Source organism: Gastrolobium bilobum, unplaced genomic scaffold (assembly GCF_033153095.1).
Source record: "Gastrolobium bilobum isolate Gb01-03AN ecotype WA unplaced genomic scaffold, APGP_CSIRO_Gbil_v1 utg98293, whole genome shotgun sequence".
In the NCBI taxonomy this organism is placed as follows: domain Eukaryota; kingdom Viridiplantae; phylum Streptophyta; class Magnoliopsida; order Fabales; family Fabaceae; genus Gastrolobium; species Gastrolobium bilobum.
In genome coordinates, this window is record NW_026898522.1 from 1 (window position 1) to 113,149 (window position 113,149).

Below are 113,149 nucleotides of genomic sequence, written 5' to 3' on the forward strand. Positions count from 1 at the left end.
TTTTCAACTCCTATTAACAGATAGACTAGGAGTCAAAATTAACAAAATAATCCCTACAAACAAGCTATACAGTTTCAACAACTCAAACAACTAAAGAATGATTTAAATTTTAGAATCTTCCGTTCAACACTCCCCCTCAAGTTGGTGCATGTATGTCAATCATGCCCAACTTGTTGATTGCTGCTTCGAATGCCTTCCCAGACACTGCCTTTGTCAAGACATCTGCTAACTGCTCTTCGGACTTTACATGTGGGACACAAATAATTTTTTGATCTAATTTTTCTTTAATAAAATGTCTATCCACTTCAACATGTTTGGTCCTATAATGTTGGACAGGATTATGGGCAATTTCTATGGCTGCCTTGTTGTCACAATGAAGGGTCATTGGATGCTCATGATTGATTTTCAAGTCTTCCAGCACTCTTTTAACCCATATCAATTCACATACTCCGTGTGTCATTCCTCTAAATTCTGCTTCAGCACTGGACCTTGCTACCACCTTTTGTTTCCATGCTTTTCCAAGTTACTAAATTCCCCCTACAAATGTAAAGTACCCTGAGGTAGACTGTCTACTAGATTTGTCCCCTGCCCAGTCAGAGTCTGTATACCCTTCAAAGGTGTAATTATTTCCTTTTGAGAACAGTAAGCCTTTACCTGGTGACCCTTTGAGATATCTCAAGATTCTATAAACCGCATTCATATGATCTTCACTGGGAGCATGCATGAATCTACTGACTACACTTACTGCATAAGCAATATTCGGTCTTGTATGTGACAAATAAATCAGTCTTCCCACCAATCTCTGATATTTGTTGATATCTGTTTCAATTTGATCCGGATACACTCCTAGTGTATAATTCATCTCAATTGACGTATCAACTGGTTTGCAAGTAAGCATGCCAGTTTCAGCAAGCAAATCTAAAGTGTATTTCTTTTGTGATAAGGAAATTCCTTTGTTGGATCTACCAAATTCAATTCCAAGTAAGTACTTCAGATTTCCAAGGTCTCTCATTTCAAATTCAGTCTTAAGATATTGCTCTAATAAATTCATTTCACATTCATCATCCCCTGTTAGAATCATATCATCAACATATACTATTAAAACTGTCACCTTCTTCTCTTTGTGTTTGATGAACATAGTGTGATCTGAGTTGCTTTGAGTATATCCAAACCTCCTCATTGCCATAGTGAACCTTCCAAACCATGCCCTGGGTGATTGCTTAAGGCCAAACAATGCCTTTTTTAGTTTGCAAACTTTGTTATTTTCTGGCAGATTTCCTTTAATTCCAGGTGGTATGTCCATGTAAACCTCCTCTTCTAAATCTCCATTCAAGAATGCATTCTTCACATCAAACTGTTTCAAGGGCCAATCTTTGTTGACTGCAATAGAAAGTAAGATCCGGATTGTGTTGAACTTAGCTACCGGTGCAAAAGTTTCTTGGTAGTCAATCCCATATTTTTGAGTGATCCCCTTAGCAACCAACCAAGCTTTATACTTGTCTATACTCCCATCTTCTCTTAATTTGATCGTAAACACCCATTTACATCCTATGGTTTTCTTTCCCGGTCGTAGATTCACGAGCTCCCATGTGGAATTTTTTTGTAATGCTTCCATCTCCACATTCATTGCTTCTTTCCATTTTGGGTTGTCCAAAGCCTCCTGCACACAGTTAGGAATAGGTATACTGGACAACAAATCAGTAGTCAAGGCATATGATTCGGATAATCTATGGGTAGACACATAATTATTTATGGGATATCTCACTTTAGACCTGGGGTCAGGTTCATAAAGGGTTTTTGGGATGCCTTTGGTGCATCTTTGTGATTTTCTGGGTTGAGGATTAGAAGGGGATGCAGATGCAGATATATCTGTAGGAGCAGAGTTAGGAATTACCTCTGTATGTGAGTTAATTTGTGGTTCAGAAACCTCCACTGATGAATCCTCGGTTATGGGTGTTTGTGTGGGTGATGTAACCACTTGTGATGTGTCTGATGCTGCATCATGGACAGCAGGCAGTGTAGATTCGGTTGCTTCGGTTGCTGGTTCAGTAGGGGCAGCAAGTTCAGCATGTGAGATATAGGAGAAAAACTCTTCTTCTCCATGATTATGCATATGTTTCTCCCCTTGAGAAGAAGAGGGAGACACTCCCCCTGAGTAGTAAGGGGTAGATTCCCTAAAAGAGACTTCCAAGGTGACATAAAGCTTATGGTTAACTGGATCAAAACATCTATACCCTTTTTGGGTGTCAGAATAGCCCACAAAAATACACCTTTTTGCACATGGATCCAATTTATTTCTTAAAGGCTTAGGAATATGCACATAGACACTACAACCAAACACACGGGGCTCAAGATTTGAAAGATGAGGGCTGGAAAAAAAAGATTGAAGTTTCTGGTAAGGTGTTTGGAAGTCTAAAACTCTAGAAGGAGTTCTGTTTATTAAATAAGCTACAGAAGTAACAGCCTCCCCCCAGTATGACCGAGGGACATTCATATCAAATAGAGAAGCCCTAACAACCTCCAATAAGTGTCTATTTTTCTGCTCAGCTATCCCATTTTGTTGGGGTGTGTATGGGCAGGAAGTTTGATGCCGAATCCCATTAGTTTGGAGGAAGGAAAGGAAAGGAAAGAGGAGTTCAGATATTCAGTGTCATTATCGGATTGAAGAGTTTGAATTGATGTGTGATATTGTGTGTGAACCATGTTGTAAAATTTTTGGAAGGCAGGAAATACTTCATTTTTGTGTTTTAAAAGAGCTACCCAAGTCATACGGGTACATTCGTCAATGAAAGACACATAATAAAGAGATTTAAGAGAAAGAAGGAACTTGGGCAGGGCCCCATAAATCAGAATGCACAACTTGAAAAGGAACAACACTTTTATTTATACTTGGAGAAAAAGAAATTCGGTGGCTCTTGGCCAGTTCACAGATGTTGCATTGGGACACATCTTTATTGAAAGCAGTAAACAAACTGGGAAACAACTTCCTAAGATAATTAAAAGAAAGATGACCTAGACGCCTATGCCATAGCCAGACAGAATCTTCAGCCTGCTGCGAAGTAGTTGTGGCAGAAACACATTCCAATTGTTGGCCACCTTGCGGAGTAGCTTCAAGCACATAGAGCTGACCTTGTTTAACACCATAACCAAGTATCATCTTTGTGGAGATGTCCTGAAATACACAGAAAGTTGGCCAAAAAGTGATTGTGCAATTTAAGGTAGCAGTAATTCGACTCACAGACAACAGATTAAATTCGAGGGAAGGAACAATGAGGACAGAATCAAGAGATAAAGTATTGGATAAAAAAATGGAACCTTGACCAGTGATGGGGGAGGTACCACCATTAGCCGTGGAGATCACAGATTACGAGGAGGGGCCAATATTGGTGAGCTACCTGGAATCTCGAACCATATGATCTGAGGCTCCTGTGTCTATAATCCAGTTGGATTTCCAGAAAGTGTGGAGAGGGCTTGTGGCTTACCCAAGATGCTGGCGGAAGCAACATTTGCAGTGGGAATGAGTGCATCGGATCCTCGCCCAAGTGTCTTTTTTCTGGGTCGCTTGGAGAAATCCCACCAATCGGGGTAGCCAACCAATTCATAACAGCGTTGTTGAGAGTGGCCCTTCTCACCACAATGAGAGCACACATAAGAAGGTTTCTCTGGTTTGTTGCGATGAGAAGGAGCATGAGGTCCTGGGCGAGGGGAAAGGGTGGTCAGAGCAGAACTCTCAGGGGATTTATGGTGCCCCATGGTGAGGCGTTGCTGAGCCTCTCTTCGTACGCATACGTAGGTGCCTTCAAGATCCAATTTTGGATCCTTGCGCAAAATTTCCCCTCTGACCTGATCGAATTCAGAATCTAATACACTCAAAAAAATATGGACTCGAAGGCGAGTCATTGCAGAGTGCAAATGAAGAACACCATCAACCGTGTTTGTCTGGGCATGGAGGCGGTGATCAATTTCCTGGAATATGGACAGAAGTTCATTGTAATACGTGGACAGAGGGCGACCCATTTGCTTCGTGTGAAAGGAGCGTTGGTTAAGCTCGAAGAGACATGTTTCGTCTGAATCGTCGTAGAATGTTTGCTTGGCCGCATCCCAAATATCCTTTGCAGTGTCGAGACGAAGAAAGCGTTGCATGAGAGGGGGGCTCATAGAATCAATGAGCCAAGCCTTCACCTTCTTGTTGTCAGTAACCCAAGTAGCATAGCTCGGGTCATCAGGAGGTGGTTTGGGAGTTTCACCGGTAAGGAAGCCACCCTTATTGCGAGCACCAATGCACATATCCAGCAGTTGTGACTAGAGATGGTAGTTGGTTTCATCTAGAATTATGGTGACAGGGAGGGAAGAGTTATCTTGTTGGAGAATTATATTCTGAGAAGAGAAAGGAGGTACCGGCGTGGAAGAAGAAGTAAGTGGGGTATGAGGGATTTCGTCTTCGTTTTCCATTGAGAAAGAGGGATTAGGGATTTAGGAGGATGAATTTGGGGAAAGTGAGAAGGATACAGACACGTGGATGAGAAGAAGAAATATGGGGTGTACGCGTGGAAAAAGAAAGTGACGTGATGGAGAGAAGGAGAAATAAAGAAGAAAGAAAATTGGGTGGGTGGTGGAAAAAATTGTGACCAATATGAGACACAAGGAACAGGATCAGAACACTGCTCTTGATACCATGTCAAAATAAACTAAGACTTCTAAAATGCAATTCTCGTATATTCATTTACCTCAATAGAGGAGTATATTTATACACCAGTAACCAACTACCTCCTATTTTTCAGCTCCTATTAACAGATAGACTAGGAGTCAAAATTAACAAAATAATCCCTACAAACAAGCTATACAGTTTGAACAACTCAAACAACTCAAACAACTAAAGAATGATTTAAATTTTAGAATCTTCCGTTCAACACTATGTGATTGGGGAGAGAGAAAAAAAAGTAACTTTTCAGGTTTACACAAAGTATGACCGGTTATACTTTGTATAAATCACCTAAAAGTACACAAGCTTGTGTCCTTTAAAATAATACTTTTTTTCCAAAAAAAAATGGATTAGACAAAAAAAAGAGGTCCATAATAATCAACACTTGCAAAATTTGCATTTCTCCAAGCTTGTTTTCCATATTTTTCTTAAGAGGAAAATAGTATACATTAAACATGTATTCTAATTTTATCTAATTTAAGGACCAAATGTTTTAAATTGAGGACCACATTATATAATCTAATGTACCTGTAAAATCGAAATTGTTGCAATTGTCACATCACACGTCGATTGTATTCTGAAAAAAAAAATTCGGTTTTTTTTATTTAAACGATGCAGCTAAATGTTAATTTCAACTACAGTTGGTTCTAGCTTATTCAAGAAGACTCAACGTGTAAGTCCTCACTTGTGCCTTTCATTTCTTTGATGTAGCAAGTAATGGCTTTTCCTTTTGGTTTCTAACTTTTTCTGATAAAATACCCATAATGTTCTTTTGCAGCTCTCACAATTACCACTATGAGTTTTCGGTGCCCTTCATCCCAACCTGGCTTGTGAATTAGCCTTAAGAACTATTTAGTCCGAAATTGGAATGATTCTTTTTTTTATTTTATACAATAGTGAAAATTAAATACATAATCTAATACAAATTACTCAAACTTCTCACCACTAGACCAATCAGTGGCGGAGCCATGTTGGTGCTTATAGAGATTGGCTAATTTAGTCACGTTTCAAGCGTAGTTAAATAAACGTAACGAATCATGTTTCAATTTTTTTAAAAATTAGTCATGTTTTAAACGTAAGTATCGGCTAAATTTTTTAGTATCGGTTAAAACGCCTTGCTGGCTCCGCCACTGAGACCAATGGATTTAGAATGATTCTTTTGATTTCATGCAAAATTGACTTCCACTTCATCTGGGATATATTGTGCTTTGTCATTACATGGGATTGTTGAGTGCATTTATACATCTCAATGATATTTTTACAAGAGTTAACATATTTTTATTTTTTTGTGATAATAATTTTAAATTTGATCCTTATATGAAAATATTCCTAACTCAATCTTACGCGTATAATCATTTTTAATTTACTAATTACTGTTTATAATTATTATAATACCATCAATAGCACTGTGTAATTGAGTTTTACAAAGAGCATGTGGGCAGTGCTTATGTATTAAAATCTCGCAAATCTAGCATCGTGCTTGACAAAATGAATAAAGTGTATAGAAGATGCCAGGATTTGAATAATAGTAAAAGAAACCACTTAATATATAAGGTCAATTCAAGAATATGAATGTTATGAAGTTAGGATTCATGAAAATCTTTGTCCGAAATTAAGAAAGATAAAAGAAGGGATTGATTTGAAGTTTCATAGGAATCTAATAGTTTTCAAACGACTTAACCTTTTCAATGAACTGTGATCTTTCTTTTTAAGATATGCACGTTTTGGTCTTGAAATTTTTTAACATGCTTATCTCGTGAGATATTAGAAACAATGAAGCAGCCGACATGATTATGGTATATGAATTCTCCATGGCTAACATCAAGCTTATCTATATGCTGCTTCCCATTCAGCTACATATAATTTTGTGGTGTGTTAGCTGCTGATAATATCATGAACCAAAATTAATCAACATATATACAAAAGGGATATATCACTCTGTCATGAACCGGTTTTCTTCCCATAAATGTGGGTCGAAATATCAACGTTCAAGTCTTAATCTCTTTGGTCGCTTTCAGCTTCCAATCATTCTATCTTCTTTCCTTCGTGAAATATGAAAAGAATTAATTATCAGACAAGGAGGTTTCCAGAATGTAGGTCGTGACCAAAGCATGAGCTTTTGAAAATGACTTTCACGTGTATCAATTTTTTTTGTTTGAGTGCATTAAATTTTAACTTTGGAATGAAAACAAGTTGGTTGATACAAAAATTAATTCCCTACTTTAAGAGTCGGCTCAAGTGGCAATTACGAACCCCAAATTCAATTGCTAAAAGTGCAAGAGCTCGACTCTAGGACCTTTGGGACCATAACTAAATGATTGACGTGCTCGATTCGATATTAGTTTCATTACCTGGTTTATTTACCCGGTTCGAGTTGATTAATATAATAAATAACATTCATACAAAAATAAGAGATAATTAGACTACATTCTTAGCAATAAATTTTGTGCTACTACAATACATATGTTTAAAATTAATAATGAAGTCCTTCTTCATTAAGTTTTAGGTCCTACAATAATTTTATGTAAATCTTTTTTTTAGATGCATGTCCATAAATAATTTTAATGCGCATCTACCATTTCCCTCTGTTTCTAATAGAGTAATAGCATAATTGTTGGTTTACCGTCTGGAACTCTAAAATTTTGTTTGAGGCCAAAAGTTAATATAAGAGACAAACTTTTACTCAAATCACGATTTAAAACTTTCCAAAAGAAAAACAAAACATATATGCAGTTAATGTTTGGTGAAAAAACTTTGAAATCATGTTAATGATATCATTATTCTAAAAATTTGAACTTACTAGATCTGAGTTTTATATATATATATTAAAATTATTTCTGCAACCTCTTTACGTACAACAACGACAAGTGTATGGTTATGATTTTTCACATTTATTACTTTCATCCTTTGTATGGTTATGATTCCCCGCATTTAATGCTTTTAAGCATATATATGACAAGTATTTGATCGTTACACGTATAACAACTGCAGAAATATAACGTACAGCAACGACATGTGTATGGTTATGATTTTCCACATTTATTACTTTCATCCTTTGTATGGTTATGATTCCCCGCATTTAATGCTTTTAAGCATATATATAACAAGTATTTGATCGTTACACGTATAACAGCTGCAGAAATATAAACCCCCTGTATATATATATATTTGGTACAAGAGAGTTATATTTTTATTTAACAAAGTCTGAAGAGTGATAAGAAAAAAATATTATATGGTTTTTAAGTTTCACCATGTTGTTGTATTTCATTATTCTAAAGATATTATACGCAGTTAATGTTTGGTGAAAAAAATTTGAAATCATGTCAACGATGTCATTATTCTAAAAATTTGAACTTACTAAATCTGACTTATATATACGGTAAAATTATTTTTACAACCGCTTTACATATAGTAACGACAGATGTATGGTTATAATTTTTCACATTTATTACTTTTATCCTTTGTATGATTATGATTCTTCGCATTTAATGCTTTCAAGCATACATATGACAGATATTTGATCGTTGCACGTACAGCACACAGCCGCAGAAATATAAACATATATATATGGAAAGAGTGCCTTGTGAAGAAACCAAAAAGAAACAACCAAATGCAGAGCCCCACTAGACTTGGAGGCCCTTGTATTTAGTGGTCAGAGATAAAAAAGTAAGTGTGTGTTAAAGCCACTTAGCCACTCCCAAGAGAGAAGCTTAGGTGATGGGCGTAGTGAGGAACAAATAGAATCCCCTTTCAGTGAAAGGGATTTGCATTGGTTTTGCTTATCATGCCATGGTCATGGATTTCAAGTTTTACAACTTTTGTTTACTATAGCAATGGGGGGCAGCAAATGGGTCCCACAAGTCTCCCACTTTCTGACTTTCATATACATGTGATGAAAATGGGAAATTAGATAAGTGGGCAAAGTCAGAGAATAACATATTATTACTAAGGGGAATTGTTTTATTACGTAACATAATTTTGCTGCAAGAAGAGATAAGATTCATTTATATTTTTTATCTCTCCTATATTTTATCTTCTGTTACGTTAAGAAAATAATTCCCCTATTACTAAAGGTGGAAAGAAAATAAAAGCATCATAGTGAATCTTTCACTTCAATAGCCCCACTTTCTGTTACAGTGGAATTCATATATTCTGTCAATTAAATTGCCCCTTGACTTGAAGCACTTGTTGACATAGTCAAATAAATCGGCTCCGTAGTGTCGAATATTAATTTATCCTTCCTTTTTAAAAATGATAAATTTTCTGTTTTGTGTGTTGCGTTTTTATAAACTCAAATTTTTAAAATTTAATTCTATTGAAAAGTGAATTTCTAAGTAATAATTTATGTCTAAAATTTTTATTATAAAGTGATTTTAATAAAAGTAAAATTATTTCAATTTTTCTAAAACATGCTCGTAGATGTATATTTATTAATAAGGATAAGTAAATATTGTTAAAGTAATAATATAATGTTATGTTATAATTGTGAAATTGAATTTTCTTATCACAAAAATAACAGTATTGCTTTTTAGTATTTGACATCAAAATTGGTTTTATTCCAAAATTATCAAACATATTACTATAAATTTCAAATCAGGTTTGTACGCTTAAACATTATTACCCAACTTGCAAACAAATTTTTTGTACTAGTCACCTATATAGCAAAATATATATTGAATTCATTTTTTATCTAGGCTAAGGTTAGTATTTATAGAAGGTTTATTGTATTTTTTTTTTTTTTAAGCTAACAGATTAACAATAAGAAGAAGGTGGCAATTTTGGGGACATATTGGGTAGGAAAAAGAGTCATTTTGCCCGAATAAGAAGGCTATGAAAGAGTTTGGCTCATTAGATTTATTGCAATCAACAACCTCAAAAACCTAATAGTAGTCTTATTGCTTTTATCATGAAAGTGATCTGACACACTATTAGTTGTAGTTTTATCACAACTGAAAAAAGGATAAGTCAGAATATAATTTCCTCTCTGAAACACAATTGATCATATCTCTCGAGCTGTTGGTTGAGCTTACATTGTTTATTGTACAAAATTTCACTTTTCACTCGTTCAAATAAAGCTGGATCCATCGATATTAGTTGGAACTTGTAAGAGTTAAATTTTAAGAACTACATATTCTAAAACTTAGAACTTTCAGAAGAAGACCGGGGATTCTTCTGATTTATATCTTTAGGAGGCGTTTGGTATACGGTTTTTTCTCGGATTCTTGGGAAACTGATTTTTTTTAAATTTTTAAATTTTTGAATATTATCGTAAACTGAATGTAAAAATTATATTTTTGAAAATTGAGATTCCCGGATAAATAAAAATTTATCATCTACCCAACGTCCCCTTAGTATTTAGTAATAATTTAGGATAAAGTCCTAGTTAAAAAGTGCATTAATTAACTTGAAGTATCGCTATATATTGTGATTTTGCACTAGAGCTTTTGGCAAATATTGATTCCCTTCAATTCTTTATGTCCATGGTCTTTAGACTTTAGTTTAAGATGAGAATGATTCATTGAACGAGTAAGAAGCGCTCAAGATATGTATTAAGGTAGAGGGCCAGATTTGGTTGTGCCAATTAATTAAATTAAAGGGCGCCAGCGCAGTCCTATATGAACCTTTAACCAACGCGTGGGGAGCAACTGGGACACCATGGTCCACGCATCGTAAAGTCATTAAGCTGTTATTTTCATCATAATTTATCGCCCAAATCCATCATTCCAGCAAAAACACAAAAGCTCATTAAAGATTTCTGAGCTATTTGATTGCATCCCAGCAAGCATGGGCCAATATTATGAGTAGACTAACGCTTTTCTTCATATGTTCTTGCTCATTTCTGATGTTGATATCACCCTTCGATAAAAAGGAGAAAAAACCCCAACTATTTCTGTATGAAAATTTTTCCTAATTAATTTGGCTTCTCTAGTTTAATACAGATTCATCTAATTAAGCATATGAGAGGAAGTTTCTCCTTAATTTTTGTCCTAGCTAGTGCAGTCAAAGAACTTTCTCACTTTATCGAGTGGTTACAATTATATCGTTTTTTTTTTTTGAGATATTTCAATCGGTTCATCTGCTTAGTGACTAGTCTGATTCGAGATAAGTTCTGGGATTAATACTTTAAACTCCTCTCAAAGACAGTACTAGGGATTAAGACTTTAAACTCCTCTCAAAAACAATACTAAAGATGATCGAATACATGTTTTCACCCTCACCTGCTTAATTTCCTGGCGCCCACTGACCTACCATCATTTGATTTCGTATTTGTTCCTTTAATTTGAGCTTGTTTGCTTAACTATTTTTTTTTTTTTGGTGAAGTGTTTTGTGTTGGGCTTCCTCCTTCAATGTTAAGCTCAAGCCCATTTGAGGGGTTTCCTAAAAACCCTAACCCTAATTTTCACCTCCTCTATATATACTCATTAGTTGTGGGTGGAGGCTAGGTCAGATTTGAGAGAACAAATTTGAGAGAATTATTTGATTGTTTGAGCAAGGCTTTATGCTTTGCATTTGAAAGATCTCTAGAGAGAGAGTTTGAGTGAAACATCTCTAGGGTAGTTTGAATATCACCATTGTTGGAGAGGTTGAGTTAACCACCACATTGGTGATTCTGATTATTTGTAACCATTATTTTCATAGTGGATTTTTGATCTGGACTAGGTCCCGTGGGTTTTTACTTTTTCATTGAAGAAGATTTTCCCACGTTAAATCTGGTTGTGTTCTTCTTCTCTCTCTCTCCTGTGTTTAATATTCGATTTTTCCGCTGCGCTGCCTGACCTGGTGAAGTTCAGGCTGAGGTATTGCCGAGATCCGAGATCATGATCTTGTTGATTGACTTCCGCACAAAGGCCCCTGAGCCGAGCTTGAGGGAACTGAGTTTTCCAAACAGTGGTATCAGAGCCCGGGTTCGACGGGTTCTTAGGGGGACGAGATGGAGACCAGTGGCATAACTCATGATGGAGATATGTTCAAGTTGACCGCATACAATTTCACATATTGGAGACCGATGATGGAAGATCATCTCTACTGCAAAGATTTGCACGAGCCCATTATCCTTGATGAGAGACCAGCAGGCAAGACAGATAAGGAGTGGGAGATCCTGAGTCGGAAGGCGGTAGCCACGATCAGGAAATATATTGATAAAAGCCTCTTTGAGCACGTGTCTGAATTCACGAACGCGTATGAGTTGTGAACGAAATTAGAGTCCATGATTCAGAAGAAGACTCCCAGGAACAAAGCACACCTGGTTCGCCGACTTGTTAAGCTTGAATACAAGGACGACATGAGCATGATTGAACACCTGAACACCTACAAAGGTATTGTGAATCAGCTGTCAAAGGCTGATATGAAAATTGATGAAGAATTGCAGGTATTGCTGCTGTTTAGCTCGCTGCCAGAAAGCTGGGATACTCTGGTGGTGACCCTGAATAACTCGACTCCAGATGGAAAATTGAAGATGGATGTCGTGACTAACAGCCTCCTGGGCGAGGAATCCAGGAGAAGAGAACGAGGTACTTCGAGTACGTCTGAGGCCAATGTTGCTGAGAACAAAGGGAAATTCGACTCCCGCGGTAGAAGCAAAAGCCGAGGTAGAGGTCGTGACAGACGAGACAAGTCCAGAGGTCGGTCAAAGCCGAAATATGAGTTGAAGTGCTTTTACTGTGGAAAGATAGGCCATAAGAAACCAGACTGCTGGACCCTGTAGAATGATGAGAAGAACGGCTCTGTGAAGCCGGATCAGATTATTCTCAAGAAGAGGGAAGACAAGAGCACCACTGCGGTGGCTACCAACCCTGATGCCGATATATTCCTCCTTGGTGAGGATAATTATTTGAATGTTGCATATGATGACTGCACCTGGATTGTTGACTCCGGTGCCTCCTTCCACGTTACTCCACACAAAGGTTTTTTCTCCTCTTATCGAGGTGGTGATTTTGGAGTCGTGAAGATGAGAAATCAAGTGACCAGCAATATTGTTGGTGTCGATAATGTAACTCTGACCACGGATGTCGGATGCCGACTTGTGTTGAAAGATGTGAGGCATATTCCTGACATGCGTTTGAACCTAATCTCGGTAGGCAAACTTGATGATGCCGGGTTAGTGAACTACTTCGGTAGTGTGAGATGGAAGCTGGCCAAGGGAAACTTGGTCGTGGCCCGAGGTAAGAAAGAAGGCTCCTTGTACGTGATGCAAGGAAAGATCAATAGCGGAGAAGCCAATTCTGTTCGAGATGAACCTAGCTTGGAGCTATGGCACAAGCGCCTCAACTACATGAGCGAGAAAGGGCTACAGATCCTGAACAAGAAAGGATTATTGACCGGGTTGAAAGGCCAAGCGTTGGAGAGTTGCACGCACTGCCTAGCTGGAAAGCAGCACCAGGTTTCTTTTGTGAGACCGGATCAACCAAGAAGACGAAGGAATATTCTTGACCTCGTCCATACTGATGTTTGCTCCATGTTGGAGAAATCTCTTGGAGGAGCTCAGTACTTTGTTTCATTTATTGATGACCATTCCCGCAAAGTGTGGGTATATTTGTTGAAGACTAAAGACCAGGTACTCCAATCCTTTAAAGAATTCCATGCGATGGTTGAAAGGGAGACTGGCAAGAAATTGAAGGTGGTCCGATCTGACAATGGTGGTGAGTATTGCGGCCTGTTTGATGCATACTGCAGAACGACCGGGGTCCGACTTGAGAAGACGCCCCCCAAGACTCCACAGTTGAATGGACTTGCTGAGAGGATGAACAGAACTATTGAAGAGAAGGTCCGAAGCATGTTATCCAATGCCGGATTGCCGAAATCATTCTAGGGAGAAGCCGTCAAAACTGCTGTTGATTTAATCAACCTCTCACCATCACGGCCACTTAAAGGAGAAATTCCAGAAGAAGTCTGGACAGGTCGGAAAGCGGCCTATAATCAATTGAAGGTGTTTGGTCCCGAGCTTTCGTGCATATCCCTAAAGATAAAAGGGCCAAACTTGATGCAAAGACTAAATAATGCATTTATCTTGGTTCGCCGAGATGTGAGTTCGGGTTCCGACTTTGGGATCCAATCAATAAGAAGATAGTGAGAAGCCGAGATGTGATCTTTCATGAGCATGAGAACATTCATGACATCTCGAAGCCCAAAGTCTGGGTTACTGTCAGACGTGAAGAACCCATCCCTCTTGTCCGAGCTGAAGCAGGGGGAGAAAATCAAGAAAATGAAGAAAATGATGATCAGCAACAAGCTGAAGATGACCAAGACACTGAGGTCCGAGTTGATAATGAGATCCGGGATGAGAATGATGAACCAGGTTCTCAAGCTGAAGAACAGCCGAGATATCCAACTCGAGAAAGAAGACCCTCTACGAGATACCCATGTGATGAATACACTGTTGTTGCTGAAGACGGTGAGCCTCAGAGTTATGATGAGGCTGTGACTAGCTCAGAGAAAGAAGAATGGGAAAAGGCAATGCAAGACGAGATGAAGTCTCTGCACGAGAATCAGACTTATGAGCTGACTGAATTGCCAAAAGGAAGACGAGCTTTGAAAAATAAATGGGTCTACAAGATTAAGAATGAAGAAAACGGGCAAAAGCCGAGATACAAAGCCCGGATTGTAGTGAAAGGCTGCAATCAGAAGAAATGAGTTGATTTTGAGGAGATTTTTTCTCCTGTGGTGAAAATGACCTCGGTCCGAACTGTGTTAGCCATGGCGGCTTCAATGGACCTCGAGGTAGAACAAATGGACGTGAAGACGGTATTTCTTCACGGTGACTTAGAAGAAGAAATATATATGGAGCAACCTGAAGGATTCCAAGCTCCAGACCAAGAAGACTTGGTATGTCGTTTGCAAAAAAGCCTATATGGCTTGAAGCAAGCACCTCGACAGTGGTACAAAAAGTTTGAATCATTCATGACTGATCATAAGTTTGAAAAGACAGATGCCGACCACTGCGTATTTGTGAAGAGGTATGAGGCCGAAGATTTTCTGATTTTGTTGTTATATGTTGACGACATGCTTATTGTAGGGAAAGATAAATCGAGGATAGCCGCCCTGAAGAAGGCGTTGAGCTCGTCTTTCGCAATGAAGGACCTCGGCCCTGCAAAGCAGATTCTTGGAATAAAGATTATCCGAGATAGACAGAAGAAGCTACTGTGGCTGAGTCAAGAGAAATATATTGAGAAGATTTTGAAGAGATTCAGCATGGACAAAGCCAAGACAGTGAGCACCCCCTAGCCGGACACATAAAGCTGAACCAAAAGCAATGTCCGAGATCTGATGAAGACAAGGATGAGATGATGAAGGTCCCTTACCAATCCGTTGTCGGAAGCTTGATGTATGCAATGGTTTGCACTAGACCCGACTTGGCGTATGTTGTTGGAATGGTAAGCCGGTATTTGTCAAACCCCGGCAAAGAGCACTGGGAAGCAGTGAAGTGGATCTTCAAGTACCTCCGAGGTACGACAGACTTATGTCTCCGATTTGGAGAAGGCAAAGCCGAGTTGCAAGGATACTCGGATTCTGATTTAGGGGGAGACGCCGACTCGAGGAAGTCGACTACAGGATATTTGATGAGATTTTCCGGAGGAGCTGTCTCTTGGCAATCAAGACTTCAGAAATGTGTTGCACTATTTACAACTGAGGCAAGCAAAGAGATGCTGTGGATGAAGAAATTCCTCATGGAACTTGGCCATGATCAAGACAAGTACGAGCTGGGTTGTGACAATCAAAGCGCAATCCATCTTGCGAAGAATTCGACCTATCACTCCCGCACTAAGCATATTGATGTGAGGTATCACTGGATCCGGGATGTGGTGGAAGGTGGTGAGCTCGAACTCGTCAAGGTGCACACTAACCAAAATTGGTCCGACATGATGACAAAGCCGGTTCCAGCAAGAAAATTTGAAGACTGTTGTGAAGGAGCCGGGTTGATGCTGAAGCCGACGCATTGAAGTCGAAGGGGGAGATTTGTTGGGCTTCCTCCTTCAATGCTAAGCCCAAGCCCATTTGAGGGGTTTCCTAAAAACCCTAACCCTAATTTTCACCTCCTCTATATATACTCATTAGTTGTGGGTGGAGGCCAGGTCAGATTTGAGAGAACAAATTTGAGAGAATTATTTGATTGTTTGAGCAAGGCTTTATGCTTTGCATTTGAAAGATCTCTAGAGAGAGAGTTTGAGTGAAACATCTCTAGGGTAGTTTGAATATCACCATTGTTGGAGAGGTTGAGTTAACCACCACATTGGTGATTCTGATTATTTGTAACCATTATTTTCATAGTGGATTTTTGATCTGGACTAGGTCCCGTGGGTTTTTACTTCTTCATTGAAGAAGGTTTTCCCACGTTAAATCTGGTTGTGTTCTTCTTCTCTCTCTCCTGTGTTTACGTTTTGATTTTTCCGCTGCGCTGCCTGACCTGGTGAAGTTCAGGCTGAGGTATTGCCGAGATCCGAGATCAGGATCTTGTTGATTGACTTCCGCACAAAGACTCCTGAGCCGAGCTTGAGGGAACTGAGTTTTCCCAACACTTTGTTAGAGATATATAAAAAAATCATTAATGTAGCACTTAGCCAATAGTTTAACCTTTTGGGTTAAATTGATTCTTTACATGGTATCAAAGCCTCCGTGAAATTTCTTAGTACAGATAAGTGAGCCTGTGCATTATCCACCTTTCAAGCCCAATTGGCTCTTGTATGAAGAGACGTATTAAAAATATATAAAACTATTAATAAGTCCTCACCCACTAGCTTAAGATTTTGGGTTGAATATTGATTATTTACTTTGTATTAGAAACTTAGTGTCCCAGGTTTCGATCATCGCCACCCCTCATCCAACAACTTAAACTTTTGAATTTTTATTTTAACTTGATCTTTATGTGTTTTGTAAGGTATATAACTATCTATCTTTCTTTTGGCACATGTGTATATATAACTATCCATTTACTCAAAAAATATAACTACCGTTAGCCTAAGTTTTTCTATAATTTAATGTTAAACATTATAAATCAAGAATTTAAATAAGAATATTAAGTATTCATTAATTTCACGTTGATATATTTATGTCAAGTGTAGTGACTTTTCTTTATGATGCAAACAATATTTTTGTTGATAGAATCTATAATATAAGGAGAAAATGTTTATCTTTTTAAAGGATGGTCATTTTAATTAAAACTAGAACTTTTATTTAAAATTTAAATTAAAAAAAATCACCAATTTTCTCCTTCCATAATTTCTATTGTGTATCTCTTTTTATTATTTAAAATGTATAATTATATGTCCTTTAAAAAGACAAACATCAAACTCCTAATATAATAATATAAACATTTATCAAACTCTTGACGCGTAAGAGAAGGAGTAGGCGTAACGTAATAATCCATGATGGAAGGATTATTATATAAATAAGTATATTTGTAACTAAGTCTTTGTTACTAGGGTGTTAACGGGCCGAGTCGAGTCTTAAGTCTGTGTTTAAATATGCTAGCCTGACCAAGTCTATTACCTGTTATAAATATAATTATCAGTCTGTGGCTTGACTTATTTACAAAAAATAAAAGCCTGATTTAGCCTGTTTGAAAAAACAAAAACATTATTTATGCAGTGGATAATTGAATTTGAATTTGAATTTTGGATTTGAATTTTTAACTTTGTAATGATGAGAAAACTTTTAGAAAATTTTGTGTGACAGACAACTCATTTAATGTCCCACTACTTTTCTTTTGTTGTATATTATGAGTAAAAAGACCTCTACTTTTCTTTTGGTGTATATCCCACTATTTTTTGTATGGATAATTGTTAGCCCTATTAATGTTGCATAAAAAATAAAAACATTAAAAAAAATTGTAAAATAACAAAATTATTTATATTGTAAAATAAATTCAATATTTGGAAATAAATTAAATGAAAAATTATGTAAACTTGATATGCGGGAAAAGAGTTCAGCATTTAATATTTATGCAGTGAAAAAAGATATATATAATAAATTTGAATTTAATATAAAATTATAGATTAAACAATAAAATATTTAAAATTATAAAAATACATTTATAGTCAATAAAAATTATTTCAAATTTCAAATTTAAAAGAAAAAAAATAAGAAATGGCATAATTTATAGTTTACTAAAAATAAATTAAAATTGTAACATAAAAATTTTAAATATACATGTATAACCAATTAAAATAATATACATGTATTTTTAAAAAAAAATATTTAACATAAAAATTTTAAATATACATGTATAACCAATTAAAATAATATATAAAAATCATAAATTAAAATAGAAAAAAATTGTATAAAAAATATGTATAATTAATATAAAAAGTTTTAAATTTTAAATTTAAGTAAAAAATGACGTCTGTCATTCTGTAAAAAAAATTATTAAAATTTAAGAACTATAAAAATAAAAATTTTAATTTAGTACATAAGAAAGAAATTAAACTTTCATTTTTTTATTGCAAGAGTGTAATTAACACAAATACTTGCAAAAAATAATTATTTATATAAAATGCTGACAGTTAGAGGTGAAAAACTGGGCTCGGTCTGGAGGGCCGGCCCGCAATATATTTTTATAATTCAATTGAAATTTTATTTTTCTTCTTTTATAATTAAATTACTAAATCTGATTTCAATTTTTGTAAATACAAATTTGTGAAATTCCAAAGACTAACGACACTAATCCTTGCAAAAAAAATTATTTATATAAAATGCTGACAGTTAGAGGCGAAAAACTGGGCTCGGCCCGGAGGGCCGGCCCACTAATATACTTTTATAATTCAATTGAAATTTTATCCTTCTTCTTTTATAATTAAATTACTAAATCTGATTTCAATTTTTGTAAATACAAATTTGTGAAATTTCAAAGACTAACGACACGAATCCTTGTAAAAAAATTATTTATATAAAATGCTGACAGTTAGAGGTGAAAAACTGGGCTCGGCCCGGAGGGCCGGCCCGCTAATATATTTTTATAATTCAACTAAAATTTATCTTTCTTCTTTTATAATTAAATTACTAAATCTGATTTCAATTTTTGTAAATATCAATTTGTGAAATTTTAAAGACTAACGACACAAATTCTTGTAAAAAAATAATTATTTATTATTATTTTATAAATCTGATTGTAGTAAATGAAAGTTCATCTCTGAGATAAAATATAAAAACCTAGACGCAACTATAAAAATCTTTTTTTGTGGAAATATAAAAATCTTTTACATGCTTATAGTTAGAGGTGGCAAACTGGACTCAGCCCGGAAGGCCGACCCACAAACACATTTTTATAATTAAATTAAAATTTCATCCTTCTTCTTTTATAATTAAATTCCTAAATCTGATTTTTATTTTCGTAAATACAAATTTGTAAAAGTTCAAATACTAACGACACAAATCCTTGCAAATAATAATAATTTATTATTATTTTTTAAATGTGATTACAATAAATGAAAGTCTATCTCAAAGATTAGTGTAGTTATTTTTATTTTGTTCATATGCATTTGTTGCAATGTAAGCAAAAAATATGACTTATACATGCTTATTTGATTAAGTTGCATTCATATCCCGTTCAGACAACATTTTTTTTGGTCCTTAAAAAAATTTAATCCAATCTTTTTTTTTTGCCGATACTATGACTTTTGGGTGTTAACATATTAGTGTTACTTATTTAATGATTTTTTGCCTTCTGTATCGTTGGCACAAGGAACAAAAATCACACAAGAAATGACATATTTAGTAAGTGTTGAACTCATCCTTCCAATGATTGCTAAGAAATGACATTGAATGAATATCGTTTTCATATTATAGGTAAAAGCTGATATTTTAAATCCATATTTACTTGGTGTTATTGTTACCTTGATTTTGTTGATGAATGTTATAGTTAACAATGATTGGTACGCATTTTTTTATATCCCTTTCTCATGTTAACATGGTGTATTATAACGTATTATGGTGTATTATGATGTAGTTGTATGCAAAATTAATTATCCCTCTGAATAACAGATTTTTGTTTGTGGTTGATATTTGCAAAACTCTGTGTCAATGCTGTAATTTTTTTTACCTGATATTATAACGTATTATGGTGTATTATGATGTAGTTGCATCGCACGGGTAATATACTAGTAATATAATAATATAAACATTTATCAAACTCTTACACGTAAGAGAAGAAGTAGGCATAACGTAATAATCCATAATGGAAGGATTATTATATAAATAAGTATATTTGTAACTAAGTCTTTGTCACTAGGGGTGTTAACGGGCCGAGTCGTGTCGATCTTTGGTCTTAAAAGGTTAAGTCTGTGTTTAAATATGCTAGCCTGACCAAGCCTATTACCTGTTATAAATATAATTATCGGCTTGTGGCTTGACTTATTTACAAAAAATAAAAGCCTGATTTAGCCTGTTTGAAAAAAATAAGATAACAAAATTTTATCCAAACAGAATATACAATCAACAACATTAGTAATTTCAGAAATATTCATAAATTCAATGTATATCCAAACAATATAATATAGAACAATATCATTCAAAAAGTTTGTTTAACCAATAAAGTAGGGTGAAATGGATTGAGGAGAAATAGAGCTATTACAAGTAGTATAAAAAAAATATAAAAAATATATATATATATACTAGGCCAGCCTGAGAGGCTCTAAGGCCGAGCTTTTAAATTAGAGCCCGATGCCTTTTTATTGAACGATCTTTTATACAAGTTCAAGTCTTGTGCCAACAATCAATTTTAGACATGTAAGTTCAGACCTTCACGAGCCGAGCCAAAGGCCCTTGATTCGTTTAGCACGCTTATTTGTCACTATATGAATATATATTTTTAAGGACATCCTATTAGATTTAGAGAAAAAAATTTCTGCAGTTACTGCAGATAAGTTATCTGCATTTATTTTCAAAACGACGTTGTTTTGATATTGAAAAATAAAAAATTTATAATTATAAAGACTATAATAACCCTAAAATAAATTAAAATTATAAAAATATCATGATTTTCATCCCAAAACGACGTCGTATTAAGCTTACTGTAGATAACTTATCTGCAGTAACTGCGAAAAAAACGAACTCTTAAATTTAATATAGACGTTTTAAGTTTTTGTGACAATTCTATAGAATAAAAATCATGACTTCAATAGATAATCCTAAAATTATGTTTTAATTTCATGTAGTTATTGTATGATTTTACTTACATATTATTAGTTGTCTATCACAATTGATGGGGCTTTAAAGTTCAACAAGGAAATTATGGCATTGATGAAGCAGTCCCATGTACCAAAAAGAAGGAAAGACACGTACAACTATAATGTTCGAACTACCAATAATACATTATATATATTGATAAGTGGGGGCGCAATCGACGACGATGCATTATACCAAGTCCATAATTTTAATTTAAGAGAAAATAATGACTTCAAGTCCTGGATTAATTGGTTGCGAATAAATTATTATGATAGGTGCCACTCTGTCCTTCGCCAACCTCAATTTGCACAAACAACTTGTTAGGTTTTCGATACGTATGTTGGGTCTGGACTCCGGAGAATTAGTATCCGCCTCAATTTTAGACAAAACTGGATACTTCTTGCTTTTTCAACTAACGAATTTTTTAATGATGGCTCGGCTACAACCGTTACTTTTATAATTTTTCTTCTTCTTTAAATATGCAAATACACAAGTTTAACATGAAACGCCAAAAAGTCAAAGCGTGTTTACATACAAATTTAGATAAAGAAAAAAATTTGAAAAAAAAAATAAATTATTTTCAGTGGCGCCACTATTTTGGAAGTTAATAAACATTTTGTCGTAAAATTTTTATTTATTTATCAATGTATGGGGTAAACGCATAAGGGAAGAGAGGAGGGAATGAAGCGAGGTAGACACAACACAAGAGCAAAACAGTTAACAGACAAGACATTTTAATTTATGAAATGAAATAAAAAAGGAAGATGCAATGATGAACGTTTTACTCCGTCAAAATTCAACCCCAACAACTGAACGCCGTTTTGTCCCCTAACCACACCATATAGAGTGATCTCCACCGTCGGATCTCATCTTATCATCCTTCTCTTCCCACTTTTGGATCTTCATAATTATTACGATTGGATACGATGCGATACGAGCGTGGATGAATATGCACCGCCACAGTTATTCTCTCTCTCAGTTATAATAATTCCATACTCTGCAATTTGGAACTTTGTGTCTAAAGTAATGTACTAAATGGTAAAGTGGGAGGGAACAGTGCGTAAAAGGTTGCCGGGGAATACTCAGCCACCTGTCGGTGCAATTTCTTATACTTAATGCCCCAACATATGAAAAGCATCCAACCCAATAATAATATAACCTATTTTAGTAATTTTCAATGACCAAAACATTGCTAAAAAAATAATACCTATATACACTAGTCATTGTTATCATATCTCGGATTATTATACTATATTATACGTATAAGGAAAAAAAAAATTGATGGGAAAAATAATTGGAAGAAGTGTTTCTCGTTTCAAATGATACAAGTTATGTCATTTTAAGAGAGATAAATATAAAATAATATTTTTTATTTAAAATTTAGATTAAAAAAAAATCATCCACTTTCTTTCCCATGATTTTTTTATTCCTTGTGTCTATCTCTTTCTTAAAATGACAAAATTTATGTCATTTAAAATGATAAACATCAAACCCAAAATAATTACCCTTAATTTTCTCTTTCTTTTTTTGGCAAAAGTTTGCTACAGAAAGGCCCAAGAAGGTTCTTTTCTGCATCAACAAAACCAGCTCCTGGACTAGAACATATCAATATCAAACCATAACTGCTGTTTAAGCTTTTCTTTCTGACTTCCTTTCTTGCTACTCTGTTGTTTCCAAGTTTTGTGTATTTATTATACATAATATACTTCACTTGTTTAAACTTGTGTTGCATATTTGGTAATCCTTTGATCTTGCCATTTTGATGTCTAGACCATTAGAGCATGATTACATAGGCTTGGGGCCTGAGAATCCATCAATGGACGGAAGCTCTGAAAAAATATCATCTTCTTCTTCTGCTGCTTCCACTCTCTCCTCTGAGAATGGTAAGACCTCTTCTCTCAACTTCAAGGAGACAGAGCTTAGGCTTGGCTTGCCTGGTTGTGAGTCTCCTGAGAGAAAATCAGGTTATGGGGTGTCTCTTTTTGGCAAGGATTTGCAGAACAAGCATAATGTTTGTTCTGTTGCAAGCCCTTTGAAGAACCTTGTGGCTGGGTCTAAGAGGGGCTTCTCTGATGCTATTGATGGCTCTTCTGGGAAATGGGTTTTCTCTGTGAATGATGGATCTGAGGTTGATTTGGGAAAAGGAGCTCCTTTGTTCTCTCCAAGAGGAGGGAATGTTGGGAAGCCTATTGTTGGTTTGGAGAATCAAACTAACACCCAGCAGGGTAATACCACTTCACCAACCATCAAAGAGGTTAGTGTAGTTCCCCAATCTGCCAAGCCAGGTCAGGAAAAGAATAATCAGGTTGCTCGAACAAATGAGCATGCTAGTGCTCCTGCTGCAAAGTAAGTTTGCATCCTGTTTATCTTTTTACTATTACTTTTTTTCCTGTTCTATTTACTGTCGACATCTTTTGCATACTGGTATAATCAAATGAAGAGAGGAACTGATTAGTAAACGAGTTTGAATTATATGTCATGTTTTCGTTGCCTGGACAAGGGTGAAAGATATAGTAATTCATGAAAGGAGCCTTTCATTGGCTGTTCAATGTTTTTTTTTTTTTTCCTCATAGAGGATTTGAAATTGTGAGTATCAATGGGAAATTTAAATTTTGGAGTTTGGTATTATGTCTATTGTATTTCTAATACCTTATTTTTTTTATAAAAAGAAAAAGAAAAATTCTAAACTTTGTCTCTGTCAGTTATGGTTCGTTATTTTGGTGATCAGTTCAAGATTTTGCTAAAGCTCTTGTAAACGAATGGTGTGATGAAAAAGTGAAGTTAATATTCATAACCCTGGTTTTATAGCAAGCTTGTATGATTGTTATTTTTTGCTGACTTCATTCTTTGTGGTTCTACCCTTCAAATCTTCAATATGCATAATTTTTTCTTTTTTTGGATGTTGTTTTAGATAGATGTAGTTTGTTGAGCTAAAAGTGAAATCTTCCATGGAAGTCCAAAAATAGTGGCTAATGAAAATTTTCCTTTATGGGAAAGGTTTTTATGTTCTAATAATTATTACCCTTATATATTCTTCATGGGGAGTGGGACTAATGAAATATCAAACCTTTGCTACAGGGCACAGGTTGTGGGATGGCCACCAATTCGATCTTTTCGAAAGAACACAATGGCCTTTAATATGACAAAGAACAGTGATGAAGCTGAGGGAAAACCAGGATTTGGTTGTCTCTATGTAAAGGTAAGTATGGATGGTGCCCCTTATCTCAGAAAGGTTGATCTGAAAACCTACAACAACTATGTGGAACTTTCTTCGGCTCTTGAGAAGATGTTCAGCTGCTTTACCATTGGTAGGACCTCTACCTTCTTCAATATGCTTTCATTAGCTACTTATTTTGATTTTTGACTGAAGTTGATATAATGTCCTTTGTCCATTAGTTTCGTAGTTTGGCCTCCAAATGCGTATAGTATTTTATAAAATTGAATAATGCTGTGAAACATCTTAGCTAGCTCCTTTCGAATTCTGAATAGCCACTTTGCACCATAACATTTTCCTTTTCCTAAAATTAGGGCAATGCAATTCTCCTGGACTTCCTGGGAAAGATGGACTAAGTGAGAGCTCTTTGAGGGATCTTCTCCATGGCTCTGAATATGTTCTTACATATGAAGATAAGGATGGAGATTGGATGCTTGTTGGTGATGTTCCTTGGGAGTAAGTTATTTCTCCTTTTTTTCATAAATCCTTAAAGCTCATTTTTCAATCATGACAGTTCAGTGGTTGAACTTGTTAACTCAAATCCTTTGTTGATGCAGGATGTTCACTGACTCATGTAGGAGACTAAGGATTATGAAAGGCTCTGAGGCAATTGGGCTAGGTATGTCCTATTCTTATTTTAATCATGCATTTATCAGGTTGCAGTATTGCACCCATGCTTTCCAGTTGAAAATTTTAAACTCTAGGCTCTTTTAATGAAGTTGTAAATATTATCTTTCATCATAGTCTTTTGATATGGATCACTGGTTTTATGTTGGAATGCAAAATTGCTTAAAAATATGTTCTCAATTGACTAGGTTGCAGCTCCAAGGGCCATGGAAAAATCTAGGAGCCAAAACTAGTGCAGAAAAACCCGCTGGACCAAGGTGGGATATTCAAAGAAGCATATAAAAGGTTTACAAGGGAGTTTGAGTTTATGGTTTTGTTCCAAATCAAAAGTATATGTAATTCAGTATCTCAGTTTTTTGTGCATTTATAGCCTGACAAGTTTTACATCTTAGAATTTAACTGGAGACATCCAGACCATATATCCACATATTTTGTTTGTATCTTTGGATTCTTGTTGCTGTATAAATGAATTGCTTTTAGTTGTGCTTTATCCTCTATAACTATTCTTCATTAATTTTCATTATGTATTTGTTCTTAATAATATACATACCCAATCTTTTATATTTTGATATTAAGATGTTAATAACCATACCTCTTTGGCTCATAATGTTGTTAGCCCCCAAAATAAAAAGGAAATATGCAAGAAGCTGTGCTGAAAAAGCATATCTCACTAGTTGAAAAAAGCATTTCCCCCAAAATAACCATACCACGTGATGTCTTGAATTCTGCCATTATTTTTGCATGTTTTCAAGGTCGCTCTCCAAATTCTAAAAGCTTGTTGAAAAGAACAGAACATGCTGGAATACTTAAAAGCTTAAGCCTTACGCATGATATTTTATTTGGCAACCCTAACTGAAATTCTATTCTAATGAACGGGTGGGTGGATTAGCATGTTGGCCGAAGAGATTAATTAAAAAAAAAATTCTTAGTAAAGATATAATTTGGAGTTTAACTCGAAAACACCTCTGAGTTTTGATTGGAAAGCCCACAGCTCAAATTTTAGTAGATTATGGCTCTGATTGTACTCACTTTCATTTCCTGTTCTTTCTTTCTGGTATACTAATTCTTATTCTTAATTAAAACTATTAGCCCCACAAGTATTGTATTTCCTTGAAATTACAGTAATTATTTTGACTTTTTAATTTTAAAGATAATATCCAAACACATACAGATAAGGAAAATGTTATACTTATTACCTATTTTTCTTACTACTTGTTACTACCAAATCTTAACCGTTGATTTCTGTCAATCTAACGGTTATAATTTATTACAAATTAATAATTAATTAATAAGTATGATCTCATAAATTACAACCGTTAGATTGACGGAAATAAACGGTTAAAATTTAGTAGTAACAAATAGTAAGAAAAATAGATAGTAAGTATAACCTCTCCCGAGAGATAATAGGTACTTTATTTGATTTCTTTATTAAGATGAGGGATCTTTTGACTCCCGTGTAAGTAGGGGGGCTAAATGAGCCAGGGCCTTTACAGGGGCCTTTGGCTCGGCTCGTGAAAGCCTGAAGGTTACATGTCTAAAATTGATTGTTGGAACAAGGCTTGGACTTGTATAAAAGCTCGTTTAATAAAAAGGCCTCAGGCTTCAATTCAAATGCTCGGCCTTAGAACCTCTCAGGCTGGCTTAATATAATAATTTTTATTTTTATTTTATATTTTTTATACTACTTGTATAGTCTTCTCTCTCTTCTCAATCCATTTCATCCTATTTTATTAATTAAACATATTTTTTGAATGATTTTGTTTTATATTATGCTGTTTGGATATACATTAAATTTATGAATATTTATGGAATTACTAGTGTTGTTGATTGTATATTTTTTTTGGATAAGTTTTTGTTGTCTTATTTTTTTTAAATAGGCTAACCGGCTAAACCAGAATTTTAATTTTTGTAAATAAGACAGACCACAGGCTGGAATTATATTCATAACAGGTAACAGATTTGGTCAGGCTGACACATTTAAACACAGGCTTAGCCTTTTAAGACCAAAGCTCGGCTCGGCCCGTTAACACCCTATGTGTAAGACTAAGAAGTCCTATTTCTTATCTTAACTATTGATTTACGTTAATCTAATGATTATAATTTATTGAGTTATATTAATTAGTTAATTATTAATTCTAAATAAATTACAGTCATTAGATGGGAGTAAAACTTTTTAGTCTTACAGCATAATAAAAAATCCCTCCTCTTTTATTAAATAGATGAAACCAGAGTATGTATTTAATTTGTTATATTATTCCTTATGTTCTTATAGTTTCACTAGATTTCCAAATAAATTCCTATATTTTAAAAGTTTTTAATTGAGCCTTTATACTTCTAAAATGTTTTAAATAGATCCCATAACAGCTGTTAAGATTTGCTAAATTATAATGATTTATTTGAAAACTCAAATAAATTGTTAGGACATATTTAATTGTGCTTTAAGTTTTTAAATAGATCCCTATAATTTAACAAAAGTTGATAGAGACTTAACAATTATTTAAAAGTCTATTAAAAATATAGGAAGTTAGGAACTCTATTAAAAACTCTTAAACTATAAAAGCCTACTTAAAAATTTAGTAAAACTACGAGAACCTACAGAGTAATTTAACATATTTTATTCTCTTAAATTATTTCTTTTTGAAAGTGTAAGTGCTATTTTTTTTTAATGAATTACAGTGAAAAAAAAAAAGCTTCAATACAACATGAAAGATAAAAAACGTGTTGACAATGCCACGTACACATTAGTGGATAAAATATGTCAAAATTTGAATTTCTGAGTATATAAACATTTTATTTTATTTTTAGATTTTCTTTATTTTATTTTTCTATAATGGCTTTTTTTAATACATATAATGGAATTTTTTTTTTTTGTAGAGACATATAATGGCTTTTCAACTTGACTATTTTTGTCCAACTATTTCATAATCTGAAGAACATTTTTATTTTATTTTATTTAAGACAAGTACAGAAAATTTAAAGCATTCGCAAATTATTTAACAGTTATCAATGTTGTCAAAATCGAGTTTCTACGTATAAATAGAAATCGAGTTTTTACGTATACATGGAATGAGGTGGTAGAAACGTAAATCGTAAAAATAATACGAAATATCAAGTTTTTACTACTTGAAGTCAAGATATAAAATTGGGAAATTGTTTTCTCCAAATGTAGGAGATAATTATCTCATGTCATAGAGACATAAAAAGACGTGCCTGCAATTTCTTTTTCTATTTTTATTTTTCTTTAACTTGTGGGTTCCACATTTCTTGTTAGTGTAGGAAAAAAACTTCTCATGTTAAATGAGAGAAGTATTACCATATATATATATATATATATATATATATATATATATATATATGGGTTTAGTGAGTATCAAGTGACTTGATGTAAATTAGGTCCAGTGCATTATATTCTCCCGCGAGAATATAGTGCACAAAAATTTTTGCTTATGTTCTACTGGGAGAACACCTGCAGAACACCATTGCAATATTTTTGCACTATATTCTCGCGAGAGAATATAGTCAAAATTCACTCGCTGGACAGTCCAGTGACTGAATTTTGGATTTTCCCTATATATATATATATATATATGAGGTAGGATCTTTTGACACCAGTGTCAAATTTGAATTTTGACACCTCATCTAGGAGTCATTAGATCAAAAAAGATCAATGGTGTCACATGCTTACAAATCAGAGTCGTCGATATTTTTTGATCTAATGCTTCTCAGATGAGGTGTCAAAATTCAAATTTGACACTGGTGTCAAAGGATCCTACCTATATATATATATATATATATATATATTACATTTCTGTAGCTGTTGTACGTGCAGTAATCAAATACTTGTCATATACATACTTGAAAGCATTAAATGCAAGGAATCATAACCATACAAAGGATGAAAGCATTAAATGTGAGGAATCATAACCCTACACCTGTCGTTACTGTACATAAGTCGGCTGCAGAAATTATTATATATATATATATATATATATATATATATATATATATATATATATATATATGAGTTTGGTGTTTGTCATTTTAAATGACATAAGTTATGTCATTTTAGGAGAGAGATAGACACAGAAAAACGGAAATCATGAGAGAGAGAAAGTTGGTGGTTTTTTTTAATTTAAAATTCAAATTTTCTGTGTCTGTATCTCTCTTAAAATGACATAACTTTCTGCCATTTAAAATGACAAACACTTTTCCCTATATATATATATATATATATATATATATATATATATGGGTACGCTTTTTCTGCAATTACTGCAGATAAGTTATCTGCAGTAAACCCAATACGAAGTCGTATTGGGCAGAAATTATGATATTTTTATAATTTTAATTTATTTCAGAGTTATTATAGTCTTTATAATTATTTTTTAATCTTTCAATTCCAAAACAACGTCGTTTTGGGAGTAAATGCCGATAACTTATCTGTAACTGCATATATATATATATATATATATATATATATATATATATATATGGGCAGGATATTCTTACACCGGTGCAAGAGTTAGAAGTCTTACACTCAATCTTGACCATTGATCCACTTGTATCCAATGGCTCACATTATTAAAAAATCAGAGTCCGACAAGATTAATAGTGTAACTTACACTGATATAAAATGATCCTGACCCTATATATATATATATATATATATATATATATATATATATATATATATATATATATATATACTCATAAAAGTCACTACTCAAAATTTAATGAAAAATTTCATATTTAAAAAATATAAATCATATAATTATATAAGACATAACTCTAAAAACACAAAAATAGAAAATTGAATTAAAAAAAAGAAAAATAGGGTTTATTAAAAAATAAAATAAAATAATTAAATTTAAATATAAACGCAAAAACTTACGTTTCTACCTATTATTACTTGCGTTTTAACATGACAACAATGCTTACTACTGCGGCCATCTCAAATGACTTTGAACTGCTGAAATTTTATAAGGTGCAGAAACAGGTAAATAAAGTACTTGATAATTTATTTATTTTCATATTTATATATATTGTTAAGACAGAACTTGTTAGACAATAAATTAGTAATACGAAAGATTACTGATACATAGGAACGAACACTGGCAATCAAGTTAGTCAGACATGAACAACTGTGGGTAAAGAAGAGTAGCTTGCCTGTACCAAAAAAAAAGAAAAGATGAGTAGCTTGAATTTCAAAAAGGAAAAGGGCAAGAATCATTAAAAAAACTACATCTTAAGCCAAATCAGGCTGAAGCAACAATTCATACATAATACAGGTACAAAACTTCCTTCTACTACATCATACCCGTGTCTAAGCAACTCTAAATTATTGTTCAGATATCTGTAAATAAACCATCTGAGTGTATCCATTAAATACAGAATTGTCAAATTTGGCCAAACCAAGCCTTTGGAACAAACCATAACGCCCATCTTCAACAATAGGGCTGGGTGCACGAGCAGGATCATATCTGGTTTGATGGGTGAGGGAAGGTCCAGCAACCGGAGGGAGTTCCCAGTACAAATCAAGAATAGATTCAACAAACCGGCTATTCTGGAAATGTTGTGCATAAGATATTGGCTTATTACTATGATTGAAGTTATCACGCATGTAGCCTCTAACTCCCCACCATGCTTCACCTGGCCCACAGAGTTCTTCGATATCAACTGTTTTCTCCCAGAATTTCTTCCTTCTTGATCTGATCCTAGCTTCATCACTGTCTTTAAAGCAACTGTGTCCCCCACCTTAAATCAACAAAGGAACAAAAACACAAGTTAATTTCCTTATCAGGTTTAAGTTACCACATACCTGTAATTCCTAATGCTGATAGAATAATATATTAAAAATTGAAAATAGAGAGATGTAACCACTATAAGGATTATCAACAGCTGTCCGGAACCAACCAAAGGTTTTCCAATAATTGGATGCTGGACCGTATGCCAACAACACCTATCAAAATATTAACCTCAATAATTTTGCAACCAAAACCAAATATTGAGAAAGTTTTCTGGTATTGAGTAAATCAATTTTTATGTTAAATAGTGCAGAACTCATTGATATTTTCTTCTGCTTTCCTGAATTAGGTCTATAGTTTCTAATCCCTCAATCAGTCTAACATAACACATCATTCCCTCAAGTCAAATATTTCATTAGTCTGGCCAAAGCCTATGCCCATCAAGAATCGATAATTGAAACCTATCAAGCTTTTGTAACTATGTTAAGACGAAATATAACACTGACGCATGTCTATTATAATATGAAAATTACATGCATTTCTTACTCAAACAGGTAGAAAATTCAGTAAAATACAGTAATTCAATAGAAAAGTGACAGTTTACACACCTCTTATATAAAATTGATCACATATCTGCCTCAATGAATAATGGTCACCAGTTCCAGTGTCATAGTTATCCTCAAACACAAGATGCCGAAACCCAGCTTTCAAAGCTTGTTCAATTCTGCTCATTAAGACATATAAAATAATAATAATAAGCAATAGCAATTTCATCAGAAGTACTCAACTATTGAATCATGCATCTCAAAGATCTAGTAAGTCACCTTTTGAATTCATTCTGATGGTCATCAAAAAATATAAGAACCCGACTAAGGTCTGCAATCCCATGTTTTTTCATCACTTTTGGCCAGTCAACACTTCCAAAATCCACAAAGTCCTTTCCAGCATAATAGGTACAGTTACCATCAACATAGGCAGGTCCCTTTTTCAGATACTTTTCTGGATGCCTAGGCGAAAGAGAAACAATTGGCGTGTCTGGCATAGCCTGCCGCAAAACCCAAGTTGAATGTCCCTTGAAAGCGCCACTCTCGATCATCAGATCTGGCTTCACCCACCGGGTAATAAACCAAAGCCCAAAGCTGTGGTCAAAACCCATCCCATACAAGTTGTTTTTGATTGGCCGGGTTTCATATATAGGAACAAACTCTTCTAACCCCTTAAGCAGATCTTTCGATGTCCATTCTACAGTTTTACCATGTTTCGATCTGCCTTTACCAAGGATAAGATTATAAGTATCCCACAACAATGAACTGTATGAATTAAAGATTTCAAAATTAAAAACAAAGAACTTGAAAAAACAGGAAATAAAATTGCCAATCCGGGACTTGCATTATTAACATTATATCACGCAGCATAACCGAATTTTCCTCTCCAATTCTCCACAGTCAACTAAATGCAACTTCAAACTTCACTGTTTGAAGGGAAACGAACCTCACTGAGAAATCAACATTTCACTCTCAACTCCAAAGTGTTAAAATGATAAGCTTGTGCATAAAATATTAATTTGGCCACAAAACACTTTCTTAAATTTGTGTTATGTAATAATAACAGTAATTAATAATAAATAAAGACCCAAATTGCTATCTTTGAACTGTTGGCTTGTTTAATATATACTCTTCCTACGAGTCTTCATCCGCATTCAAACGAACCCTAGAATAATGCCAAACCCTAAACAGCTGTTCACGAACAACCAATCAAGCAACAAAATGGAATTGGGTTCTATTAAGGATCAGGATCCGGAAACAATAAATTGAATTATTAAATATAATTTTTTTTTTAAAAAATATTCTTTCTTGATGATTTAACATTCAACCAAGTGGCATTTCATTTGAGAGATTCCAGAAACAAGAAACGCCCAACTCCCAAGCTAGAAACTTTTTCTCTCGATCCAAAAGAAGCCTAATAAATAACAAACCCCCAAAATGAGAATGAAGGGATCAGATCAGCGCAAAGAAACTTACACCAGGGCACGCCGAGAGCTCCGAAATCGGATTCGAGGCCGTCGAGGCCGTAGAAGCCGGCGCGTGAGACGGGATCGGAGATGCAGACGAAGCGGCGAGAAGTGAAGAGGAATAAGAATGCCAAGAATATGAACAATGCAATGGTGGCACAAGGCCAGTAGTAGGAGTAGCCACCCATTCGGGAAATGTAATTGGAAACCCTATTGGTGGCGAGAAACAATATGTTCTGCTGCTTCCTCGTCTTCGATTCATCGCCGTTGACGGCGGCGTCTTCGTCGTCGTCGCCGCCGTGAGAGTTGCCGCGGCGTAAGGAGAGTGCCCGCTCCAACATCTTGTCGACAGAGTGATGGGTATGGCGGTGTGAGGGTGACGATAACTTTGGAGATGTCATGCTTTTTTCTTTATTCTTAATTTTACTCTTTTTATTTTAACTAACTATTAGACACACTCTCATTTATGTTCTACTCTATAATTAGGGATAAATTAACGTCAATTACTAATCAATTTAATCTTGACCACAATACACAGAAATATATATAATGGGCATAATTTTTTTAAGAAAAAAAGATAGATTTTTTTTTTTTGATAACAAAAAAAAGATAGATTACAATACACAGAAATATGAAGATTTGATTTGGCTATCATTTGAAGGACGAAAAGATGGAGCCTCAGATACTTATAATATAGAGAATTATTTTATTACACTATCACCAAATCATATTTTATCATGTTATAAAATATTTAATTATCATAATACTCATTTTTGAAATTTTAAATTTTGATAATTATTATTTAGAAAATTTATAATAATATATTACAGGAAAGACACCTAGAGCCTGTTTGGATCCTCTTATTTTTAAGCTAGAAGCTACTTATAAGCTAAAGCTAAAAAAAAAAGCTTAAAAAAAGAAGCTAAAAGCTGTTTGGAAATTACATAAAAAATTTAGCTTAAAAATTACTTAAAAGCACATATTTCAAGAAAATTATCTCTCTCTCTCTATCTTTATCATTCTTCATTTAAAAAAAAAAGCACACAATTCAAGAAAAACAGATAAGGGCTAAAAAAAAGCTCCTCCTTGGAGCTTTTAATTTTCAGCCTTTTCTTCATTATAAAAAAAAGAGCTTTTCGTTATAAGAGCTTTTTCCAAAACCTGTTTGGCCTAGCTTATGCTTATAAGTAGCTTCTAGCTTAAAAATAAAAGGATCCAAACAGGCACCTAATAGATGATTCCAGATTTCCAATCAATTACGGAGTTAGAAAGGGATTAGGTGGACAATCATCACCTTAAACTTTGCCTATGGTAAATTAATTAACAAAACTATTGAGGATTTATCTTATTATGTACTTACCTCTGTCATTGTCAATTTCAATTACCTTCTTATCATTCTCGTTACTAATATTAAGAGGTGTTAAAATAGGTTAAGCTCGTGAGTTGACTGCAATGTTCTAGATTTAACCTTAATTAATTGGGATTTATAAGCTCCAAAACCATATGATTTATAGGACTAGATTAAGACTTGTTCGCAGGTCAAATTTTTTCCTTTATCAAATTTTTAAAAAAATAAAAATAAAATACATATATATTATATAAATTTAAATATATATAAATTATAAACATAATATCAATAAAATTAAAATTTTCAGTACTGTTAAATGGTAATATATTTCAATAGAGAATTTCATTTGTGTATTAATAAAAATAAAATTTTCTATTGACATGTTATATATTCAAATTTGCACTGAAACATATTATATACAATGTACTTGGTAGTTTTATGAATAATAAGTAAAGAGGTTTTTACAACGATAGTAGTTGAAGAAAATTAATGATTTAACTTTCAAATATATAGCATATTAAGAAAAATTGTTCAATACTAGTATTAAGATTTTGTTGATGATATTCTTTAACAATGAAATTTAACAAAGATAGTAAAATTTATTTTTTATTATATTATTCTTTTTTATATTTTCATTTGTGTATTTGTATATAAATATTGTTTTATTAAGAAATTTAAATTATTAAAAATTTATATTTTGTATAAAATAGTTACAAAAATGTTAATTGTTTATTTGTTAAAATAATTTTGAATGTATTGTATGTGATAAAAAATAATTTTTTTTGAAATTGTAATTTTTGTTTAGAACTCAGGGTTTACTCGAGGCATAGAGATTACCGAAGTAGCTTTCACTTTTAGTTATAAAGCTTTTTTCTTGATTACCAAAAAAAAAAACAGTTTTTTTCTTACATATAACTAGTAATCGAATTCCTATCAGTATGCTTAAGTGACTCAGATATCTCTATTAATTGTGCCAAATTTTGTTGGTGAAATTGTAATTTTAGATAGCCCACTGTTTAACCCTAACCATAAGGCTTTCAGCTCATGCGAGCTTTTATTACCGTGGATCATTTGATTCTATGAGCTTTTTACCCTAACTTGCACGGGCTAAAATATAACGGAATGAACTTACCCTTTTTTACAGCTCAAATTACTTACTATACCACTTTCCTTATATTAATTTTCAAATAAAGTAGTTCTCTTTAAATAATTTTAATATTATTTTCAATAAAGCTACGTTATATTTTGTTCCTTGCTATCTCTAGAAAAGCATAAAATAGAAAAGAACAGAGCATCTATGAATAAATGTTTAGTGGGTTACAGTTTCTAGTGGAATGCTTCTGATAGATGCCTACTTATTGAACACGTGTTATTATTATCATTATCATTATTATTATTATTATATGACTTTTATTTCATATAATAATATATTTTTCAACTTATATGTTATTTTAATAGAAAGCAACGATATGTATTAAAAGGGTAGTACTGTGAGTTATTCCTTATTTGACAAAGAAGGCACCGAAACAGTCTAAATTGAAGGCAAGAATAGACTCTTAAAAGAAACTTTTCCACAGAAAAGTTCAGAGTAATTTGCAAACACAAGGTGTTATGGTGTTACGTTAACTCTTCATCAATATAACTAGCATATCTTTCACTTCAGTTATGCTTACTCTGCCATGGTGTGTCTGGGAGCTCTGTTTGGATGCAGGCGTAATTCCAATTCCATTGTAGGCTATCTTCTATCAACTTTGGTCACCATATCAATTCTTTGCGTTTTGCGTTTGCTATGTTATGGCATTTACCGGTTACTAAAGAGAAGAAATTCTAATCATGGTGGTGGACATCCAAACGGTGGCATAGAAATGCAATCATAGAACACAAGGCATGGCCAATAGATTCTTCTACCTAGCGCTCTGCTAATCATGTAACTCATTCAACAAAGAGCTACAATACCTCTTTTCTTTTACAAAGTTTGATTGTTCATCAAGTTTTGGAGTATTGTATTATAAAATTGTAGTTTTCTCTGGCAGTTTTAATTATTTGATTGCATTTTCCAACTAGTATAAGCTCATTTTTTTTTTTTGGTAAAAAGTATAAGCTCATCATTTATCTGTAATTATATTATAAAACCTATCACATTCCCCAAATTTTCTAATCTCTGGCGCCTCTCAAATTAATTGTTTATTCTCATAATTTTTAGATAAATGGGGTGACAATGATTACTTCTTCCATTGTTTTCTATTTGTTTTTTTAAAACCCTTCATCAAAATGACTAGAATATTATTATGTTTATTAAGACAAAAAAAGAAATGATCATGGAGCAAATATTCGGTGAACCGGGTTCATGTGGGTCGGGGGTAAAGAGAAAAAAGAAGAGAGAGAGGAAAAAGAAAGAGAGAGAAAAGAATATGCAATTAATTTCCCAGGACAAGAGTAGTAATTTTATAAAAATTTAGAAGGCTAAAATTGTCAAAATTTAAAGTTAGAGAAGATTTTTGCATTTTGCTTATTGAACTACTTGGGTCAAGCGTCAAGAATACAACAAAAACTACAAACTAGTGCTCATTGAAGTCCCTTATATAGTTCAAAATACTTTACCCCAGCTTGTGATGAGCACTGATTATTCACATTCTTGGTATGAGTGACTCGCCAAACTTTCAAGACCCCATCAAGGCTACCAGTGCAAATAGTGCAACTATCTTCATTATCTTCGACCAAGCGTCCTCCTATGAAAGCAGTTACACACCTAATTGGCCCTCTATGACCAACCAAAACTGCTAGACATGTGTGTTGACCATCTTGTTCTCTACCCCAAACCCTGCATGTTGAATCAGCTGAGCCACTAACTACATATTTTCCCACACTAGCTAGGCACATTACTGCATGTGTGTGCCCTTGGATTGACCCACCATATTGCAATTGCCCTGCAAACCAACCCTTTAGCCAATAGTGTATGTAGCCATCACTGCATCCACCATACAATATCCCTCCATCCTGGGTTAGTGTCAAGGCTTTCACAGGGGAATACTTGGCGTGCAGGGTTACTGTGAGAGAATGAGGCTGGTCATGGCTACAAAAATTTCTACGCCAAACTCTGACCGTGGCATCATCAGAGGCAGTGTAGACAACTCCATCATCAGCCACAATGATGGCATTGATTGGCTCAGGGTGTGCTTTGATGGTCTCTATGCATTTCAAGTCTGAGATTCGCCACACTTTCACTGTTTTGTCAAGGGAAGCAGTGTATAGAATGTCCTCTGCTGTGTTAATTGCCATTGATGTGATTAGCCCCTTATGCTTCATCTGTTAAAGTGATATCAACAATTGCATCTAAGATCAGTGATTATGAGTCAATTAATTAACAAGTGACATAAAATTATGAATATATGGTTTGATAAGCCTTGGCTCATTGCACTGCTAAACTCCCTGAATGGTATGAACTATGAAGGGCAATAAGTATAATAGAAAAAGTAACCATAAATTATTACCTAACCAACCTAATATCTTTGTATGTGGGTAGACAACATTGAATTATTTCAGGACCTAGTGTCAACATTATCAATAAGCAATAAATGCGTGCTTACTGCTAACAATATAGAGAAGAACAAAATAATGAGAAATGAGTGTTCTTATACATTGCAGGATATACAGATAAGAATTTTAACACTCATATTTAGAAATCTAACAGATACTTACAATCTTGTCTTTGCCAGCAATGTAGCTCCTGACATAGCCAACTGTCTTTGGGATGGTAGCCAATCGAACATGCTTCAACAATTTATCCCAAGTTTTTCTCCAAACCCGAATCTTGCCATCACCATAGGCTGCAAAAACTGTGTCATGGGAAGTCTCAAGGGCCACAACCCTGCAAGCCTTGGTCCTAAGTTGTCCACATTCAGTGAAGTCAGGGAGCTTCCATACCCTTACAAGATTGGAATCAGAGCCAGTGTAGACTAAACCATTTGATGACAAAGCTATAGACAGGATCTGACCATCGTTTCTGAGGACAGAAGAGGCACAGTGGTAAGTGGTTTGAGGGTCAGAATCAGAGAGCTTGGTGGTGGGTAAGGATGAAGGATGAAGAGGAGAACTTTGGAGGCTGCGAGAAAGAGTAGGACAATAAGAAAGGCGAGGTGGGGAGTGAAGTAACTCTGAGAAAAAGGTTTCTTTTGTAGAATGGCTTCTCAAGAAGTTGTTCTGAGTTGTGGGTCTAAAAGCAAATGATGGGGTTGTATCAGGTGAGTTGGAGGAGTCCATTGATCAGGTCATTGATCTTGTTCTTCTTCACTACTAAAAAAACAAAGAAAGACCAATGGTGGTTATGACTTAACGTTGTGAATGAAGTAGTTGTGAATTAGAGTGGTGGTAGATGTTTGCTATAACTTTGTTTATTGCAATAGTTGAATAGTATATAGTAGATGCTTATGTATTAAAGATATAATGAGCATTGGTCCATTGGCTGGCAATGTTGTTAGATGCAGCATTAGTTGCAATAGCCCCTATATGGGGTTGTAAATTTGTGTGTTTTCTTTGTCAGTGTGGCAGAGTTGACATGACCTCTTTTACTTCGGGAAAAAAAAAAAAAAAAGATGATAACAAATCAATATGAAGCCCTTTGATAATGAAATGCATAAAGTGGGTTTGCTAGAGGAAAATACGAACTTCTTTGGACAGATTCATTTTCGAAAATTATATTATATTATGCGAAATTAGTCTCAACTGATTCCTGAATTACACGATGGCATTAATTACGAGCTCTCTATTAATTGGCTCACCAAATGGTCTGGAATTTGGCATCATAATTTTCGTAACTTCCATTAATTATATTCAATTAAATTATTCTTTTTATTTTATTAAAAAAAATTTATTCGATAGTTCTCTGAAAATATCAACAATAAACAATGATAAAATTAAAAAATAATATTTTAGAATGATAATAACTTGAAATGAATTAAAAAAATAAAAGAATATGAATTTGCTTAGGAAATTGGCAAGGAGGAATACATAAATAAATGTGCAGATACGTAAATAAATAGCAGTTGTTGCGGAAGCCGCCATTCCCGAAAATTCGGAAACCCTTTTATGCTTTTTCTTGTCGATTGCCTATATGCATGAAAGGTCACTCAATGCTGTCAAAAGGTTGAACCCGTTAATCCAAATTGGGTAATGATTACGAGGGACATTGACCATGTTGACACTCCTTTAATAAAAAATTATCAGATTGTTACGCCAGAATTTTTTTTGGCAAAATACCACGTCACAACTTCGCTGGTCTGACAAGCGGGAATGGTCTGGACACGTGTCAGCATCTGAATGGTCAACCATTCTCGCTGGACTGCCCAGCTAGAATGCTGACACGTGGCAAAAGTACAGACATCCAGATAATGCTTGTACTTTTGCCATGTGTCAGCATTCTGTCATTCTAGCTGGTCAGCCCAGCGAGAATGGTTGACCATTCAGACGCTGACACGTGTCCAGACCATTCCCGCTTGTCAGACCAGCGAGATTGTGACGTGGCATTTTGGCAATTTTTTTTCTTAGCGTGGCAATACAATAATTTTTTGCCTAAAAAGTGACAATATGGTCAAAGTCCCTGATTATGAAGCTGGTAATTTATTAAGAGATTCAATTATTATTTTAATATAGAAAAGAATATTATAACAATCAATTAGTGTTACACCAATGTTACTATCAATCAATTTCACCATTAGATCGATTATGTTGATCCAATGATTATATTTATTTTTATCTTTATATGGTTATGATTCTTAATATTTAATATTTTATATTTATTTTCACCTTTGTATGATTATAATTTTTCATATTTAATGCTTCACATTAAATATTTAGAATTATAACATATAAAGATGAAAATAAACATAACCTAAAATTGATTGGTAATAACACTAATTAGTTGTTATAATATCCTATCCTTTTTAATATTTAAATTCATTTTTAAATAAATAATGTATATATCCACGGGGTTGATATTTATAAACATTATTAATTAGTAATATAATTAGGGAATAACATCTGTCATTTTAAAAGATATAAGCTTATATCATTTTAGATCCTAACCATTAATTTCTATCCATCAACGGTTATAATTTATTGGATCAAAATTATTAATTAATTAATAACAAATTTGGCCCATTAAGTTTGACTCAATAAATTATTACCATTAATGGACGGAAATCAACGATTAGGATCTAAAATGATATAAATTTATATCTTTAAAAAGATAGATGTTTTTCTCATATAATTATGTAACTATTTGAGAAAAAATACCAGCAGGCGCAAATAAACCTGGCAACTGGAGCCAGCTTGCCGCACATGTTCCGCACCGACCCTGTTCCCCTTGTCTTATAAAATCAACTTCATGTTTTATTCATTTTACTTATGATTTTATACTAAATATAATTTAGAAAAAAAATTGTTTCACAGTACAAAATAGTTTATGTTAAAAGAATTAGTATTTCTCGTATTGTAGGAGATAAATTATTTCCTACATGGATGTGAAGTCTATATGGGCCTATGTGAAAAAAAATAAAAAAATATGGACCCTAAATATTTTTATATTTGTGTAGAAAATAAAATTATTTCCTATAACGTAAAAATATATTAATCCCTATGTTAAATACAAAATCGACTATAAATTTTTGTTTAAGTTATTAATTTGGATAATTATTTCATATTCCACCCATAATATTTAAACCTTTTAATTAATTTCAATTGGCTGTCCTTTAAATCTGTCGGGTCTCGATTAAGATATTAACACTAATTTTTTAAGGGTTCATTTTTTCTACTGTTAATGTAGATCATTTATCTACATTGAGCCTAAAACGACGTCGTTTTGAGACGAAAATCAAGGTATTTTTGTAATTATAATTTATTTCACGGTTATAATAGTCTTTTTCATTATAATTTTTTAACCCAAAACGATGTCGTTTTGGGAACGAATGTTTGTCTACATTCACTTTAGAAAAGTTAAAGCCATTTTTTAAGCTTTGAACTTTGATCTTGTTCAGTGAATATGCGTAATTTGCTTAGTAACGTACCTAACCATGTTCATCATTTACTATGCTTTTCAACATGAGAAGCAGAACACAGTTTTGCCCAATGAGCATACAATGCATATTGCATGCCGATTTTCGGATCAAAATTTGCAATATATATAAATGTAAATGAATGAGGAACGTATATATATACACTCAGGTTTCAAGTTCTTTACCTATTCAAGAACAAACAATCAAACCTCGTCCCAGAGCCTTTGCCACACAAAGAACAGATGACAACGGAAGATAGTCAATTGTCAAACTTAAGAAATAGGAATCATCGCATATCATTTTATATTCACTGGATTTTTGTTCCATGACAAGTAGGACGGATCCCCAAGAGGTCTGCACATAGAACATTATAGCCATGTCAGCTCGCAATTGCTAAGTAGAATAAACATAATTATTTATCAACTTTTCTCTACTATCTACCTAAGATCATAATCATGATGTGGATAAAGTGTCTAATTTAGTTTAAATATTAGTGTAAAAGAACTAATTCAATCCAAAGAATAAATTGTTAAGTGAATGATTTTTATATTTTTGTAACGCATTCTCTCACACAAAGGTGGATAATGCATTTATTAAATCGAACTCGTAACCTCATGATCAATATCATAAAAAAAATGAATTCAATTCAAAAATTTAAGATGTTAAGTGAATTTTTTTTAATGATTTTTATTGGAAAATAAATGCTAAATTTTGAGAAAGAGAAAAAAGGGTTACAAGCACCATACTTCCTTTATATTGATTGTGGAATTTTTTTTGGGACAGAGGCAATACACATCAAATAAAGTTTAAAATTCAGAATTAAGTGTGATTATAATTGAAAGAATGTATGAGCATAGTATTTAGTTATACTTTTACCTTGGCTTGATGACATAGAGAAGTATGAATCCTATAGCGCAGAACAAGGATAAGCCACCAACGAAAAGGTATGCCATCCCCAAGAAGGGATTTTTGCCACCAATCCAAGTTGTGGTTGAGAGAACCAGCCTCTTATAGCCTCCAAACTCGTATGTGTTGTAATTGTTCTCTATTACTATTTCTATCTCATCATTAACTTCAAGGTCAGCCTCAATCTTCCCATATAGTTTTCTGAAAGTTGGTAATGCTGCCGTTCGCATCCACACAATGAGATCCTCTTGTTCACTCAACTGGTGCATATATATATGCCACAACACATATATAGCTTATTTCTCAAGAAAAACAAGCAAACAAAAATGAAAAATGAAAGAAAAAAAAGAAAGAAATATTTACAGGTATACTCTCATTGAGTTTTGCACCACCAATCAAACCTCTACTCTGAAAATTTTTTGGATAAACATTAGACCCAAATTTGGACCCTTGGTCACTCCCCCATGCTATGTTCTTTTTGTTGACAGTCAAATCCTTGTTCTTCATTGAAAATCTGTATGTGTCATTGAACAGACTCCATGCAATTAGGCCACAAGGAACAATTGGTTGACTATTTTCTGTTTTGTCTTCGGGAAAACAATTCCCTGTCTCCCCCTCAGCTTCCTTACTCCACAGTTGCTTGTCGCTTCTACTCTTAACATATCTGCAACAATAAAATCCAATATCATTTTTCTATATTCATATATATGGAGTTCTGCACAACAATAAATAACAATTAACAACAGTTTATGAAAAGTAATCTTCATCAGGGGAAGGAGATAATCAAGAACAGCTTAGACAAGGAATTGCTGTGAATAACTAAAATAGAAATCCTTTAAGTATGAATATGAGTTTCTATTGTTCCAGTTAACCAATATGCAATTTAAAAAGGGTTCATCTAATCTCACGTTGTAGATATTTTATACTGGAGACACACATGTGGTGAGCCCCACTATTTACCCAAAAAAGAAAAAGAATGTCACTGTTTTTTATGGGTCTATAGGAGATAAAACTACTCTTATGTTGCATAAGAGTAGTTTTTCCCATTTAAAAAAGAACAATGCATCAAATATCAAATGCACTTAGAGCCTATTTGTTTGGGCTTATAAAAAAAGTAACTTTTATTTCTTTCTTATTTTAGAAGTATTTTTTATAAAAGTTAAACCTATTTATATTTTTATATAAATATTTAATATTTTTAAAAAAATATTTGACTTTTGACTTCTGCTTTTTTTATAAGCTAAAATTTTTAGCTTCTTAAAAAGCAGGTTTTTGACTTTTTTGTGACTTCTACTTTTTTTAAAAAATAGACATCCAAACGAACGAATTTAAAGTGAGAAGTGCTTTTTTTCCTAAAAAAAAACAAATTTTTAAGAGAAAAAAACTCATCCAAACGGAGCGCTAAGCATATGGAAAAAAGAAGATATCACTTGTAAATTGCAGATACCTGCGATGGTTCTGATAGTAATTATCAAGCTGATAATAGATATAAATAGGAGCTTGCATTTTATGCTCAACCTATAAAGTTTACAACAAATTATTTCCCATCAGTTATCAAACAAGGATATGGAACTGGAAAAGGTAAAAAAAAAAAGGGCAAAACACATTCTCTACAACATTGGAATAGAGAAGTTTATTTTAAAATGTCAGGTTAGAGAAACTCTACTAACAATCCATTTTTGGGTGCAGGTCTTGTTCGATTGAACGTTTTGAATATATGCCAATGCACTTTCAGCTTGTGAGGGAGGAAGGCATTTATCGTCATATCGGAATATAGCTTCTTCCACCTGCATCAGTATTTCTTGGTCAATATAACATTCAGTTTCAGCATCCAAATTTCATTTGACACTATGTAAGTATATATATGTATGGAAACAACTACGAGATGTTACACTCTCTGATGAAAACAATGAAGCAAGTCCAACAGGAATGAAGATGATTCCGATGGCAGTAAATGTGGCAATGACCTGGGAAAACAAAGATGAAATCACTACAACATTAACAAACCAGAATCCATGCCTGAAATTGTTGCATACGTATGAACCAGTAGTAAAACTAAAATGAGTTATGATGTACCATACCCATCCCGGTGTTAAAATTGGTTTCCATGCAGGAAGTTCTTGCTGTGAGAATTTTGAATCTACCATTAAAAAAAAAAAAAAAAACCTTGTATGAGCAATAATGCAACACAATTGGCATGTACAAACTTGGCATTGAGCAATTGACCTTATAAATATAACAATAAAAGATGTTGGATTGACATTTAGTTTTGTTTAACGAATTAGACATGGCAAGTTCAATGAAAGTAACAAATAATAATTTTCTTGGAATGAACCATTGTTTGAAGCTACCCCACGAAATTAACATACACGACGTAAACACATATAATATAGAATGGCGCATGCATGAAGAAATAGATAACGACGTACAGCATATTCATAGGAAGAAAACGAAAGAGGACATATAACAAAGTGAAGAACACACACATTTGGGTTTCTTGGAAGTGGAAGTAGATTGTCCATCTTTGCCAACCGCTATGCTTTTTTGAGGCATATCCATGATTGTTGATCTTAGGTTGATAAAAACACGAAATAAAGAACGTGATCAAAGATAACTTGTTAAATAACTGAGTCTATGCATATGGATAGATAGATAGATAGAGAATAACTGTAAGGTAGTTGTCGTTAAGGTTTGAAGAGAATGGAGGACACTGCGTCCGTAAAACAGTTATCAACATCGGGGGACCGCACAATCACATCGTTGAATTGGACCATTTCCCTACAGGAACTACCGCTAATCCCTCCTAATACGTGAAAATTAAACAGTTATCTTTACGGGCACCTTGGTCGTTACTCAATTTTAATACACAATGTTTTCAAAAATATTAATAGAAAAAGTGTTTCTCATTTTAAATGACATAAAATTATGTCATTTTAAGAGAGAGACAGACATAAAAAAAAAAATTATTTAAAATTTAAATTAAAAAAAAAATCATCTACTTTCTCTCCCATGATTTTTATTTCTTGTGTCTATCTCCCTCTTAAAATGACAAACACCAAACCCAATATTAATTAACAATCTCATAATTTGGTAAAGTAGCTGTACCGTTGGGATCTATAAGCCAATTGTGTTCCCTTCAGGGATAGAGTCACTATATGGGTAATACCTCTAGTAAAGGTAACGACCAGGCTATAAAGTATTGTTCCAAGTCTAAAGCAAGCATTTAACAATGGGGATTGGGTGTGTGTATGTGTGACTCAATGTAAATGGGCAGAATAACGATACATAAGATATCCTCCTTATGTGAGGGAGGGGCATATTTATAGGGGAAAGGAGATCCTCATCTCCCGTGGGTTGGTGAGGAGGGGGTCAACCTTCCTTGAGATCAGTCGAGGGGTGGTTGCATCACTGTTATGATAGCAGTGACACAGTCCCTGCGCCTAGCGATATGCCTGGCGATATCAGCATATGACACTAGGGCAGTTTCCACTTATGGTATTTGGGGCGATCTTTCAGGTAGTTAAAGTCCCAAAGTGAGACATTTTCGTGTCTCACCTAGGGAGTAGGGAGTGCAATTGCCTATGAGGCAGAAGAGTTGGAAGACTGGTGGGGCTGACGTGGATAAGGTGAAAAGATTTTGGGCTTAAGCCATTGAGCCATTGTGACGTTGAGCCATCCGGAACACAGTAGCCAATTAACAATTAAATTTATTTATTTTATCTATTTATATATATACATATATTGGATGACTTTTCATTAAATAATTTTCTATTTGTATGTGTTTGATTTTAATAGTTTTTAAAATTATTATTAAACAATTTATTTTCGAAAATGTAACTTGCATTTATATTCATGTACCCTACATTAAAAACTGAAAAACCTCACTAAATGTAATTTTAGCTGAACTGGTATACTTATTATTATTTTAGGCTTACAACTCCTACCACCTGTCTAGTTACTTTTGGATTGATCTGAAATCAATGGCAGTTATTATTATTATTATTTTTATTATTATTATTATTTCAAATTGATCCAACAATAACTAATTAAAAAATAATAATAAACCTAAAATGGTAGTAAATATAATCACCCTTTAACAAATAATTTGAACACACTCGAAAGTGCACCCAAGGGAAAAAATCTAAGAACGGAAATCCTTTTTCTTATGTTGGAAAACTGCAATGGCAATCCATGGATAAAATGAACCATATTGCACGGCCTGATATAGTGATATAATCAGAATATGCAAACAAAAATAAATAATACAATTGAGTCATTTTGTTAAAAAGCTGAAGACACAGCATCTACGACATCATTTGATTCGTCAACTATCATTTCATTTCTGAAAAGTAATTTTAAATATGGAAGAACCTTGGGAAGCAGGGGCAAATCTGCGATATTGATACTCATCATGTCAAATGCAACACACGTTTTATGCATGTGTTTTTCATCGAGTACAGGAATTTTTGGATATCTTTGGCTGAAATGAGTAAGTATGATTCGATATGCATTAGCAGAGTTTCCCATTTCTATAGCTTCATTTGTGGTGCTGTGATTTTTGGCTATAGCCTCCTCTACCAAAGCATCCTCAAAAGTTGCCTGCATCAATTAGCTAATGTTAAGTTAGATTGCACCAATGATGGCATTAAGCAACGAACAGTCCTCTACAGAGTTAGATTGAGTTTACATGGACTATGTTGAAGAGAAAAAAAAAACTAGCATGGACGATAATATATATTGCTGGACTTAAAGCATTGAAGGAATTAAAGCAAAAGGATTATAAATAAGATTATTATTTTATAAACAAAACAAAGAAACATGTAATTATTCAATAAAAAAAAATTATGTTCCCCAAAGGAATCATTCAAGATACAAATTCTGATGTAAGCCAGAGAAAATCCAAGTTTGAGAAACAGAGTGAGGAAAAAGAAGCTAAAGCTTTGGTTCTACAGGGCAGAAGTTAATTCATGTGGAAGCCGGTTAGTTTGACCAAAGATTTACCTCTTGGACCAAGAAATTCTGGATTTAAGGCTTGTGTATCATTGTTGGATCTGAAATATGGATAACATTACTAACATTTGAGATTGACTTCAACCAGCCCATCCCACCCCACCCTAAAAAGGGAAGACTATAATACTCAAGACTGCATACTTGTGCAATAGTAGCCTAAAAACAATACCTAATTCTCATATTGATCTCATTCCATATCCATTCAAGATATTCCCAGCAAATGTTAATGCTAATGCATTACAAGCTCAGACAACATCAATTGATTTATAGAAACACTTGCCTCATGTATAAGTACTGTTGCACCTTGAGATGCTTCTACTAGCTCTGGGCAGGGCCTTGTGTCACCAGAATATACAATCTTCCAGCCAGGTATCACTTTTCCGACGCTATTAACCCTCTCTTCTGCTTTTAGAACAACACCAAATGCCTGTGGGCAATGTATAACGGGGAAACTAATCAAGGCCTTCAGACCAGCTTCCTCGATTACCTCCTTAAATTTCTTTAGGATAGGAGAAACTGCATTTTTGTCAACAGGACTGCCTGGTCTTTTCCAATAGCTTTGCATATGTGATCCTCTAGCAAACAAAGTCGAATCAACTTTTGATGCAATTACTTCACCATTATTATTGTTCACATCCTGAGAATTAACTGGAACTCCATGGAAGCCATCCTCAAAAGCATCCAATGAAGCTTCCGTGGTGTGCTTGCAGTCAAGAAACAACATATCTAAATCTTCGAGTCTTTGGTATGCATCTAAATATCTCTTAAGCAGTCTTGGTCCTACAACAAGAACTGGTTCATGAGGCACCCCTCTCAGCAAATCACGGCGCAAAGCAAGAATCCTAGCCAAGCCAGTATGGTGATCGGCATGAATGTGTGAAATCCAAATGCACCTTAAAGCTCTCACAGCATCATCAGCACCACTTACACCATATCTGTTTACAAGGGATACACCAACCAACAGTTTATATTAAAAGAGCAAATAAGTGCAGTACTATAAACATGAATGTTAGGAATCTGGATAGACTTGCCTTCTTTTAAGTTGTCCCAAGGTTCCTTCACCACAATCCAAAAGCAAACTTCCCTTGAAAAAAAGATTTATATATATTGAGCTTACATTTCGGTACTTCGATGGTTGGGATGACCCAGTTCCAAGAAGAACTATCTCCAAGTCATCTCTCCTTATATTTTCCAAACAAGCAGGAATACCATCTGCACACAGCCATGGCTCCTCAATCATCATCTTATGATCTGCCACAGGTATTAAATCTTCCTTTGTCTGACTGGATTGTTGCCAGAGCTGACTTACATGCTGAGCTGCTTCCACAACCTCTGGAATCTCTGATAGTAACTCATCAATGATTTCGGAGGAAGCCACTGTAGTTGGAATACAAGTTCTATCCAACCCAATATGAGCATAAGGACGCAGAGTAAACTGTATTAACATGGAGCAATATATCTATCAATATATGAACTTGATAAAAGCAAGACATAAAGAACCTAGAAGTAAAATTGTAGTCCTAAGGTGACAAATGTATCCAGGAGATTGTTGGAGCAGCACCTATCAAGGAGAAGAAGTGATGGAAACTCTCCTAAGGTGATTTAGTCATGTGAGAAGAAGATCAATAGAAGCTCTAGTTGAAAAGCGGATCAAGTGGAAGACCTAAGAAAAGAATGTGCTCTAAAATATTAAAAGTTTTACAGAAATTTCGGATACTTTAAAATTTGCTTCAATGTATTTATTATATTTTTTGTCATAAGTATAACAGGTCCACTAGAAAATCATTCTCCACAGATTTGACAAGAATGCCATTCTTATATTCTCTCTCAGTGGTAGACCCAAATAATTAAAAGTTGTTCAAAGACAAAAAGTTAGAACGTCAGAAACTCATTAAGTTAAAAATCAGATGATTACTACTTAAGCTTGTGTAGCACCATTAGGTACAATCATAATGCTCTAAGTTATTAACAATAATAGTCTCTTCTTTTTCAAAAGAATTTTCATCAATAAATCTTGTTATTAGCTATAAGGAGTTCATAAAAGGCATGGAGTATCACAATTAGAAGCTATACAGACTCCAAGAAAATTATTTTGACTTCAATGAGAACAAATAAGTTAACAGCTAGTCCACGACTCCACATCAACCTTCCATACCTTGAGAAGATTTTCAGCAGAAATGGCTTCAGAAAGTTCTGAACAAGAACCCTGCAAAAGAATCAAATCAAACACTTTAATAGACTCATATGAGTCTTAACAATCATTGTCCAGGAAAACAAATTTCCTCCTCTAGCACACTCTGACAAACCTCACTTGAAGCAAGAGAGCCCGATTTTGAGCAATTATGATTTGAAAGAGACCAAAATCCTGGAGCTGGAAAGAGTTGAGGACACAAGTAATTAAGTCGTGTTGCAATTCTTGCACTAGATTTCAAAATGGGAATCTCTACATTCTTCCTGCAAACAGCATGAGCAACCAGGAGTAATTCTAATAAAGCAGGTATGAGAACCAGAAAAAGGACTAGAAAGAAAATTAACACCTTACTTTTCATGTCCAGCCATGATATGCTGTGCAGAACCAAATTTCTTCATCCATTTTTGGTAATTTGAACAACTTACAACAGATGCAGGAGTTAAGTGAATTACACACGTCTCACTCTTACTAGCCTCTGGCAGGTTGCTCACTTGATCACCATAACTAGCAAGTGGTTGTACAGACATTAATGCTTCCAAATGAGATTCTGTTGGGCAATCGACAAGGAGTACAATGGGACCAGGAACAGAAGGACCCAAGACATCACTTGGATGAACCTATTGTGGCAGACAACAGTTACTTAAGATGTATTGAAGCCCGTCAAATTAAAGTAAACTAAACCATGTGAAATTGTAATTGAAATCTATCTGTCTCAAATTCCAATTCTTTTTCTAAATTTCCTTCTACCCTGGTTTGGGTAAATAATGTATTACAGTTTTGAGACTCACCATGATATTCTGGCGATCAGATTTCACTGAATTTCCAAGTTGCAGTTCACGATACTTTGGCCCAGGTTTGAGACCAAGGGCCTTAGCTTTCTCTGGATCAAATTTTCCCTTGATCTCAGGCAGTTCACAAAAATATACTACAGACATATCACCAGGCTTTGAGGCAGGCTGCTTTTTTCCATTGGAGGAGTCAAGGGTCTCTGGACTATGATCCATCCTCTTTTGTGAAGGACTCTCAGAAGGTGTCAGGAATTGACCTTCAGAGAGGTTTGGTTGTAGGATAATGGCCGATATTTTGACCACCTCATCATCAACAAGAACAATGGGATCCAAAAGCTTACTTTGACACAGCACAGTGGACTCATCAGTGCTGAAGATGGGCCCAAAGCTCCTTGTGTGAACCATGGCAGCATTGGGAATAAAAGATCTCATGGCATCTACTAAATACTTAAAATCTGAAGGGCCCCATACATTGATCTGCAAATTAAAAGAAACTATCATTTATAACAAATATATGTGATAGAGATGGAGGATTATATGAAGTTAATCTGCTACTTACAGACATCCCCTCTTCTCCTATGCCAGCCAAAGTAAGCAGTAAACCTGTGAGTTAAAGACCAATTATGAGTATTTCAAAGGCTCTTCTCGTTGGATCGCTAGTTTAAATATCAAATTTCAGTAGTTCAGTAAAGCATAATTACAATTTAAATATCAAACTTTAGTATCTTAGTTAGGAAAATATGCTATCTTCTGCCTTATATTATATGGAAAATGACTAAAACCACAAGATTATTAATAATCCTAGACACAGACCTGGAAGCCCACCCGCAGTCTCAGAACAGACTCGAGAAAGAAATATGTGATCAATCTGAAGAAAGATGAACAACAGTAAGAATACGAAATGCAAAATTGTAACAAAATATCTTTTCATGAGTTCATAATAAGTAATGCTTAAGATATAAAATCACATTAGAAGAAAAAAGTTGTTCAAGTTCAAGATATATAACACCTTTGATAACTTTATCTTATGCTCCGTGCAAAACCGTTGTAGTCCCTGAATGAAATACAACATAAATTCATTTCAATAAATCTTTAGAAGGCATTCATTAAACATTCAATGATAAAATATAAAAAAAAGAGTTAGACAATAAACTTAAAGACAGACAGAGATAAGAAAACAGATAATAATATCATAGAATATTCTAATGCAACTCTCAGACAAGACTTACCTCCCCTGCATTGAATATAAATCTTTGTTTATCAAAGAAAAGCAGTACTGCAGGTGAAGTATCTTGAGTATCCATTCCAGTTCCCAATATCTATGGTTCACACCAGAAGTAAACAAATTTGTAAATAGAAATCTTCTGCTTACCATAACAAGTTAAAATACAAAAGACATCAAATTACTATGAACAATCAAATTAGCAGAAAGAGATTTAGTTAGTAACCTGCACATATGATATGGTATTGATGGGATTTAACTTGCGAGATTTCAATTGCAAGTGCTTCTTGGGGAAATCATTCTTGTCTCTGCCTTCAGCTCTTTTCTTGTTGAAACCAACACCAACGGAGGTGGTTTCTTCCACTTCCATTGGCTTCGTGGTTTCTCTGGTGATGTTTCTGCGACCAAGATAGAGAGCGGGAACTTTACGGTGTCGTCTTGAGGAAGAAGAGGCGAGAACAGTGAAGAGAGATTGGGATTGGAAACGGAAATGGAATGTGGGTTTGGAGAGAGAAAGAGAAGGAAGGAAAAGATGACGAAAGTTTGAAACTTGGGCCATTGCGTTTAATTGGTCTTTACCGGTTAAGGGTTTTAGCCATGGGGACGATTAACCCCCCTCCTCATTGTTTTTGGTTTGGTTTTCTAATTTCACCATCTTGATTGGGTTCCATTTATTGGGTTCAATCAACGATTATATTTATTTTTATCTTTATATGTTTATAATTTTTTATATTTAATGTAAAAATATTAAATATAAAAGTAAAAATAAATATAAAATATTAAATATGAGAAATCATAATTAAACAGGTTGACAGGGGTTCGATCTCTGGCCGTGCGTATGAAAAAGACTTTGTTAGGAGAGGTTTATCCACTTAATGTGATCTCCCGCCTCGAAAGGATTAGTCTTCGGCTGTCGGCTGGAGGATACCTTGGAAAACCAATATATATATACATATATATATATATAACTGTTGGATCAACATAATTAATCTAACCATGAAATTGATTAAAAGTAACATTTGTAATAACTCTAATTGGTTATTACAATATCCTTCTCTGTTTTTCTTTGCCGTTTTTTATTTTTATTTTTTCTCCTAAGATTAGGGGTTTTTTTTTTTCAAATATAAAGTAAAGGACGATTATATTTATTACATGATTGATTACCATTAAATTATTTTGAAATCAACAATTAAAAATTGAAAAAAATAACTGTCATTTATTTTAGATTGATCCAATTGTAACTAATTAAGTAGTAAAAATAATAAAACTAAAATGGTGATAAGTATAATCATTTTCTATAAATTAATATAATTAGGTTTTCTTTACGAGAGAGATTATATTTATATCTTTTTACTTACAATCTCTTATAATCAAATCTACTGTTAAATTAGCAAAAATGAATGGTTATAAGAAATTGTAACTAAAAAAATGGTAAATATAACCTTCCTCTTTCTTTATCATTATCGTTGATAAAGTTTGACCTTCTCATTTCTTAAAGGAAAAAATGTTTTTGCAGTTACTGCAAATAAGTTATCTGTATTTAAGCATACAAAAAAAAAAGTTATCTGTATTTATTCCCAAAACGACATCATTTTGGTATTAAAATCTTAAAAAATTATAAACATAAAGACTATTATAACTCTTAAATAAATTAAAATTACAAAAACACTATAATTTTCATCCTAAAACGACGACGTATTAAGCTTACTGCAGATAACTTAAGAGAAATTGGCTTTGAAACGATAAGCCTACGACCCAGTCATTTAATTTCCCTTTTTGGATACTCTTCTTCTAGTAATCATCATAGACTATTTGTATATGAAATTCACGTTAAGATATTGATAATACAATTGAATCACAAGGTCTTCTGTTTTTGCTTCTTAATTATCGGATGCTCGGACTTTTGTGGCTAGCTCTGCAGTAATTGCAGAAAAAATGAACCCTCTCTTAAAAACCTTATCACTTTTGAATATGTCGCATTTCTTTAACTTACTTGACTTTTGATTAATTTATACATTGAAAAGGGACAAAGTCCATTCACATTCGTGTGTGTAGCAAACTTCCATTTGGAATAAATTACCACAAACTCTCCACATCTTCGGTTACAAAAGTCTAACTTGAATTATAAGGCATGGCCATTGGCCACCAAATCAACTAATAAGATTGTTCCCCCTTAATTAGTGGTTTCCAATTTGAATTTCTAGAAGCACAATTGTGTTAAAATTTTGAAAGAAAAGCTTTGCCGTTGATATGGTCATATTTCACTTGAATAGAATTATATGAGTATGGGATGAACCGGTCAATACTATTCAAACAAAAATTATAAGGCATGAAAAGTTACTACCAACCTACTACAGTATATTAATAGTATTAACACAATCCTACCTATTATTGATATTTTTATGCATACTATTAATTCATAGTATATATGATTAATATATTCACAAGTAGAAATCAATCTATAAAATAAAAAATTATCGATTAAGTAATAAGAATTTTATTCATTTTAATCAAATGATTTAAATTTGGGATTTGAAAATATATATATATATATATATATATATATATATATATATATATATATATAGTTTTAAAAGAGTCACCCTATATATAAATTTGATAGTACTCAAACTGACTAATTGAGTTTTTATTAAAATGGTTGAAAAACCAAAACCAACATATATAAAAAAGGTTTGCACGTAATTTTGAATTCAATTTCGAAGGGAAATGGATCCTCTAATATGAAAAAAAACATGACATGATCATGTGAGAAGATCACAACCATACAAAAATAAATCAACGGTTATGATTTTATAACTACCTATTTTAATATATTTTCTCTCTCCTCCTTTATTACTATTGATCTACTTTTGTATGGTTATGATTTCCCCCATGACATGGTCATGTGATTTTTCAGATTAGAGGATCCAAATCCATTTCGAAGTTGTTTGAAATAATTGATCTAGCACTCTTACAGGGAGATGTGTTGATGATATCTACTTCAATGTTATCTCAATAAATTTATGATTTGTCCCATGTGTTTGTAATTTTTATTCATGAATTTTTATTTTTTTAATTAATTTTATAATTTCTGTCTAAAGATTTATAAAGTCATGAAGAAAAATTACTAACTTATGGATAAATGATACACCTCATAATTCATAAATAAAAGCTACAAAGTTTTGACATAATATGGTTAGTACTCTCTTTTGTGGAGGGAGTACCAAAGTGAATATCTATTACATTTTAATATTTTGTGAGTACTTGCAACATTCTTATATTATTGTCCTAATACCACCATACTCAAATATACTTGGATTTTATTCATATTTATTTTAGCGATAATGTGTGTCATTTTAAATGATATAAAGTTATGTTATTTCAAGTGAAATAAATAAATAAATAATGAGAGAGAATGGACAAAAAAAATATGACTATGAGTTTCACCTCTTTATGAGACTGAAATAACATAATTTATATCATTTAAAAAGACAAATCTTTTTTCCTTTATTTTATTGGGATTATGTTAGGAAACCTATTTTCTAAATTATAAAAAGTAAAAAACTGCATGCACAGCTGGAGTAGCTCAGTTGGTTAGAGCGTGTGGCTGTTAACCACAAGGTCGAAGGTTCAACCCCTTCCTCTAGCGCCGCCATTTGTACTTTTTCTTGTAGAAAAAAAACTTCACGGGCCTGTCCTTTATCTTTTAGCCCAACGAACTTCGTTGCTCAATATAGCCCACAGAGCTACTTGCCCAACTTCGTTTATTAATTTATTTCTTTTCCATCTTAACATAAATATATATACAAATATAATAATCTATTGTCCTAGTAGGTGTTGTTCCTATTCAAACCAATTCAGATAAGATCATCACAAGAACAACCACAAATGACAGAACCATTCTACTAAGCTCAAATTCAATGCAAAACAACACTACATACACTCAACATCAACAACAACCTTTTCTATCTTCTTAACAATCACAAATGTCGCTCCTACAATTCCAAATGACCTCTAAAGCATTGTTCTCTCTTTCTCCATCCTCCCATAACTTCAGACCCAAAACCCTCCATCAATCTAAGCGTCTCAACTTTGGTACAACCAAAGTTAGAGCCATTGGCACAGTCCCTGAGAGGGACTCAGGGACCACTGAACCTGAAGAGCCACCCTCTGTTGGGTTCGCATTTTTCAGTGTAAGTTGAAGAACAATGTTGTTACATGTATGTATATATTGGTTTTATGTACATTTTTAATCTTAAAATTAATCTCTAATGTTTTTCGGTGTCTCTTCTGTGTTGAGTTAGTCTGTGTTGCTACCAGATGGAACACCAGATGTGCACTACCGTTCTGCTTGTGGTGGGCAGAAGCTTAGGGACATAATGATAGATTCTAATATTGAACTCTATGGACCCTATGTAAGCTTCACGAACACAAACAATTTTTTTTAAAGAATAGTTGCATGTTGTTCTGTGACAACTATTTTATTGTATAATTGAGTTCATATACTTATGTTAATTTGCTCTTTTTCCAGGCTAGAGCTTTGTTAAATTGTGGAGGATATGGAACTTGTGCGACATGTATGGTGGAGGTGAGCTATAATAACCTTTATTGAATTACTATAGCAAGAAAAAAACCACCCTTTATTGGGTAATTCAGAGTAAAGAATAATGGATATATATATTTATTTATTTTTGCTTCATATTAAGACACTACATTTGTATAGTATATAGTAACTTTATTGTAAACTACTAATTGTATTTTGCAATTGCTTTTAGGTTCTTGAAGGAAAGGAGCTTCTAAGCCCTCGCACTGAGAAAGAGAATGAAAAACTGAAGAGGGTAAATGACAGAATGTTAACTTGATAGTCAGATTGAAAATTTTAGTCTAGCATAATAGTCTATGAACTCTGCTTGTGGCTGGGAAATTAAGAGTTTTGCTATGTGGGTTTTTCCTTTTTTTCCAGAAACCAAAGAATTGGAGATTAGCATGTCAAACAACTGTTGGTAAACCAGATTCCACAGGGGTGGTTCGTGATTCGTTACTCTTGAGCTTTAGTACTCCTGGTCTTTGAGTTATTATATTAGAAAATAAATGATTTTATGTTTTTTTGTTAAATAAACTATTTATATTGTGAGTGTGTTCAACTATGTATTGGTTTTTCATTCAATTTGATGCAGGTTGTGATCCAACAACTACCAGAGTGGAAAGGGCATGAATGGAAATATGAAAAACCTGGAAAATCAGAGTCTTCGTGAAGCATTTTTGTTTTTGCTTTATTGCAAATCGTGAAGAAAATCTTCGAAACCTGTAATTAGGAGTTATATTATGTCGTTTAGAGTCACTTCAACGAAACAAAAAAAAATATTATGACTAATATAGTAAAGCTTGTTGCATTTTAACGTTTTTCCTTCTTTTTTAAGCGGGGTCCACTTAATTGTTTAGTAGATAAGTTAACGTTATATTTGAATAAGAGGTAGGAAGGAGAAGAGACGAGAAGGATGAATAATCATACTGCATAATCATTCATGCTATTAGATTAAATTTGAAAATTAAATCTCAATTATTTAAAGTATTATTCTCAAAAAATTTAAAAGTAATTTTTTTTCTCTTGAATTGACAATGGAAAAGACTTTATTTCATATTAAATAATAAAAAATGACTATCCCCTTTCGTTAGTTAGGCTTTGTTTAGAAGTTTAGAGGGGAAGGTAAGAAAGAGGATCTAAGGGAGAGGGAGAAAAAATTTCTAACAAAATTATTTATGTAATTTTCACAATTGAAGAGTATACTCTTCTCTCTTGTTTGAAAGTTAAAAAAATAGTAAGGAAAAAAATGGAGGGTTAATGAGATATTTTTATTATTTTACCTTTTTTAAAATTAATATAACTACTATATTTTACAAATTAAATTAAATTTAAAATTTCTAACAAAATTATTTATGTAATTTTCACAAGGGAGGGGTTATATTTACAACCCAAATAGTTTACACACTCTTACAACCATATTTAACCGTTGATTTCGGCAATCAACGGTTGTCATTTATTATGAATTAATAATTAATTAATAAATTTGATTTGCGAAAACCTTAACCATTGATTGACGGAAATCAACGGTTAAGTATGATTGTAAGAAGTTATAAACGAAAATAAGTTATAAATATAACATTTCCCTTTTTACAATACTATAAAAGATCATTTTTTCGATAAAATTTCTACGTTGCAAACGACGAAAATTTCATCACAAAACTATTTTTTCGTCGAAATACTTTTCGTCAAAAAGCGACGGAATTTTTTCTCCGATGAAATATTTTACAAAAATAAATTTGCAATCGAAATTTTCAAAAAAAATTAGTTTCCATCAAAAGTTTTGATGAAAATGATTTCCTCCATAAAATGTTTTAAACGAAAAAAGAATTCCATCAAAAGTTTTGACAGAATGTTTTCTGTTCAAAATTTTGATGGAAATGTATTGATGAAAATTTCGAAGGAAATTGTTTGTCAAAAAATTTAAGGGAAATTTTTCAATCAAAACTTTCGACGAAATTTAGATTTTATAAAGAATTTTGACAGAATATTTTTTCCGTCAACATTTTTTATCGAAATATTTTCCGTCAAAAATTTTGAGAAAATATTTTCTATAAAACATTTTTGACAAAAATAAATTCCGTTGAAAATTTTGATGGAAATATGTTTTTATCAAAAATCTTGATGGAAATATTTTTTTTATCAAAAATCATGACGAAAATATTTTTTTATCAAAAATCTTGACAGAAATATTTTTTGATTGAAATGTGTTTTGTAAAAAAAAAAATTTGTCAAAAAGTTTACAAAAGAGGTTTATGTGAAAACTTTCGGCGAAATTTGAATTTTGTAAAAAAATTTGATGAAATTTTTTGAGTCAAAATTTTTTGATGGAAATGTGTTTCGTTGAAAATTTTGATGAAAATATTTTTCGTCTAAAATTTCGATGAATTCTTTTGTGTGAAATATGTTGAGGGAAATATTTTGACGAAATTTAGATTTCTTAAAAAAATTTGACAAAATAAAAATTTCGTCAAAATTTTTTACAAAAATGTTTTTAGTCACAATTTTTTATTGAAATGTTTTCCGTAAAAAAATTTGACGTAATTGTTTTACGTCAAAACTTTTGGATAGAAATGCGTAACGTCAAAATTTAAGAGGAAAATATTTTCGTTAAAAGTTTCGACGAAATTTAGATTCTATAAAAAAATTTGACTGAATTTTTTTTCCGTAAAATGTTTATGTTAGTGATTATGGCAAAATTTGGTTTCGTCTTTAGTTTTGATGCAATTTTTTTGACGTATATGATTTTCATCAAAAAATTCTTCACTATTTTTGACGAAATATTTGTCGTCGATAAATTATGTCGATATTTGAGACTTTTTTAATAATATCTCATTTAAAAATGATTCACATTTATGTAGTTTTCACATTTTAATGCTAAGGGTAGATAAATAATTTTTAATATTTCCCCCTTAAATCCTCTAAATTGGAGAAACTTTAATTTTAAGAAAAACAAGGGTTTTGGAGAGTTTAGTAAAAATCTCCAATTTCTTCCCTTCATTTTTTTAAACTCACAAACAAGGGAAGAGCTTACTAAAACTCTCCCTTTCCTTTCTCTCCTAAAACCAACATCCAATCAAAGTCTTAGCATTAAAATGTGAAAACTACATAAATGTAAATCATTTTTAAATGTGACATTATTAGAAAAGTCTCAAATATCGACAAAATTTATCGACAAAAATAATTTCGTCAAAAATAGTGAGGAAATTTTTTATGAAAATCGTCAACGAAATTAGAGACAGAACCAGATTTTGTCATTATCACTGACATAAATTTTTTACGGAAAAAAAATCGAGTCAAAATTATTGATAGAATCTAAATTTCGTCAAAACTTTCAACGAAAATATTTTCGTCCAAAATTTTGACGAAACACATTTCCATTGAAAAGTTTGGACGTAAAAAAATTACATCAAAATTTCTTACGAAAAATATTTCCTTCAAAATTTTTCGCAAAAAATTTCGATGAAAAATATTGCTATCAAAATTTGAAACTAAAAATGTTTCTGTAAAAAAATTTGACGTAATTTTTTTTTTTATCAAAATTATTTACGGAATGTAAATTTCGTCAAAACATTGTAGATACAAGGTATGTTTTGGTGATAACAAAATGGGAAAAAAAGAAGAAGAGAAGAGCATTGATAAAGAGCAAAAAGTATCTAGCATATATGGATATTGAAGATGTATGATGTAGCCACACAAGAAGAGTAATGCCATATCAAAGTGGCAAGATCATTAGATCAAAAGCAACAAGGAATAAATAGAAGAGCAACACTAAGATCAAAGACAACAAACCATGTACAACATCTAAGAGATGCTCAATATCATAACCATGATGAAAAATGATCAAAACCAACAAAGTGTCAAGTATTTTCATATCCAACAAGTCAAAACATCAAGCTCAAGTAAAAATTCAAGACACAAGACATGAAGCTAAGTCTAAAATTATATTTAGAATATATCTTTAAGACTTAGAATGTATGTGAGGGTATATGGTAGATTACATTGCATGAGCTCAAAGTAAACGTGTTTTTCGAATTGCATAATCAAAACTTTATATACATGAAAGAAATTTGAAAAATCCAAGAAAAGATCCTTGACATATTTTATAACTTCAAAACATATTTATCAAGTTAAGATCTTTCATAAAAAGTGGTTGGAAGTAAGTTAGAACACATTTGAACTTAGAATTTGCTGAATAATTTTGTTGCTGCCTTCAATACAATTTTTTGTATCCAATATAATGGATTTAGATCTTGTGTTCTTCATAAAAGTTGTAGATCTTTCTTTTATATTTCCAAAGAGACCAAGATCATATCAATTCGACAAGAATAGCTCAAGTTATGTGCAAAATACAAAACAATGTTATTGCTGTCGTATTTCCAACCTTTCCAACAGGTTGGGAATCGATTCCTTGTGATCAGGAATCGATTCCCACTCTCTGAATCGATTTCCACTGGGACAGAAAGCCTATAACGACTAGTTTTGCTAAAAATCACTATAAATACATTCCTTATGATCCTAAAACGAAAAGATCATTATTCCTACACATCTTAAGGATGATTTGAGAGCTTCTACACTATCATTTGCGTACTCTTTCATATCTTCAAAGATCAAACATATTTGAGCTCATATCTTGAAAATCCATATACCCATAGTGCTTCAAGTTGTATATCCACACTTTGAGAGTGTATATTCATTTCTAAATATTTTTCTCCTTGTATTCTTGAGTTGAAAGGGTTGTGAGACCCATTGTTTTAGAGGTAGCCAAACACCTAAGTAAATTTGGAGTGAATTGTAAGGTTGTGAAGTACCCGTAAACTTGGAGATTGTAAGGTATCCAAGAACCCAAAGTCTTAGTAGATTGTAAAGGTTTGTCAAGCACCCATGAAGCTTGACCATTAGTGAAAGAGTTGATCGAGCGACTTCAGTCTGGACGGTCTAACCTTTCGCTCCCCTACTGAAAAGGGGCACAAAGCCGCTTTGCACCACTGATAGACTACTTAAGATTCAATTCAAAAGGCCCTACTTAGTTTCGCAAGCCTTTGTCATTGTCAGTCAACTAAGTAGGGCCTGAGGCCCCCTGCGAATCCGTAAATCTGAGGAGCATGCCGCAACACAACAAAAGGATGGTCCCCTATGCATTTCATTCTTTCCGGAAGGGAAAAAAAAACAAGGTCACAAGTGGTGGTGACCGAACCAGGATATATTGTGTTTGCAATTCTCTAAACTCTAAACTCTTTATTTCTAGCACTTTAATTTCTTCTTTGATATCTTGAATGTGCTAGAATAAGTTCTATAATTGTGATATATTATATATTATGGATTGTTTGAAAGTATTGATTAGCTTTTCACATATCAAAGTTTGCTTGAAATGATTGTTTTGAAACTAGAAGAGGACTTTTGCGAAAATTTTATAATACTCAATCCACCCCCTCTTGAGTATGGAAGCCACATTCCTAACAAACATTTCCTTCAAAATATTTCACAAAAAAATATATTCATCAAAAATTTTAACGAAAAATATTTCCATCAAAATTTTCAACGAAACACATTTCCATTGAAATTTTTGATGGAAAAAAATTTCATCAAAATTATTTACATAATTTAAATTCCATTGAAATTTTTAACAAAACACATTTGCATAGAAAATTTTCAACAAAAAATATTTTCGTCAAGTTTTTTGATGAAAAATATTTTCATCAAAATTTTCAACGGAACACATTTTTGTCAAAGAATTTCGACAGAAAATATTTCCCTTAAACATTTTTGACGAATAAAATATTCTGTCAAAATTCTTTATAGAATCTAAATTTCATCGAAAGTTTCGAATGAAAAATTTCCCTCAAATTTTTTGACAAAACAATTTTCTTCGAAATTTTTGTCAGAACACATTTCCATCAAAATTTTGAATGAAAAATATTATGTCAAAATTTTTTATGGATTTCTTTTTTCATTTAAAATATTTGATGGAGGAAATCATTTTCGTCAAAACTTTTGACGAAAACAAAATTTCAATAGAAAATTTATTTTTTAAAAAATTTTCATCGGAGAAAAAATTTCGTCGCATTTCGACGAAAAGTATTCCAAAGAAAAAATAAATTTGTGATGAGATTTTCATTGTTTGCAACATAAAACTTTCGTCGAAAAGATGATCTTTTTTAGTATTGTGAAAAGTACATAAGTAATTTTTTAAAAAATTTTAAATTTAATTTAATTTATAAAATATATTAATTTTTAAAATGGGATAAAATTGGTAAAAATATCTAATTAACCCTATATTTTTTTCCTTACTATTTTTTTAACTCCCAAACAAGAAAAGAGAATATCCTTTAATTTTTTTCCCTTCCTTCCCTTACTATTTTTTTAACCGCCAAAAAAGTCAATAGTATTGATATGGTGATTATAAGTTTCGGTAATTTATGTTAGATTATGTGTTTAATTTTCATCATTGTAAGAAAAAAAAAAACCCGCCAAAACAAAATTTTAACAAATTTTAGTTTTATACAATGGTGACACGAAAATTATCAAACCCCTCTTGGATTATATGATGGGAAAAATGTGTGATATAAAATTGTGTCATTTTAAGTTAGAGAAAGAGATATATTATATAGAAGAGAGAGTGAAAAAAAATAAAGGTATACGTCTCACATCTTTATAAGAAGTAAAATGATAGAAGTTGTATCATTGAAAATCACAAAACATTTTTCCTTATATGATTCTTCAATGGAACAGTGATCAATGTATCACACATTGGTCACTTTTTTACTAGTATGCCACTCAAACAGTAATATTTGTCAAAATGCCACGTGTTCGAGTTTGCTACAGTAGGCAGAGAACTCAATTTGCTGATGTGACGTGTTTTTGGTGGCTTCGCTACTAAGTGTAGCGAACTAGGTGATAATTAATACCCTTCTGCTCTGACAAAAATAGAACACGTGACAGTATTATAGAAGTTCGCTAGGAATAATAGCGAACTAAGTAAAAATAGCTATTAAAACATGTGTCTGACACACACAAATTCACTATACTAAATAGCGAACTATGTGCCTATAAAAATATTTGCTTTAACTTATAAAGGACCTATAAAGTTCAAACAGTCAAATAGCGCTGGAGAGAGAAAAGTTAGGTGTGTGTGTCAGACTATTATTAGGAGGCAGAGTGCTAAGAGCACATAGTTCGCACTTAGTGTAGCGAATTTATGTGTGTCACATTATTTTTACTTAGTTCACTATCATTTTTAGCTAACTTCTATCACACTGTCACGCATTTTGCTTTTGTTAGAGTAGAGAGGTATTAATTATTATCTAATTTGCTACACCCTGTAGTAAATTAGATGGTCACCAGAAACACACCACATCAGCAAATCAAATTTGTTGGGCACTGAGGTGAACTTACCCGCATGATATATTGAAAAATAACATTATTTACGTGACATTTGAATAAAAAAATTAGTGAACAGTGATATTTTGATCACTGTTCCATTCTTCAATCCTAATAGATAAACTTCGCAACTTCTTGTGTCCTTTCAGCTAGAAATTCTTGTACAGCATGAGGACTTTGGACACCCACCGGCTACTGCAGATTTTAACGAGGGGAAGGAATCTTTAAGTCACCCAACTTTTTGCAATCTATCTTCAAATCTGGCAAAGGGGTCCCCGGGTACGCATAACGCATGTCTCCTCTCTACCTAAAATGTTTTCACTGGATGTGACCGTATATTTGTTTTTCTTGGCTTGTATTGTTTTGCCTGGACTCGTACCATTCTAACTTTTTAAGGTTAATAATTCTCACTTGCTGGCCCGCACTAACATATCTGATAAAACGTGAAGGTATTTCATTGCATGTCCATCCATAGCACTTTGTAATTATAAACAAATACATATTCACTAAACATATCAATTAAGTTTCTAGTTTTTTCGTTTCTCCACACTCTATCTACGTAGTCATGTTCCAACTTAATTATTTCCGTTTCTAAATCTTTTCTGTTGTATTATCCAGCTATTTTTTTTTTGCATTTTCCCTACTATTATTACCCTACATGGTAAAAGTCTAAGAGAATATTTAGTAGAAGAGAAACTTATTTATGTTTGAGAATTATGATTTCCATAAATATGTTGGAAAAATAAATTTCTCGAAAATATTAATAAAAAATTGTTTAGTGGGGCAAAATATTACCAGAAATATTATAAAAAAGCTATGAAATTTTCTCATGTGATATTTTTGGATAACATTTTGACTCAAAAAGCTTCAATTTTTTTTTTCATGAAATCTGATTTTTTTTTTTCCGAATTTTTTTTTAACAATTCTTATATCAAATATAAGTAAATAGAATTGTGAATATCAGTTTTCCAAAAAAATTACTTATACCAAACGCTCAACAAATTTCTAGTGATCCTGATTCACCGAACAATTATGCCTATTGATAATTCCAATAGAATCAAATGTTTTATGGTTTTTTTTGTGTGCATGCTTTACGCTTGCCCACTTTAATTTTCCTAATTTAACGCAGCAATTTTCTCTAAGTGTTCTAAGGATGTCAACTTCTGCTCAATTGATAGATGTCAATGGCACACTAATCCTCCTAGCTAGTATCCAAATTAAAACGTAAGCCAGAAAAAAAAAACTTAAAAAGACAATTTTTTTAAAAAAAGAAAAAAAACCACTACTGCTGCATTGCACTGCACATCACCAACCTCTTGAATTCTTACAGGACAACAATGACTCCCCAACGCTTTACATCTAAAGCAAGACAAAAAAAGATAAATGGGAGAAGAAAAGAAAGAAAAGCAAGAGTTGCTTTTCCTCCTTTATTACAGAGAAACAATAACTGGTACATATAGGCAATAATATCAATAAAATCAATAATCACTAGGCAAAGGTGCATGCTGAGAGGGCATGAAGACATAGCCATAGATAAGACCAGCCAAACCACCACCGATAAGAGGTCCAACCCAGTAGATCCAGTTGTCATGGAAGTCACCACTAACAACTGCAGGGCCAAAGGAGCGTGCAGGGTTCATTGATCCACCAGAGAATGGTCCTGCAGCTAAGATGTTTGCACCAACAATGAAACCAATGGCAATTGGTGCTATTGTTCCCAATGATCCTTTCTTGGGGTCAGCTGCTGTGGCATACACAGTGTACACCAACCCAAATGTGATTATAATTTCAGTAACAACACCTTGACCAACTCCAACTCCAGCAGCAACACCATGGATAGGAATTGTCTGAAAACAAATAACAACCACTCATTTAAAAATAAAGATAAGAGTCAAGACTTTTCTTTTATTCTTAGAATTTGGAATACAAAATAAAGGGTAGTTCTTTTTTATTTATGGGATAGCCATTAGCCAAGTTGTAATTATCAACTTTTTTCTATTTTTTGTCTTATATAGTTGATCTGGAAAACTCTTTAGATTTTAGCTAATAAATAATTCAGTCAATGCTGTTCAGGTAGGTAGGTAGAAGATTTGATCTATGTACTTAACTTATAAACCAGTTGAAAAACTTGGAAAGGTTCATAAATCAGGAAACTGTATTGAAACAGAATAATACCCAATGTACCCTCAATTATTATGATGAATAGAAAAAAAAGGCAGATATGACTCGGTTTATGCATGAAGGCTTCTGGTGCAAGAATGACAATTTTGCCATGCATGTCCCAGAAAATGATTGAATCATATGGAGGGGGTTCAGTTTGAACTTACCAAAGCTCCTGTGACAAACTTGAGGAGCAAGCATGCCACTATGGAGCCAAGAAGCTGTGCAATCCAGTAGAAGATACCAGTGAGGATAGTGATCTGGCCCCCAATAGCCAACCCGAAGGTCACAGCTGGGTTAACATGGCCACCAGAAATGTTGGCACCAACAGAAACTGCAACAAAGAGAGCAAATCCATGGCAAACAGCAACTGCTACCAAACCAGCAGGATCAAGAGCTGCATCTGATGTCAACTTAGCTGCAAACGAAGAAGAAAAGAAGTCAGAGTCATGTTGAAACTAAAAAAGCACAAAGTTTTTATGTGTTTGGTTTAAATACAAACTTCTGCATGTCCATAATTCAGAAAAACTTTGTTATAAGAACAAAAAATATTATATTACTTGAGTGTCACACTAGTGATAAAGAAGGGGCAAGGTAAAGATAGAAGTCTTAGGTTTAATTCTAGTAAAAAGCATAATAAACCAACCATAGGCTATGGCTGAACCAACACCAGCAAAAACAAAGATCAATGTTGAGATGAACTCAGCAATATAGGCCTTGATGGAGCCCAAACTGAAAGAATCATCAAAGCGTCCGAATGCTATGCCAGCCATCTTCAGAAGTTTCTAGGAGAGCCTCAAAGATGGAAGAGAGGATAAGATAAGGAAATGTTTAGAATTAGAAAGATAGCACAAAAGGCTTCTGAGGTGAGCTATATATATATTAGTAGAAATTGTCAAGTACAGTGTTAAGTCTTATTAAATAAGTTCACGAACTTGATAGTTAGTTTTGCAGTTGTGTTATTATTATTATAATTTTAATGTTTCTCATGTTATGACTATATATATATATATATATATATATATATATATATGAGGTAGGATCATTTGATACCAGTGTCAAATTTGAAGTTTGACACCTCATGTGAGAGCCATTAGATCTAAAAAGATCAACGACTCTGATCCTGCCTATATATATATATATATATAAAAGTATATAAAGTCTATATTAGGAGAAAAGAAATAAAAAGAAAATATACTCCACACTTATATGTGTATAAGAGATAAATTTATTTTTTATAATACGAGAAACATACAATAAATTCTATTATTATTAATGAAAAAAGCTCCTTCAAATTAAGCAAATAGTGATATATTTATTTTTAATAAGTCACGATTTACTTTGAATAAGGTCCGATAACTATATAGTGTATGTTTCGTTTGAAAGATAAAAAGGAATATGGTTATATATATGCTACGTATCAATGCATATCCAATCAGGTCCTTTTATTGCAATCTTAGCTGTCATTGGCGTTATTTATTAGAAATGTCTGGAAGCTAATGAATGATTCCTCCATGTGAGTAGTAGAGAGAGAGGGACAGAGGTGGTGTTTGGTGGGGTAGAATGTCAAGGAAACAATCATAAAATAAAGTGAAGAGTGAGGAGTGGAGGACATGAATACCTTTGGGCCACAAATAGCACCGGCCATTCTCTGAAAAACATTAGTGATCGTGAAATTTTAAATTGAGTTAAACATAAAATTCGCGGATGTTTATATTTTTAAGGAATTTATGTCACATATAGGTTAATTCGGGCTATATCATAGAAAAGATGTCAGCAAATTAAAGCCTTCTAGAGGAAAATCTTGACTTTTTGACTCCTCTGTCTTGTTAAATGCAGAAAACTTTCCACACAAAAAAAGGTTTGGTTAATTATGATTATGTCTTTATAAATTTGTATACACCAACAAACCCATTACTAATTATTTTGGAAAAAAAACTCTTTTAATGAGCTAAAATTATAACATCTTCAAATTAAATTAAAGACAATACGCTCTTATTTGTATATTTATGTACAACCTTAATTTATATTATCAATAAAAGGAGTGCTCCACGTGATTCTTTTGTCCTCTTTTGGTATGGGCCACAAGTTGAATAAAAAAGAAGTGGCTAGTTATCTTTAGGAGCTCGGTTACTATTTTGAACAGAGCTAAAAATTGCCACTTTCAAAGCAGCACAAACTGCACAAACACTGTTGAATTATCGAAAAAGTTACGTTCAGATCAGACACGCTAGCTAATCAAAGAAGTTTTGTAGAAGATGTACTTTTTTGAGTGAAGGTGAGATTTTACCTAAGACTGCCATTTCAGCAGCACATGTTTTGTCTCAATTGATGGTCATAAGCTAATAACTAATACTAATAGGAAACCTTATCAGCCAACTGTTGTTTAATAAAATAGGGCCATTAAGCTACAAAATAAGCTAACATGTTAGCATCGAGCAATTGTTTAATTTCTAATTTCCTTACCTCTACATGCATCATGACTCAGTTTACAAAAATCATTATCTTCATTAGTTTGGATACCCTTCCAAATTGCATAACCCCAGCTCAATTAAAAACTTAAAACTGAACCAAACATAATAACAAACTTGGGTATATCATTATTTTCTGTTTAGTAAACTCTTCCAATCCGAGTTTAAAATAAAGTTTCTTTAGTATGGTTTTGGACCCAAAAGTGGAGGTCAAAACCAAAATAATTTCAGTTTCAAGGTGACTAATTTAAATGTTCCATGGGTTATAAAAACATGACATCGAAAGTCATGCTATTTGATCTGGAAAATACCGGGAAGAGTGGCGTATCCTTAGGTACCTTGTTTTTCCATATATAGAATTCAACTTGTGAGATCTGCAAACGATAGTTCTGTTAATTCCAATTAGTAACTAAGCTAGGACTAGGTTTAGTTGCCAAGAATTATTCCACTAGATGCTCGATGTTCAGAAATTAAGATCAATTTGTGATGCACCCGGTGTGCTTATGTTGCTAAAATAACTTCTTTGGCACCGTGTGTTAGCAAAGAAAATTTTAATTATTTTCTATTAGAATTTGTACTTTTTATGTCGGATGGAATTCAAATATCTAAAAGTTAAAACAAAAACAACTTAAACATGTTCTCTAAATTTAATTTTAAAAAAAAATAGTTATAATTTTTAATTTTTTTCACAAATCAAACATTGTCAAACGAATTTTTTATTATTTTGAAGATTAAAAAACTGTTTTTAAAAATAATATTCAAACAGTGCCTAAAACTCAAATATTATTTTAATCACAAGTCTAATTTCAAAGTTGATTTCTGCATTGAGGTATGCAAACTCTTATATCACACGGCAAATTACGTCAGTTAATAATGTTTTTTTTTGTAAATTGTGATGCACTGACACATTAAAAAATTTGACGTGTCATGTTCGATACTTCTCGACACTCTAACACACGTTTCAAAGACTCAAAAAAGAATTTAAAAGTTGCATTGTGTTGCATTTTTAATTTTAATTATTATATTTGTTGGATTACGATTATCCTTTTATTGAGTTTAATATAAATATTTATGATATTTTATATTTCTTTGTAAAATTAATAGATATTATAATTTGGCTTCATTTTTTTAAAATTATAAAAATTAAATATATTATACACTATATAAATTAAAAATATTATTTAATATCAAAATATGTTCTAACGTGTCAAAATTTAATATTTTTTATAATTAACGTATCATAATATTATATCATATTCCGTGTTAATGTGAATAAACCATAGCCTGTAACCATATATCATATTCCCTGTTACCCTTTTTCGGGGTGCAGATGTTTTTTTTTTAATCCTTGTTATCCACAATAGTGTGTCCAAGGCATAACCGCATCCCTCTATATTGCGGATCTTTTTATTCTACCCTTATCTTTATATTTTGGCTCTGAATTTATGTGCTAAAAACTGTTTTAAAACTCGAATCGTTCATCGAACCGGTCAAGGTATTGAGTCACTGGTTCAATCAGGTTGAACCGGATTTACTGTTCACATATTAAAAATATATAAATATTACTTATATTAATAAAAATTCACATAAAAAAATTATCAATGAGCTTCAAAAAATAAAGTAATTTTCAATGATAGTAAATATTATATACTTCTAAGCTTCTAGTTCTAGACCATATCCTAATATTGGATTAAAATTGCAATATAAGTTAAATGCACCTTTTGTGCTTGACATGATACGGATAAATTAAATCACGATAACAAATAGTATGCATGAAATATACACTAAGAAAAAAGTGTCACCATTATCATAATAACAAATAGTATGCATAAAATATACACTAAAAAAAAAATGTCCACTGTTGAGATAAGATCATAAGACCATCAGTGTTTATCACCACTTAACTTCATGAGATCATTATAAGATGCAACTAAATTATATAAACGAACTGCACTAATCTAAAATATCTTATTATTTTCACCTTACTTTTAATCATATTCATCATAAAATATGAATATGATTTAATTCAAAAGTTCTTATCAATAACAAAAAAATTTACCAAAAAAAAAAAAGAATAACCGGTCTAACCTGGGTCAACCGGATCACCGGGTTTCGGCAGGGTCAACCGGTCCAATCCGAGTTGACTGCAGAAGTTAGACCGGGGAACCCACCGGGTCACCGAGTCTCGGGTCGACCCGACCAGTCCAAGCCGAGTTTTAAAACACTGGCTAAAAATACTCCGTCACTTAAAATGCTTTACTTACTACCACCAACTACAAATGTGATGTTTTTCATTCAGTTAAACTCTTGGGAATGAGTTTCTTTTCATGTAAACGAAGGTTCACATATAACCTATGAAGCATGGTTGATTGATATCCAAGTAATAAGTCTACGGAAGACTATCTTTCGCATGCCAAACAATGTATCAGGACAATATCTTTTTCCTTTTTTTTCCCCTTTGGCTATACAGTCAATGCCTTAGCATTGAGCTTGATATCAAGCTATTCCTCTGCTTCAATCTAGCTTGTCTGCAAGATATAATCATGGAGTATTTCTATTTCACACTTCAAAGTTCAAAGGGTGCATATTTCTGTGCTTGACCAAGTGGGTCTAAAGATGCGACTAGTACATATGTGGAGAGAAGACTTGCACAATTTTTTAATGATCAAAGGGCATCATGCCCTTCTAAATATAATCGTGGAGAATTTCACACTTCAGAGACCGCATCATTTTGCTGTTCTGTGCTTTGTAGCTATAGACGACTAAGTCGTTCCAACGATGCAACCAGCACATGAGAAGATGTTGATCATATTGACAGCGTAGATCATAATTTGAAATGGCAAAATATTTTGTATAGAATCAGTGTATACATTTATTTGGTGAGCTCAATGGCCCGAATAATCATAACCACTAACACTCACTCTACCTGCATATTTTCAGGAATGGTATGGCAGCATAACAATGTTATTACCTTCTTTTTTAGTTCAAAGGAGGTCTAAGAACGTAGAAACTGAAGTGGTGGTGAAGTGGATTCACTGGGTTTCAATCCAGCAATCAATCAGTCCCTAAACAGACTTAATGCCACCTACCCTAGGCTCTTCAATAAAAAATATGAGACAAATTAGGTTCACCGATAAGATTACTACCCCAAGCCCTCTGATCTATACTGCTTTTAACTTGCCACAAGTGTCAAAATAATCAACCTTTTCATTCTGAACATTAGCAGCTCATATCAGCTATTAAAGAAAATCTAGAGATGTTCCAAAAGGAAGAAGAAGCGCATTTTTTTTTTTTTGGGTGGGGGAGGCTGGTGTTAAAGGAGAATAAAAAAAAATTACTCAAAAAGGAGAAGAAAATGGTAGCAGCACCTTGTCCTATGCCTTGAATTCATCACAGCTGCACGCAATTGCAATTCAAGATGAGAAAAATCTTGGATAACTACTGAAAACAAACCAAGAAGATAAAAACACTCCCTTCCTTTCATCAAGTGCCATCAGACATGGAGTTAGATGTCCATAGATTATGTAATGTTTTCTTTCCGGATCTAGTGGCGCACAACCATTTCCTTGGGATCTCATGATCATCACTAGTTACACTTGGCACATGCCAACTACCGTTTTCTGATTCCTGCAATTATATTACCCAACAGCTTATTTATCTTCCATGGAAATATTTAGCGTGCAAGCGGAAGTAGACAACCCCCATACCCCTCAGAATGGGACAAAAATTTGAGCCCAATCCATTGAGTACGCAGGTGTGACTTCTATTTCAAAGCTAAACTAAAAGAATTGGGTTATCGACATATCATTTGCTTGGTGGAAACATGCTATTTTATATTCAATTGAACAAGAAAAGCAGTTGGGTTATCATCTCACCTGAATAACTATTGAATAACGGGGAGGCAAAATTAGGGAAGCTCCACGAGCTGAGGCTGATACTCGAACCTGCAAACCCCAAAAGGCATCATCAATCCTTTCACTATTGGCATCAAAACCCCAAATACCAAAGTCATTAGTAAACGACAAATGGCACATTAGTAATTCAGCAGCAGGGAGGCTAAAGTTCTTGACAACTGCAATGGCCTGTGATTCTAACATGAAGACATAACAAACTTTGGCGAACTTAGTGTCAGTAGAATTTATGGTTAGGAAAATGAGTCAGAAGCATGATAATATGTATTATCTATACAAGATTTTTGTGAGGATCTTAATAGTAGGATTCATAAGCTTATTCTAGATCAAGCCTCCTAATTCTTCCATATTAGATTACCCAGGATTATGGTTACGAATACATGGTTGCATAAGACTTTTGATAATTAAGTTGGGCACAACATGCAACGGTCCATTTGTAATAAAAAAAAAAATCCTCTATGATGTGGTTTTTGAGATCTCGCTGTGGCCTTGGGTAGCCAATATTCATGGATATAGAAGACTAGCAGTATTCAGAATAGCCTTATAACTAAGGCATCTTGATAGGGGGTTATACTGTATAGTGTATGGGAACTTCACTGATAGCTTAGAATACCTGGTGCTTTTCTTTCCATCTCGGAAAAAATCCAGAACCTAGTAATTGGAACAAATGGTCCCTCATCTCGTCATTTGTCAACAGTAAGCATTTACAACTAACAGCAGCATATAACCAGTACCTGTGATAAACAAAACAACATTTTAGTACAACTGAGTTGTTGGATAGATACAGATACAGATATATTGAAGAATATATATTCCTATCAACGATTGAAAAGTTGGAGTCGGCAACATGGATCAATCAACACCATTAGGCTCATTGGAAATACATAATAAGAAAAAAATTGAAATTAGGAAACTCAATCTAACATAAACATTATGGAAGTACTTCATTACCAGTCATCATTTGAACCTTGAGGTGTTGCATAAAGAGCGCCATTATTTTTCCAATTTTCTATAAGTCTCCTGTTATTTGGATTCTGAGCAGGACCACCAGTTACCCGACTTACATGCAAAATTATAAGTGGCAATCTATTCGAAGGGCTCATTTGACGTAATTGTTGAACAACAGAATTAAGCTACAACCAAAGGCAAAGAACCGTTAAGCAGTTGCTTTTGCAATATTCTAATAAATTTAACAATTTCACACTCACATGCGGAAAGCTAAAATTATGCACGTTGGCAAGGCCGACGTTGGCACCATCTACAACAGCGTCAAACGGGCCATGCTGTTCAAGCCACTTCTGCAAAGTTAAATTTCTATATCAGACTATCAGTCACTATCCCGTTACCAATCCATTTATATATAACCAAATTGAAGACAGAGACAAGAAAGTGTAGGTACTATAATATACAACCCCTGTCATAGGTAACATAAATTTATAATTGATAAGTTCTAAACAAAGCAGTGAAGACTGTTCTACCTGAAAATGATTAAAGTTTGCCTTAACTTCTCTTTGGCAAGCCAATTTAGATAATGAGGCAGCAAAGTTTTCGGTCTCTTTTGTATCAATATCAATGCTCACAAGCTTCTCACCACATGAGAGGCAAAGGCCATCCTCGTTCACATGAGTCTTCACCACCTTCCATTGTCCACTTCCAAGCCACCCTTGGCCATGCCATCCTCCACCTCCCCGCACAATCCCTTCTCTTACCTTGTTAACATCCCAGTTCTCCTTCCCAATTTTAGTTGCATTTTCAGAGTTAAACCAATCCTCTATCATTTTTAAAGTAGATTCAGACACCTGTCTCACCACAGCTCGCAAACGATGCAACATCTCATAGACCTTGTCTTCATTCCTTGCATTGACACTGACTTCCAAAATAGCAGCAAGCTCAGGCTCTTCAGCCGTAACGCCAGATTCAATCATGTCTGTATCGACTTCATAAGCCTTCTCAGCATCCCCCATCTTGCAAAATCCATACAAAGCAGGTCCATATGATCTCAGCTTGGGTGCAATGCCAACATTTTTCATTTGCTTCAGCAATTCAAAAGCCATCTCAGGATCTTCCTTTGCAGCAGCAAGCCTAGCAGCATTCGTAAATGTAGCTTCATTTGGCTCAACTTGGTCATTCAACATCTGCTGAAAGATCTCAAACCCCCTTTTCAGAGCTAAATCCGACAAGTTGGGTGACATAGAACACAGGTAGAGCAATTTGTTATAGTGATCAATATTGAGCATAACCCCGATTTTTTGTGACTCATCATAGAGATGAAGAGCTTCAACAACATCACCAGACTTTGAGCACTGATTCAGCTTGCGTTGTAGGACTCCCTGTGGAGATTCATTGGCAGCTTTTCTCCTCGCTTTGCTTGAAAGCTTAATAGCACTTGTTCCTTTCGAAAAGTCATTATCTCGTGATTGAGCTAAAGTGCTTGTGCTCATGCTCATGGAGGAGAAGCCACTAGTAGCAGCAGTTATTGCGTGTATTGGCCGTGGCCAGTGGGATTGCGTCGTAAAGATGGAGAAAAGAGGAGTGAATCTCGCCGTCACTCGCAGCATCACAATTCACCAATTGTTTGTAAAATTAAACCAACAAGATAAGAGAACAAACAACCTCAAATTCATAGAATCGAATGTAGTACTAATAGTTTAGTTCCTAGGTAAAAACAAACGCAGAAAAAAACAACATGGGGTGGAATCAAAGATGCACGCAACACCTTTCGAATAGTCAATCCGAGAATGTCCTTGTGTTCAAAACCCTATCCATCTCCCGCTTTATCACTTCCGCCATCCTCTCTCTCTCTCTCTCTCTCCATATCTGTCTGCCAATCTATTTATCTATATATGAAAAATAAATCTTTAAAATTTTAATTTTTTAAATAAGTTTTTTTTAAAAAAATAAAAATAATAATTATGTTTTTACAATGCTCATATGGTAACTAAATTTAGAGATCAATTGAAATTTTTATAATAATTATAAAGTTCAATTATAAATTTGAACTACAAGAATTTATTGAACTTTTCTCAAAAAAACATCCATAAATGACAAAGTGATGATAAACCCAAGTATGCATAAATTGTGATTTGGTTTTACACGAAAAAAAAAAAAATTATAGATCTAAACCCTACTTGATTCAAAATGAAAAATCTCGTGCTGCGTGAATATTGAGATAGAATATTGAGATAGAATATTGTTACTGTTAATTAATATTATTATCAATGTCATTACTAGTTTATTTTATCTTTAGATCGATTATGTTAATTCAACGGTTATATTTATTTTCACCTTTATATGATTATGATTCTCCATATTTAATACTTTTACATTAAATATGAAAATTCATAATCATACAAATGTGACAATAAATATAAAGTATTAAATATAAGGAGAAAAAAAATTAAAAAGTTAAATCAAAATCGTTAAATCAATATAATCGATGTAACGATAACAATAATAAAACAAACTGATAATTACATTCATACTAGCAATAGTAGGAGTATCCTATCTCCTAAATATTATTCTGAATTTGTCATTGCACTTTAGTTTGATTAGATAATGAATTTGATACTTACGCTGATTAAATAAATGTATATATTGCGAGGTAAAGTGTTATAGAACATATTTTTTTAGCTGCGCATGATTCTTACCCTTTCAATTTAGAATGCGTGAGAATAGGAATTTATGAAAGTTCTAAGTTATGCACATATCATATGTTTGAAAGGTAACAAATAAGACATTGGATCCTATTTGATTTTTGAGGCAAATCAAATATAGAATAAGCAAATGGTGCAATTTTTATGTATAAGGTTTGAAAAAAAAAAACATTGAATGGACAATTTTTTTAATATATATATCTTTATAGATTTTATTTGTTCAACTAATAGAATTTTTACAGATATGGAGAACTTATAAACAGATTTGAACTACAGATTAAGAAGTTGAGGTCTACAAGAGGCCATGTCAATTGCCAAGCAAGACATTTGAACCCAGAGTTGATCTAAATGCCGAGCATAACTCTAGTACCCTACTTTTCCTTTTTCTTTCTTTTTCTGGGTATGTTACCCAAGTTTGTCGTCAAGCATTTTCAGTGACAGCTAGTTAAGTTTAGAAGACTTTAGAAGCAACTCCTAAATCCTTATTCCACATAGGAGAAAGTCAGGCAATGATCAAGAAGACGTCAATCATTCTACCTGCATATTTTCAGGAAAAGGCATTGAAGCGCAGCAATGATAGTATCCATTTTCATCAAATGAAAATCTCTGCGAAAGATGAGCTTCACGAATAAGATACTGTCCCCAGTCCTCTGATCCATACTGCTGGAATATGCCCCGTGCATCAAAAGAATCAAACTTTCTTGTCCACTTTGCCCTGAACACCAGTAGATTATATCAGCTATTTAAACTGAAAATTAATCTAATCAAGTTTCAAAAAGCAAGGGAAATTGTTGGGCGCCAAAACTAAGTAGTACTAAAACAAATGAAACAAAAAGGGTAGCAGCACCTTTTCCTATGCCTTGAATTCATCACAGTAGCGTGCAACTGCAAAACAAGAGAAAAACATTGATGACCATTGAAAATTACCAAGATTACAAACAAAATGCACAGCAGGAGGAGAGACAGATAATGGCATGATTCTGGTGGTAAAGTTTCCTAGCAGGGCCTCAAAGAAGAGTACAGTCATTTGGCAAACATTAATAATTTAACACTGGAAAGAGGAAATGATTATTTTGCTAGAAATAATGCATAAATAACATTTACAACAAGGGAATTTGTCCAGAAATATACAAATGCTATTATGATTCAAGTCAAAACATGACTAACACTGCATTAGAATAAATCTTAGACATTCTGAGTGAACATAAAGAAATTATAGAAAACCAATATCTAATAAATAGCAAGACTAGTCCAGTAAAAATGGCCCTAAACCCAAGTAAACCTATTGAATGTAGGTTACAACATTTTCCTGTTATTATTTAACCAAAAGAAGCAAATAGATAAAATGAATCCACTAAATTCGATTTACCTTCAGGCTATGTTTGGCATCATCCTCTAAGACAAGTCCAGCTTCAACATATGCATCAATTATGACTTCTATAAAAGCTCAGAAAACTCAAACAATTCTTTGAGAGCAATGTAAAATCAAAACCAGGTACGATCATTGATCCATAATTATGTCTAATAAATAGAGAAATAAAACCCACAAAAGAGCAACATATGTGGATACGACAGGCACGTAGAAGACGGCCCTCACTGCCAATTTCTTCCACAGGAGCATACAGAACACGGGCTTTTGCTATAGAACCTTTCATGCATTCCTGCAGGATTAAACATATGTTTCTCGGTTTAAAGTTATAAAACAAATCGCATAAAAGTCAAATTTGGTGGTAAAAGAAAACAAGTTTCTATCCGACACACACAGAGCTATAGGAAATCTTTCAATGAAAGCCTCAGTTTACATGAGTATTAAGATTAACATCTCATGATGCAATGCTAACTTTTCATGAACATTTTATTTACGAGCTTGCAAAGGGAAAGCTTTCAAATTGTTAATATATTATATAACTTTAAATGCAACAAAAGACAACATGCAGATAATCAGAGCGTAGGAATTCTTTTGGATATTGTATCTGTAAAATGGAGCTCAAAATAGACTCTTACCAGTCCCTTTACTTGTATAGAGACAGGCCGATTATCCAACGCTTCCATAACTTTTGAGGAGATACTCTGCAAGGTTACAAACATAAATACAAACAAAGAATCTACTTCATATACTATATTATTATGTTAAATTTAATAAATTTTACCTGCAAGACCTCAGCAGCTGTCTTTACACGGTCTTTATTCCACAACTTAAGCATGAGTACGGTAAGGTGAAACGTTTTAGGCTTGATGAATATAGATTTTTCAATTCCCAAGTCTGCAAAAGTGCAACATAAATCAGTGAAATTCATATTGAAGAAGATAGATCATAGAAGAATGAAGAAGATTTAAACAGAATAAATTGTAATCTGAAGTAAAGCAAAAACATTTAATCCTTGTTGAATTTCTATGGCAAAGTAAACTCATAATCTATGAAAGTGAATGGTTACCGGGTAATAACATGTCTTAAGAATATAAATATAACCATAGCATACATAAATGATTAACTAGAAATCAGGATTCAGGCTCCACAAAGTAGAAGACAGTTAACAGTAAATGTAACAAAACACGTATCAAGACATACTTAAGAATATTTATTCTGCTAAGTTGATTACACAATGAAGATAATTGCACAATCCCTTTATTCAAATTCCTTAAGCAATAAGCATCTGAAACATAGCAACACAGATTATTTTCATACCAGATGAAGCTGAAGACTTGGATGCTTTAGGTGCATAAGTGACAAGTGGTATGTTAGTAAGATTAACTTTAACTGATTCACTGCCGTCATCAACTTTAAGTTCAACTGCAACATCAGCATTTTCCTTTGACAGTTGATCCACTTCTTTTTTGTCAGTAGTATCCTCATCGGATTCAGTGTCAAGATTCTCATCCATGCAAGAATCACCATTTCCCAAAATAGAGTGTTGAAAATTGATGAGTTTGTTAACTAAATCAGGATGGATGGCTAACGGAAGGGATATGAAGTGTGAATAATCAAGATTTCGGCTCCTAACTGTCTGTTATGAAAAACAAGGAAATATGTGACTTCAAAGTAACATCAAGTCACCACCACTGACATAATACACTTTTAAAGAAACGAATTGGAAAAATGAGTTAAATATAGCCACAGATCTTTTGAGATTGAGAGACTGCACGAACGGGGAACTGACCTCATCTATTATAGCCTGTATCTTCTCTGAAGCTGAAGTCACGCTATCAATCGAACTGCCTTCTATGGCTGCATAAGACAATTATACCAATCATTCAGATATTGGATTTTATTGTCCACTCTTATAAGAGTTATAATGATGTAGAGGAGATCCCACTCCAAAAAACCAGGTTGTTAAGAGGGAATGGTAGTTCTGAATCTCACGCTCTGCCAATACAAGGCTCATACTTCTGTGTCACATAATTATGTTCTTGCCGTTCGATGGAATTGAGCTTTTGGTTATATAAAATTAACAAACACAACTTGAACCAACAACCCATAACATCATTATGAGTCATAACACATTCAATGTACTCTTTTAAATGTAAGAGAATTATATTCATGTCAAATCAGCTGCCACTTAATTAAATATCTCAAAGTATAATAATAATCAAAGTTAAAACAAAACCACAATAGAAAATAACTATTTAAAAGCATACCCATGCAAGATAGAGAGTGAATATGGTGAAGCCAAAAACTTACTAACAAATTCCTCTTCTTTTGAAGAAGGTAATATTATCTTAACCCCCATCTCCTCTTCTATCATTTTCTGCGTGGAACCCCTGAAGCAGTATTAAGTATATGTAATAAGTGTATAATCTAATTAAAATATCATAATCATATGCACAATATTCTACCCCTTCCCTCTGATGATAACAATAGCAACAAGATTTGTATAATTGTATCCCATATGGCATTGGCAACGTTAATCACAAATCAAAACTATTTACAATTCCTAATATGGATTACTATTTTCCTTTTCAGCTTATGCTATCTCAGGTCACACTTTTTTCTAGCCCTTTTATAACCATGAACAAATTATTTTTCTCTATCACTTTCTCTCATGTCATATTTAGCCTCCCATTCATCTATACTTTGTCTACTTCAAGTTGGCTAAGCAATGTCGATATCAATGCCAAACAGAAATAAAAAAAAAAAAATAGCTTTACCCTTTTCCTTTAATAAATCGAAATAGAGAAGCACCAGCCTACACAACAAACACAAAATGAAAACAGAGATGTAAGAGCTTCAGCTTTTGACAGTTCAATGCATAATCAAAAAAGAGAACCTAATTGAAGTATAAGGCTTTTCTACTTTTTATTTTAAAAAATAAAGATGAACTACAAATCAAAACCCAGTAGGCAAATAGATAGAACAATCAAATTTTTCTGAAAAAACAAGTGATATCATTTCTTTCCACTGTAAAATAGTGAAAGGGGGAAGGAAAACATCGGACAATAAACAATGAAAAGTAACGGAAGAGTCAGAAAAAAACAAGGACAAAACAAATCTAGTGCTATAGTAACCTTTAATGTAAATTGAACAACCAACAATTCAGCAACCCAAACATAATGTAAAAGGACCAAACAAAAGATATATATGGTAATCACTAGCACATAAAAGGACAAAATGAACAAATATTGTTGGCAACTTCATAAATATAAACTACCAATTCAAGAAAATAAAAAAAAAAAGTGGAAATTTATAATCTCGCCTTCACAGAAATCGAATGCTTTTCAATGGAGAGAGATGAATCTCCTTCTAGCACTTTGTTCTCAACATTATCCTGCAATAGGCTGGAACTGGTCACTGATTCAGTAATTTCATACATTGGTTCAGCAGTTACCTTCATGAGGTGATCATTTGAAATAGTTCTAGATGTGCTACAAACCCCTTCTTGAACTTTGCCTCCATCATCTGACTCAATTGTTGCATCCTTTATCAAGCTTTCTGCAAAACCACATCATTTAACATGGATTACCCTACCCCGGCCTCTTTCCTCCTAAGAAGTTAAAGAAGTATTATACTTTTTGAAAACATGCTACTCAATGGCATCCTATGCTTGTTAGTTACCTTTACAAAACAGAAAATATATACAATACCGACATTCTCATCTGGTATAGGAACTATACCATAAACTAAGATCAGATAAAAGTGATTAATATATCTGTTTTACTACATTCCAAAGAATACCACCCTTAGGTCATGTAAAAGAAATCATAAATATCATAAGCATAGCACAATGTCATTGGTACTACCAGGAGTTGATTGGGCGAAAAAAAAGACAAACCTTCACAAGAACTGGCATTAGTGGCAACTGGTCTCCATATAGAATTCATGATTTTTTGTTTCTTGCTACTGTCTTCAATGCATACTTTCTTCTTCCTACCACTCATCATAAAATCACAGCTTAAACAATGATAAGTGCTATGTCCCTGTTTCAAGAGTGGCAAGATTTCAAGCTGAGAAAGGAGTTCAAAACTCTTAAACAACAACATAACTAACGAAAAGCAGTGATTACAAAAGGAATTAAGAAAAGTGGAAAATAAAAGAATCACAGTAGTGGAAGGTGGGAACCTGAAAGTAATAATGTGTAGGCCTTGATGCAACATATGTATTGGTAAATTTGAGAACTCGGTCGACTCTGAAAAGCAAAAGCGCATCAAATCACATCATTAATAGTTCAAAATTTGGCGCAATTTTAGATGCAAGCTAAGCAATTAATTCGAAGAACACCAGAATTAAAATGAATAGAATGGAGTCTCATAAGATAATTTGAACTATATAACAGTTTTGAGATTACAGGCCCTAAGATTGAGAAATCAAACTTGTTGTTTTACAAACCTGAATATAGACCTGCAACCTATCATTCCAAACGATGATACAGATACTATCCACTGAGAGAGCAAGACCCGTTAGGTAACTTTTAATTTTTATTTTATTTTTATTTTTTCTTGGTGGCTGGGTGCAAAAGCACAAATTAATTCAATTTTTTTATTAAAAATTCAATTTCAATCCAGGCCAGAATCAATTTGAATACTGTATAAAAATTTAAACCTTCTCATTCATTTTAATCTTATTTCAATCCATATTATTATTTTTTTCATTTTATGTTGATGTGTCATGTGTGTGTGTGTAAAATACAAAGCAGTAACACGTACTTGGTACTAATAATTAGGTCAAAGTATTAGTGTAGTACTATTGGTGCAAGCCCAAGCCCACTAATATAAAGAGTATGAATGATGAGATAATAGCAAATTTGACATAACAGTGACCAAACTCCAAAGTGTCACTGTTTTATAAATTTTTTATCCAAATATCACTTTTTTTTTTTTAAAAAAATATCACATTTTTTATTATATTGTCACGCGTGGTAGCGAATTACGTTTGCCAATAATATTGTGACACGTGGTCACATTGTGTATCAAATTCACTACCACTAGTAACGAACTTTGTCCAGTCAGTTTTTTTCTGTAAAAATGTGTCACATGTCACGAAATCATTGGCGAGCGTGATTCGCTATCACTTATAATGAATTACGTCACGTGACAGTATGGTAAAAAGTATTATTCGCGTGTTATTTGAATAAAAATTTTGCCAAACAATGTTCCAAATTTGACACCGTCCATACCTCTTGCTCTGGTTGATGATTTATTTGGAGACTTTATTGACTCTGGTGTAGCTAGTAATGAACTGAAAAATGATGATGACACCTTAGCTGATGTATCATTCCATACAAGTGAGAACGGAGAAAATACGGATGATATATTGTCAGGGACATCATGTGAGTCACAGTCTGGGGCATAGATGTGTAGAACCCAAATTTGTTTAGTAAAGTTTTGCAGCTTGAGTGGAATTCAATCATTTTGAAGTTTGATGAAGTGGATTATTTATTATGTTGTCCTTAGAATACTTTGTCTAGCTTTTGGTTGATTCACTTGAAGACGTTGTTTCATACTTGTATGTGGGAAGAGTGGAAGCCCAATGGTTCAAACTAAAGGCTGGACGCATTCCCATCTTTCTCAGATTTTCTTTAATTAAATATTTTCAATCCCTTTCGGCAAATATTTATTTAATTTTTAAAATAAAAAATGAAATATTTTATATAAAAGAATAATAATATTATGGTGTGAGTGTTGGTAAAATTGTATTGACAAAAGAAGTTTTATTTTTAATTAGGGTTTCAAAAATATTATGTGTGTATTTTTGGCCGTCCTGTTTATGACATGGTATTACCTTCGTACTATTTTTATATATCAATTTGAAAAGAATAATTCAGAGAAGAAAGTGCGAAACCTAAGTGGTTGAAGAATAAATCTTTACTGCTACGATAGAATCAAAGATTAAGCAATATTATATTATCTTTTTAGCTATCATTTAATTTTCCTTATTTTTAGATGACATAATATTTTTTGTCCACATATCACAAAATAAATAACAATAGTACTGAATATTCAGTGTTACCGTAGCACTGAAACTTTATTCGTAGAGAGCTTTTGTAGTTTAGGTAAAGTAAAAGTTGAGATTTTTTAATCACTCAAATAAATATTTATGTGATTCTCGAGTGAAAAAGTTTGTATATATATCATTACTCTACTCGTTTAACTTGGAAGGTATTAATCCCAGAATTATGGGCCGGTTTTGAAGTGTCACGTCATGGCAACTTGGATAGGGATGCCTTCTAAAAAAATCCATAGCAAGAGCATTGGAAGTGGAATGCTTTTATCTTTATTTTTTTGGATGAACAAGGAAAGAAGGAATGCTTTTGCCTTATAAAGGACGATTAAGACACTAACGGAATATTAGACTCCCTAATCCTAGTGTGCTCATGGTAGTGACGTTTCATCCTCCTTTCTTAAAAAGAATGCTTAATTTTTCTTCCATATTAATTAGCATCCGAAGTCCTTGTCCAAAAAATTCAAAATAAGAGAAAGAAACGAAAGGAAAAGAAGAACAGAGGCTAGTGGTATCTGTAGACGTTGTCCGTGCCTCGCGGAAGACAACAACAAGTTACGAATTTCTGTAAATTAGTGGGGAATGGTGCTTCGACAAAGCAACACATAAGATGACAACAACAGAGCTGAGATGTTGACTTATTAGACTGAGCCTCAAATGTTTATAATAAGCATAGTTAATATTTAGGATTTAACAGTTTTTCCTGTTTAAGTTAAGGGATGAAATTATTTTTTACAAATCAGAACGTTGTCATGATAAAAATATTTTGAAAAAATTTATATTATAAGAGAAAAATAAAATTTCCAAAATATATTATATTTTTTTCCATACCTAAAAAACAATTAATACAAATACAACACCTGTGTGGGGCCTTCTCTAGCAATGTGCGATCCATTCCTCCACCGAGTCTCTTTGTCCAAATAAGTCTTTCCAAAGAAAAAGTAAAATTATCAATAAAGCCCAGTACAGTTGGTAGATAATTGAGTTTCTTAAGCATGTTGATAAGGGTTCGTTTTTTGGCCGTGCATATGAAAAAGACTTTGTTAGAAGAGATTTATTCACTTAATGTGATCTTCCACCTCGAAAGAATTAATCTTAAACTGTCGGCGGAAGGATACCTGAAAAATAAAAAATAAAAATTATAAAGTTTCCAAATAAGTCTCTTTATGCATTTTTTTTTTTTACCGCGTGACGTCTACTAATCAAAAAGTTTCCTTTATTTCTTCTTTTCTTTTTTTCCATTGTAATGCTAAACATAAACATTGTGAAATATATTATGTGAAATGTTATCGACGTGTTTTTTTTTTACATATTATTAATTATTTGATAAATTTTACGTGAATTTGTCTTATACAATATATATATATATATATATATATTTTAATTAAAATTGATATGAAAAGTGAAAACCTTATGAGTCAAATTACAAAATACCGTATTAAAAGATTATTAGAAATAATATGAATATATCAGTCCTCAAAAATAGAGAAAAGTTCAAAAATTCTGAAAAAGATTTTATTTTGAATTACTTATCTCCTTATAGTTTTTTAATTATTACCCTCTTATGATTTTTTTATTTAAACTCATCATTAATATTGTTACAAACTTAATTAATATGTTTATTTTAAGAAGAAAATAGACTGATAATAAAAAGGTAAAAAGAATATCAAATATGTTGAAAATAAGGATGGCAATTCAGGTTAACACGACACAACATGAATTTAAAAACAGTATGACCTGCTTATTTTGCTGGTTGAAACTACTTGACATGAATAATCTATCAACCTCAAAGTATGTCACTTATTATTTAAAGTAACACAACACAGTATGATATAAATAACCTATCAACCTCAAAATTTGTCGCTTATTATGACGATTGACAGACACAACATAATACGATATCACACAAATAATCAGTAAAAAAATTAACACGTATCATTTTTGTGTTTACATTTACAGGTTGACAAGTATTTTTCATGTCAGATTTTGCTAAAATGAACACAATAAAAATTTAAAAATGGGACAACTAAAATACAAAAATTTTGTGTCACTGTCAAAATTTATCACCTCTAGTTAAAAACTTACGATGCTTACATAAAAGATTAAAAGTAAAAAAAAAAGAGAAGAAAAAATATTAAATATGTCTAAATCAAAAAGAAGAAAATAGATTGAGAACAAAAAAAAAAAGAGAAAATATTGGAAACTTACAAAAAAAAAAAGTAAAGAAATTAGTTGTAAGTTCTTAACATATTTAGTCCTTTTTTTTTGTCATTTGTATATTTTCTTCTTCTGAAAATATAAAATAGGCAAATTAATTAAATTTTATAATAATTTTAAAGATGAGTTTAGATGAAAAAAACTATAAGAATAAATAATTAAAAAAAAACTTAGGAATTAGTGATTTAAAGCAAAATCACATGAATTTATCTTGAACTTTTCAAAACAAAAAAACAAAAAATGATATGTTAAAAGAAGGCGTTGATATTACATGTAACGCATTATTGGTAGGTAGATTAAGGGTCGCTATATACTCCTGTATGGGAGGGGAGAACTTATCGTTCGCTACAAAAAGCCTAACCATATACTCTGTTTCTGCTCAACAATCAATCCTCTTATGATAATATGATATCTCTCCCTACATACTCCCTCCTTATCATGAGCTACAGCTACCCCTAGAAACATTCTTATTTCGATTCTAAGTTGTTACAAACAATGACACAAACAAGTTGTTACGTAACTGCTACCAGCAACTCCTCAAACTCTTCAAAACCCCACAAAACAGAGACCAAAAAACAGAGCAAAACCAAGAGAACCAGAGAGTGCAGCAAGCACCCGGTTTACCACGGGGTGAGAATGCGGAACTGGGGCAAATGGGTGTCAGAAATTCGCGAGCCACGCAAGAAATCACGCATCTGGCTTGGCACTTTTTCCACTCCTGAAATGGCAGCACGAGCACACGATGTTGCAGCTTTGAGCATTAAGGGACACTCTGCGATTCTGAACTTCCCAAAGATAGCTGAGATGCTCCCTAGACCCCTCACGCTTACCCCACGTGACATCCAAGCCGCGGCTGCTGAAGCCGCCGCCATGGTGGAATTCGACCCTCCCACATTAGAAGAAGGGTCAGAGTCTTCAGAGCTGAGCGAGATTGTTGAACTACCTAACATAGAAGAGAGCTTCGACTCGGTGAACTCGAGAACTGAGTTCATATTTTCTGAGATGATGTTTGGGGAACAGAGTTTTATTATAGACTGTGAGTGTGGGATTCCAGTTTGGGATTTATGATTACGAATGTGATTCACCAATTTCATATTTGGTTCAGTTTAGTTTTTGAAGTTTAGTCATTTCAATTTTTTCAAAGGATAAACTAAACTAAACTGATTATTCTCACTTTTGTTATCGTCAATGGCTCTTTACTATTTTTTATCTCCCTCAAGTTCCATCCCTTTGTAAAAATTTATTATACTACCCATATTTGTATTGGATATTTTTGGAAATATATACCGTAAATATTAAAGTTATTTTTTTAATAAAAAAATATTTTTTTTCTTTTCTTTTCTTATAAATTATTGACTGACGTGAAGAAAAAAAAATGTAATATTTATATTATCTATTCCCGAGAATACATAATATAAATATGACCATTGCATTGAACAGTCTAAGTGCAACGATGGCACTTAGAGTAAATCGAACCGACCCGGTCGGGTCGACTCAGAAACCAATAAATTGGTCCGGTTGAAGCAACGGACTGGCCATGCATCAGAACCGGTATGACCCGGTGTGACCGTCGATTTTCATGAAAGAAAATCGGTGACCTGGTCGGTTAACCGGTGATCCGGCTCAGTCCAAAAAAAAAAATCAAATTTTTTTTTTCAAAAAATTCATAATGGACATATTTGAATATTCTTTTGCTTATTGACTTACATAAGGTATGTACCTACAACACTACTATTATCTCAATTATGCACTATACACAAAAATTTGATTTGATTTCAAGTTAAAAATGACGTTTACTGAACATGAAACTCTGTATCACGATCATTATATTTGTGTTTGATCCTTTATTGAATAATAATATGTGATTTATTATTTTCATATTTTCATATTTTTTTTAGATATTTGAGTTTTTTATAATTAGGTTCCAATCAATGGAAATAAGTTATCTCTGGTGAGCCGAAAACGATATTATTTTAGGGAGAACATCAAGGTGTTTTGTAATTATAATATATTATAGAGTTATATTAGTCTTTATCCTTATAATTTTTTAATTTTATAATCCTAAAACGACGTTATTTTGAGCTCACTAGAGATAAATTTATCTACGGTGACTGAAGAAATATTTTTTCTTTTATAATTTTTTAATATAAATTATAAAATTATATATAATTACCGGATCATACGGTTGAATTAGTGATCTATTGGTTAAGCAAGTGACCAGTACTTCAACTGAATTAATAACTGGACCGATTTTAATAATATTAGACGATGGTACCAAAAATGCTTTCCTTCCCATTCTACTCCTTTGTCAGTTTACATAACTTTTTTTTTTTTTTTTTTGTAATAACTACATAACTTTTTATATTACAAGTTTAACTTCTATAAAAAAAAAATTATTAGATAGAGGGTGGTTATACTTATTGTTAAAAAAATTTACAACTCTTGCAATTAAATCAATTACCATTGATTTCTGTTAATCTAATGATTATAATTTATTAAAAATTAATAAATAATTAATAAGTGTACACTATAAATTATAACTGTTAAATTGACAGAAATCAACAGTAATTAATATAATAGTAAAAATTTATAAAAAAAATTAGTAGTAAATATAACATCTCTCCATTAGATAATTGCTATTTCACTTGCAATTTTTTTTCTTGGTCGCCTGAAAATTTTAAAAAACTTTTATAAAAAGGTTTACTTTTATGTGCAATAGAAAAAGTATACTTTTAGGATAAAAAAAAAAAAGTATACTTTTAAATAAAGTGATAAGTGCTAACTAAAATACAAATTGTTGTTTACGCGTGGTTCATGGCAATTTGATACTTGACATTGCTTGTATATGATTCGTTTCTTATTATATAAGGTTGTCCAAACTTGATATCTGTCTCATTTTAAATAGAGTTTAAATTGGATGTACTTTTAATATAAAGCTTTTTATATTATTATTTTTAATTTATAATTATATAATAAATTAATAATACAATTATTTTTTTGGTAAACAATTAATAATACAATTTAAAATTATTATAAAGTGCGTATAGTAATGTACTTTTAATAGTTATTTTATGTATGATTTGAATACTATAAAAAAATTAATAACAATGTACTAAATTAACTCTTTATACATAAAAAGTATTTAAGTAGCTTTTTTTTATTTTCAATTAAGAGATCAAAATATATATTTTCCCTCTATATATGTGATGATTATTTTTAATTTAATTTTTATGCGTAAATTTATTTATAGTTTGGTTCTCATCATTTGTTTGTTACTGTTATAATATAGTATGTCAGAGTTATAACACAATGAAGTTGAAATATTATTTGTTTATAAAAAAAAGTTGAAATATTAAATTAAAAATAAGTATTATATAAATTATAATAAAATTTGTCACCGTTAAACTATAAATAAGTGGTTAAATTTTTTATAAAACGTGATCATGTTAAACAAAATAAAAGAGGATCGTTTCCAAGTTTCAATTTCTATTAAATGCTAACTCAACTATATATCTATAATGTTATATATATATATATATATATATATATATATATATATAAATATATAAGCGTATAACTATAATGTTTCGTTGTAAAACGTGGGAAATGAAATGATAAAAGATGAAATAAACAAGGCACATTAATTTTGAATAACAGGACAGATGGATATTGTGTATCAAAGAACAACCCAATATAGACCTCACAGGTCAATGTCTGAGACTGAAACTACAGTTTCAAAAAGGGCTTTGGTTTCGTAGTGTTGCAATAACTACTTTTTTTCCCTGCAAAACAAAACGACAACATAAATAATAATAAAAAATGGGTTTAATTGTTATCAAAAAAAAAAATTGGGTTTAATAAGAGTTATGTTGTAGGAAAAGTGATTGTGTTATGTTATAGAGATTCGTTTTGCGTGCCAGAGTTTTTTTTTTTTTTTTTTGATTTCAAAAATTGTGGGTCCCACAAAATGTTGTGTGTGTAGGAAAATTGTTGTGGTCATGTTAAATTATAGATACAAAACCCATAAAAAATTTGAAACAAACACTGTATTCAATAATTATCTTTTTTCTGTAGCTTTGCATGATAAGGAAATTTTTTCCTGTTAAATGATTGTTATTTATCCCTTTAAAAAATGGGGCGTAATTTTCACAGGGAGCAAACACGTTTTGAATAACGAGACAGATGCATAATGTGCATTAATGAAAGCACAATATAAACCTCACGTCAATATCAGACAAAAAAAAAATACAAACTCAATAATCGGGTGTAATTTTAATCAGCAACAAAAGAATATTTTCAATCGATTCCTCGTAGAGTCGTAGTTGTAACTTTACCAGGGTGAAGAAATTCAAACTCAAAACTAAATTAATAGACCGGTTCAGATTTCAAATACATGTTAGTATTTACCAGAAAAAAATATAATACATATTTATATTTGCATTATTTTATATTAATATAATTTATTATTTGATTATAATAAATCCCATACGTATTTTTTTGTACCTAATACGAGGCATTTTTTAAGATTTTCCAAAAACTGAAAGAGGTAATCATATTTACCTACGTTTGGTACAAGTTTTTTAAAATTTTCCCAAAAATCTAATTTTCCCAGGCATTTGGTATGAGAGATATTTTTTTTAACTGGAAAAAAAAATAGTTGAGGATTTGATAAAAAAAATTTTTATCCTGGATAAGTTACGAAAAAGTGTTTGGTTGGCCAAAATTTTGTCGAAAAAGTTGGCTTCATTTTAATGATGTTATGTTTGGTTAATGATAAAATATTGATGAGATACTTATTTGACTCAACATATTATATTCAGAATCTAAGACCCTAGGCAATAAAAAAAACCAAAGAATCAATGGTATAATTATTTGCCTTTGTGTAGTTGAAAAGGAAAATACCCGAAAAAATTATTTGCTGAGATTTTTTTCTCGATACCCATACCAAACATGATTATTAAATATTTCCCACCACATTTTCCCATCATTTTATACCAAATATCCATAACAAACACCCCCTAAATTTTTTTGGAAATATCATCTAGGAATACCATCCAAGGGTGGTATTTTAGGATTTCTATGGCAAAAGAAAATTTAATACAACTAAACATAACATTAAGAAAATTAACCCAATATTTCCGAGAATATTTTAATCTACCAAACACATTTTTGCTAACATACCAAACACATTTTTGCTAACATTTTCAGAAAACTCATCTCCCTATCATATTCCTAAAAATTGTAATTTCTGGATAAAAAAATTTCTTCTCTGTATACTCTGCGCTAAACTTTATTCAGCAAGAAAGCAATTCGGAGCGGGAGATTGCTAGTCCTACTAATATTTCTCTTCGGATGGGAAGGTAAAATTCGTTTTCAAGTCCTTTAATTACAATTTTATTAAGCTATATAACATTAACGATACAGGCAGTTGTCATTAATTAGTTAATAACGAGCTGTGTTAGGGAGAGGATTAAGAATTTATTTCTTTTAAGGTGTGTTGGAGAGTTTAGAGGGAAAATGAAGGAAAGAGATTCAAGGAGAAGAAAAAATGAGAGGTATTATCTTTCTCATTTAGGAGTTAAAAATACAATAAGAGAAAAAATAGAGAATTAATGAGATATTTTTACAATTTTACAATTTTTTTAAAAAGCTAATATAATTATTGTATTTTACAAATTAAATTAAATTTATAATTTCTAAAATAGTTATGTAATTTTCACATTTAAAAAAGGGAAAACTTCAACAACAAAAAAATATCCTATAAATTTCCTCTAGAATCACTTACCCCTTCTCCAAAATTTTGAACCATTTACGTTTTTATTTAAAATTTCTTTATCATTTACACTCCTAACTTTATCTATTGTTGGATGAGAAATATTTTTTAGAAAAAAAATAGACACAATATTTTATAAAAAATTTCTCATGATATAATATTCCCATATTTTTTTTTTTAAGAAATTGAGATAAGACTCAAATATTATGAAATTATGAAATTTGCGAGAAATCCGATAATATTCTCGAGGGCATAGCTTTTGTTGCTACTCAAAATCTTATCTTGCAAGTTGGGAACAACTTACTTACTCTTTCTCGAACTTTTTCATCCATGATTAAACAGATTATTGTTAGGCATGTAGTATTTTTGGATAACGAGAGATTATATGCTGTTATATTCTAGTGGGAGTCTTGAAAAATTAAATTTTCACAAATTTAAGGCATGTTTGATTGTGTTATGGTGTTTTTATTCTTAAAAATTTTTGGAAAATAATTATGGAAACAGTTGTTTCATATGTTTTTTTTGTTGTTGTGAAAGTTAAAAATCAAAACATAAAACAAAATCAACTCAAACATGTTCTCTAAATTTGACTCTGAAAACAAAAAAAATAATTATAGTTTTTAATTTTTTTAGAGTAAATACTATTTTCGGTCCTCGACAAATTTTACGATGCTCGCTTTAGTCCTTAGCAAATAAAAAGGCTATTTGTGGTCCTTAAGAAATTCAAAGTGGACTCATTTTAGTCCTTTTGAGGGACTAATGTGAGTCTTTTTTGAATTTAGGAGGGACCGCGATTTCAACTAAATGGGTGCATTTTGAATTTCTTACGGACCACGAATAGCCTTTTTATTTGCTAGGGACTAAAGCGATAATCGTGAAATTTGCTGAGGACCAAAAATAGTATTTACTCTTTTTTTATATACAAAACATGTCTTATCAAACAAGTTTTTTTTGTTTTAAAATCAAAAAACTATTTTTTAAAACTGATTTCAAACAAGTCCTTAGTTTTTCAAGTGGATATTGACTCAAGAAAATCGACCTCGAGCTATGAGTTTTTTTTCCACTAAACTAAGATAGCATTAGAGGCGGATCTTATAGACCCAGTTACTAAGAATTTTTCTGAACTTGTGTTCGAGAGACATGTTACTTCTTCGGGTATTAGGAGAGTCCCATACTTGCATTAAGCGAGTGAGAGATATTGTGTTCATTCTGCTCTTAGAGTAAAACAATGAAACAATGTAATCATTTTTTCTAAATTTTACAAATGAGATATTATTCTTTGTTTAGTGAACATAATTTTCAAACATTAAGGTCCGGATCAATTGTGGAGTATATGACCATTTGGATACGTTCATAAAGGACATGATCATAGGTTCTCACGATTGATGAATTGGTTCACAACTGTTAAATAAAGTTGGATGCTTTATTTATGCTGCAGTATTTTATGAAATGATTTTGTTCGAATCATAGTAAAATATTGGTGTGAATTAATATTCACATTGTAAGGACCAAGGAGAGTTTGATTATGATTGTTTTTCTGTCATAAGGTATCAAATCTCCAGTTAACTATAATTATGTGATTGCTCTTAATCCCGAGTTTATTATAAATAGGTAATTAAATAGTCTTCATTCTTTAATCTACCAACAGGTGATGACCAATCTATTGACAACCAATAACTCGGTATTTTGGGAGTGAAATTATTTGATTATTGGTATTTATAATATAAACAACATGGAATTTGTAGGATATGTCTCCTTCATATGTTTTGGTAGTTGAATATTGAAGACACTGGACAATCATGTAATCCATTAGAGAAACTATCATAGTTAATGAAATAAATAACTAAATAAGTAACAGAAAGTTCATCAGTCAATTATCGACATTCTACAAAGGGGCAATGTATATTCATGTTATATGTGTTATTAATCTTGGAGTTCAAGTTCGGGTTTTATATGTAATGTATAGTCATTCGTTGAATATCAAGAGCCTTGATTAATAACAGCTGGTAGATCTCGAATATAGATCACGATAAAGGATGGGGAAATTTCAGTTGGTGACGATTAATGGGATACACAGACTTGGGCTCAAGTTTGTACTCAACAGCAAGTGGGAAATTGTTGGGTTTTGCTCTTTCGCTAAAGCTCATTAGGGCTTTGTGTGTAAGAAGAGCACAAGAAACCTAGAGCCCATTTGGCTTAGGACTAGGGTTTTTTGGAGCTCATATATATTATGCATGTTGCAATCACGACAAGTATACCGGTCGTACAAGTAATAAAGAAGTGAGTAGAGTATCGTTCCCACGAGGATTAAGTATACTAATCACTATTCTCACTATTACCCTTAATTTAGACAAATCAATTTGGTTTTGAAGGAGTAATTTTTACAGATGAAAAAGCCAAAAGAAAAGTAACAATTTAATCATAATTCCTATCTTTTGGTTACATTTAAATTAATTATGTGCTTAATTTGGCTCTTAATACATAGCAAGTTGGAGACACATCATAACACTTATAATCACTAGCCTATTTGGTCTTCATTTGGTGGTTGCAGAGGCTAAGGTATGGTTATCTCCCTAAAAGTGAGAGAGTACCCACTCACCACTCATTCCCCTTAAGACATAGTCTAGAAGGTCTAACACCTTTCAATCTCTATGAGGAGATCGTTTGAGCTGTGATGCAGAGGAGATCAGTTCGTGAAAGGGAGTTACACACAAGAAGGTTGCTCATGGATCTGCGATCCAAGAGATATGTCCTATGTATTTGTGAGATGATGATGATTCGGTAAGCATACCAATATACTTGATCTTAAATTGCTTCCATATAACTCCAATAATTCCTACAAATAGATACTAATTGCCATTTATTTTCATGTCGCCGAGAAAAAATAGCCTTGGGACTTGGCTTTGTTTTATATATATACATGAGAAATCTCATAGAAGCTCATTTTCACTGCTAAGGGAGCACATGCTCCTTTATCAAAATAGAAAAAATAAGAGTAAATATCTTTTTGGGTCCTTAACAAAAAATGCAGTACTCACTTTAGTCCTTTACAAAAAAAATTAGTCTCAAGGTCCATAAAAAATTTAAAATGGACTTATTTAGTTGAAATCGTGATCCCTCACAAATTCTAAAAAAACCCACATTAGTTCTTCAAAAGAACTAAAATGGGTCCACTTTAAATTTCATTGGGACTAAACGACTAAATTTTTTTTTTTGTAAGGGATTAAAGTTGAGACAATATTTTTTATTAAAGACACAAAAGGGTATTTACTCAAAAAAATAAAGAATAAGAGTGAAAATAATTATAAAGGTAAAAATAGTGTAGAAATATTATTTTTTATCATACTTAATAAATAATATACTAAGTACTCAGTCATCGTGAAATATTGAAAATATTTTCTTACCTTATTTAGCCCGTCAAATTATAACCGTTTGATTGTTGTTCCTTTTCGTCGTTGTTTGGGCTGGCAAGAGCAAAGGTGATCTTTAATTTTTTTACATAATCATACCATTTTGAAGGCTGTTGCGTGTGATACCGTTAATAATTTATAATTTATAGTCAACGTAATATCAATAAACAAAAACCATGCTGTTTGTTTCTAATTAAAACCTATGCAGAATAAAATGATGATAATTTAATTGGCGACAGAGAATTAAGCAGGTGGAGATAAAAATATATGTTCGATTCTTTCTAGTATTATTTTTAAGAGAAATTTAAAATTTTAATCTCAAGACCTATCACGAATCAAATTAATCATAAAACGATTAACGGACTAAAATATCTATATAAAAAAAACTTATACCAACGCCCACTAAAAATTTGTGACGTGACAGGCCTATGTGTTCAGCCGTAGAAATTAATTCAATCGCATATCAATTTACTATTTTCCAAAGTCAAATTTTATGATTTGAATTTTGAACTTAAATTTTTTTTTTTTTTTTTGATAACAGAACTTAAAATTTTCAACATTAAGATAATATTAATTTTTTTTTTCAAATCTATATAATTAATCGAAGGTAACTATATGAATTTTACTAAAAACTTTATTTTTCTCATGAATGAAAAATTGGAACATAGATCGTTGAACACTATTGCAAATGTTTTATAAGATGGGTTCACTGACTCATTCAACTTAAGTAATTAAGATTAATAAAAAAAGTATACTTGACTTTTGAAGTGTAAAGTTATCTTAAATATACTTGACTTTTTGAAGTGTGAAGTTATTTTAATCATAGTAAAGATTTCCAAATATTTCTCAAAATACATTTAAATAAAAGGAAAAATATTTCTGCTTCAATAATAGATAAAATAATCTCTTATAATTTCAAAAAAAATTCGTTTTAAGAATTGAAGAAATTAATGAAAGATTTTTTAAGAATTTTTTTTATTACATGAATTTTATCAAAAAAAAATTCATTAATTTTTCAACCACCTCAAAACAATATAATTTTAGAATTATTGAAGATAATTTTATAAACCCTAAATAAATTATCCAGAATACTTCATGAATCAGCTATATATTTTGTGTAAATATAAATGGTTGAATAATTAGGTAACCCATGTGCCATTATACACGAGGCACCAATCTTAATTACGAGTTTGAAAAGGACAACGGGGAATGAATGCGGCAGCAGTTGGTGGGTTTTTATTGCTTTGCTTTTGCAAAGCTTATCTTGGCATCTTTAAGGGTAGGTCTTTAATATATATATATATATATATATATATATATATATATATATATATATATGTTGGATCCTTTGACACCTCATCTGAAAGCCGTTAGATCCAAAAATATCAATGGTGTCATATGCTTACAAATCAGAGTCGTTGATCTTTTTTGTTCTAACAGCTCTCAGATGAGGTGTCAAATTTTAAATTTGATAATAGTGTCAAAAGATTCTACCTATATATATATATATATATATATATATAAAGAGAGAGAGGTTCTAATGCTTTGATAGTGCAGATAAGTTATCCATATTCACTCCCAAAACGATGTCATTTTCTGTTGAAAATTAAATATTATTTTATTTAATACATTTCAAATCATGTAAAATTTTATTACCAATAAAACATAACACAATTGATAGATAATTAGATCCTTTAAACATATTGACAGGAGTTTAATTTCTGATTGTATATATAAAAAATACTCTAGTGATAAAGACAAAACTCAATTCGGTGACATTTACCTCAAAAGAATTAGTCTTCGGCTATCACTCGGGAGTTAGGAGATACCCTGAGTTATACTTAAAAATAAAATAAAAATGTATGACTCGTACTTAAATTTTTAATTTTCTTAATCTTAAAATTTCCGAGGAAATCATAAAATCAACATGTTTTTCTTACATTGATCACAAGTCAATCGAATCAGGTAATCCGTATGGAATTATTTAATAGAAGCCGATTTTTCTTGTTTCACTTATTTATTTGTGGTCAAGTTGAAGTTTTATTCTAATTCTTAAAGGCTTAAATTAATTAGGTGATATATTCTTGAAAATTCTGACTGTTCTCAGTCACACCATGTCTAAAGAAAACCGTCCAAAAGCTTTTTATTCAGTAGTCAGTTGAATAAGTAGTTGAATAATGTTTATGGGCCATGTTGTATCTGCTCAATAATAAAACGCTTGTGTATCTTTTCGTATGACTTTGTATTAAAAGTACTAATTATAAGTCACATTATCTAAGGGTGAGGAGTCAGCATATCCAATCAATGCCCTTGTAATATTTTTGCAGTGAAAATATATAAAAAGAAAAATAGAAAGAATTGTGGATTTATTTTTACCTATCATAATTTCATTTCTAGAATTCATTTAATGAAAGGATCAACAATGCACGCAGTTTATTTTTACCTATCATAATATTTTTAGAGTCTATTTGAATGAGTGTTTTTTTAAGGAAAAAAAAGCATTTATAATTTTTTTTTAAATGTTTGCTTTTTAAAAAAACAAAAGTCATAAAAAAGATAAAAATATGCTTTTTTTTAAGTTAAAAGTTAAAAAATTTAGCTTTTAAGAAAAGCAAAAGTCAAAAACCAATATTTTTTTCAAAAATAAATATTTTAAAAAATTTAAATAGCTTTAGCTTTTATAAAAAATATTTCAAAAATAAACAAGGCATAAAAAGAAATTTTTTGAGAAGGCAATCCAAACGAGCTCTTAGTTATGACTAGTATATATCAACTTCTCACTCACTTTATCCATTTTAATTACAAAATAAAAGTATTGAATAAACAACTATGTTACAGTGATTTGAGATCATCATCCCAAAAACTAGCTTAAAGAGTGAGAGGGTTAAAAACCTTATAAACCCTACCTTAATTGTCTATATAGTAAACGTGGGCTTTGTAAGTATTACAACAAACTGAATTTGAGTATTAAAATTTTCATATAATATTGTACAAATTATAAAATAAATTTAGTAATTCAAACAAATATAATCTTCATTTGTTCCTTTCTTCATTCTACTCAATGATTTCATAATGAAATCAAACAAAATTTAGACAAAATTGTTTGAAGTATTCGTGATGTTATTTTTAATATAAAAATATCATTACTTATCATTTTGTAATTACCTCACTTTTATTCCAAATTTTAATAATTAAAATACAGCATATATTATATTTTCTTTATAAAGTGATGTCTAGTCATTAGGGACAGTCCCAATTTGTGTGATCCATCCATCCTTGGGTTGGTTTAGGACCTTATATGTCAATGTAGTTGAAAGTTCCAAATTTATACCAAAATACACTAAAATGAATCCGAATTTGGTGGTTAAGATAGTTCAGTCGCTGCTTAAAGCTTAGCTGTTAAGCACTAAAGCTGTCTAGTCATTAGAGACCGACCCGTTGCCTTGTTCATTTGTTGATAAATAGAGTAGCAAAGATTAGCTAATTGCCTCTCTATTCCTCTACACTATTAGCTCACGATTATTTGTAATCTTGCATTTATTCTCCGCAACTTGTTTGGCGTTTATATTATGAGTTTGGTATTTGTCCTTTTAAATTACATAAGTTATGTTATCAAAAAAAAAAAAAAAATTGCATAAGTTATGTCAGGAGAGAGATAGACACAGAAAAACAGAAATCATGGGAGAGAGAAAGTGGATGATTTTTTTAAATTTAAAATTCAAAAAAAAAAAATTCTGTGTCTCTCTCTCTTACAATGACAAACATTTTTCCCTTATATTATTCGCGCTAATTGAAGGAAGAAAACTTTTCAAAGTAATTGTATTTTTCACATATTACTCTTGTTTTGTAGCGGACACAAATATGAAATATATATCATTTTAAAGGTTGAACTCATAGTTGGTTGTAACCATGAAAATAAATCTAGCAAATTAATTAAGACATTATATTTAGTGATAAGGTGTAAATATAATACTAATAATGCATGGTTAACATTCCTTCTCGAGGATAATTTTGTACTGGCAAAATAATTATATAATTAAGTCTCCATAATTTATATGACTCCCCCAAAACAAAAAACATAATAAGGTTGGATAACGAGAAAGTATATTATTTTATTGGTTTCATATATTACTTTTTTCAGTTTCATAAAATTAACTATATTAATTAACTTATGATCTAGCTACCTTTAATTAATTTCTTATATTGGTTTTCTACTCAAAGTTAAAAATACCTGCTATCATGTTTCCTTCATAATTCGATTTGGGCTACAAGTGGTTTTAGGCTATAACTCGATTAGTTGTATAGCTATCTCTGACTCTGACCAGAAGGAAAGCGATCGATTAGCCTAACTTAAATTCTGAAAAAGAAACAACAACTACAATAATTGAAATAGGAAGAAGAAGAACAAAAAGAGAAAAAATACCTCGTAAGATTGATCTGTCGTCTTAATACTATATATGCTACTTCATACCCATTTTCTTGACATTCAAAAGCATACTTTCCTGGCTATAAAAAAAAAAAAGCATACTTTCCAGTTTAGGCTGCCTTTTGCCTAAAAAAGAAAAATAGTAACTATTTTTTTTTATAGCCAAAATAGTAACTATTTATTGGTTTATACACTTAATTATTAAATGATAAAATTTGATGATCTATTTTTTTTAGCATAATGTTTATGTCCGTATTTATTTATGATTATAAAAAAATACACCCATAAAAATTCAATTAAGTAACAAATAAATTTAGAGTACGTTTGGATAAATTAAAAAAAATGTTTCTATGATAGAGTTTATAAAAAAAAATTATTTTTAAAATATTATTCATTAAATACAAAAAAATATTTATAAGTTAAAAAAAATTCAAATATAATTTTAAAACAACAAAATAGTTTTCAAGAAAAAAAATACAAACAAACGAATTTTTACAAAATATGAAATTTAAACCATCGAAATAAACACTTAAACATATGTTAATATCCTAAATGTAACATCACAGGAGTTGACGAAGGTTGAGAGTAATTACTGATGCAAAAAGAGATTATACACGAATAAGGAGCGGCTCCTATCAAACTTTCAATTGGGGATACATATTGAATTGAATCAACACCGGAATGAGAGAGATTCAAAGGCTATGCAGGTATGCAATTGTATAGTTGATGATAGCTTAAAGGAATTGATATGTATTATCCATACTAACAAGATACATCTACATTTTAGTAATCCATAACTTGACTTGGAATAATTTTAGAACGTGTCATGACCTCTTGAGAAATTTCTCAAAAAGTGTATGAGTGAAGTCAAAGTATGCTAAAAAATTTCATGTTGATTTGTGAGTACAGTCATTCATTGATTCTGCAAGTGGAGGATTTACACTAAACACATGTTAGTCTTATATTTACAATAAAAAATAAAAAATCCCACATGATAACGAAAACGAAATAACCATTACTCTATTCAGAAAAAAAAAAAAAAAGAATTGCTTGGTGTACAATAATGGGGGAAACAAAAGTGTAACTGTGTAATTATATTGCCTCGAAATACGAAAGCAAAATGAGTATTTGGTGGAATTAGATTCCAAGACGAGTCCTTCTACTCAACTTCAATGAACCGTTATGAGTTTTTATTAACATAGCATATTTCAAAAAAATAAAAATAAAAATAAAAATTGTTAAATAAAAATTAGGGGAGACCTAAGTTTTATAATTCACTCATTGTTCGTTATTAGCCGATGTTTTACTTGTATTTAACAGTTAATGTGATTAATAAATTAGAATTGTTAGATACAAATAATATTAATAGTTAATGGTGAGTGTAAAACCATTGTAATTTAATCCTATTTATAAAAAATTTAGTATTTTAAAATAATTAAAACTTTTATTAATTCCTTAATATTTACATTAAAAGTATACATTAATAAAAAAAATTATGATTTCTATCGACCACTCACTTTTTTTTTCGATTTTATTTTTTATTTTTTTCTGCGGGAAAAAAGAGCTGAGAAATCCGAAAAGCAAGAGGACAGAAACCGATGTAACGCACTGAAATTAGTGTTGCCGTTTCTTCCACGATGCTTGAAAAAACCTTCGGTACTGCAGCTACTGCTGCTGTTGTAAATATATTTAGAGGTAGAATCATTTGATACCAGTGTCAAATTTTAAATTTGACACCCTATGTGAGAGTTGTTAGATAAAAAAAGATCAACGACTCTGATTGGCAAGCATGTGACACCATTGATCTTTTTTGATCTAACAGCTATCAGATGAGGTGTCAAATTTGAAATTTGACACTGGTGTCAAAGGATTATGTCTCATATATTTATATTAAAATAGGGAAGATTTTAGGATTTAAAAAAAATTATAAAAAAAAATATGAATTAAAATGGAAAGAAATTTTCCTTTTTAGTAAAAAAGAATATCTATAGTTTGATACTCCCATAATATTAAAAAAAATTCCCTGAAAAGGGTGAAAAACTTTGCACATAGACATCACAATTATGCCAAGTTCAAAAAAAAAAAAGACATCACAATTATTGGTAGTACGGTAGAACTCACCATTCAAAGAAAATCATTTGATTCTAAATTATACGAGGAGACACTATATTTGTGTGTGGTTGACGATTAAGTAACGGCAGATATTGATAACTAAAGAAATTCATAATTGGCATCTACAGTTCATAGGCTTTCTAAAACGGAAATATTTAAGTCATATCATTCATTTGGTGCGACTAGCACATAAAAATTAAGAAATAACTATAATGCTTCAGCATATTTCTATGGTTCCGATGCAAAAATTTTTTTGATGGAAGTGAGAGAAAGAGAAAAAAGTTGAGAATAAAGAAGAAAGGAGAGAGAAAAATAAAAAATTTATCCATGTGTCAATTGTTTAGGGGAAGAATCATGGTGATTCTGAAGGATATTAAAAATTTGTATAATGCTTATACAAAGAAGAAAGAATTTTTTTTTATCCAAATATCACTTATCAAATGACAAATACATTTACTACACCTGTTCAGAAAATGATCACATGCGAACATTTGTTTGATCTATCAAATGGTTCTAATACTACTCTCTTATTTATATTGATAGGGGCTAGCTTCATTGAAATCAATTCAAGAATGCATGCCATATTTCTCCCTTCTTCTTTTTTTCCGTGTTGGTGTGGACGTATATGTCTTTTTATATTTTAATTAATGCAAAAAAAAAACTTATTTTGTTCTTCTAAATTAATATTTGGAAAACTTAAATAAGAAAAATAACCAATAAAGTTCAACGTATAGCACAAAGAAAGTAGTACAATGACATAACAATCATTACGAGTACCCACTACTTGACAAAACTACCATTACTTTCTAGATCACAATCTATATAGAATATTTTATTTAACAGGACATTGCAGTCGTTATGCTATTGAAAATGAAGTGACTGCAAATATCAATTAATTTAAAACCAGAGACACAGCCTATACTCAGCAATAGTTAGCATGCAATTTGTACTGCAAAAATATGATAACGGGAACAAGGCTATTGCTAAGAATCCAAATTTTGTAGGTGATCATTCAGCAAAAGCTTGTTTTCTCACGCAGTACCTTTGAAAGCTTCGTGAGCCACCCAACTTCATGCTCTGCAGTGCTTTGGCGAGCTATGCTGCTGTTTTCACTAAAGCTTGTTTGTTAGCAGTCATTATAGTTTTTATTTTCATAAATAATTAAGGGTTAATAATGTCGCGAATTCGATCATTACCGTCCCCTACTTTTAGGTGGAATTAAGAAAAGCACAATGCAGACAAAAAAATTGGACTTATGTCATATCCACGCTTCAAGTTGGGCTCTTGCGTAAGGAGTGTGTGTTAGAGAATGAAATATAAAGTATTAAAAAGACATATCGCCTTAAGGTTTTAGGTTGATTATCTCAAGTCATATAGAAAAATTTGTGGACTCCACCGTCTAAAAAATAAAAAGAAAAGAAAAGAAAAAGGTGGCACAATTATCAAAGGGTGTATAGGAGGAAAAACTTATCTCATGTATCATGAGAATAGTTTTTTCCTAAAATCATTTATTGTTTCACTTACTATTAATTAATTAGAGGAAATACAACTCTCCTATTGTTGTTTTTTTCTTTATATATATATATATATATATATATATATATATATATATAGAGAGAGAGAAAAAAAAAATATTTTTGCAGTTACTACAGATAAGTTATTTATATTTACTCTCAAAATGACGTCGTTTTGGGATTGAAATATTAAAAAATTATAAAGACTATAATAACCTTAAAATAAATTAAAATTACAAAAATATCATGATTTCTGCCTCAAAACAACGTCGTATTAGACTTACTGCAGATAACTTAACTCAGAAATATAATGAATAGGTCTCACCATGTTGTTCTAAAACAAAAGACAAAATATCTCCTTGTTGGAGGAGATTAAATTGCCCCATTAATTATTGGGTAATACTTTTTTTATGTTGGATAATAAAAGTATTATCTCCTACATTTATATTTTTTAAATAGGTCCTACAAAAAAAAATTTCTCTCACCTCCAACTCTTTTCGCTTTCCTATTTATCGTTCGAGTATGAGATAATACTTCTCTTATGTATCATAAGAAAAATATTTCTCAAAAAAAAAAATTCAAAAATAGAAACAAAAGTATTTCCCTAGATTTAAACATAATAAAGTTGGTTAGATTTTCTAGTCAATCTCGAATATATTTGATGTCTATCATAATATCAATATATAATAACTAAATAAATAAGATAAAAATAATTAAATTACGATTTAAAAAAAAGATTTAAATATGATTAAATTGGTTTTGTTTTCTTGACATTCTCAAATAGATTCGATGTCTATCTAAATGTCAATATATAATAAATAAATAAATAAAATGAATTAGTATTTAAAATTAGATACAACATAAATTTAAACATGATAAAATTTAATTTATTTTTTGATCTTTAGTAAATATATTTGATGTTTATCTAAATATTAATATCATTATGTTTATTTTGTAGTCAATTAAATTGATTTGGGTATTTATATTTATATTATATTGTTTTATGATTTATGTAGTGTGAATTATATATTGTAAATATTTTTATTTAATTATACAAATTTTTTATTTTAATTATGAATTTTAAAATAAATATAATTTTGCCCCCTAAAAAAACATGTCTGAATGACGGATAGAAATCATGGAAAGCATAGAACAAAATTACGAGATTCAAAACAGTAAAAGCGACAATCATGATCAGTAAAATCCATAACTTGATGCACGTTTTTCTTCAAGGAGGGGTAAGTGTCCAACTTGGCAAGTCACATTATGTTGAAAATATTTGTCGCTTTTTTTCTAGCAAGCAAGCATCAAGGGACGACTTATTGTCCCACCATCTAAATTGTTAATAAGTTGGCAATTATTCTAGAAAGCTTTTGCTTTCATGAAGCAATTGGAGTTGATTAATGAGTTAGAGATAGATCGATCCAATATTATTGAATCTATCTCAAACTCATTAAGCTTTTGTTAATAAGTCCTCCAGAAGAGTGCGTGCCAACTGGTTCTTAGGGAGATTATGAGTCCTATAAAGTATAAACCTTTATAACACTGTTTTTTTTTTTTTTGTTACACTTATAACACTCTTTTAAATCACACTGCAATTGTGTGTGAAAATATATTCACTCATTCGGGAATAAAAGTGTCAATTAATCGCAGAATAACAGAAGTGGACTGGTTCCTTAAACATGGATGGGAAAAAGGGTTCCCTAATCTTTCAGGTATATAACTATGGGAAGAACACAATTTTTTCTAACACAATTATTCTAGTTGGGTCAGAATTCTCAAACAATATTAGAAAATCAACAATAATGCTAAGACGGATATTTTTCCCCCCACTTATTAAATACATAATATTTAATTTAATTTTGTAACTTTTATATGTAAAATTATTAATTAATTTCTTAAATTTGATAATGAAATATATTTTGTTTGACAAAGTAATATTTTAATTTAAAATTGTAAAAACTTCACGCCCAGTGGGACTCGAACCCACAATCGCCTGATTAGAAGTCAGGCGCCTTATCCATTAGGCCATGGGCGCTTGTTGAGTCATACGCCGTCGTACATTTATTTATTTATTATTTAAGTACCAACAAAGAAAGGCAAATCAACGTAACATCAAAAGGAGAGAGAAAGTTAGGTATATCATGCTTAGTTCACCACAGAACTGAAGTTAGCTTGGTCATCTTATACTTGTGAGGAGTGAGGAAGCCACATGCAAGCATGAAATTTATATTATATAGACATTTTTTTTCACGTATAAAAGAGCCATGGCCCGTGCCTTGTTTATTGGGTGTGATATGGAACACGAAGGCAGAGGCAGAGTATGTGTGACGGGGGCTTCAGGCTTTCTCGCTTCTTGGCTTATTAAGCGACTTCTTTTGTCTGGTTATCATGTCATTGGAACAGTTAGAGACTTAGGTTTCTCTCTCTCCCCTTTGCATCTCTATGCACACACACATATCATCTCCATTAACTATATATATATATATATATATATATATATATATATATATCAAACTTATTTAACTAATAATATACCTATCATTAACTACTTACACTTAAATCACAATTCCTAACAAACCCCTTGATTAATTATCCCTAGATTGTTACTAAATAAGTTTGATATTTAATTAATGAGACCTTAAACCTTCAGATGCATGGCCAATGCAAATGAGTTTAGACATCTTTATTATTATTATGTCCAAATATATTTTCATTTTTCACATACTCAACATAGTAGCTAGCATATGTTTGGTACTGGTACATACAGGGAAGCAGAAGAAATTTGAACATTTATGGAAGCTGGAAGGAGCAAAAGACAGACTCGAACTAGTAGAAGCTGATTTAATGGAAGAAAGCAGCTTCGACAATGCAATCATGGGATGCAAAGGTGTCTTTCACATCGCATCTCCTGTACTCAAACCTTCATCAGATCCCAAGGTATAATATATATGTCGTTACTGTTTCTCTGTTTTTATGGGACATGTTATATATATAGCATAGGTTTCTCTACGTTACAACTTAATTATATACAACATTTCAAATTATTCAAACGTGTCACATCACTACTTTCTCACACCATGGTAAGTGGTGATATATGCTAGTGAAAATAAGTCGTGACTTTTTATGTATTTTTAATTTGGTTATCAATTTTATCCATAAACAGTCAGAAATCTTGGAACCTGCCGTCCAAGGTACGCTGAATGTGCTTCGTTCTTGTCGGAAGAACACGGAACTTGGTCGAGTGGTTTTAACCTCATCGTCTTCAGCTGTTAGGGTAAGAGATGATTTTGATCCAAACATACCACTGGATGAGTCATCCTGGAGCTCCTTGGAGTTGTGCGAGAAACTCCAGGTAGGTAATGCTTAAGTAATCATATAATGTATAATGGAATATGATGATTTTCTACCAATTTTATATTTTTTATCTACTTGTATACAACGGCTTCAATTTATTAGTCACATGGAACTATTAAATTCAAGTAAGAAAGAACGTAACTTACACTAGTATATTACATAAATAACATATGATATATATGGGCACGATCAACAACAGCCAAATTTTTATGTACATGTAGTTGTTATATGGTCACATTTCATAAGAAAACATGATTCTAAGTTCTAGCATGTAATGTAATGAAGGCATGGTACGTGATGTCGAAGACACAGGCAGAAAGAGCAGCGTGGGAATACTGCAAAGAGAATGGAATACATTTGGTGACTGTTCTGCCATCATTTATTATTGGACCCAGCTTGCCACCAGATTTGTGTTCTACTGCATCTGATGTTCTAGGCTTGCTCAAAGGTACAGAGACTTGGCCCCTTAGGTTGGTAAATTTTCTTTGATAGATAGAGAGACATAATGGTTATCCTAATTAACAGGGGAAACCGAGAAATTCCAATGGCATGGAAGAATGGGATACGTTCATATTGATGATGTTGCCCTTAGTCACATCCTTCTTTACAAGGATGAAACTTCCCAAGGTCGATACCTTTGCAGCTCTACAGTAATGGATAATAACGATTTGGTTGCCTTGCTAGCAGCCCGTTATCCTGGCCTGCCCATTCCCAAAAGGTTGGTTATTGCTTGCCATTGCACTCTATCCTTAATTATAATTAAACACGGGTTAGTTTTAATCATTAGTGTTAAAATTAAGTGTTAGTATACTTTATAGGAGTTCTCTATAGTTTAAATTAATCGTGTATTATTTAATTTAAATTATGTATATCATATACAGAATATGTGTATAATGTGTATATGTAAATGTAAATGTAGCTATAGAAAATAATAATGTGTATATGTAAATGTAGCTTAGTATGGTTTATTCGATTTTCAGGTTCGAGAAGCTAGATAGACCACGTTACGAACTAAACACCGGGAAGCTAAGGAGTCTAGGATTCAGGTTCAAGTCTATTGAAGAAATGTTCGATGATTGCATTGTATCGCTTGGGGAGCAAGGCCATCTCACTCTTCACCCAGGACATGGTCCAATTTAATTAATCAACTTCCATATGTTGTTAGTTGAAATTGTATTCTAAATCCAAGTGATCAATAACATTGTTAAGTTTATGGTACTTGCTTCCCAAAGGACCTGTAATTTAGGCTTGGAAGTGTCATGTGCTCTGTTGGGTAGTAATTTTCAAAAGAAAGAGTTATCGTTCTCAGGAACAGGTTGAAATATTTTCTTTGTATTTTTCTGAATTAAAGATTCTGAAATTGGAACTTAATTGGTTTTAGAACAAGAAATTTTTAGTCTTTATCAAGTATTAAAATCTGATCTAAAAAGTAAGGAAATGATTATCAATATTAAAAGACTTCTGGGTTTTTCTCAAATCATGGATGACAAAAGTTATTTGCATTATTGCAAATTCGTACAGTGCTACAGCAGCTTTATTTCAGTTTTTGAGTTGCTACGACAAGTTTAGTTGAAACATTTCAGAATCAACAATAAGGTTCAAGAAGGACTTTTTCCAAAGTTTCTTGAATCTTTACACAAATTTATATCAGAAATCACCTTTGATTATCCCTAATCCAAAAAGGTTCATTTAACACTTAACAAAAATCCATTTCCCAATTTCTTTTTGTTGAAAAACTCAAGTCTCATTCCCATGGTGTTCTTGAGTTAAAAAAAGAAAGTATCAAACGAATGAAATAAAACAAACAGTAACAATGCACACCAAAAATTCATCCAATCATTTTGACATACCCAGAACAAGAAACTTAGAAATTCATATTAATAGCAAATGGAAAATAAATTCTGAAATTAAAATTGACATGCATTATCGACTTAGAAAGAAAAACCAGTATTCCAAAAATCCAGTATTCAGAAAATGGAAAATTTAGACTAGGAAAATACAAAACCAGAGCTTGCATGTAGCTGAGTCTTGGATCCCTCCAAGAAAGAAGTTTCACGCTTGCTCTTGTTACTAGAACTCAGAAGAACAGAAGAAAGCTTAAGAAAAGTTCAAGAATCTAAAAGTAAAGTCTGAAAACTAAAAAACAACAAAAGTTCTCTCTGAAAGGTCCTAATGACTCAGACTCTTATTTAAATAAAAACTAAAGAGTTCCCCAAAATGCATTGTTGTCCTTCAGACTAATCAGCATCCTACGGTTTAGATCTCTTTCAACTCAACCAATTGTTTATGTAAAGAACCTTGGGATACACCACCCCAAAAGCTAGCTCAAAGGGTGGGAATGCCCAAGACCTTATAAACTCCACATTAGTTGCACATACAACCAATGTGGGACTCTATATCTCAACACGCCCCCTCACACGAGAGCCATTGGGCTTGAAGAGTGGAAGATGCAACAAGCTCATCCTACCTGTGCTAAGAAAGTTCACGAGAGAAAGTGGGGGGCGGCGAGACTCTGATACCATGTAAAGAACCTTGGGATATGCACATACAACCAATGTGGAGTTTATAACTCAACAGTTCACATGCTCTTAATTCCTGCAATTTAGTGGTAAAAACAGTAAGTCGATTTATCTAAATCTCATTTTTTTTTACTTTTACCTTCATGGGCTGATTTCTCTACCTTTTGGACCTTTCACCTGTTTTATTAATTCTTTCACAGTCCAATAGGAAGTAAAATATAGGTAAATATAGGTGTTTAAACAATCCAATTTTACACCTAACAAAATACCCCAAACTTAGAATTTGCTTGTCCTCAAGCAAACAAGCAACTATTAACTCATTAAGCACATTGTTAGCTATTGTCTTTCTTTCAGCATTCAGCTCATCATTCAAGCAATGAAATGGTTTTTTGCAGTCCAATTCTCCATTTATCACAGTAAATGTCAACTATAACATCAATCAACTAAATTGTCTTTTAGTATCAATACCAACCAAAAATCTAGTCCAAACTAAATTTTTAATTAAACGAACAACACACTATGTCACAATGCATATCAAGCAGTCACTAGACATAACTCATATCAGTCAATGTCATGCACTGAGTTCCTCACAAGGCAATTTTATTATTCATCCCTCTTTTTTTTTTAAGGATAATCACTCATCATCAACTTTACATTGATGTACCTAACATACAATATTGCCTAGACACTTGATGTCTAATGTGGCATTTCCATCAAAGGGGCTTTTAGGCTTGTAATAGGGCTGGGTTTGGATATTTGTTTTTCTGAACACTTGGCTAATTTAGGCTAACCTTAAGTATCTACCTAATCCACAACTAGCTTGTAAAATATGGTCTTAGTAAGTTAAAGGGAAGCTGCTTGCTCTCTCTCTCTCTCTTTTTAACTTCCTTCCCCACTTTTTTTTTTTATTTCCAGCCTCAACTTTTCACATTCACTTTCCTTTTTTTTTTTCTTTTCTTCTAAAAAATATTTTTTTTACTCAGGGGATTTTTTATTTTTCTTTCTGTGTTCTTTTTCCCCTTTTTATATCCTCTTTTTTTTTTCTTTTCTTCTAATCTCTTCTTGATCACCTTCTATATTTTTCTTCTTTTGATAACCACTCTCTTCAAGCTAGCTTCCCTTTTCCTTACTTATTTTCTTGCATTGCAGCCTAGTGAGAATTAACCAAAGACTAAGGCTTGCCTAAAAGGATGGATTGAGGAAATTGGCTTTTGAAATCATGGTTATGTAAATAGAAAAGAAAAGGTTCAGGCTCAGGCTCAAATAAGGGATCAAGGGATTAAAATTAATGAAACAGGTAGAGCTTTTTGGTTCTAGGCTAAACAATTTGAAACAAGTGCCCTTATCATATGAATATAAACACACTAATCGCCTAGGTGTGATGTAGGTTAAGGATCCCAATGTAGAGTGATCACTCAACAAGAAAGTATATGTGTTTGAGTCCAAATTCTCACCAAGGTTTTTATTCAGTGATATAACATGAACTAAGTTGAGACATGTTAGGACTGCTCTCATGAAGTGTAACATAGATGATGCATGGCTAATTAACCAACTTAGAATGAAATAGACATAGAGTTAATAAGATATGTAAGATCAACACAGTTGAGTTAATGATAATGGCTCACATGTATAGATAAATCAAAGAATTGTTACTGTTCAAGTTCAAAAAAATTCAATTTTCTTTTTCTTTTTTTCAAACTCAGCAAACCAATTAATTCAACTTGTATACCCTGTATACCCCACCTCAAACTTAAAAGGCAGTTGTGTCCTCACAACAATTGGCAGTAATCATTTTTAACAATAGAGAACACAACATTTAAGACAATAATATACATGTTGGGGAGGATAAACAACTATAGACAGATGTAGAAAAGATAAAACCTGGGAGACCATTAATATGGTGCTCCTAAATGTTTGTGGCTGATGTGTTTCACATGTCTACCTGTCTTTGGAGCCATAGCTGCAACTTAAAGAGATAACCAGATAATTAGTGAAATGAAGATTATATGTGAATAAGGAAAAAGAACCCAAAGAGTGTAGCAGGTAAGTGTCAAAGTGATAGGAAAACGTGCAACGACAGAGCACACTCAGTTGTGTTTTAGTTGGCAATAGAGAATAGCAAAAATAAATCACAAATTCAAGTAACAGTCCACAACTAAGATAATAATTACAATATTCAGCTAGCTAAGCCATAAATTATACACACTTCAGACTACATACCCATCCAAAATTATACAACCACGACACAACCAACCAATACCCAGTAAAATTATGAAACTATTTTGGTCATTTCAACCATAAACTATCCATTTTCTTGAATTCAACCAGGGATTATCAAATGGTGGTCAGCCAAACAAACAGAGAAGAACTACCATAAGCACTAAGACTCAATATGCATATCAGCCAACAGGAGGAAATTCATAGCAATAAAAAGAAGAGTATGAGTGAGACTGTCAGTGGAGACCCAGAGATGGTTTACAATATTTTCATTACAAGTGAAGTCCAAAGCACAATCAAGCTATATAATTTTTTTTTTTGAAAAAAGAAAAGAAAAGAAAAGAAATATAAAATAAAACCTGACTTCCTTGCTCAGCAGTATGGGTGCAGCTGCCGGTGAGGAACCAAGTGGTTCTTAGGACTGATGACACATCCAAGTCTTAGTGTGAATGAAGGCTTCGTGGGTCACAATGAAGAGGGGCTGTCGGTGGAGACGGTCAAGCTTGGTTTTTTCGGTCTTGATACCATATCAGCAGCGAGGAAGCTTGACAGTGGTGTAGAGTTCTTGCTTCCCAAAGGACCTGTAATTTAGGCTTGGAAGTGTCATGTGCTCTGTTAGGTAGTAATTTTCAAAAGAAAGAGGTATCGTTCTCAGGAACAGGTTGAAATATTTTCTTTGTATTTTTCTGAGTTAAAGATTCTGAAATTGGAACTTAATTGGTTTTAGAACAAGAAATTTTTAGTCTTTATCAAGTATTAAAATCTGATCTAAAAAGTAAGGAAATGATTATCAATATTAAAAGACTTCTGGGTTTTTCTCAAATCATGGATGACAAAAGTTATTTGCATTATTGCAAATTCGTACAGTGCTACAGCAGCTTTATTTCAGTTTTTGAGTTGCTACGACAAGTTTAGTTGAAACATTTCAGAATCAACAATAAGGTTCAAGAAGGACTTTTCCCAAAGTTTCTTGAATCTTTACACAAATTTATATCAGAAATCACCTTTGATTATCCCTAATCCAAAAAGGTTCATTTAACACTTAACAAAAATCCATTTCCCAATTTCTTTTTGTTGAAAAACTCAAGTCTCATTCCCATGGTGTTCTTGAGTTAAAAAAAGAAAGTATCAAACGAATGAAATAAAACAAACAGTAACAATGCACACCAAAAATTCATCCAATCATTTTGACATACCCAGAACAAGAAACTTAGAAATTCATATTAATAGCAAATGGAAAATAAATTCTGAAATTAAAATTGACATGCATTATCGACTTAGAAAGAAAAACCAGTATTCCAAAAATCCAGTATTCATAAAATGGAAAATTTAGACTAGGAAAATAGAAAATCAGAGCTTGCATGTAGCTGAGTCTTGGATCCCTCCAAGAAAGAAGTTTCACGCTTGCTCTTGTTACTAGAACTCAGAAGAACAGAAGAAAGCTTAAGAAAAGTTCAAGAATCTAAAAGTAAAGTCTGAAAACTAAAAAACAACGAAAGTTCTCTCTGAAAGGTCCTAATGACTCAGACTCTTATTTAACTAAAAACTAAAGAGCTCCCCAAAATGCATTGTTGTCCTTGAGATTAATCAGCATCCTACGGTTTAGATCTCTTTCAACTCGGCCAATTGTTCACATGCTCTTAATTCCTGCAATTTAGTTGTAAAAACAGTAAGTAGATTTATCTAAATCTCATCTTTTTTTACTTTTACCTTCATGGGCTGATTTCTCTACCTTTTGGGCCTTTCACCTGTTTTATTAATTCTTTCACAGCCCAATAGGAAGTAAAATATAGATAAATATAGGTGATTAAACAATCCAATTTTACTCCTAACATGCTCCCACAGTTTTATATTATTTTTCCTGATATAAGAAGCCCCCATTCTCTCTATATACAGTAATAAATATACAACATTGGACAGGATCACTTCAAATATTTTTGTTTACAAATATCATGAATAATTTTGCCTATAAGGGCATGTTTGGTACATAGTATAAGATAATGCCTGATAGTATAAGACCTGATAGTATAAGGCATGATTGTATAAGACCTGATTAAATTTTAATACTATCCAACGTTTGGCATGGTACTGTATAAGATAATGTATTGTATAAGATAATACTATCCAGTGTTTGGTAATGCACTGTATAATACTAGATAGGATAAAAATAAATATTTTTGACAAAACTACCCTTTAATAAAAAAATTTATATAATTCTTTTAAATATGTCATATGATATTTTTTTATAAAAAGTTTATCGATTAGTATATGAAACGTTTAAGGCCTAGCTTCCTATCTCCCAATATACAAGAGAGTAATGCAGACAACAACCTCATGAGTGCAATAATGCTCTGGTTTCAATCATGAAAGACATAACAACACTCATTATTAAAATATTTGTACCAAACGAGATTGACTTTGAATCTTTGATACCTTATTAGGCAATAGCTGATGAAGATCAACAACGATGTACAACCAACAACATTGAATACATATCAGCTTGAAAGTAGGACAAATACCTCATCATGCTGATTAAAATCTAGTTAAGTTTCACATAATGACACCATAAACCATATCATTTCATTCATGTGGTAGTCGCATAAAGTAGTGACATGAAGTTTCCAATATAAAAGTGCACAACTTGAAGGTACAATTTTTTAAATACAAAAGATAAAATAAAAGACCACATATAGGCTCAATGAGCAACCCAATCATTATACATTTCATTAGCCAATGCATCTCTCCAAGCACTCCACGTTTCACTTGTATCAATGGTGTCTATGTTATCATGTAGCTCTTCATCCACCTCCTCGTCAATAGACATGCTACCTAGCTATAATAATTCGGTTGTGAGTCTTAACAGGATAAAAACTTGGACTTCTAAGAATTGCCCAACGCATCTTCAACAACCCAAATGTCTTTTCTATGACATTTCTAGCTTGAGCATGTCGCTTATTGAAAACTTCTTGAGGAGTTGCCGGGACATATCCATGTCTCCACTCACTTAGATGGTACCTTGTCCCCCTGTAAGAAACCCGTCCCCATTAG

General features: G+C 32.3%; 12 protein-coding genes and 2 non-coding genes across 18 annotated transcripts; 5 read left to right on the forward strand and 9 right to left on the reverse strand.

Annotated features, from left to right (window-relative positions):
• Positions 1–2,809: 2,809 nt before the first annotated feature.
• On the reverse strand, positions 2,810–3,345 carry LOC133317027 (uncharacterized mitochondrial protein AtMg00300-like). Its single transcript, XM_061518820.1, has 2 exons — positions 3,316–3,345; positions 2,810–3,172 (listed from the first exon to the last, which is right to left on the reverse strand). The coding sequence occupies exons 1-2, from the start codon at positions 3,343–3,345 to the stop codon at positions 2,810–2,812; spliced, it is 393 nt and encodes a 130-aa protein (XP_061374804.1).
• Positions 3,346–22,445: 19,100 nt separating this feature from the next.
• On the forward strand, positions 22,446–25,138 carry LOC133317032 (auxin-responsive protein IAA27-like). Of its 2 annotated transcripts, none has more exons than XM_061518825.1 (5): positions 22,446–23,203; positions 23,936–24,165; positions 24,386–24,527; positions 24,629–24,690; positions 24,894–25,138. In XM_061518825.1, the coding sequence occupies exons 1-5, from the start codon at positions 22,620–22,622 to the stop codon at positions 24,929–24,931; spliced, it is 1,056 nt and encodes a 351-aa protein (XP_061374809.1). In that variant the 5' UTR covers positions 22,446–22,619; the 3' UTR covers positions 24,932–25,138. The 2 variants fall into 2 exon arrangements, with proteins under 2 accessions (XP_061374809.1, XP_061374810.1); XM_061518826.1 differs by having other exon boundaries at positions 22,448–23,203; positions 24,887–25,138.
• A 4,777-nt stretch (positions 25,139–29,915) lies between these two features.
• On the reverse strand, positions 29,916–32,825 carry LOC133317035 (uncharacterized). Its single transcript, XM_061518830.1, has 4 exons — positions 32,464–32,825; positions 31,267–31,711; positions 31,051–31,166; positions 29,916–30,452 (listed from the first exon to the last, which is right to left on the reverse strand). The coding sequence occupies exons 1-4, from the start codon at positions 32,792–32,794 to the stop codon at positions 30,037–30,039; spliced, it is 1,308 nt and encodes a 435-aa protein (XP_061374814.1). The 5' UTR covers positions 32,795–32,825; the 3' UTR covers positions 29,916–30,036.
• A 3,541-nt stretch (positions 32,826–36,366) lies between these two features.
• Positions 36,367–38,061, reverse strand: LOC133317028 (protein JINGUBANG-like). The gene is made up of 2 exons (XM_061518821.1): positions 37,501–38,061; positions 36,367–37,107 (listed from the first exon to the last, which is right to left on the reverse strand). Exons 1-2 carry the CDS (start codon positions 38,059–38,061, stop codon positions 36,367–36,369), a joined length of 1,302 nt encoding a protein of 433 aa, XP_061374805.1.
• A 3,085-nt stretch (positions 38,062–41,146) lies between these two features.
• On the reverse strand, positions 41,147–44,315 carry LOC133317029 (ALA-interacting subunit 1-like). The gene is made up of 8 exons (XM_061518822.1): positions 44,243–44,315; positions 43,838–43,896; positions 43,649–43,723; positions 43,427–43,543; positions 43,204–43,274; positions 42,120–42,420; positions 41,727–42,016; positions 41,147–41,204 (listed from the first exon to the last, which is right to left on the reverse strand). Exons 1-8 carry the CDS (start codon positions 44,313–44,315, stop codon positions 41,147–41,149), a joined length of 1,044 nt encoding a protein of 347 aa, XP_061374806.1.
• A 1,636-nt stretch (positions 44,316–45,951) lies between these two features.
• On the reverse strand, positions 45,952–51,493 carry LOC133317026 (tRNAse Z TRZ4, mitochondrial). Of its 2 annotated transcripts, XM_061518819.1 has the most exons (14): positions 51,194–51,477; positions 50,975–51,064; positions 50,755–50,799; positions 50,559–50,613; positions 50,305–50,348; positions 50,003–50,222; positions 49,746–49,945; positions 49,309–49,574; positions 49,078–49,220; positions 48,922–48,995; positions 48,051–48,201; positions 47,798–48,017; positions 47,047–47,701; positions 45,952–46,355 (listed from the first exon to the last, which is right to left on the reverse strand). In XM_061518819.1, the coding sequence occupies exons 1-14, from the start codon at positions 51,335–51,337 to the stop codon at positions 46,038–46,040; spliced, it is 2,625 nt and encodes an 874-aa protein (XP_061374803.1). In that variant the 5' UTR covers positions 51,338–51,477; the 3' UTR covers positions 45,952–46,037. The 2 variants fall into 2 exon arrangements, with proteins under 2 accessions (XP_061374803.1, XP_061374802.1); XM_061518818.1 differs by having other exon boundaries at positions 47,798–48,201; positions 48,922–48,972; positions 49,073–49,220; positions 49,746–50,222; positions 51,194–51,493.
• A 3,049-nt stretch (positions 51,494–54,542) lies between these two features.
• Positions 54,543–54,616, forward strand: TRNAN-GUU (transfer RNA asparagine (anticodon GUU)). The gene has a single exon. It is a non-coding gene; the product is annotated as a tRNA-Asn (tRNA).
• Positions 54,617–54,812: 196 nt separating this feature from the next.
• LOC133317034 (photosynthetic NDH subunit of subcomplex B 3, chloroplastic) lies at positions 54,813–56,366 on the forward strand. Its single transcript, XM_061518829.1, has 6 exons — positions 54,813–55,160; positions 55,272–55,382; positions 55,499–55,555; positions 55,743–55,805; positions 55,931–55,993; positions 56,145–56,366. The coding sequence occupies exons 1-6, from the start codon at positions 54,954–54,956 to the stop codon at positions 56,220–56,222; spliced, it is 579 nt and encodes a 192-aa protein (XP_061374813.1). The 5' UTR covers positions 54,813–54,953; the 3' UTR covers positions 56,223–56,366.
• A 7,868-nt stretch (positions 56,367–64,234) lies between these two features.
• On the reverse strand, positions 64,235–65,925 carry LOC133317033 (aquaporin TIP2-1-like). Of its 2 annotated transcripts, none has more exons than XM_061518827.1 (3): positions 65,736–65,925; positions 65,257–65,492; positions 64,235–64,776 (listed from the first exon to the last, which is right to left on the reverse strand). In XM_061518827.1, the coding sequence occupies exons 1-3, from the start codon at positions 65,860–65,862 to the stop codon at positions 64,408–64,410; spliced, it is 732 nt and encodes a 243-aa protein (XP_061374811.1). In that variant the 5' UTR covers positions 65,863–65,925; the 3' UTR covers positions 64,235–64,407. The 2 variants fall into 2 exon arrangements, with proteins under 2 accessions (XP_061374811.1, XP_061374812.1); XM_061518828.1 differs by having other exon boundaries at positions 65,257–65,507.
• Positions 65,926–69,764: 3,839 nt separating this feature from the next.
• LOC133317031 (proteinaceous RNase P 1, chloroplastic/mitochondrial-like) lies at positions 69,765–74,261 on the reverse strand. The gene is made up of 6 exons (XM_061518824.1): positions 72,950–74,261; positions 72,680–72,769; positions 72,423–72,604; positions 72,085–72,205; positions 71,436–71,504; positions 69,765–71,187 (listed from the first exon to the last, which is right to left on the reverse strand). The coding sequence occupies exons 1-6, from the start codon at positions 74,027–74,029 to the stop codon at positions 71,044–71,046; spliced, it is 1,686 nt and encodes a 561-aa protein (XP_061374808.1). The 5' UTR covers positions 74,030–74,261; the 3' UTR covers positions 69,765–71,043.
• Positions 74,262–75,311: 1,050 nt separating this feature from the next.
• LOC133317024 (uncharacterized) lies at positions 75,312–80,987 on the reverse strand. 2 transcript variants are annotated; one of them, XM_061518816.1, is made up of 15 exons: positions 80,946–80,987; positions 80,679–80,745; positions 80,392–80,536; positions 79,993–80,051; positions 79,816–79,887; positions 79,271–79,308; positions 78,804–78,883; positions 78,283–78,350; positions 77,811–78,129; positions 77,275–77,387; positions 77,129–77,194; positions 76,695–76,785; positions 76,494–76,561; positions 75,972–76,009; positions 75,312–75,839 (listed from the first exon to the last, which is right to left on the reverse strand). In XM_061518816.1, the coding sequence occupies exons 1-15, from the start codon at positions 80,969–80,971 to the stop codon at positions 75,653–75,655; spliced, it is 1,437 nt and encodes a 478-aa protein (XP_061374800.1). In that variant the 5' UTR covers positions 80,972–80,987; the 3' UTR covers positions 75,312–75,652. The 2 variants fall into 2 exon arrangements, with proteins under 2 accessions (XP_061374800.1, XP_061374799.1); XM_061518815.1 differs by having other exon boundaries at positions 79,816–80,051.
• Positions 80,988–83,438: 2,451 nt separating this feature from the next.
• Positions 83,439–85,982, forward strand: LOC133317025 (dehydration-responsive element-binding protein 3). Its single transcript, XM_061518817.1, has 2 exons — positions 83,439–83,476; positions 85,295–85,982. Exons 1-2 carry the CDS (start codon positions 83,439–83,441, stop codon positions 85,839–85,841), a joined length of 585 nt encoding a protein of 194 aa, XP_061374801.1. The 3' UTR covers positions 85,842–85,982.
• Positions 85,983–103,973: 17,991 nt separating this feature from the next.
• TRNAR-UCU (transfer RNA arginine (anticodon UCU)) lies at positions 103,974–104,046 on the reverse strand. Its single transcript has one exon. It is a non-coding gene; the product is annotated as a tRNA-Arg (tRNA).
• Positions 104,047–104,299: 253 nt separating this feature from the next.
• LOC133317030 (tetraketide alpha-pyrone reductase 1) lies at positions 104,300–106,505 on the forward strand. Its single transcript, XM_061518823.1, has 6 exons — positions 104,300–104,426; positions 104,779–104,948; positions 105,175–105,363; positions 105,651–105,813; positions 105,891–106,083; positions 106,346–106,505. Exons 1-6 carry the CDS (start codon positions 104,306–104,308, stop codon positions 106,503–106,505), a joined length of 996 nt encoding a protein of 331 aa, XP_061374807.1. The 5' UTR covers positions 104,300–104,305.
• Positions 106,506–113,149: the final 6,644 nt, after the last annotated feature.

Coding starts and splice junctions, on each gene's coding strand:
- LOC133317027 (XM_061518820.1), bottom strand. CDS start 3,345: ATGGTGGTACCTCCCCCATCACTGGTCAAG. Junction 3,173..3,315: donor CTCCCCCATCACTGGTCAAG/GTTCCATTTTTT, acceptor TGTGTATTTCAG/GACATCTCCACAAAGATGAT.
- LOC133317032 (XM_061518825.1), top strand. CDS start 22,620: ATGTCTAGACCATTAGAGCATGATTACATAGGCTTGGGGCCTGAGAAT. Junction 23,204..23,935: donor GCTAGTGCTCCTGCTGCAAA/GTAAGTTTGCAT, acceptor CCTTTGCTACAG/GGCACAGGTTGTGGGATGGC. Junction 24,166..24,385: donor GTTCAGCTGCTTTACCATTG/GTAGGACCTCTA, acceptor TCCTAAAATTAG/GGCAATGCAATTCTCCTGGA.
- LOC133317035 (XM_061518830.1), bottom strand. CDS start 32,794: ATGTTGGAGCGGGCACTCTCCTTACGCCGCGGCAACTCTCACGGCGGC. Junction 31,712..32,463: donor AGCTCTCGGCGTGCCCTGGT/GTAAGTTTCTTT, acceptor TCCTTGGTAAAG/GCAGATCGAAACATGGTAAA. Junction 31,167..31,266: donor CATCAGAATGAATTCAAAAG/GTGACTTACTAG, acceptor CTTAATGAGCAG/AATTGAACAAGCTTTGAAAG.
- LOC133317028 (XM_061518821.1), bottom strand. CDS start 38,061: ATGGACTCCTCCAACTCACCTGATACAACCCCATCATTTGCTTTTAGA. Junction 37,108..37,500: donor TTGCTGGCAAAGACAAGATT/GTAAGTATCTGT, acceptor TCACTTTAACAG/ATGAAGCATAAGGGGCTAAT.
- LOC133317029 (XM_061518822.1), bottom strand. CDS start 44,315: ATGGATATGCCTCAAAAAAGCATAGCGGTTGGCAAAGATGGACAATCT. Junction 43,544..43,648: donor CATTGTTTTCATCAGAGAGT/GTAACATCTCGT, acceptor ATACTGATGCAG/GTGGAAGAAGCTATATTCCG. Junction 43,275..43,426: donor CCTGCACCCAAAAATGGATT/GTTAGTAGAGTT, acceptor TAAACTTTATAG/GTTGAGCATAAAATGCAAGC.
- LOC133317026 (XM_061518818.1), bottom strand. CDS start 51,337: ATGGAAGTGGAAGAAACCACCTCCGTTGGTGTTGGTTTCAACAAGAAA. Junction 49,221..49,308: donor ATCATGGCTGGACATGAAAA/GTAAGGTGTTAA, acceptor TGCTGTTTGCAG/GAAGAATGTAGAGATTCCCA. Junction 48,973..49,072: donor GCTCTCTTGCTTCAAGTGAG/GTTTGTCAGAGT, acceptor ATTCTTTTGCAG/GGTTCTTGTTCAGAACTTTC.
- LOC133317034 (XM_061518829.1), top strand. CDS start 54,954: ATGTCGCTCCTACAATTCCAAATGACCTCTAAAGCATTGTTCTCTCTT. Junction 55,556..55,742: donor GTGCGACATGTATGGTGGAG/GTGAGCTATAAT, acceptor AATTGCTTTTAG/GTTCTTGAAGGAAAGGAGCT. Junction 55,806..55,930: donor AGAATGAAAAACTGAAGAGG/GTAAATGACAGA, acceptor CTTTTTTTCCAG/AAACCAAAGAATTGGAGATT.
- LOC133317033 (XM_061518828.1), bottom strand. CDS start 65,862: ATGGCTGGCATAGCATTCGGACGCTTTGATGATTCTTTCAGTTTGGGC. Junction 65,508..65,735: donor TGGTTCAGCCATAGCCTATG/GTTGGTTTATTA, acceptor CTTCGTTTGCAG/CTAAGTTGACATCAGATGCA. Junction 64,777..65,256: donor AGTTTGTCACAGGAGCTTTG/GTAAGTTCAAAC, acceptor ATTTGTTTTCAG/ACAATTCCTATCCATGGTGT.
- LOC133317031 (XM_061518824.1), bottom strand. CDS start 74,029: ATGCTGCGAGTGACGGCGAGATTCACTCCTCTTTTCTCCATCTTTACG. Junction 71,505..72,084: donor GATGGAAAGAAAAGCACCAG/GTATTCTAAGCT, acceptor TGGGGTTTGCAG/GTTCGAGTATCAGCCTCAGC. Junction 71,188..71,435: donor GTTATTCAATAGTTATTCAG/GTGAGATGATAA, acceptor ATATAATTGCAG/GAATCAGAAAACGGTAGTTG.
- LOC133317024 (XM_061518815.1), bottom strand. CDS start 80,971: ATGATAGGTTGCAGGTCTATATTCAG. Junction 80,052..80,391: donor TAATGCCAGTTCTTGTGAAG/GTTTGTCTTTTT, acceptor GTGGTTTTGCAG/AAAGCTTGATAAAGGATGCA. Junction 76,562..76,694: donor CCGTCTTCTACGTGCCTGTC/GTATCCACATAT, acceptor GAGCTTTTATAG/AAGTCATAATTGATGCATAT.
- LOC133317025 (XM_061518817.1), top strand. CDS start 83,439: ATGTGCGATCCATTCCTCCACCGAGTCTCTTTGTCCAA. Junction 83,477..85,294: donor CACCGAGTCTCTTTGTCCAA/ATAAGTCTTTCC, acceptor TTGTTACGTAAC/TGCTACCAGCAACTCCTCAA.
- LOC133317030 (XM_061518823.1), top strand. CDS start 104,306: ATGGAACACGAAGGCAGAGGCAGAGTATGTGTGACGGGGGCTTCAGGC. Junction 104,949..105,174: donor AACCTTCATCAGATCCCAAG/GTATAATATATA, acceptor ATCCATAAACAG/TCAGAAATCTTGGAACCTGC. Junction 105,814..105,890: donor TGTTCTAGGCTTGCTCAAAG/GTACAGAGACTT, acceptor CCTAATTAACAG/GGGAAACCGAGAAATTCCAA.